At 36.9% G+C, this 109388-nt stretch overlaps 13 protein-coding genes, 1 long non-coding RNA gene, 1 other non-coding gene and 1 pseudogene across 18 annotated transcripts; 8 read left to right on the top strand and 8 right to left on the bottom strand.

The window, feature by feature from the left end:
- Window positions 1-4696: 4696 nt before the first annotated feature.
- LOC110659722 (uncharacterized) lies at window positions 4697-5609 on the bottom strand. The gene is made up of 2 exons (XM_021817753.2): window positions 5433-5609; window positions 4697-5345 (listed from the first exon to the last, which is right to left on the bottom strand). The coding sequence occupies exons 1-2, from the start codon at window positions 5448-5450 to the stop codon at window positions 4869-4871; spliced, it is 495 nt and encodes a 164-aa protein (XP_021673445.2). The 5' UTR covers window positions 5451-5609; the 3' UTR covers window positions 4697-4868.
- A 2640-nt stretch (window positions 5610-8249) lies between these two features.
- Window positions 8250-10750, bottom strand: LOC110659721 (pentatricopeptide repeat-containing protein At5g61800). Its single transcript, XM_021817752.2, has one exon. It carries the CDS (start codon window positions 10669-10671, stop codon window positions 9076-9078), a length of 1596 nt encoding a protein of 531 aa, XP_021673444.2. The 5' UTR covers window positions 10672-10750; the 3' UTR covers window positions 8250-9075.
- A 39-nt stretch (window positions 10751-10789) lies between these two features.
- TRNAS-AGA (transfer RNA serine (anticodon AGA)) lies at window positions 10790-10871 on the bottom strand. The gene has a single exon. It is a non-coding gene; the product is annotated as a tRNA-Ser (tRNA).
- Window positions 10872-13775: 2904 nt separating this feature from the next.
- LOC110659719 (calcium-dependent mitochondrial ATP-magnesium/phosphate carrier protein 2) lies at window positions 13776-17773 on the bottom strand. Of its 2 annotated transcripts, none has more exons than XM_021817748.2 (4): window positions 16694-17773; window positions 14683-15476; window positions 14500-14590; window positions 13776-14344 (listed from the first exon to the last, which is right to left on the bottom strand). In XM_021817748.2, exons 1-4 carry the CDS (start codon window positions 16714-16716, stop codon window positions 14155-14157), a joined length of 1098 nt encoding a protein of 365 aa, XP_021673440.2. In that variant the 5' UTR covers window positions 16717-17773; the 3' UTR covers window positions 13776-14154. The 2 variants fall into 2 exon arrangements, with proteins under 2 accessions (XP_021673440.2, XP_021673439.2); XM_021817747.2 differs by having other exon boundaries at window positions 14683-15462; window positions 16694-17770.
- A 253-nt stretch (window positions 17774-18026) lies between these two features.
- On the bottom strand, window positions 18027-22788 carry LOC110659720 (uncharacterized). Of its 2 annotated transcripts, none has more exons than XM_021817749.2 (5): window positions 22484-22788; window positions 21159-22018; window positions 20263-20421; window positions 18903-19157; window positions 18027-18427 (listed from the first exon to the last, which is right to left on the bottom strand). In XM_021817749.2, the coding sequence occupies exons 2-5, from the start codon at window positions 22011-22013 to the stop codon at window positions 18284-18286; spliced, it is 1413 nt and encodes a 470-aa protein (XP_021673441.2). In that variant the 5' UTR covers window positions 22014-22018; window positions 22484-22788; the 3' UTR covers window positions 18027-18283. The 2 variants fall into 2 exon arrangements, with proteins under 2 accessions (XP_021673441.2, XP_021673443.2); XM_021817751.2 differs by having other exon boundaries at window positions 21159-22015.
- A 1924-nt stretch (window positions 22789-24712) lies between these two features.
- Window positions 24713-27184, bottom strand: LOC110659718 (uncharacterized). Its single transcript, XM_021817745.2, has 5 exons — window positions 27029-27184; window positions 25855-26705; window positions 25609-25767; window positions 25250-25507; window positions 24713-25135 (listed from the first exon to the last, which is right to left on the bottom strand). The coding sequence occupies exons 2-5, from the start codon at window positions 26698-26700 to the stop codon at window positions 24992-24994; spliced, it is 1407 nt and encodes a 468-aa protein (XP_021673437.2). The 5' UTR covers window positions 26701-26705; window positions 27029-27184; the 3' UTR covers window positions 24713-24991.
- Window positions 27185-28631: 1447 nt separating this feature from the next.
- On the top strand, window positions 28632-31858 carry LOC110659712 (uncharacterized). Of its 2 annotated transcripts, XM_058132637.1 has the most exons (5): window positions 28632-28929; window positions 29347-29605; window positions 29722-29779; window positions 29861-29916; window positions 31028-31858. In XM_058132637.1, exons 1-5 carry the CDS (start codon window positions 28838-28840, stop codon window positions 31421-31423), a joined length of 861 nt encoding a protein of 286 aa, XP_057988620.1. In that variant the 5' UTR covers window positions 28632-28837; the 3' UTR covers window positions 31424-31858. The 2 variants fall into 2 exon arrangements, with proteins under 2 accessions (XP_057988620.1, XP_021673433.2); XM_021817741.2 differs by having other exon boundaries at window positions 28635-28929; window positions 29722-29916.
- Window positions 31859-32320: 462 nt separating this feature from the next.
- Window positions 32321-34303, top strand: LOC110659716 (succinate dehydrogenase assembly factor 2, mitochondrial-like; annotated as a pseudogene).
- Window positions 34304-34489: 186 nt separating this feature from the next.
- Window positions 34490-35418, top strand: LOC110659714 (uncharacterized protein At4g14100). Its single transcript, XM_021817743.2, has 2 exons — window positions 34490-35093; window positions 35175-35418. Exons 1-2 carry the CDS (start codon window positions 34613-34615, stop codon window positions 35363-35365), a joined length of 672 nt encoding a protein of 223 aa, XP_021673435.2. The 5' UTR covers window positions 34490-34612; the 3' UTR covers window positions 35366-35418.
- Window positions 35419-35740: 322 nt separating this feature from the next.
- Window positions 35741-38915, top strand: LOC110659713 (chromophore lyase CRL, chloroplastic). Its single transcript, XM_021817742.2, has 9 exons — window positions 35741-36302; window positions 36389-36438; window positions 36616-36676; window positions 36765-36800; window positions 37021-37071; window positions 37798-37890; window positions 38143-38247; window positions 38412-38504; window positions 38620-38915. Exons 1-9 carry the CDS (start codon window positions 36141-36143, stop codon window positions 38758-38760), a joined length of 792 nt encoding a protein of 263 aa, XP_021673434.2. The 5' UTR covers window positions 35741-36140; the 3' UTR covers window positions 38761-38915.
- A 164-nt stretch (window positions 38916-39079) lies between these two features.
- Window positions 39080-40348, bottom strand: LOC110659717 (uncharacterized). The gene is made up of 4 exons (XM_021817744.2): window positions 39911-40348; window positions 39747-39805; window positions 39368-39485; window positions 39080-39294 (listed from the first exon to the last, which is right to left on the bottom strand). Exons 1-4 carry the CDS (start codon window positions 40330-40332, stop codon window positions 39210-39212), a joined length of 684 nt encoding a protein of 227 aa, XP_021673436.2. The 5' UTR covers window positions 40333-40348; the 3' UTR covers window positions 39080-39209.
- Window positions 40349-40964: 616 nt separating this feature from the next.
- Window positions 40965-45503, bottom strand: LOC110659711 (probable beta-1,4-xylosyltransferase IRX10L). Its single transcript, XM_021817740.2, has 4 exons — window positions 45054-45503; window positions 42958-43346; window positions 42462-42703; window positions 40965-41741 (listed from the first exon to the last, which is right to left on the bottom strand). Exons 1-4 carry the CDS (start codon window positions 45160-45162, stop codon window positions 41228-41230), a joined length of 1254 nt encoding a protein of 417 aa, XP_021673432.2. The 5' UTR covers window positions 45163-45503; the 3' UTR covers window positions 40965-41227.
- Window positions 45504-50259: 4756 nt separating this feature from the next.
- LOC131172222 (uncharacterized) lies at window positions 50260-53506 on the top strand. The gene is made up of 4 exons (XM_058133171.1): window positions 50260-51910; window positions 52007-52276; window positions 52402-52734; window positions 52977-53506. Exons 1-4 carry the CDS (start codon window positions 50260-50262, stop codon window positions 53504-53506), a joined length of 2784 nt encoding a protein of 927 aa, XP_057989154.1.
- Window positions 53507-54444: 938 nt separating this feature from the next.
- LOC131171746 (uncharacterized) lies at window positions 54445-55016 on the top strand. Its single transcript, XR_009142387.1, has 3 exons — window positions 54445-54563; window positions 54655-54742; window positions 54825-55016. It is a non-coding gene; the product is annotated as an uncharacterized LOC131171746 (long non-coding RNA).
- Window positions 55017-55094: 78 nt separating this feature from the next.
- Window positions 55095-55706, top strand: LOC131172221 (uncharacterized). Its single transcript, XM_058133170.1, has 2 exons — window positions 55095-55223; window positions 55332-55706. The coding sequence occupies exons 1-2, from the start codon at window positions 55125-55127 to the stop codon at window positions 55704-55706; spliced, it is 474 nt and encodes a 157-aa protein (XP_057989153.1). The 5' UTR covers window positions 55095-55124.
- A 22220-nt stretch (window positions 55707-77926) lies between these two features.
- On the top strand, window positions 77927-80377 carry LOC110659671 (floricaula/leafy homolog). Its single transcript, XM_021817672.2, has 3 exons — window positions 77927-78387; window positions 78902-79251; window positions 79837-80377. The coding sequence occupies exons 1-3, from the start codon at window positions 77958-77960 to the stop codon at window positions 80197-80199; spliced, it is 1143 nt and encodes a 380-aa protein (XP_021673364.2). The 5' UTR covers window positions 77927-77957; the 3' UTR covers window positions 80200-80377.
- The last annotated feature ends 29011 nt before the right edge of the window (window positions 80378-109388 follow it).

Here is a 109388-nt window from a genome sequence, read left to right as displayed (position 1 = left end):
AGTGCCAATGCCAGTCTCAGATGTCTCAATTATATCAGCCATTCTCTAGAATAACTTAAGTGCAGAATGAAAGAAAGGCAATTAGAGGGCTGTATTTTTCCTAAGAACAATCTGTCAGTAGCACAGGTTGTGCTCTAATACCATGAAGAATTTAGCTAATGAATTTTGTAAATGAGCGAAAGCTATATATTTCATTGAATAATGGTATGTTTATATACAAGTAAAAGAATGCTCTAGAAGCTAATTTTAGAAGAAATTTCTATGCTACCCTCCCATATTTACAGGTGATTCTAATTAATTTACAACAACTTGTAACTCCATTCTTAGCTGGAATGGCTAGCTGGAATAGCTGAAATGAGCAAATCACTCTCTGCTGATGCTTTTGAGAGAAATTGTAGAGCTGAATTGGGCTTAAGGAAGATTGGAGTTGCAATACTAAATTAGACCCAAGCCAAAGCTAGATGGCCTTGTAATAAAAAGAATAACAGCTGGTCCACATGTTTTAATCCCATCACCTTACTGGGTGTAGATGGAGTTTGAGAGCATGAGAGCCAACTTTTTCTGAACTCCTCGCCTCAACTGCTACGTACGCCAAAACGCTTGAGATTTGAGACAAGCTAGAGTAGCCGTTGAGGGGGAGAGTTCAGAGAAAGTTAGATCTCCAAAAATCCTGATAGGTGGAGGGAAAAAAAAAAGAGGTGCGGCTGCGCTGAAGAGGAAAGAGTTGCTGATGGTATTAATACACACTACAGAGAAAGTGATGCCTTCTATATTTTTCATTTTTCTCTCTTTTTTTCTGCTGTTTTAATTGGAACGTGTGTAGAATCAAGACAAAGACTCTGACCGTCCCAAGATTTGTTCTCAAGCAATAGAGGAGAATTAAGAGGAAACTTCGTGAGCATTTTCTAATATATTCAAAAAAGTCTTGGAGGCTGAAAAGGAAAGAAAGATTTGTTTAAACCAGTGACTTTGGAGATCACATCCGGTGAAGTTGGAAAGAATGAGAGAGATATATTCAAATGTCACTATTAACAAGGGATCTGCTGCCCCTGAACCTGTGGGATATACATTACTGGCTCAAATGCCTAACTAAGGATGTTTTAGTGTGAAAAAGCTAAGAACAAAAGGACAACAAAAACATCATTAATTTCAATAAAATCTACGTACCAGAAAGGCAGAAACCTTGCTCCTGTAAATCAAAGAAATGCACAACATGCCGGACAAGGGTGCTTATAATGACCCTTAACCATCTCAAGGGCAATCATATATGTGAGACACTTTCAATTTGATTGGGCGTCAAGAACAATTCTCCATTCAATCACAGATATTCCAATTCTTAGCTTTCGACGCCTACTTTATGTTGACGGCGACGTCAACCTTGGCCACGCTACTCATTAAATACTTTATGATTAACTTTTCTTGCTTTGACTTAGAGTAGGACACTAATAATGTGACAAATTGGTCTTTACCAGGGAATTTCCACAAGGATTCCTGAATTGTCCCTCCTAGGATTTGCTCCTGTAAATCAGCCATACATTTCTATCTGCAGATTCCAAGTTGATCAATTTAGCTATGTTAGTAATGGTTTGGTACTGCAGTTAGTGTAAAACAGATTCCTGTGACACTAGCAGAATATATAGGAATTAATACTTGAAGAAAACCACATTGCAATAGTTCTTAACGAGCATTATAAAAAGCAAAATGGGACTCGGCGCCTTTACACACATGTTGGCCTGCAGGATGCATGCCGGGTGGCTCTACTGCTGCTATATATTTTTCATGATCCATGTGTGAGAATTAGAGAGAGTTGAGTCTCGAGAGCCATAAAGTGTAAACATATGATCAAGTACATTTAATGAACCTTCCTGTCGTTTAATTAAATGACATTGCAACATTCATCAAAACTTAAAATTTACCTGTGGAAGTTCACATAATTTGGTTTGTCGCTGATTATTGGGAGAGCTCCTTGAAATTATTAGTGATTTCTTCATGAAGGATTGACGGAGATGATAAAAATTTAAAGAAAATAGTCTCAATTCTTGCATGAAGTTAAATTTATTGAAAGCATGCATGCATTAAATATCATGGGCAGTAAGCCTGCAATCTCCCCCAAAGGTCTCCAACATTTCCATGGCCTGGGATTTTGGAAGCCTTTGAGGGAGATTGGAAGCTTCTCTAACCATTCTAGCAATGTCACTTTCTCTAGCTATATCAAAATACAAACCTTCAATGTGTTTATATAGGCTGAATTGGCCAGTTGCCAGAAAATTCTGGTCGAATCCTCCGTACAACAACCTAGTTGTTTTATTTTATTGCATTAATAGTCTGAGTTAAACACAGTTAATGCAGTTTACTGTTCAATATTCTTCACTGAAGAATAATTTTTGTTGATTTCTCTACATTTGTAAACAAAAGTAGTATGTGTCAACTTCTTTGAACTGTATATCTTGGCGAATGATAAAGGTACATATTCCTAATTGACTCATTGTCCACTGCAAAGGTCAAGAGAATGATTAATGGGAATTCAACCTTGGTGGGGTATCGAAGCTCATTGTTTACCAAAACCACTTATGCTAACCCTAGCCATCTGGAAATGTAAATCTATAGGCGTAGGCTTGGAATCTGTAGCAATTTTAAGCAGATTTTTCATGTATTCCATAACCCTGAAATGCACATTAATGCATGCATCCTGCTTTTACATGTATTAGTACAAGCATCTGATCAATCTTTCCATCGTCCAATTTATCGAAGTTGTTTAGAAGTTTCCAAGATCTTTACTCCAGTCAGGGCTAAGGAGCAAGAACTCTATTTTTCTATATATATATATTCTACTAGTGAATGTAGAAGCAGCTAGTGGAACCAAAAGCGGTTCGTTCTGAGCTGACTTAATGAAAAATAGGCAAGCAGAAGTAATGATGCCCGCGAATTCTTCTTTCGCTACATCATCTAGGTGATGAATTATAAAGTATAAAGCTGTAGCTTTGCTAAAAAGCTAATGAATTTCAAATTTAAAAACAATATCCTTTCTTTTCAGCCATGTAAAACAACGAGCTCTGCACCACTCAGCAGGGAAAAAAGTGAAAGAAACTTCTGTAGAATATATTTAGTGCACCATATCTTCTCAAAGTATGGTTAAAAAAATTGTCTGAGTTCCCTCGTGCAAAATCAGGCACTGGCGATTATGGAATTCAATATGTAAAATGAGAATCCAAAGATAACAGTCAAACCGAAGATGTTAAAAAAATGAGGGCAGGAAATTGAAACCTTTCATGACAGTATTCTGTTATTTTCTTTTCAAGCTTATTGGATAAAGGATCAATGCTATAATAAGTTATTTAAAGTTTTTGCTTGCTGAAATTTCTTGTCATCTCTTTCTAGTGCAGTTGCTTCGTCAATACCGATCCCGTTGCTTTACAAATTTGCAAAACTATATTAACCGTATTTAGGAGATAAAGCATACATTATTTCATGTATTTAGAAACCTAAAACAAGAGAAGCATATATGTCATTTCGCATCTGATTTTCTGAGAATTAATATGGATATTTCCTGGCCCTTATGATAGCCCCTACTGATGAATTGGTGCTGCATACTGCGGAAAAGATTATCAGCATAAATTCATAACCATCCAAGGATATGATTCTTAAGGGATTGAAAAATATCTACTTTGTTCTGTCAATTGCATTTTGGTCAATGTATATTCGTTCTCTTTAGTTAGTAAAGCAGATAAACCGTTAAATATTAAACTTTTGTGTCCAAGATCATAGCTCTAGCTACACAGACTAATCATGATGATGAAGGGTGCAGGAATATATAACTCCCTCACCATTATTTGTGGGCACGTAATCATGTTTTTCCTTTGGTTTTAATTTAATTAGGAAAAATAAAGGATTGGATTTTTAATTCTATATGTCTTATATGTTTCGGTGAGGAATACGGTATAAAAAAAATGCACATTTTTGTAAGCGTTAAGGAAAGGCAAACTCAACCCAAGCGATATAGCGATTTCAAGTAAAAAAAAAAGCTGCCTTGACGTTTCAGCAGGCTCGGTTCTACATTCCTGACAAGCTATATGTATCTTTATAAACATATACATACTCATTGGCATTTTGGCATTAGCACAATCTAAGTAATTAACAAGACTGTTACTCCACATTTGCCCAAGAACGAGATTTATTGCTCTCTTGCAATCCTCTGTTCCTAGTTAATTGTTTTCTGTTTAATCTTGAGTGGTATTAATTGCAGAATCCCTATGAAAGCATTTGACGTGGAGACATCCCTTTCTAGCTAGTTATGCAATTTTCAGAAGCAATCCTTGACAATATCTATGATCTGGTCCAAACTTTGTTTCAATTCATCTGAAGATTATGCATTTTGATTTTATTATATACAGAGAGTATAATAACCTGTGCTTTGAATTTTCTAATGGATTCCAGTTCATCATTGAAAATTTCATAAATAGCATTTGATACTCATTTGCTCTAAACTAATCTGTAAAAAATAGTAATAACAGTAATCATTCGTTTCTCCGCAAGAAAATATGCGCATTTGGTGTAGTGGCATCATAGTACCCTCCCACGGTACTGACCGGGGTTCAATTCCCCGGATGCGCAAATCCGTCAATTTTTCAATTTTTTCAGCCCCTCGCCTTTGAAAATTGACATGATTAAAGACATCACTCACCAAAAAAAACAATGGTTGCGCCAAGCAACATTCCCTTATGGTTTGTTATAAGCGTATAAATACCATTCATCTCAAACATTATCTTACAACACATCACGAGAAAGATTATCTCTTAATTTTACAATCTTATGCAAAGGTAAAAGATTAGCCCAAACTTCCTGCAGGTAGAGGAAAAAAGATATACATCTCAACGCCACTTGGGATCAACCCCAACAGACTTGGGAGTCTCAGCGCGGGGCTGCTCGTGTGCAAAAGCGTCTCTACGAATAGGATCAGGCGTATATCGAAGACCGCTATCAAACTCTTGAACATGCGCAATTTTCCTGAAGAAAGACTTCTTCACGAATCTATCAGCCTCATTCATCACTATCTCAGGCTCCTCCACCTCTGGTATCGTTTCCCTTGTCTTCTTCTTCACGCGTACTGTCGGGGAGTGCATTATCTGTTGCTTCGCGGTGTACAGACCCAGAGATACCGATAGAGCTATCATTCCTATCACCACATAAACGGGCACAAACTCTCCCTTTATTGTCTTTTTAGTACGTTTTTCTCGCTGAGGACTGCCGAAATCAGCTGTTGGAGCATACGCCATCATTTTTGGAGAGCTTGAAGTTGCATACGTTGCAGTTCCACTCAACCGACTCACCATTGATTTCCAACAACTCTGCAGATCATAAATATCACAGAAATTGAGAGAACAACACATTCTTGAACCAAACAATAGAGAAATTAGCGATTAGTGATAACCCACCATTGATCTCAATGCCATGATTGGATGACAGAAGCTTAGATGAAATTGCGTTGAAGGACTTTGATTACCAGGGTTAGGATTAGAACAGATTACTTGCTTCTCTTTTTTTTTTTTTTTGTTTTTTGTGTTGGCAAAGGGAGTAAAAACAGATTACTTGCTTAATGGCCTCATATTCTCATTGGACACATATATTATATATATAGGAGAGGGTGATGTCTAGGGGAGAATTCTAGAGGCACGTGGCGGGGAGTGGAAATTTGAGGTACACTCGTCGAAGTAAAAGAGGTCAGCATCAACCTAGAAGGCTCACGAAGCAGCAAGTCATGTCGTACTACTGTACTTTTCTTCAGGTTAAAGTAATAGATTCAACTATTCAATCTTCTCTTGTGGATAAGGACATCCTGTGGCCAAATTAATGTCGTCAGCTGGGTCTCACATCGACCCCACAGGTTGATACTCAATGCAGTATTAACAGTAACCATACGGAAAACTTGGAAGGAAACTGGTATCAGAACCTTACAATACTCCGAAGAGTTTTATTTTATTACTATTATTATTATTTTTTTAGTAAATTGTTGTTGTGTTTAACTGATTGATACTTGATACAAATTATCAATCGCCAATTACGCTGATATTGTTTTCTTTGTGCTTGTCGAAACCACGATATTCTCCGTTTTCAATTCGGAAATTTTAGAGTATTCCGATTAAGCTACTAATAAAAGTGGCTGATATAAGCAAGCACCATTCATTTATTTAAACCAGAGACACAAAAGGGTTTAGCCAAAAAAAAAAAGAACAGAGAGAGAGAGAGAGAGAGATTATGTTCAAAAACCATCTTGGGCAAAGCAGTAAGAGTATATTCAGGGCTGGGTGCTGGGATCCATACCAATGGATTTGAGACTTGATGGTCTCAGCCCGGGTGAGCATTAATATCTTTGCGAATGGGATGGATTCAGGAATGGACTGGACGCGACTTTCAGACTCTTGAAAAGGGGCCGCCTTTCTGAAAAACGATTTCTCAGTGAACTTATAGGCCTCATGCACCCTTTTATCAGGGTACACCTCCTCAGGAATCATTTCCCTTAGCTTCTTCTTAACCCTCACAGATGGCGAGTGCATGAGCTGTGCAGACACAGCGTGGTTGATAAAAATATCATCCCAAAGGCTACATATATTGGCATAAATTCAAAACCAGCTGCTGGGGCATATGCCTTCATTTTTGCTGAGATTGAGGTGCCGTGTGCTGCACGCATCCTCTTAGGCGATTTACCATCAATTTCCAGAAGTAATCCTGCACCATACAGCAGCCAGTAAGAAGCTGACTGTGCAATACACTGCAGTACCTAACAAGAAAATAAGTAATCATTATTAGAGGACTTATAATAGAATTATTTTTAATACAACTTAACTCTATTAAATTTTTATCTCTAAAACTTGAGATCGGCTATATGAATTCTTTTTCTCTATTTTAAATAATTTTGACTTAAATTTTCAAAAATATATAATATTTCTGGGTCATATTATACTACTCTTCTCCAAGTCTTCTTTTTTTTCTATCATTTAATTTAACGTGCTCTACTTGTTTAACTAGAGCCTTCGTATGTATTATGTTTCACATGACTAAACCACCTCAATCTCACTTCTCTTAACTTATCCTCAATTGGCACCATTCCTACCTTTTCTCTAATACTCTCATTACGAACTTTATCTAGTCTAGTATAACCACTCATCCACCTTAACATTCTCATCTTGGCAACTCTTATCTTAGACACATACGACTCCTTCAATACCCAACACTCACTACCCTATAACATGGTCAATCGTATGGCTGTACGGTAAAATTTTCCTTTCAACTTATTGAAAATTTTGCGATCACATAAAACTCCCGTAGCACTTCTCCACTTCAACCATTCGGCTTTAATCGTATGACTAACATCCCCCATCTACTTGAAGGATTGAGTCGAGATATTTAAAGTGATTACTTTAGAGTAGTAACATTCCATCCAAACTAATTCATTCCCTATCACCAGTTCGGCCTTCACTGAAGTTACAATACATGCATTCTGTTTTCTTTTTACTTAACTTAAAACCCTTTGACTCTAGAGTACTTCTCCAAAGCTCTAACTTTCTATTTATTCGTTCTCGTGTTTCATCTATCAGAACTATATCATCTGCAAACATCATGCATCAAGTGATACTCTCTTGTATATGTTTCGTCAAATCATCTAAAACTAATGTAAAAAGATAAGAGCTTATAACTGAACCTTGGTGTAATCAATTGAGATAGGAAAATCTCTTGTGTCCCCTCCTACTGTGCATACAATAATAATTGCTCCTTCATACATATCTTTCAACACTTGTATGAACCTAATAGATACTCTCTTTTGTTCTAACACTTTTCGTAAAGACATCTCTTAGAGCACTATCATGAGCCTTCTTCAAATTGATAAAAATCATGTGTAGATTTTTCTTCACATCGCTATATTTATTCATCAAGCTTCTAATAAAAAAGATCGCTTCTATAGTTGAACAACCGAGCATGAAACCAAATTGATTGGGAGATATAGAAGTGTCATGATGTAGTATATATTCCATAACTCTCTCCCATAACTTCATAGTATGACTCATGAATTTAATTTTCCAATAGTTTAAGCAACACTATATGTCTCCCTTATTTTTAAAAATAGGTACTAAAATACTACCCCCTCCATTCTCTCCATTTATTAGATATTTTTTTTGAGTATAGAATCTTATTAAACAATTTAATTAACCATGCTACTCCCATATCTCCTAATCACTTACACACTTCAATTGGTATTTTAAATCAATTGTTTTTAATACAACTTATATATAAATAATTAGATTGTCTTACACGTCAAAATGGTACAATGCAACCATTTATACATGGGATAAGTATTCCCAAATCTGAAGCCATGATCAGGATAGATGAAAGATGCCATTGTCTAGGGTGGCAACTTTACATCAAAGAAACTCGGAAAGAGAGAGGCTTTGCTCAACAAGCAGTCGTCTTCAGCTACGTTCTCGGAATTTATAGAAGGTGGCGATCAGGAGAGGTTCTGGAATTACGTAATAAGCAGTGTAGAAGCCCAAGGAATGCTTCTTGTAATTCGAGTGCACAGCATCAAACATCGAAGAAGTGGCAAGTCATGCTCGTCTTCTGTTTTCTTAATTAGGGTTCTATACACCGAAACAAATTTAAGAATGGCATCTTCAAAATGCTGCACGTAGATATATGTTGGGATTCCGGATTCCCTCACAAAAGTTTCTGCTAGGAAGCTCCAAAAAGGCCACATTTCCCATTAGCTGTAACTCTCGCCTTAAGGACAATGGTTGGCCTTTCACTATGTGAGGTACAAATTTTGAAGTTTGCAACTGCAATTTCACTATGAATCTCCTGCTTAAACCAAACGATTGTTCAAAGGGAATTTGCATATCGGTGGACGTATATAAATATTTGTCCTTACATAATCCAATTTTCACACTTTTGTTCTTTGTCCTCATCCAAGAATTCTAGCGCAACTGGCTAGCAGTCATCTCCCCCACCATCCACTTCCCCTAAAAACTCATAAATAATACAGAGAACGCAAACTAGCATTTATATGCTGAAAGTTCAGGCCTATTACTACCACACTTCAAATTGATGTTCCCTAATTCCATCTAAAACCTTATTTATCTCATCTCTTTGTGCATGCAAACTATCTCCTGCAAGAAACTCATGTACAATCCCATCCAACTGAATTAAGCTACAACCAGTATTCTTCTTTACAATACTATTGCCACTCATCAAACTCCTAATCTTCACCACATCTTCCCATCGATCTGCATTGGCATAAACATTAGCCAAGATTGAATAAACCCCACCATCTTCAGGTTTTAACTCCATCACCTGCTTTGCTGCCATCTCTGCAATTTCAACATTCCCATGTATCCTACACCCTCCTAGCAAACCACTCCACGCAGACATATCACCACCCGTAGGCAAGTTTTTTATCATTTCTATTGCTTCTTTGATCAACCCAGCCCGGCCTAGCAAATCAGCCATGCACCCATAGTGTTTGGGCTCTCGACGGACACCATAAAAAGATTCCATCTCATGGAAAATCTTCCTGGCCTCATCTACCAGGCCCCCATGGCTACATCCTACTAAAACTCCTAAAAAGCTAACTCCGTCAGGTTTAACCCCAGCCTCCATCATTCTTGAGAAGTAATTTAGCAATAACTCACCAAGACCGTGCATTGCAATGCCGACTAGCATCGCGTTCCATGTAATCAAACTTTTATCAGGGCTCAATTCAAAAATCTTTAGAGCAGTGCCAATGCACCCACACTTCGCATAAAGATCAACCAACCCCGTTGATAAAAAAGAATCAATCGGTATATTATTCTTTTCAATATAATTGCGAACCTGCGTCCCTTTTTCCAGTTCACCTAGTTGTGCACAAGCAGAAAGAGCAGACACCAATGCAATATTATCAGGTCCAAGCTTTAAATCCATCATAAGATCAAATAATTCAATTGCCTCCTTGCAATATCTTCCCTGGGCATACCCTGCCATAAGAGTACCCCAAGACACAGAATCTCGCACAGACATCCGATCAAAAATTTCCCGTGCCTTTTCAATGTCACCGACTTTAACGAACCCGTCAATCAACGCATTGTAAGAGACCACATCTTGATGAGAACTTTCCTCAAACACCTGATAAGCATAATTTAAGCGATTAGATACCGAATACACATGAATGAGAGAATTCATCACGTACAAATCTGAGACAAACCCAAATCTCAGAACTTGAGAATGTAGCGATTGGGCCAACGAAAGAAAGCGAAGCTGTGTGCAAGCTTTGAGGGCAAAAGGGAAGGAGTGGAAGTCAGGAGGTACAGAGAAACGGCGCATTTGTCGAAAGAAATGGAGGGCGAGGAAAGGAGAGGAATGGAGGGTGTGGATCCTAATGACAAGATTGTAGCAAAAGGGAGAGGGGTTTGGAATAGCATTGAATACGGAGACTGCATAGTGCAACAGAGACGATGATGATTTGGGGGTAATTGCCTTGGTGAGAGCGTAGAGGATTTTGGTTAAAATTTGAGAACTGCTAAGAGAGAGGAGGCCATAAGTGACAGCGTGGGCATGGACTTGGTGGAGTTGAAGGTTGGTTTTGCATTGCTTGAGGAGATAGTTAATTGAAAGATAGCATATTTGTGAGTGGTTGGCGATTGGCATTCAAAGCTCTCTCGCACTGCCCGTCTCATCCTTGAGATGCAAAGCCGTTCATATCTGACCTTTGCGTGCAAAAACAGACTTGAAAAAAGGGGCAAAAAAATGAAAATAAAAAAATAAACGTGAACGGCAGGATTCGAACCTGCGCGGGCAGAGCCCACATGATTTCTAGTCATGCCCGATAACCACTCCGGCACGTCCACTTGTCTTGTGATGGTTCTGAGTCCTTTAATTTAATATAAAAGAACAAATCGACCAAGGGAAGAAGAAGCACTGGATGATGTATTTTGGGACTATTTGATATAAAAAGTGAAACGTTTTTATTAATCGTTTATTATGGTAAAAATTTTAATTTTATACTATACATTTAAGAGCATTTATAATTGACATACCCAAATCAATTTGAAAATTTTTGAATTTTTTATTTAGAGCAGTGAGTAATAATAAAAAAAAAAGTTAAAAAATAATTTATAATTAATGTATTTTATTGTGATTAATAAAATTAATTTTAAAATTATAAAATTTAGATATAATTACTCTTAATATTAAAAATTATACTACGTTATCTAAAATTAAAATGTTTTTGATATAACTGCCTATTAGTGAAAATTTTTCCCTTTTCTACCCAATTAACATATATATTATGCATATTTTAAAAATGATATACTTTTTAGGGTGTTTTCAAAACTACAAATTGCACACATAAAAGGCAATAATACCTAATTTCTTTCTTATTTTACTCATGAGGGTTGGTAATTATTAACACCAAAAGGAAGAAAAAAAAAGTCCAAATTCCTATCTTATTTAACACAAAAGTTACCAAAAATAAAGCAAAAGAAATCTCCATTATCTTGTATTCAAAAGCTTAAGTTTATCCAACTATGGATGCTAGTGCTTCGCAATTATCGCAAGAAATACACGATACGATGAGAGTTGAAAGGGTGAATCTGATATAAACTCAAATTCATATGAAAGTAAATTTAATTATTATTAAATTAAATATTTATGTCGACATATATACAAAATTAATTAAAGTATATATATAAAGTGTATAAATTTATGTACAAAAATTCAATCTAACAATGAATACATTCATACTCATATAGACACACTTGAATTAGAAATTAGAATAACAACTTGTTAGAGTTTGAAAATAAAGATAATCACCAAAACCAATGGTTCCTCACCACTAATCTAAAAAGATATTTGACATTTCATTTTGTCACAGTCTTCCCATATTTAGCAGCTAATTGTGCCTCCCACTTAGATGGATTAGTGCTATTTGACACAGATTCTGACATCTATACAAAAGGGGTGAGAGCTGGACGGTGCAAAACCATCGTACCTTAAAAAAAAAGAAGAGCATATCTAATTCCATATTCTCTCTTTAGTCTTTAGGGTACTCTCCTATGCTACTTTTCCAATTATTTATAATTTGATTACCTCTTTGGAGGAGGAGCCTTCCACCTGTTCTCTATTGATTATTCAATTTCTTTAGCTTTTCTTCATCACATGAAAAATGACTGGGCTCTCCCTGTTTAGATGTCTTGATTCTTGATGTAGATAAACTACTAGTGTAATTTATGTGAAGATAGAAGAAGAATAATATTCTTAGTGGGATAAGCATGACCCAATAAGAGGAATAATATGCCTTTGTGGACCATTTTCAAGTATGAAATTGAATTGACACTGTTAGGGCTCTTGTGTCCAAAGGTCATTATATATACATGGAACACTGGAAAGAGAAGAAGCAATGCAAATGCTACTCCTAGTTCTTTTCTTGCTCTCTCTGAAGTAACAAGGTTTTGACACACCATGCGGAGGAAAAGAAAAAAGAAGAAGATGGGAACTTCATGCGTTGGATAATGGTAACCCCCTTCAGTTCCCCTCCCTCTCTCCCTTCATGGGGTGGAAGTGGGGGCCGGCAAAAGGCAAGTCACAAAGGCAAAGGGAAGGTCATGCCTTTCTTCAGAGTTTGTTAATTGTTTCTTTTGTTCTTCATCTTGTATCGGTATATATATATATATATCTCCTTGGCATAAACCGAGTGTATATATTTCACTCAGGAGCTGTGTGATCCTATAGGTAAAAGCTATGCCGAGCTGTTTAATTTCAGTGTTAGTTTATGGCTGCTTCCTTGATGTCTGCTTGCTATCTTTTGTTTTTGGTTATATTTTCTAATGGTTCAAACTCTCTCTCTTCTCCCCCATTGCAAAATAAACTTGATAGCCATTAGCCATACACAGCACAAGTTGATTATTTTATAGACATTAACACACTACATGCTTTTGCATATTATCAATATCCATACAGGTAACAAATTAATAAATTACTGAAACATGCTTATATTTTAAAGACAAAATATCAAAATGTGAATTTACTTTTTTGCAACATATTTTTCATAAATACAATTATTTTTTTCTTATTAACAACAATTAAAATGAAATAAAAACCAAACAGCCTTTATGTTCAAATGGTCATTCCCTGTATTTGTTGATGATGAGTGGACAGCCTTTTCTATGGCGAATGTGAGGTCAAAGAAGAAAAAGTAAATTCTATTAATGAGGCGCTAATACAGATTTAAATTTAATTAAACTCCTAAAAATATATTGTTTAAATATTATTTAAAAATAAATTAATCATTTTAATTAATATATTTAAAATAATAATTTAAAATTGCAGTTTAAATATATTTAAAAAAAAATATATCTATTTTTTAACAACAAATCTATCAACAGTAATCCTAAACAAAGAAGCCAATTTTTTTTTCTTAAATGGTTCAAAGCATGCTATATAAAAATTTAAAGCAAGGGAATTAGGAACACCGACGCACAAGCAAGCCGAAGCATTGAGCATCCAACTAATATCTAACCCCACAGCCAAAGCTATGGAAGCATAAGCATGATAATCGACCTACACATGCAAAGCTATCTCAAATCTGTGTTAACCAGATTCTGGTCACTTGAGGACACATGGGTCCATAATGTGTCCGCAAAACCTTCATCCCCTAAGCAGAATATAATTAAGCATAGGTGATATGGTTTACTAGTAAAGATAGTTGATAATAAAGATGACGAAGGTCGCTATGTCTCCTCGACTTCAGGAAGTAATGAAAATTAGAAGTTGTCATCTTAGAGATAATGTAATCACAAGTTTGAAACAAAAGTGGGAATGGCGAGAGAAGAAAATGAAGAAGACCCATCACCTTCAAAAGTCGGACATTATGATGTCATATGATATTGTTTCTCAGCGCTACCTTGATAAGGCTAATAAGCTTCCGGAAAAAACCTCTTCGGCTAACAAAACTATGTGCCCCAATTTACGAAGGGGAATTACCGTCTTTTCTATAACTCAACAAGTCTCAAATAATTGTATTGCCTACTTGACTAGCAATCCTATTCTTATTTTCGTCATCATCGGCATATGACCATTTCCATATCTGAAATCCTTTTAGTTGCCACAGGACGTGACTACAGTGCCCCCCAATCAAAGATCCAGACTCTTTTTCATAGCTTCGTAAACCAAATATGTTATGCTTGCAGATGGCACAACCTTGAGAAGATTTGGGAAGAGTCCTTTGTAGAAACCTCTATAACCTTCATTCTGGAGTGTTCTCCAAAATACATCAGACATACCCTTATAAGCAGCAGCAGAATTAGAACGTTGTGCTTGCATTCTGAAAATAAAGAGCAAAGCAGAAATGAAACATTGAGCTTGCTTTCGGAAAAGATAATAGAAGTTCATTGAGATTAACCCAAGAACAGGTGAAAGATTCAACCTCCACCCCCAACCCACCAAAATATATACGTATATGGACAACAGAAAGGATACCTGGTTCTAATAACCTGCAAGGGATAAACACATGATGCTCCAAAGGCTGCTGAGACTGTCCCACAACCCAATTGCACAAGAGGACCCGGTTCTATAGAAAATTAAAGCTTTAGAACAATGACTCCTATTAAATCATAAAACTTAAGAGAGAAGATGATAAAAAATATAAATGAGAAAATGTACCACTGTCATGCAGAATATATGTCTTTGACATGTCTTTCAGCGTTTCATAGGCAGCAAGGTCAATGCCAGCATAAGGTATCATTCCAAGAAGAGATGGCACAAGGCCTTTATAAAAGGCTCGTGGTCCTTCCTGAACCCATATATTCTTTGTTAGAGCTCCCAGCTTCGGAGCATTTCCACCTTCACAAACTTGCAATCGAGTTTTCACAAGATCTAATGGATAGATAGCAGTTTGTGCCACTGCACCAGCCATTCCACCGGCCAAAAGTCTCTCAGCAGGACCTATAACATCTTTGTCTCCCCCCTTAAAATCCCCAATGACGTTCTTCAACAATTCATAAGAATAAAACTTAATAGCGCTTTCTGGTGCTACCTTCACAACATTTATTCCATTACCTCGAAAGAAACCCAATAAGCCATCTTGTTTCCAAATCTTCTTTACAGCAGAAACAAAACGAGCATGTGTTGTCTGAACTTGCAAAAACACCTTCAAGCGATCAAGTGGAGCAGTTGCAGTACGAGAGGCAGCTCCTGCTATTCCCCCTGCAATAAAATATTTACTCCTATTAACATGCTCACTGATGCCTTCTGGAATAACAGCTTGCTCTCCAATATCTACGAGGCATACCCTTTCCCAGTAATGGTATATGTTTTCAATTGTAGCTTCATGTGGATAAAGCAAAAGAAAATCTCTCCATTCTTCAAAAGTTATAATTCCATTATTATCCTTATCAACATGCTCCACAAAACGGGCAAGCTCCTCATCATCGATTTCAATCCCTGTGAAGCAGAAACTGCCAGGGCTTATAAGATGAAAACAACAAATATATTCAAAGCATGGCCTTACAAATGCATAGAGCATAAAAAAGAACTAGCATATGCAGGTAACCATATCACACTAAGAAGTAGGTTTTGCCAGGATGAAACAAGTTCCAGTATAAATAAATAATTAGAAATGGTAACTTAAAGGCAGTAATTGTTAACAGAGTTCACATAGTCAAGGATAGAAGAAGACCTTCCCAAAAGCAATGTGATGTAACACCTATTGAGGAAAAGGAGAGGAATGCAAGAGAAAATAGAAGAAGAAAACATAAGCGTTGAAGACAAAGAAGCGGGATGAAATAGGAAATGGAGAGAAAGCAAATAAAGAAGTAGGGAAGAAATTTGAGATAGAGAAAATAAAAAATTCACTCAATTTGAGAAGAATTTTGGAAATTGTCAGTAGAGTGACTTTCACATCAATTACACTTAGGCAAAGGTAATTTAAACGTTAAGCCAATAATAACACTTCTACAAGATACAAAACATTAAGAAAGCAATACAGATCAACGATCAACCTCTGGCCTATAATAATGGGGGATGGCAAGTGAAAATTTTTCATCACATGGAACAATGCTACAAAAACGGCAGCCGCAAGCAGCTCCCAAAACCCAACCAGGACACAAGATGGAATTTCTCACTTATACAGAAAGAACATTGCCCACCTTGCAATCCAAAACTAACACAAAAGAAAAAAAGCTCAGGCACTAAAAATTCAGTTCAGATCATGCCAACCAGATTGCTAGCAAGAATGTCCAAACTGCTATTTTGTGGCATACTATCAACCAACCTTAAAGCATGAATGTAAGCATAGGATCCAAATAAATAGAAGAATTCAAGAGACCGTCTAAAACAAATCTATTAAGAGAATTAAAGCTTCATCCTTTGTTTATAAAAATTATAATTCTACGTTGAACGTCTGATTTAGCAAATATATAGTTAACCGCAACTATCGGAAATAAAGTTTTCCAATCTAACTAAGCATGCAAGCAACTGGTACCCACCGAATAACTACTTGTTTTCTATCAGAAATATCAAAAGAATCATCATATCCTCTTATTAACCATTATATAATCAAGCACTACACAAATTAACAGCATAATTTCACTGTGAATGTGATTGATCAACGCAGTCCCTATAACTATAAGAAAATATTTCGAAGTTAAAAATAATAAAGCAGTGAAATTTATACCAGCCTTGACAAGCGCATCCCATAACTCTTCAGGCAAAATGCACCCGTTGTGTTCCACATCAATAGCCTGAAAAATCCGGTACAGCTCCAGCTCTTTATCGTCCATATACCTCCTAAACTCCTGATAATCTACCCGTCCATCCCTATTCGCATCGCAAACCTTCAACAAATCCTTAGCGTATTTATACTCCGCCGGAATCTGCAGCGCCGATAATCCTGCCTCGATCTGCGCGTAATCCAAGTATCCAGTATTCGAGGCGTCAAAGAAATTAAACAGACTCCGTAATCTAACATCCCTCTCTTCTTTGGTTTCCCGCAATGCCAACAGGACATGATCCATTGATATAGGACCCGATTTCTTAACCGGGTTGCAACAACCGGAGCGGTTGGGGTTTGTATCCATCTCCGGCAACCCAACACGGTGCTCGACGGCGTGACCCGCCCCGGACATGATAAAAATTCCCAAATTGCGAAAACGCTAACTTTGGGTTCGGAGCACAAGCTGCATCAAAGGGGCTATTTTTCCCCGTTTGTTGGTATAGATCTCAGTGGGTTGACCAAGTAATTAACAAGGAAACAATTAAAACAGAAACGGGTTTCCAGTTAAGGAAAGAACCTGTTAAAATTCGACTGGAATCAGTGGGAGGAGAAAGAAAGGAGTAGAAGTGGTGGCTCAAGAAAAGATGTCAAAATGCGGAAGACGGGAGATTGGGTTTGAAATGCAAAGAGTGAGAATGGGGTGGTTTCAGGCGACAAAAGCTTCATTAGTCCAAGCGCCAATGGCGGGTGAGAGAGGAAGCATTGCCCAGATACTATTGAGTTCACAGGAGCTTGAATTGGCACGTGTAATTGATGAGTTTTATGGGAATTGACGAGTAAATGGGGGTATGGTCACGTAAAAGATAGAGAAGAGTTAAACAGTAACCCAAAATGATGGTGGGATTAAATGCCCATTCTGGCTTAATATAACGTCTCCCATATGTTTGTGCAATTGCGCGAGAGAGGCATGAAAAGGAAATTGCCTTGTTGGCTAGTTCTTCAATCTCAATAAAAGTAACTATTTCTTTTATTGGCCTTGGCCTCTCAATTCTCAAGTTTGAAGAAGAGAAGAAGGGACCCGAACCGAATACGGAATATTCTTATGGCTGGGCCGATTTTTCTTTTGTCTAACTCCTTGCACCTGGCCCAATAGGCGGGTTCTTATGTGAAAAAAAATCTCCAGCACAAACTCGAAAATTTTTTTATATGGGTTCATATATAAAAAAAGAAAAAAACATATGGGAAAAAACTTTTTTTTTTATTTTAATATAATTAAGATTATAAAATATTAAAATAAAAAGAAAAACAAACTTAGATTAAGCGAAAGCAGAGAACCTAGTTTTGCAGGAACAGAATCTAATACATAGTTTTAGTTTTATCAACTCCTCTATTGGCCAAGAAATATTACATTCAATATGATTGATTCCGCTTGCTTTGAGTTGTTCATATCTATCCATACTGCTTTCGTAAAGAGAATGAGAAGTTCAGTCTCAGAAAATTATTTATGTCAATTTCAAAGCCAAGCCTTTATTCAGGATGCACTGCACAACTCTACACCCGAATTGGTTGGTAGCCATCATCGTTTCCCTTCTTTAACCAAGAATGAACAGCAGCAGCTACACCAACGGTTATTGCAAATCCCAACAGAACTACTACAGCCCAAGCATGTGTGGATGGTTCCACGCTTTCATGTGCCTACAAGAACCAAGATATGTTTCAGGTTTCGGATTATTAATAACCCAGAAGGCTAGTGTCCCTATATTCAACAACAACTAAAACTAAGCATTAATCCTAAACTAGTTAGAGTTAAATCATTTTTTACCATTCAGCTCTATTTGAGGCCAATTCTGCAGTGTCAATGAATATAATATTTAGACATTTTAGAGTATCCCTAAACATTAAGAACGATAACAAAAACCCTGTCCAGATGGCCAGACTGCATTTGACCCATAAAATGCCATTTATCCTTGCACAAAAGCTTGTACCTCAGTAAAACACTGGGAAAAAAATGTCTAATTTTCCACTCTATATAGTCTGTCCTCTCGCCAAATACAGCAATAATTTCTTCTAACATCTTAAAATGCATGTGTGTGTGCACGCACATATGACTTAGCGAGAGACTGTGTGATAAAGACAAACAACACAATTTGGATATCGAACAAGAACTTACATGAACAAGAGAATCTAAGAAAGTTGTGTGCTTTGGTGTCCGGTCTGCAACCAAAATGTAGAAAAGCCCCATAACTCCTGTGTGCTTTTGAGCATTGCTGTACTTAGATTCCAGAATTAGCCTCTCCCCGTCTGCTATCTCTATAGAACCTGGTTTAGGATAACAGGTGGACATTCCTACAATATAACCAGCCTCGTTTCCTGCCTCCATTCCTTCCCCATAAGTTGGTACTGAGGTGCATATAACACGTCCATCCTGAATTCACCAAATAGGCAGATCATTGGCAATTTAGCACAAAAAGTTATTGTGATTCCTTCCCCCAACCCAAATTACACAGTAACAAATGTGAAGTTTTTATGGCATGATCAATGATAAAAGTGAGATTAGCAGTGATGAACAGGAAAGCTTTTTGTTAGCAGAGGAAAAATGAAATTTCACTGACAATTTTGGACCAGACAGATCATGTTAGTAGGTTATTATCATATGGAATAAAAAACTCTGAAGTGGAGTCAACTGTAGGCTGGGAGCACAAATTATGACTGAGAGACAATGTATCATTGTATATTTTTTTAACTAAATGTATCATTGTATATCACTAGTAGGAAGTGAAGATATTCTGTTCCATAGGGACATGAAGGCACTTTCTCAGAGGAGATGTACCATAAGCATTAGACTCCATATGGATAAGATTCATCCCAGGGCAATCATTTAAATAGCTTTTAGAATACGTGCATTAGGAAACTCAACTCAATTCAACTAAACTTTTATCCAAAAAATTTATTGGGGTTGGCTATGTGGATTCTTTTTCTCTACTCTAAACGATTTTGTGTTAAATCTTCAGAAATGTGTAATGCTTTTAGGTCATCCTCCAAGTCAGTTTAGGTCTACCCCTTCTTTTCTTTCTATCATCTAATCTAATGTGCTATACTTGTCTAACTGGAACCTCTGTATATCTACACTTCACATGACCAAACCATCTCAATCTCCCTTTTCTCAACTTATCCTCAATTGGCACCACTTCTATCTTTTCTCTAATAACTAGGAAACATAGAGAAGAAATTATCAAAGTCTTTCAAAAATTCACATGGCAATACATATAGTTGTCTGGTAACGTTCAAAAGGCCTAATTTTTTAATCACACAAAATGATTGAGGAAAGATGCATTAGTCTTATAAAACTGGGAAGATTATAAACCAAGCACCAGAAATTTCCATAATTCATATATAGTGCAATGCAATCAAAAGGATGTCAATACAAGTACAATAAACTAGTTAGTTTTTTAAACAAAAATAAACATCTTAAATGCTACGGCCACAAAGATGAAAGCATAAAAAAGTCGAAAGTTTAGGACCAAAATCACCTCTCCATGCAGAGTTGAACCAACACCCCCAGTATGCTGGTGGGCAACGCCATATATGACATAACCACCTGTTGGCATGGTTAGGCTTGTCCTTTTGATGTGAATGCACCCATTACCCGTCACACCAGTTGTGCTGCAAGCCTCTACCTCATACTCAACCTGCACAAAAAAATATCATATTGATTTACAGTGCAATAGAAGGTGGATGATATTATTGGAAAACAAATATTATTTGTCTCAACCATTTGTTTGATAAAAATTATGAAACCTGGAAGTTCATTACATTGTTTAAGCCGTAAAACTAAATATCCGTGCTGTTTAATTAATCTGAAATTGGACTTATCTAGTGTCGTGTTTTAATTACAAGACATCATAAATGATAATAAATCATTAGATAATCTGTGCACATAGAATATGGTATAGAATCCAAACAATGATCCTCATACCTAAATACTAATCCAAGCATATATACTATCAAACAAAAGGATCATTTAGTGATATTTGCAAAAGCCTGGGCCGTTCTCATATATGTCTACAACAGCTTAAGATTGGGGTTATAGCATGTGACTATATGGAGAGTCTGCCTTTGTTGAGGAATTTACATCTACTCTGCACCTATCATTAATTGCATTTCACTGCAATTCATTTAATAACAGATAGATAGCATTCTGTTAGAGAAGTTTGTAAAACCCACAGAATTTCTGCCTGTCGACCATTATTTGCATGGGTATCAAGGTACATTCAACACATTAAATTTTTTTTATTTTTCTGATACTTTTTCTACTATCATTGGCACCATCTTGTATCAAAAAGATTTTTGTGATTTTGACAAGTAGGCAACATAAATGCCTGACTTAATTTGCAGTTAATGTCTAAACACCACCAAAGTTACCGACCTGGCAACCACTCTCTGTATTTATTCCTGTAGAGACATTCAGCCTTTTCCCAGTATCAGTGACATCAAATATAAAGATTTTAACTGGGATGATGGAACTATCCCAAGCAATCCACTTCACTGTATACCTAAGGTAGAGGCTCCGGCTGGTCCCCTCAAAACCTGTTCTAACTTTGCACTGTGTATGGTCATAGCAACAAAATAACCCTCCTTTATAGTCTGGCCTCAGAGGACGATCATATTCATCGACTGTGACATTGTATAGGTCACACCTGCATTCAGTGCATCCCAACTTATCTTCAGCCCCTCGAGTATCGATTGCATGCACATTAAGCAACCATCTCTCCTCATATCCTGCAGGAATTTCAGCAGGATTACCGATTTCTATTCCATAAGGATCTGGAACATGGGTAGCTGTTCTCCGTGTTTCAGATCCAAGGCCAAAATACTGTCTAAGAAGACTGCCTTGGCATATCCCACTGTTCCCTGCAAAAAGATGATCTGATTGACGAACCTGCAGCCTGTCATTGTTCTCAATATTTGCCACATCCAAACGTTGATAGTATCTTACAACAACCCAGTGGTGCAGATATGTTTCATGAAGTGGGACAGGATTCCCAGCCTCATCAATTACTTCAGCATTAAAACTCTTAATAGCAATATGACCTCTTGGGAAATCTATGTTGTAGTAAAATCTGTTCTCAACTGATCCTGGTCCCAACACAAACTTGGGGGATAGAAAAGTGGCAGACTTTATCTCATTTCCATTCTCCAGTGAGGCTTGTGAATAAGAAGTGTGAAATGCCAGTATCAATATTGATATGGAAAGTAAGCTTCCAAGATAAGGACCCGCCATGACTTCTGCCAATTCCAATATATCATCTTAAACCATATAACATTTCATAAACTCAATTACACAGTATCAAGGAATAGAAACCAAAAAAGAAAAAAAAATTAAGTATGCAGAAAACTACTGAAAAAGAAAAAAAAAAGGAGACTAGCACTTCCAAAAATTATTTTTCCTTTCCCTGAAATTTGCTTCTAAACCATAGAAAAGCTGCAGAAAGTTTCAATATAAATTGATTATTATTGCACTTCGCTTACCAAGGAGTACTTACTGAAGAAAAAAAAAATCAACATTTAAAATAGAACAAAACATATTTGATTCAAACCAACAACTAAGACAGATTGGAGTTGAAATTTAGAAATTGAGCCAAACATTTGTTCAAATTAATCAAAGCGACTGTTTAATCAAAAACCAATTGATTAAACAGATGATTGCTAATCGCAAAAACATCAAACAGATCAACAGGCACAACGACGTACTAAAAATTATTCTACAATGATTTGCTCCTGAATTTGGAAGGCCCAATTTCCAACACAAAAAATATCGAAGCTTTATCCGTTATGGGAAGGGAAGCTAATAGCTCTTGTTTTGCCTTTTTGTACCTCACTTTTCTCTGGCTAGTGAGAAGATTTTACACCTTTCGGCTTCACTTTCACCTGCAACATGAAAGCTTCAAACTTGAATCCTGGTTCATCCAATTAAGCTTTTTGAAAATAAACGAAGAGAGAAGGAAAAAAAAAAAAAAAACTCCTTGGTTCCGAGCAGAGTGAGGCCTTGGGACAGTAGCGTGTAGCCGTATAGGATCTTTCCACCATGAAAGGGACGACCGAATGGGTATTCTGCAAAATGCCACGTGTCCGAATGGGCAGGAAATTTTAGCATACAGCTACGGACAAAAAGCGCGTCTGTACCCGGATCTTGTTGATTATATCAAGAAACAACCAAAGATGTTTAAATGGCTAATTTGGCATTATTATCATTATAATTTTTCTTTCTCAAATTATAAATATTTTTTTAAGTAAGAGTTCATATTTATAAATACTTATATAAAAATAAATTTCATAAAATAATAACTATCTAAAAGTAAATCTTATAAATAAAATTAATTAATTAATATCTTTTTATTTTATAATTAAATTTATTTACTTATTAATTATTTATTGATTTATTGTTTCATATAAAATACTGACATAGAATAAGATTCATTATAAAGTGCTGGTTACTTGTCTTCTCATCTCATTTGTTTAGTTCACATTGCACAAAACTAATAAATAAAATTTTTTATTTTTATATAATTTAAAGATATAATTAATATAAATAAAATTTTATTTTTTAATTATATCATATTTATATTATTTTATTAAAAATTAAATAACTCTTGTTATTAAATTTTTTTCATATAAAAAAAAATTACTTTTATAATGCATATTACGATGAGAATATTATTAATAAATTACAATTTCAAAATAAAGATTAACCTACAATTTAAAAAATGTAAAAAAAATAAAATAAATCTATTTTTATCCAACGAAAAGAGTATCGAACTGTCACTTCATATAAATATGCATATATAAAATATAAATTAATCATAAAATGTAATTAAATAATAATAAATTTTATAAAATTTAATTTTATGCATATATTAATTTTTTAAAAATTATAGTCATACTTTTATTTAATTATTATTCTACAATTAATATACCATGTCATATATTAATTATATATGAAATAAGTAGAGTAGGATATAATTACTCCCATTAATGTGCATGATAATCGCCCATTATGGATGCAGTGGCAGACTTATGGGGAGTGTGCCACTGCCTCTAATCCAAAAATATTTTTAAAGATTTATTCTTGTGTAATTAATATTGTCCCAACCCTAACTTGATTACTTCCTCTAACTCAGACTTAATTTTTTTTTCCTTTTTAAATATAAGTTAAATTATTCTTCACAATCTTATATAAGCTAATTCTATAATTTTAATTCATAATTAAATAAATATTATAATTTAACAAAATTACAATTTCATTATATTTTTAATTTTCATTCTATTCTATAATTAAAATATAATTTAATTTGATAGGTTATTTATTAAAGTTTAATATTTAATATAGGTGGAAGGAAATTTTTTATTAATTTTCAACTACTTGTGTATTATTTTTATAATTATGTATAAATATAAATTATGAACTTATAAAACTTTTCATACAATTTTAACTTATCACTTTTATATTTATATGCATATTTGAATCGTGAATTAATAAAATTTTAAATTAATAAAATTAAAAAGTTGATATTATGAGCTAAAATAAAATTTTTAATGCATATTCCATAAAAAGGTTTCCAAAATTTAGGAGCTAATATTTCAACTCTAATTTAAAGTAATCACTCATCTTTTAAAAAAAATTATAAAATCTCTGTTTTTTAATGTTAATTTTTTATTTGGCCACTATAAATTAATAATTAAATAACTGAGCATGTATTATATAATATGGAAAATAAAAATTGAAATTTTAAAATAAAATAAAATAAAATAAATTAGTAAAGTGCAATGGCCCGTTTTTGGTTGGAGTGATGTCACACGACAGAGCAATAAATGTTGCCATGGTAGGCAACGAGAAATGATCGGCAATCAGCACAGGGAAGGGAAGGGAAGGGAAGGGAAGGGCCTACATCATGATAAAAATATTGAAAACGACAAAACGAATTAACAGAGACGAAAACTGATGTTGAATATTCCACAAGTAGACGGGCTTTGGTTCAATCCTTTCACGAACATCTAAGTGCCCACCTCATTACTTCCAATTGATTTCTGATATAACTCATCTTACAGACTCTCCGATATCATTGACTTCCAATTGCTACACGAGTCCCTTGTTGATTCACACATAAGCGTATTTGCTTTCTACTTTCCATACATAAAAGCTCAAAACACTATTGCATATGTTTACATTATTTTTGGGTAGGCGTAGTAATAATACAAACTTTATGCCATAATTGGTTGGTAGCCATCTTTTACCTTCCTCTTTAGCTGATATCGAATTGTAATGGCAATAGCTATTGCTAGTCCCAGCAGTGCCACCACTGCTACTGCCCAAGAATAAGAGGAGGATTTCATGTCTTCATTTATCTGCAACAACCATAGACACCATCTGAGGTTAGAGCTGCTAATTAGTGTTAACCAAATAGACTCTCGGCCTTCTTTCCTTTTAATTTCCACTGAGAATTCCTACTAACAACTTACATGAACATGATTTGTGTGTGAAAAAGGCTTAGCCTTTGGTATTTGGTCTGCAACCAAAATGTAGAATAGCCCCATAACTCCTGTATGCATTTGAGTTCTGCTATACTTAGATTCCAGGATTAGATTCTCCCCATCAGCAATCTCTACAGAGCCCGGCTCGGGATAACAAGTGGACATCCCTACAATGTAACCAGCCTCATTTCCTGCCTCTTTTCCTTCTCCATAGGTCGGAATTGAACTGCATATAACACGTCCATCCTGAATTCACCACGCAAACAATTAAATGCAAAGCATTCCATTCCATAGAAAGAAAATGTTATATATTACAAACTATAAATTAATTTGAGGTCGAAAATCACCTGCCTATATAGAGTTGAACCGGTCCCTCCAGTATGCTGATGAGCAACGCCATAGATGACAAAACCACCAGTAGGCATGGTGAGGCTTGTCCTTTTGACGTCAATACATTCATCGACACCCACACCAGTGCCATTGCAAGGCATAACTTCATACTCGACCTGCTTCCAAGAGGGAAGAAATTATAAGAAAGAAATAGGGAATATATATGAATCCCTGATTTATTTTTTCATGTGGAAGTTTATCACCTGGCAGCCATTCTCAGGACTGAGTTCCGTTGAACCTGTAATCCTTTTTCCAGTATCAGTGACATCAAATATAAAGATTTTAACTGGGATAATTGAACTATCCCAGTCAACCCACTTCACTGTATACCGTAGGTAGAGGCTCCTCTTGACACCCTCAAAACCTGGTCTTATTCTGCACTGTGTGCGATCATAGCAACAATAAAAACCTCCGGTATAATCCGGCCTCAAAGGTTTACCATTTTCATCCACCGTGACGTTGTAAAGATCACATTTGCATTCAGTGCATCCCAACCTATCTTCAACACCCCGGGTATCGATGGCATGTACATTAAGCATCCATCTCTCCTCATATCCTGTAGGAATTTCAGCAGGATTTCCAATTTCTATTCCATAAGGATCAGGAACATGTGTAGCCGTTTTTCGCGTTTCTGATCCAAGGCCAAAATACTGTCTAAGAACACGACCCTGGCATATTCCACTGTTCCCTGCAAACTTATAATCTGATCGTTGATTGTTCTCAGTGGCTGAAGCTTTATCTTTGCGTTGATAGTATCTATCAACGACCCAGTGGTGAAGATAAGTTTCATGGAGGGGGACAGGATTCCCAGACCGATCAATTACTTCAGCATTAAAGCTCTTGAGAGCAATATGACCTCTTGGGAAGTCAACATTGAAATAATTTCTGTTCTCAACTGATCCTGGTCCCAATACAAACTCAGGAGAGAGGAAAGTAGCGGATTTGATATTATGATTTCCATTTTCCAGAGGATCTTGCGAACAAGAGAAGTTAAATACAAGTAGCAATATTGCCAATGAAAGTAATGAACCTTGAGAACAAAGAGCCATATTCCCTGAAAATTTCAATATTTATTTCAGGTTAAACTCGAGCAAGGATTTGGAAGGTCTGCAACGATTTGACTGGAGAACAAAATACAATAGAAATTTCCATACTAGCTAGCAACAAATATCACAGCAGTTTCTATGTATCATAATATCAAAATTCTTCAAGTCCAACCCAAATGAACATGAAACCTAATTAAGTTTCTGTCGTAAAAGTCGATCGCTGCAAAGCTATAACATAAAATTTTCTATCTACAAGACGATTAAAAAAATCAACAGATTAATTAAACTAACTTAGAACTGGAAAGTCTATATGAAACATGAAAGAGCTTACCCAAATTCAGTAGTTGCTGCCCTTTCAAAGTCGTACGTTGATCATACACTCAAATTATTTCTTCGTTTCTAGCAAGTGAACATAATCGTATCCTAGCTATAACAGCACAATTAAAACATTGAGCATGACCATTGCTAAATGAAGCAAAGGTAGGCGCGCCTATGAGTTATCGACGCGTGTTCTATCATGGTGAGTCATTGATTACGTTATCAAGCTAGAATTTTGGACACGCTTGGAAATTTGAATTTTCAAACCGTAATTTGGAAGAAATAATTGAAAAAAATGTCATCAGGAAAAAAAATAAAGGAAAAAAGAAATAATTGATGACACTATAGTGCATCAATGTTAATGAATAGTACAATTTTAATTTCGAAGGAAATAAAAAGAAATCCCCCATAAATTGACCTCAAGTTTAAAAATGAATGCAAGCCACGGCTTTATTTGGCGTTTTCCTATGAAGATTTGAAAAAATAAATTCAGATAAATTGAATCTTAATTCCGAAGATTTAATGAAATTTACAGATTAATTTTTTTATTTTTAAAATATTAATAAATTTATAAATTAATTCTTATTATTAGAGTAACTATTGATTCCGTTGATTATAGTACAAATTATTAATATTTTTTTATATATTTTTTTAATTAAAAAAAATTAAATTCATTTCAAATTTTGTAAAATTTACAGTTTAATCTATAGTTTTAAACTTTATATTTTTTTTTTACAATTCATCCATATATTTTTTTCAAATTAACATTATTTACTAATAAATTCTAATATTTTGTAAATTAATCCTTAAATTTATAATTATTTACAAATCAACCTTTATACTTTTACAAATTTTCTCTAAAATTATAATTATTTACAAATAAGTTCCTATATTTGACTCACCACGACTAAGCAAAGTTTGAATGTATTATTTCAGATTGTGTACATCTCCTAAGAAGGGTATGTCATTGCAATGGATTAATAGGCTAGCTAATAAACAGTTAGTCCTACAGCTTGGTGATATCCTCCAAGCTCCTGTTCTGAGTTCTGATCCCAGTTGATCAATAAAATATATATTCCCACTACCATCTGCTGCTTTCTAAAAAGGTATTTTTAATTTTTAATCCAAAACAAAATATTAGAATATTTTAAAATAAAATTTAGGCAAAATATATAGTTAAATATAGCTTTTTTTTTTGTCTTGAAATTGTATTTTACTTTTTTTTTTATAAACAAAACTATGCATTTATTTATTTAATAAGGAATAAGTGCAAAATTAATCCATCAAAATTCAAATATTTAATATTATTAACTTAATTTAATAATAATACATCTCTCAATTTAAATAAAAAATTTAATTTCAATTGATAATTTATTTTTCTTTATAAGAAAAAAAAAACTAACGAAGGCTTTTAAATGGCGTGTGATTTCAGTTTGATATATCTAAAAACCAAAAATTCAATATGATTATAATTTGCTTCTTTAATATTTTGGTTGATTCTCGATACTTTAGTTTGATTTTCGTATTTGGGCCTGTAATTAATTAACAATAAATTTAAAAAAAAAAAAGAAAGAAAAATCCACCTCAATTAAGCCCCACTAATTTAACGGCCATCATAAACATGGTCTTCATTCTGATGCCTTAGAATAGAAAGTGGCATCCAAAAATCGCAAATTTGACCTAAAAATTAGCTACAAGAATTTGACCAATACCAGCTTCCTCAAAGCTCGATTACGGAAAGAAAGGCGAACAAAAGAGCCAGAGGGGGAGAGACAAACACAAACAGCCTAGCCAGTTACCGCTTAGGCGAATTTTCGCAGCAATGGGAAGTAAAGAGCGAGCCAAGGAAAGAAGAGAAAAGAGACGTCAAGAGATTTCACTCCTCCGAACTATTCCCTACTCCGATCATCAAAGGTACCTTTCCATAACCTTCTTCTCTTTTTTCTTGATATTTTCCCTTCTGGTTTAAATCTTAGCATAACTGCTCATCACCGTCGAATCCAAATTTAACTACTGAGATTTGTGCAGTACTGCAGTAGATGTGTATGTGTACAGCATATAGTTATGTTGAGATTCGTTTTTTCCCCAATTTGATATAAGCTCAAATTTTTTACAATATCTCCTGAATTATATTGTGAATTTCTGGGATTCATGCTTCATAAATGTCTAGTGCATAAGCAATTGGGCCAAAGCACAAAAATGGCTCCATGGGGCTTCGCTTGGTTGAGGCTTTGTGCTCATTTTAGCCGTGGGATGCATAGTGTATGTTGTAACACAGCTCTAAATTAAGAATTGAAAGTAGTGTAATTTCTATTTGGGGATTGTTTGTAGGTGGTGGTCCTCAGAAACTGTTGCTGTGGTGACCGGTGCTAATAGAGGAATAGGATTTGAGATTGTAAGACAACTTGCAGACCATGGATTGACAGTTGTATTGACATCAAGAGAAAGTAGTGCTGGCCTTGAAGCTGTTAATGTCTTGCAAGAGTCAGGTCTGAGTGTGGTCTTCCATCAACTTGATGTCTTAGATTCTTTGTCTATCAAACAGTTTACTGAATGGATACAACAAACCTATGGTGTCATTGATATTCTGGTAAATTAGCCCCTTTAAGCTGATTTTGATTTTATTTTCATCTTTTGTTCATGTTTTTATTTTCAAAATCATCTTGAATTTCTTTGATGTTTTTTATGTAAATTTATATTTTGCAGGTCAACAATGCCGGTGTGAATCACAACACGGGGTCTGATAATTCTGTTGAATTTGCTCGTATGGTTATTGATACCAACTATTATGGCACTAAAAATGTGACTAAAGCTATGATTCCTTTGATGAGGTCTTCTACTGCAGGTGCTCGTATTGTTAATGTGAGCTCACGGCTGGGTAGAATAAATGGCAGACGAAATGTATGTTATACTTTCATGTTCCTTATTCCTCTCTCTAAGAAATGAGATGAGCTTCTATATGTTATGGTACCATACAGGCCTTATTGTCCTTTTTTGTCACTGAATGCCTGCCAGTGTAATGTGGGTCTGTCTAAAGCTTAGGTTTACCTAGAGTGTAGATCACTCTAGCAAAATAAGTTTTAATTTAAAAAATGTTATGTTAAAAACTCAAGACTAAAAAAAAAAAAAAATTCAAAATACCAAAATTTACAGCATAATAATGATAATAATAGCAATATTATACGATATTTGTATGATTGATATTGTTTGATTCTCTACTCATAGTTTGCATTTTGAAATTCTAATTTTGATGTTACAAACTGCTTATGATCCATAATCCGGATCATGCAATCAGGAACAAAATGCTAGGGCGCTGGTAACATTAAACTTTAAAGAGGCCTTGGAGTCATTCTCTGACACGGGTGCAACAGAGTTTTAATAGTTAATAGAATGGGTTGCTGCAATTCTGTTAAATATGCACATTTTGTGGTGAATAGAAACAGGAAGCTCCTCAATATATTGTAAATCACTGGTATCACTGCACCTGCGCCCCTCACCACCCCCCTCCCCCACAACAAAAAAAAAAAAAGAGAGAGAGAGAGAGAGGGAGAGAAGGGTAAAAGGAAGAGGGGAAAAAAAAGAGGAACAAAAATAAAAAAGATTATGTTTTAGTGTGTTTGAAAAAAAAACATAAACACACTAAGATTATGTTTTAGTGTGTCTGAAAGAGTCGTATGCATCTAAGATAAGAGTTGCAGAGATGAGAATGTTAAGATGGATGAGTGGGCATACTAGACTATATAAAGTCAAGATAAGTTGAGAGAAGGAGATTGAGGTGGTTAGACAAGTAGAGCACATTAGGTTAGAGGATAGAAAGCAAATAAACCTAAATTGACTTGGAGGAGAGTAGTACAACATGACCTAGAAGCATTACACATTTAAATTTTTGGGATAAAGGCTTAGTTGAGTTGAGTTGAGTTGAGTTGAGTTTATGTTTTAGTGTGTTTGATGCTTACTAAGTACAAAGTCTTTGATCCTATTGAGCTAATTGTAGTTCACTTGGCTGTAACAGAGAATTGAAGATGCAACTTTGAGAGAACAATTAACTGACATTGAAACACTATCAGAAGAACTCATTGAAAGGACTCTATCTAATTTCCTACAGCAAGTGGAAGAGGGCACTTGGACATCAGGTGGGTGGCCTCAGACATTCACCGACTACTCGGTGTCAAAACTTGCGGTTAATGCTTTCACTAGGTTGATGTCAAAGGAACTGTCAGACCGGCCTGAAGATCAGAAGATCTATGTCAACTGCTACTGTCCAGGTTGGGTAAAGACTGCCATGACGGGTTGGGCTGGTAATATATCAACGGGGGATGCAGCTGACACTGGAGTATGGCTTGCCCTGCTTCCAGATATGTCCGTGTCAGGAAAATTTTTTGCAGAGAGGCGGGAAATAAAGTTTTGAGGCAATCCTATGATACCTATTACATGGTCTTTGACTGTGAACCAGTTCTTATGTCCTTGATTGAGAACAGATCTGCAACATTCATAGGGGGAAAGCTTAAACCCTGTGAGGGGGTAATCCTTGTATTTTCCAACAAGGGGATGTGCCTTGCAGATTCTACTCATACGAGTGAAAGCAGGCTATTTCACTATTGGAATCTACAAGGGTATGGCGAGATCTTTAAAATTTTAAATTTCCATTGAAAATCATGATATGTTAATTAACATTTTGTGAGCACACGATTGCCCTCAAACGCCCAATCATCTGAGATTTAAACCTTGATTAAGTTGAGTCTTCCCCATCAGGTTTTTATTTTATTTTATTTTTAATTTCTTTTACTGTCATCAATGTTCTTATTCAAGCTCTGTATACAATGCAAGTGAAAGTTTTCTATTCCTTTTTTTTTTTCAGAATTTAAATCATTTTTATGGCTTCTTATGTTGAGACTTATTTTTCACTGGGATGAATTCACTGTAATAGAAAATCGTACCTAGTTGAGTAAGCCTGGCTTTTTATTTTATTTTATTTTATTTTTTCTGAAAGATAATTCTATCAAGTTAATAAGAGGAATTTGTTTAGGGAAAAAAAGTTAATTGAAGGAATTAAATAATCATACAACAAGCGAGGGTTTACAATGTGCGAAATCAACAATTTAGGCCTTGTAGGGTTTCAAATTCCGAACACAAAGCAAATACGACATCTTTTTAATGAATTTCTTTAAAAAAAACAATAGATCACTTAAAAGTAATACTATAAGAAAATATAAAATGCCTCAAAAGGGGATAAATTTTAATTTTTCGCAAATGGCAACTTAAGATGGACATAATTGTTCACCTCAATGTCTTGTTTTCTATTTTTATTTATTTTCTCCTTGCTTTAAGGGAAAAAAAAGGGGGAAAAGTAAGAAAAATAGCTAGAGGAACACTTTGTGTTTCTACATGTACCAGCAGCAGAAAATACCAGTACCAGACCTAACTCCCTCGCGGATCAAATGGGGCCACGGTTATGCCTGGGCCTGGTGGTGGCTACCTTCTTTTCGTTCCAATGGAGCCCACCACGACACTGCTTCTCTAGTCCTACTATTCTTTCCCGTTGGAGGCATTCTACTAGCATAGAAGACTCGTCACTTTTTTTTCTTGGTTTATTGAACGGCGTAGCGAGGTTTCTTCTTCCCTCCAAATCAAAACTCGGATTAAGAAAAATGGCGAACTTGAGCAGAGCTCTTGTCAACGCCTATCGTGTCCTCAATTCCTCCGCCACAGCCAGTCGGAGCTTGACTGTTGCTCTCTTCCCTATTCTTAGGAAATCCTCTTTCAGGTTTCCACCTAATTTTCCCTTACAATTCGATATCTTGATTTGATCGTAGTAGAAAGTTTATTTGATTAAATTTATGTGTATTTTCTTCCAGGTCTCAATTTGGTTGGTTTTGACGTTATTCAACTGTTAACGATAATGAAACTCAATTGTTAGATATTGATCTCTCCAAGCAAGAAAGTAAAAGGTGTTTATGTAACAGGTTTCTATTGTTTCATTTTCCCGTATATTTGGTTCTTTTATGATTTGTGGCTATATATGCACAATACAGATTAATAATCCTGTTTTTATGGTCTCCGTGTTGAGGCTGTTATACAAAAGCAGGTAGAGAGGGTTCCTGGAGCTGGATTTGGTTCTGGGGAAATGGGTAGAAGAACATATTTGTTCAATGGACGAAAGTAGAATTAAAGCACTTGTTAATGTCCTTGACTTGGTAAAGTTTCTTATTTGCTTTTGTTTATAAGCTAATGATTTGTCCTTGGTTACAGTTTTCTGGTCAATGATAGGTTTGATATTCATTTTGTTATTGTGCTTCTGACAACTATTGTATGATTTTATTTGTCTCATAAAATTCAAGGGTATTTCTTAAATTTATGGATGCGTTTGGATTGTGAAATATTAGCTGCTTCAAATTTTCTTAAAGTGGGTTCTCTTGTCGAACTTTAAGCATTTTGAGATTGACCAGTTTTAAGGGGGGGTTATATGCTGCAAAGATCGCATGATAATCACATGTTTACCAGAATTCTGCATTGCTGAACCGAAACTCGTGGTACAACGTTCACTGCTTTTTGATTCAATATCCTGTGCCTTTTACTTCTCTGTGTCAGGTTGAAATTAAGGTCACGATGAATGAATGAGATATTTGTAACATCTGCATTGACATTTTACTTCTCACATGCTATTGGTGATTGTTTTAGTTTTGAGCTGAGGATTTTTGTTCAATATATTTATATTCCTGATTTATTATGTGGTTTCTGTTCTGCAGGAAAATCCAGATCTTTGGAAGTGGTTAACTGGTCAGGAGCAACCCCCAGAGGAAGTGAGCATAAATTCAGTGAGAGATGATTTAAAAGATGGCTCAAAAGTTTTTTCAATTTTGCGAATCTGTTTCCCTTGCTTACTGCATCCTTGTATATATTTGTTGGTGTAGGTGTTTTCTGCAGTGCGTGATAAGGTCATGAACAATCTCAATAGCCAGACACGTGCTCTACCTGGACCGCCATGGGTAAGAGGGTGGAATGATATCAAGAAAAATCCTGGCAGCCCTGTGGCTGGGAATCAGTAGCTGTTTCGCTATAAACCTAGAAGATTTATTGGCTGATCACTTGTCACATATGAAGAAGAATAATATATAATTTGTCATATAATCTACATAATGTGATATGAACAAGAGTTTATGGCTCAGCCAAGTCAAGAAATTTAGCAGCCTTTCCTTTAGTTTCATACGCCATTTGCAAGTTGAACTGTACAGTGAGAAATTTTTCTGTGAAATGTGTGTATTATTTCTAAAATTGCATGTTATCAGCATTGTTCTCTCTCTCTCTCTCTCTCTCTCTCTCTCTCTCTCTCTCTCTCATATTTTCATAGGGATTTCGTCCATCTTGTGAGAGATGTTGCACTTGCTTTTAGAAGCTGGGAACTGGCATTCCTAAATGAAAACAATGGCTGGTGCGCAAATAGAAAAATAAAATACCGCTGGGCAATGGTATAAATGAGCGCAAATATTAGGATGGGTAAAAATAGAATTTCCAATACTGCGATGTCCTGAAATTGCAAATATAGAAACCTTCTAAGGATAAAGCCATTAACCAATTGGGACACGATAACAAATAAACAATGGCCTCCGCAATGAAACCCATGTCCTACCCCCCGCTAATTCTTCTCTTAATTTCTTGTGTCAATGTTTTTTCAATAGCATCCAAAATTGCAGACCCAACACCAGCTGCATGGCCTCACCAATTTCACTCAATACTCTTCATGAACAATAGCGCCGGCAACCTCCAAGTGGTGGACCTCTGGTACGACTGGCCCAATGGCCGCAACTTCAACATAATCCAGAATCAGCTGGGAAAGCTCTTGTATGACCTTGAATGGGATAATGGCACTTCCTATATCTACACCTTGGACTCGAATCAAGAATGCAGAACACTGCGTTTCCCGGTGGGTGTTCTTCGACCTAACTGGCTTGAAGGCGCTAACTATCTCGGTCAGCAACAAGTTGATGGCTTCCTCTGCAACGTGTGGGAAAAGGTGGATTTCATTTGGTACTATGAGGATGTCAAAACTAAGAGACCAGTTTACTGGGCCTTCTATACAGGTATTCTTTGGAAAACACATGATGGTTGTGAAATTTAACCTTCTTAATGAAAATTGATTGTGTTGTGATTTTGTGTGCTAGGGATGGTTGCTCATGTGATGACTTTTGAGGTCGGAGCAGTGCTGGAGGATAAAAATTGGCAAGCTCCTGTTTATTGTTTTAAGGAGGGTGTGGAGGAGAGGAGTCCTGTACTTGAATCTGTGGCTGGTGGTGGATCTTCTGGGGTGTTCACATTGATGAGAGGGGTGTTTGATGGTTCTATGGGACAGTGATGGAATTTTCATCCTTTATGAACTTCAAATAAAATTGCTGATTTTATGAGTAATTAATTTTCTTTTTTCTGCTTCAAATTACATCCTGTAAAATCTATCCTTTGGGCGCCATTGTACTAAAATTGCCAGACTCTGAAGTTAAAACAGACGCAAGAATTTCAAGTGAAATTTAAAGATCGGATTCCCAAATCCCTGTAAAGCAGGCACAGTTCTTGCACATAAGCAGATAAGCTCAGTGATTGGTTAAGCCACCAATCAGTGGGTAATCCTCCCTGTTTTTTTTTTTTTTTTTTTGTAATTTTAGAATTTATTCATAAATAAAGAATGACTGAAATTTTATTTTTATAATCTAATTTTTAAAAAAAAAAAAAGCCCATCGTCTACTATTTGTATTAGTCAAGAGAATGCGGGGTATAAGAGTCATTCTACGACCACAGCCAAGCGATCCGCAATCTCGCTTCGCTTACCGGAGAACCAAACCAACTGTGCGGAAAAACAAAGAGCTCAGCCCAAAGAAAATTTTAACCAGCTCCAAATCGACAACTGGGCGCAGGCGAGTCCGGGATTCGAACAAGTGACAAGTATCTGATTCATCAAAATCTTTCGAACCTTATCCTTTATCTGTTGTTTTTCAGTCTCCATATTCCCTCCTCCTCCCCCTTGCCTCTTCGCAGAGAAATCCTGCCACAGATTTTTTGCATTTCATCTGATTTTTTTAGGCGAAGAATATGGTGCTGGGTTCTTGGTTGTTCGTCAGGATATAAAGTACTCGGAAATGGGAACAGGCTCGGAGTCTAATGGATGGAGCCGAGCTCGAGGATTGGTAGTCAAGACGCTGGTTATGATCGGAGGTGCAATTCTGGTGAAGCGCCTCACCAAGTCTACTACCCGTTGGGACCATGCTCGAATTGTAGCTCAGTCACTCAGCGGCGAAAAGGTACCATTCAATTAAGGTTGTTGCCTTTTTGGGTTCATACTTGCGTTGCTTTGTAATTCTTGTGTCAATTTAATTTTTGAGAGTAGTTCTCCAGAGAACAAGCATCCAGAGATCCCGATAATTACTTCAACATTAGGTACCTTTTTACTTCTTCGAATTTCCTTCCTTGCTTTTGAACCCACTAATTATATTGAAATTTGAGTTGGCGATGAGTCTGAATGAATCTTGAAATATGGATTCAGAAATTACAAGAGAAGGTTCAAATGTTGTAAATGCTTTCAGTATTATTAGTTTTAGGAATTTTTACGTGCAGAATGGTTACTTGTCCGGCAGCGGAGATGGTGGATGGTTCCAAGGTTTTATATTTCGAACAGGTTAGTTTAACTCACTGTCTTTAATGCATGTTCATTTCTAAATTCAGTTGATGTCTGCCATTTTTATGAGTTATCTGTCAATTATTAGGCATTCTGGAGAACTCCTCAAAAGCCCTTTCGGCAGGTAATCTATTGCTATTTGATTTAGATTTTTGCTTTCATTTTATTGATATATCTTGAACATTCGTCTGTTTAGATTATTGGAATGAATGTGTATGCACAGTTTTTGGCTTTACAAAGTGGAAGAGTTGCTTTCTTTTTTAAATGCTTTTACATATTTTACTGATTTTTGTTTAATGACACTTTTGCAATAAAAAAATTCTAAAACAATTATATGGTTTCAGAGGTTCTACATGGTGAAGCCTTGTCCAAAGGAGTTGAAATGCGATGTTGAGGTGAGCTTTTGTTGCAGTTGATGGTTCTATAAGATTATAATAACCTATTGCACTGCATTGTGAATTAAGTACAAACTACAAAGTCTCTCTTTCCATCGTGTTGAGGGGCAATCCCAAGGAATTAACTATGGCCCTAATATCATTAATGCTATTAGTATAATTACTATTTCTCAATATCATTTGCAATTCTTTCCGTCAAAGTTCTCTTTACTTTGATCATGCTGTCTTCATATTATTTGCTCCCTTTGAAGTTTGAACTCCTATTACAATAGGATTTGATTTTTTGTCAAGTAGATCTATGAAATAGTAGTATCAATGAATGGTAGCCAAGAAGTATAGTAGTAGTATCAATGAATGATAGCCAAGAATATACTTCGATAAATTGTGCTCTAAAACATGATTTTGAGACTTATTGCAAAAACATGCAATGGTTTCTTCTCATTGATGCTGCCATTAGTTTTCTTGGCACGTAATAACATCAGTGAAAACTGTCATGTGTGGCTACATCTTAAAACTCTTTTCCCTGTTTCATTACTGCAACTGTAATTTTTTTTCCTGGGCTAGTTATTAATTATATCATCTTCTTATCAATAGCTCTTTTTGCCCCACCCGTTAGTGGGATTAAATTATTCCCCCATTCCTATTTCATTTTGAGGTGTTGTGAGAAATTTTCTATAAACACCTTAAACAGCTAACAAATCATTTCATTCGTCCTTTAATGGATAGGTGAGCTCATATGTCATCAGAGATGCAGAGGAGTACAAAAATTTCTGTGATCGCCCAAGGGATCAGCGACCATTGCCAGAAGAAGTTATTGGTGTAAGTCCTCTACACAGATTCAGATTTGGACTTAACTCATTATCATGTAGTATCGGATTTTATTTATTTTGCTTTAAAATTTAAGAACATTGTTAATTCTAAGTTCACCATATATCATTCTTAGATGACTGTTAATTCTAACCTATGCCATGTCCTGCATTACCGAAATGGATATCCTTTTATTCTGTGGATGAATATGATAAAAATTAGAGTCTTCTTATTTAGTTTCTCCACCATATTGCATAAGTGCAGGACATTGCAGAACATCTGACAACAATACATCTTAAACGCTGTGACCGTGGAAAATGCTGCTTGTATGAAGGTTCTACTCCCCCTGGTGGATTCCCAAATACATGGGTATTTGCTTTCATCCTTGTTGTCATCATTCAATTTTTAGTAATCCCAAACCTTGTGTGTTTTCCCCATATATCTGGGGAGTTGTATGTCGAAGATATTTGGTTTTCCAGAGATGGGGACGGACAAGTGTAATTGTAGTCATTACTAATATATCATTCTGACAGAACGGAGCAAGCTACTGCACTTCGGAACTTGCAATTTTAAAAAACAATGAAGTACATACATGGGATAGGGGCTATGATGATGGTGGAAATGAGGTCAGCTTCATGGTGTCCCTTTGGCTTAGCATAATTTCATTTGAATATGAAACAAAACTCATTTTTATTAAGAATGTTCTGTTCTGTCAATTTGAAAGCCGTATACTTGATACAGGTTTGGGGAGTGAAGGAAGGACCTTATGAGTTCAAGCCTGCACCAGCTTCTAGTATTAATGACATGTTTTCTCCTTTGAATTCCCCTCCCCCACAATTGATGGAGAAAAGAATAGAGGGTTCTTTTGTGTTGCAAGAATGATCACTTAATACATATATAACCACGTGTAAATTCTCAAATCTGTTAGACCACGCTTTCCATCAGTTTTCTTTTGTTGGATAGCTGATGTAATATGCAATTGATGAACATGGTGTGCTAGATAATAGAGGCCTCGTTACGGGCAAGAACTTTCACCAGTCAACGTCTTGAATTTGTTTACTTGACATGCCTATTATTATTCTTTAACCTTTTTTTTTTTTCACTCGTCCAAAAGGGTAGAGGACGATACATAAAGGGAAGATATTCCTAGATTTTCATTATAGCTCAAGACAATGAGAAGATTGCATTTCTCAACGTTGGATGGAGGAAAAGAATAACATTGAATAGGCGTTCCCCAAATATAACAAAATTAAAAGAACTGCTCTGTTCTGTGAACAAAGCATTCACATGACAACATTCTTCTGCCATGGTTTCTGTGGAATTGCCACCGTTCAACCTTGGAAGCTGCTATTGAGGTAGAAATATAAACCAGCAAGGGCTGCAACTCCAACCACAATTGCAATTGGCAATGCCCGCCTGCCATGTCAAGTTCAACCGTGTAAGAGAGGCCGAGTTTGTAAAACTAACTAGAAACAAGAAGTACGCTTACCCAATTGCTTCATCTCTCTGGATTTCAGCTTTGCGTGCTTTTCTAACATCAGTTTCATTAGCATTTTTGGTCACAGAAGGTGCATATGGTCTAAATCTCCTTTTAGGAGCACCACAAACTGCCAAGCAAATTCAGTTCACAGCATCAGCAATCTAATCAGGCCAGAAAAATTGAAATAAGATCTTCCCTTTACCTTTTTTAGCTGCATACATGCATCAAACATTATGTTCATTATGAGATAGCTATAGCCTACGGTTTAATCAACCAATGAAATCATCACTTTATGGATAAGGAGGACTATCTATGCCACCCACCACCCATTTGGACTAAGCAAAGGATATTCGAAACTAAAGATTCGAGTAAGCATGGAAGTGAGTACCAGGGCAGAAGTACTTGTCAGGCAGTTTCTCGAAGGGAGTCCTTTCATTGTAAATATACCTAGAATCACCAGAATTATGCCAAATCACAACCTATTCATCTATTGAACTTTACAAAGAATAGAATCAAATCAAGAAATAGTCTAGAACCCAAAAGATATAGCACCCGCAATCGCGACAAATATAGGCTTGCTTGGAGGCAACACGCATGGAGAATCTTGGAGCTGCAGATGCAATAGGCCGCTGATGTTGATTGGAAGCAACGAAGAGGTGGAGCGATGGGGAAAAGAAGGAAGATTTCAGAGCAAAACGATCGGATGGTGCCCTGAGCCCAGCATTACTGCGAACAGGAGCTAAAATAGAAGGTGGTGGTGTAGGGTTTGCGGCCTGAATCCTTGTTAGCGCATGCAGGGACATTTTTCCAGCACCTAAGCTTCTTTTCTTTACTTCAGAATCTGTAGGCAAACAGAAGAGACGAGGAGATAAGAGTGGGTGAATACTGAGGAGAGGTAAATTAGCTAGTGTTAATTGGCTGTTTGGAGAACACGTGGAAGCGTGGCTGTCATGTTCATGTTTCCCATCCCGCATGACACGGGTTCCTTCTAGCCCTTTCTACCCACTATTTTTGTGCACCCTTGTCCTCGGCACCCCCATTTTCTTTTGGCTTTTATTTACTGATTTAAACTCAAGGCATTATAAGACGACTTTAATTAATTTTATTAGCATTAAATTTTTATATTGGAAAATGCGGGGTGAGGAAAATGGGCTTTAGGGCCCATAATTTTGCTTCTTAACATATAGTCTCCACAAGCCCATTTACCACCTTTTTTCCAAAGAGAGCCAAACTAAAATGCGGACTGAAAAGTTTCACGTCGGCATTTTAAGTATATGCTTTTTGAGATATTAAAAGATCTTTATAATATAATAATTTTCACTTTTTTAAGGATTAAAGTACAACTAAAATTTAATATCTCAATAAGCATTAAGCTTAATTCTATGAAATAAGTTTAGTTTTTATCTGCTATTGTTCATTTATTCTGATCATATCTAGACTTTAAATTAATTTATTCATTAATATTAAATTCTAATTATGAGTTGAAAATAAATGGTTAATAAAATTATGAATAATTAAAAATATATTTTAAATAAATTTAATTAAATTATAGCTTGGGAACAACTAGTAAATAAATATTTTCAATCTATAACCTATGACAAGGGTGTTGGCACTTAATAGTAATCTTAGTTGCTCGCATTTAGCAATTTAATGACTCCAATAATTGAAACACAGTTCAGTCCTGATAAAAAGTTCCTTTACATAAAAGGTTTAAAAAAATAATAATAAAAACTACTTATGGTCGAAGCAGCGTCCCCATTCCCTAAAACAGTGTGGTAATCAAGATTCACACTTTTGAGAAACTCTGTTGGGTGGGCTAAGGGAATGAATACTAAGAATTTCTTCAAAGAAATGTGTATGTTATAGCTCCTACCAAGGCTTCAGATCACCAACTGGACCTGCAGTCCAGTTCAAGATCTTCTCACCTGGCTTCAAGTAAATACTTTTGACATGTGGCAGTTTACGTGCAAGTCCATTCAGAACTTGATGGAAAGCATCTCCTGGTTGAGCAGGTTGTGGGAATAGCATTGCCTGCTTCATTGAAGGGTTTGCGAGTAATCTCTGCTTCCTCAGTATTACTTCAGGCGGGATTGAAGTCAGAATGGTGTCCAAGTTGGGTACATCTTTCTCATCAACAAATACCCCAATCTCTTCCCATGGTATTGCATCAGCAAAGGGTAAAACAATATCATCTGCTATGATGACAGGAATGCAACCAAATATAACTGCTTCAACCAATCTTGGACTCCAGGGGGCCCAGCCAAGTGGACACAAACAAAACACAGCTCGTTGCATGTCTTCATAGTATGTAGTTGGGTGCTCTGTGGATATGTCAAAAAGTGGATTGTCCTTGAAGTTCTCCCACACTGCTGCTCGAGCACCTCTGAAAAATTTTCAAATGGAGAAGAGTCCAGTTAGCTTGTGAACTTTTATCATAACAAGGATGAATAAAGAATCCACGAATTTTGATAATTCCCTTCAACTTACAAAGCATTCATTAGCATTTTAATAAAACACCAGGTGATTTATCTGAATATTTCTGTTAACTGTTAAAATTATGAGATAGTTCTTGTCATAACAGGTTATGTTTGGATAGGGTCAGGGAAGGATAACCAATGGAAAGGTAAGAAAGGGTAAAGAGGATTATAATAATATAAAAAATTCATATTTAGAAAAGGGTGAATTAATGGAAAGGTAAAGAGATATAATATATAATTTTTTATGTTTGGAAAGAGATTAAAGAATGGTAAATTTAAGGGGTGTAAGAATTAAAATAGTTATAACTCTTACCTCCCCACATTACCCTCTTTACACCCAAATTGGAGTGTAAGAAAAATTGAGATTTGAGGGGGCAAGGAAGGGTAAGGATTCATTAATTCACTTCTTTCCAAAATTCAAACAGGAGTACACAAGTTACTCATCCCTCTTTACCTCCCTCCTCTAACTTCATCTAAATAGAGCCTTAAAGACAATGTTTCTTATTAACAGTTTTGACCAACACACAACAAAAAATGGATTTGAGCCTTTGTTGCTACTGGAAAAAAATGGAAAGCACTTACACCTAAACTCTTTCCTGTAAACATGTAAACAATAAGTGAAATACCTTGCATAGTAGCCACCTTCTGGGTCATTTCCCACATCATAAAACAACCCTCTGAAGTAGACGAAGATAGATCTAGGAGTTTTCTCAGGAATAAGGTGGGCTTGCATTTTCTGTGGAGGGGCATATGGAGGAACGGTTATTGAGCCCTCTTTTAAGCAAACATGATTCCGTTGTCCAAAAGTTTGCACCAAGGTAGCACGTTGGAGCAAGTGAAGAATTCCTCTTTCAATTGCCTTCACTTCCTGCAAAAGCACATGTGAAGAGGGAAACATCAAACAAAAGTTAATGACATAAAGAAAGAGAACTTTGCCATAATATTACCACACAATAAAGTACAAATTGATATTATGATAATTTGATACAGCACAAAAGCTGAAACATAGTAGGAGTTTGGGAATCCATAAAATCAGGTCAGTTGGTCAAAACTCATTAAACAGCTTGTCACCGAAATGGGGAGGTTACCAGGAACAAATATGAAAGGAATGGATTGACTCACTAGATAATGGAAGCATGCTCCAAAGTCATGGGGCACAACAAAAAAGTGATCAGCTCCTTCAGTCCGATTCCAATAAGGCCAGTTTGAAGAAATAAGCTGGATAGCACTTCTCATAATTCTTGGTGATTTAAAAGGCAAAGGGAGGCCATTTGGTGTCAAGTCACAAGTGGTGTATACAGGGGTATAAAACCAATCAGCTTCCTCAGGATTGAGCGTTCGAACAGGGCTAGATAAGAGAAACCGATGCATAAATATCTCAGCAGCAAACATGTGGGTGAGGCATCTTGGATCCTTTTGCAGAATCTTCTTGTTGTATTTGCTTGGAAGTTCATAAACAAAAACTTTTAGTCTGCCCACAGGATCATCTTCCAAAACATCACCAGCGCTACCTACATGTTACACAATCCAATCACACTTAAAGATCTCATAACATGAAGTTTTACAGATAGTCTAAAGTTCTAAAACATTTAATAATTATCAACATAACAATTCCAAAATGTGCAAAACAAGTAACTTTCAGGCAAAAATAAACTCTTATTTTCTCCCTTTCATCACTTCTGCCACTGCCAAATAAAATATCTTTTCATCAGTCAAGTAAGGTCTACTCAAAGATGTCGGACATGTCAGCCACAAAAATCCTTTGATTTCATAATCTCTAACTTAATGCAAAATGAAGCAACAATGTAATATGCCTTTCCAGAGCTTGGTACTTCCTCTTCTTAGTTGAAGTGATACTGGAGAGCATTAAAGAGGTAGACCAAAGAGCAATTAGTAAACCAAGAAAGAACAACTTCTCTTCCTGCATACACTCTTAGCAATGTGATTTGATTAGTAGGAATGTCAAATACAATCCAAGCCGTTCAGACACCCATTTTTTTATGACAGGGAGATTTGAGACATTCTACTCCATTCAATTGAGTCCAAACTAATTGGAGTTCTCTAAAAGGAACCTTTTTGCATTTGTATTTTGTTCTGTATAACTTGAGATCATATAAACCTAAAATAATCAGCTACAAAAAAAAGTATTCTCCAATTAAATGGACAGTAGACAATAAATTCTCCAGTAGTTCAGCTGCAGACAATAAACAATAAATACAACCAAAATTAACTTTTTTTCACACCCATCCATCATACTAATTGAAAAGATTTTTTTTTTGTTGCCCTTTTTTATCAGCATGAAGCTAGGGCTTCCTCGGCTAAAATCATTGATCTAGTTCTAGTTCATGCTCAAGTTACATTCAATAGCAATCCAATTATATCAGAACAAGTGTCCAGTTGATATCCTAGGATGAACACAAAGCGTTTAGCAGCACAAGCCCATTAGTAGAAATAGAATGGAGGAAAGTGAACCATACAACCATCCCCCTGCAAACCCCAAAGCCCACTTCTACTACATTGAAATTATGGCTTAATCAACTTGAATTGAAATATATACCCACTTGACATCTACCATTTCCACCTATTCCTTTTTAAGTACCTTCCTCAACTATATTGATACATGAGTCTCATCCTCAACTTTATCATGCTTGATAACCAAAGAGACAATATTTTGTTAATTTGAGCTCAAATCTTTTCTCTTTGCTCAAGTATACAACGAATACTCACAGCAGGAGAGGCACATAAAACTTACACAGATTTAAAAGAATTTATCAGTGCTCCAAACTCATAAATTTCTTACACAATAATGAAGAAAATTACGTAGATGTTTATTTCAGGACAGATAAATTAGTTAACTGTGGAGAAACTTGTTAACTTCAACCAATGTAACTACACAGAATACAGTTTGACTAGTGCTAGACCTAAGAAAACAAATTAAAGCCAGCAATCATATCAAATCTCCAGTAAAGCTTCAACTCAAGCGGATCCACAAAAAATGTACCATGCCCAAAAACTACGTTGCCAAAACGAAGCGAAAAGGAAACCCTAAATTCAGCTATCAAACCTACATCACAGTTTTTTTTTTTTTTTTTTTTGAAAAAGACCCAGAAAAAAGCATAAATCAACTTATCAATCAACAACATAGAGATGAAATAACAACTGCACGTGACAATCCAACACCACAGATGCATAGAGAGATAAAGAGAAAGGAAACCCACCTGAAATCCTCTCAGTGGGTTGACTCCTGCCCAGCTTCACAGCACCAACAGTCGATGCAAAGGCAGCATAGCAGAGAATCCCAACAAAAACCAATTTCCAAATCTTCATTCTCTCTTTCCCTTTAGTCCTTCGAAGTATGAAATAAAGGGGAAAAAACAATGAAGAGAAATCTGACAAAGAAGCAGCTCAAGGACCCAAAGAAGCATGGGATATGAGCATAGGAGGACGATTTTAGGCTTCGAGAGACAGTTGAAATGTCAGGAGAACAGGTAGTCACAGGGTTTAGTTAGAAATGCAATAAATGAGTTTCTTTCATGAATAGAGAAACAAAAGAAGAGAAAGAGCAGGAGAGATTGATAGAGAAGGCCAAGCAAATTTGATTGAAGAAGATTCTTACGCTGTTTCTTAAAAACAAAAATACTACATTTATTTATTTTATTAGTATACTCTCTCTCTCTCTCTCTCTCTCTCTGTAAATATATATATATATATAATCTTTGCTATGGTTTGATGGAAAGGCCACCTGATTACTACCAGATCCCAGGCGCGTTGCTCAACCTGCTCTCCAATTTTTTTTTTTTACTTAATTTTCAATCTTTTATTTGACAAAGTAATTCAATATTAAAATTTGCAATACACATCATATTAAATTTATTTTTATTAATAAGCTATATTTTTTTTCCATGAATTTTTTCGCTTCATTCATCAAGATTCAGTCGTCTAGAATTAATTCTAAAAAAATAGATCCTTCAAATTGATGGTTTCTTGTAATGTTCATGTTACGTGGTAATGAAATTGATCAGAAACTTAATTAATTAAGATGTGATAGATTGTGTCTCTCAAGGGATCAAGTCTTTTTAGTGTAAAAATGCTCAACACATTGAATTTATAAATCTTATATTGTAATTTCATTGATAATGATACCGACACATTATAATGATTCATAACTTCTATTTTAATGTTGTTGGGCTAATTTTATTGAAATTGGGTGCCCATTGTTACTCGCTTTCTCTTCTGATTTGATTTCACTTGGAGCTGGGCTTGGAATTTCCCTTTTTCTGAAAAAAAAAAATTATACCAAATGCCAATGGATTTTGCACGAGGACAACTAATATATTTATATTAATCGCATGTGTGGCGTGGGGAGATTATTGAATCCGCATGTGTGGCACGAGGACAAGTCCATTTAACAAAAGCTAACAGAACAAGTACAGTAGATAAGGCTTCAACCCACAAGCAGGCCTGTCCATAGAGCTTAGAACCTAACTGGCCAAACCTTAATCCTAAGAGACCCAAGCTAGCACTATCGAGACCAACCAGGAGGGATCATCGAAGACTAGATAAATAAGGCATCTTCTGTCAAAACTTTGCAAGCTTAGGGCAATATTCTTCAAAGATAAGGACAAACCCACAACATAAGAGCAAATCATTGTCTCCCACAAGTCAACAGGCTCCATCAACATATGAGAGACGAGGGAGAGACCATGATGTCTAAATCTCCTTTAACCGAAGAAAAACCAACAAAAGACTCGTGCACCATTCTTGGAACCTACTCCTGAATTGCTCGTCTGCTCAAATCACTGAAATTAAACGCAAATGGCTCATCCTGATAGACTCGCATGTAGAGAAACTACATAACCTTCTCAAGTTCCCTCAAACTATACACAATCTTACCTAAAAATGAGGAGGTAAGCCATGTCGTAGAAAGCAGAAGAAAATCTTACCCTACCTTGACGGGTAAGGGATGTTTTAAGTTAGTAAAAAAAGAGTATACCAAGAGAAGAAAGTTTTTTACCTATATATATATATATATATATATGTGTGTGTGTGTGTGTGTGTGTGTGAAGAAATAAGCTCAATCACGCGCCATTTTTTAATATTTTAATATTTTTTATTTTTTTAATATTAAAATGTTACTTTTATTAAAATGTTATTTTTTATCTTTTATAATTAATTAAATAAAATAATAAAAATAATATTATTTAATATTATTAATTAAAATGAAAGTATAAAAAATATTATTTTTATATTTTAATTAATTAAAAATAAATTAAATAAATTGAAAAAATAATAAAAAATATTTTTATTTTCATATAATTAATTAAAATTAAAATTATGATTATAATTAATTTTAGTTATTTAAAATAAAAAATATTATTTTATATTTTCATTTTCTTAATTAAATAAAATAAAATTAAAAATATAAAATATTATTTTTTCATTTTATTAATTAATATTAAAAAGTTAAATAAAAAAATTAACTAATTATAATTATTTAATTAATATTAAAAAATAATTAACTAAATAATTAACATTAAAAAAATTTAAAAAAAGTAATTCACGCAACAACAAGTATGTAAGTGAGTTACACATTTGATCAATTTGAACTTAAATAAAAAGTATAAGAATTAAATTATACTAAAAATTGAAAACGAATTAAATTGGACACCCCTAAAAAGATACAGGAATAAATTAATCCTATTTTCATATATATATATATATATAATCGTTTATTTTTTAAATAGAATATATGTTTTCATGAACACAAAAATACTCTTCTAGATATATTTTAAAATTTGCTTATAATATTTATTTTTAAACGATATTAAATTTATTTAAACTATATTAAATTTATTTCCCTACAATAATTAAAAAAGATAGGATATACCATTATTTTTAATCAATAAAAATGCGGAGCAAATTGGATTGGGAACTCAGTGGGAAGGAAAATAAAGATAAATTTGGTAGAAAAGTAGGAGAAAAATCAATTCAATATCTCTATTTTTGTCATTTAAATGTCCATGTTACTAAGATATAAAAGAAAGTAAATTATAATGGATGCTTTCGTTAACAAGCGATAAAGTGAGATTATCGACGAATATCAGTAGAACATGACTTGACACTTAAAAGATTTCTGCGGGCTTGTGATTTAGATATCCAGAGAGCCTTTGCCATGTTCCTTAAGTACTTGAAATGGAGAAAGGAATTTATTCCAAATATATACCCATTTGAAATAAGCATCGATAAATAGCTGTAAGCGCTGCAAAAACAGTGATTAATTATATGATACTGCAGTTCATTTGTGCTGTTTATTCATAGAGAATAGTTAGTCAATTTATACGTGGCTGTTACTGAATGCATACGTGTACAGTTTTTGCAGTTTGCGGCCTGGATAAAACATGCACAATATAATTTTTTCTGCAAAAGACTCGCCTCGCCTTGGGGGCTGCTTTTCAGGGCAAATGACCGTACTAAGGCAACTCATAATGAAAAAATACCAAAATAGGCTAACACCAAAAAAAATTACCAAGAGGGGGCGCCCCGGGTTGCAGTGGTCACAGCGTGGGACGTTATTCAAAATAGCGTCTGAACAAGGGACGCTATTATGAATGATTAGCGTCCGGAATGAGCCACTGCAGCACGCGAAGAATATTGCGTCCCATCTGCTCCGGATGCTAATTATATTAGCGTCCCGTGTCCTCCCGAGCCTCGCTGCAGCCTCCTCCCACCCAAGCCTCGCCTGCCGCAAGTCCAATCTGCGCAGGGAATCTTCCTGCACGCGGGACGCTATTTTTATTAGCGTCCCATGCTTATCCGCCCCGTCCAATCTGTTCAGGAATCTTCAGTGAAGGTGGGACGCTATTTTTATTAGTGTCCCGTGTTCATGCTGATCACCATTTCTACACCTGCTCTCTCTCCCTGCGCTCTCATTTGCTGCTTTCATTTCGCCCTCAAGCCCCTCGCTCTCGTTCATTCCTCGTCCATCGTCTCCTTCGCTCCTTCATTCCCTCATCCATTGTCTCATTTTGGTGGAGCAGCTCGGGTGGAGCAAGAAGGAGAAGAGTAAGGTGCAGGCAGTGGTAGATCACAAGCAAAGAAAGAAGAAATTTGAAAAAAAATTATATTAAGGTATGTATTTTGACTGTTTAATAATTTTTAACATATAATATATGAAATGCTTAGGTGATAATAATGTATATTATTGTGAAAAAAATGTAATATTCCTTAAGAAATAAATTTTCGTTACAAGTTTTAACATGCAATATATAAAATGCTTGAGTGTTAATGTAATTATTATGCTGAAAATAATATATATATATATTTTTTTTTATGCATGCATGTTGGTATGTTTGTGAGCAAGTTGATATATATATAGTAATAGCATAATACTGATAAAATGAGTATTGGTTATTGGGAAAAATAATACAAAAAATTATATTTTTAGTGTATAATAGTAAAGAAGGTAAAGAAAAAATAATATAAATTTGTAGTATTAACAAAATGTTAGGAAAGAGAAAATAAAAATTATAAATGTAAATTATGTTACAAAATAAATTTTATATTAAGTCATATAATTTTTGTATCTCATAATATAATAGTTTAATAAGTTAAACAGAGAATATTAGTATAAAATAAAATAATAGTTTAAGTTTTTAAAAATTAGTAAAAGCTATAGAAGAAAGGGAAAAATTAATAGAAAATTGAGTTCATAATATATTATAGAAAATGATGTAATAAAAATAAAATATAAATTTATATAAAATATTAATAAAAAATGAGAAATTAGTAATATAAAAAATTGCCAAAAAAAATAAGTAGCATTTTAATTAAAATGTATTTATTAGAAATAAAATATTAATTTAATTTATTAATTAAAATTAAAAGAATAGAAAAATTAGTAATGTAAAATGTTGTTGAAAATAATTTCTTTATTAATAGAAAATTGTGTTCATAATATATTATAGAAAAGGATGTAATAAAAATAAAATATAAATTTATATAAAATATTATTAAAAAATGAAAAATTAGTAATATAAAAAATTGCCAAAAAAAAAATAAGTAGCATTTTAATTAAAATGTAATTAATAAAAATAAATTATAAAATTATATGATTTATATATTATGGAAGAAATAAAAAATAATAAAATAAAAAAAATTGGCGAAACTCAATATAACAATTAATATGTAATTATTTTAAAAAATTAATATTATTAAAATATGATTAAAAAATTAAAACAAGAGTAACATAAAAATATGTCGAAATCATTGCATATTTAATTAAAATATAATTAGTAGAAATAAAATATTAATTTATTTTATTAATTAAAATTAAAAAAATAGAAAAATTAGTAATGTACAATGTAAAACGTATTGTCAACCAGACCGTTTATGCTGATAGTTGTTACGATTTTTATTTTATCAGAAATGTCAATTCCAAGTTTTGCTACTTTATATTGGGATGGAGAAATCATTATGAATGATGAAGGCTATGAATATTATGGGGGTTCATCAACCGTCATTACTATTGGTAAACGTATGGATTTTGGTACTTTAGGAATGAAAATTGTCCGTGGAATTAATCTTAAAGGTGGACATGAATTTATATCGAAAATCTTATTCAGACAACCCATTGAAAAAAATGGCTCATTTAAATGGGATTGCATGGGTTTGACAAACGATGACGATGTGAATATTATGTTTAATTACATTGATGAAATTGGAGGTATGTCATCGATTGAATTATATATTGAAATTTTTCGACCATCTGCAAATGTTGTTGATGAAGCGGGCCCATCAAATAATTGTTACACTGAAGCACTGAAGTGTACGGATGATTTTGAATCCGCTAGCAATGATTATTGTCCTGATGATGATGAGGATGATGCGGAGTCTGATGAAGAATGGATTGATAGTGATGACTGGGACATGAATGAGGATGGTGGTCATCATAATGAGTTAGTAGTAGATTTGCCTTTTTACTATAATACTCATGTTGCAAACCCAATAATGCCGCTTGTCCCTCCTTCGCCTTATAGTGAAATAGATTTTTCATTGCTAATGGTTGATCCATGGTCAACACCACAGTGTAGTTCAATGTGGGATCCATTAAAAGAGTTTGAATTAGGAATGATATTCTCATCTAGAGAGGATGTCCAAAAAGCTGCCAAAGAATATCATTTACATAGGCACCATGAGTTTTGTAATGAGGAGACAAAGAGTAGAACATATGCCATCAGGTGCAAAGACACAACGAGCAATTGTAAGTGGAGATTGCGTGCCTCACGAGGGAAAGGAAGTGATATATGGAAAATTACGCGATATAATGGACCACATACATGTGTTAATCCATCACTGTCACAAGATCATAAGCAATTGGATAGCAAATTTATATCTGATTTCATTCTCGCCATTGTACGTGAACAACCCAATGTGAAGATAAGAGCGTTACAGTCTGAAATAAAAGATAAGATTGGATATATGCCAAGTTATCGAAAGACCTGGAAGGCTAGGCACGATGCAATTATTAAGATCTTTGGTGATTGGGACGAATCTTACGGAAGGTTGCGACAATTTATGCTTGCTTTGTGCAAACAGAACCCTGAAAGTATGTTCTTGATTGAAGATGATCCTTTTTTTGTTAATAATATATTAGATCCTGCTTATCGGGTTTTCGATAGAATGTTTTGGGCATATAAACAAACAATAGAAGGATTCAAGAACTGTCGACCGGTTATATTCATAGACTCAACTTTTTTATATGGAAAGTACAAAGGATGTTTATTTTGTGCAACAACACTTGATGGTAATAACCATATTTTCCCAATTGCGTGGGCAATAGTCGACAGTGAAAATACAAGGAACTGGGATTGGTTTATGTCTTGTTTGAGGGTGTTTGTGACAGATCGTAATGGAATATGTGTTATATCAAATAGACATATTGCCATAAAAAAGGCAATGAATCAAGATTGGTGGCAACCTCCTGCTGGGCATCATCGATACTGCTTAAGACATATCATCAGCAATTACAACACAAAGTTTAAGAATACTAATATGAAAGAAGCTCTCCGAAAGGCAGGTTAGTTTTCTAAGTTGACTATTTATTGTTACTGTAATCTAAATATAAAGTTGACATGTGTATCCAACAAATAACATGGCTTTTTTATTTTTACAGCACAAAAATTGGAAAAAAAAAATTTTTATGAGGCCGTGAACACAATCAAGAATGAGCATCCTGATACATTTGAATGGGCTACAAAGATACCTTTGGAAAAATGGACACATTCTCATGATGGAGGGAAACGTTATGGCTCCATGACAACTAATACTGTTGAGTCTGTTAATGGAATACTCAAAGGGATCCGTGCTTTACCCATAACTGCAATGGTAGAAAAAATATTTTTCCAGTGTGTTGATTATTTTGACACACGCTGCACGACCCTCCGTGAGCAATCAGAAATGGGCTTCAAATTTACACTCAAAGATGTCGTCAAATATTACTTGACAATTTAAATGAAGCAAGCTCATATAATGTCCGAATCTTTAACCGCGATTGTGGTGAATTTGAAGTTTGGAAGGCAAGATCTGAAACGAAGCATGTGATCAAACTTGATGAAAGGCAATGCACATGCAAGAAGTTTGAAGAAATATGCATTCCATGTTCTCATGTGATTGCCGCATGCCAAGCAATGTCAATTAATTATGAGCAATACGTTTCAAATTATTACACATTGGAGCAAACACTTAAGTGCTATGAGTGGCAGTTTCATGCCCTTGGACATCCTGATGATTGGCCAACAGATAATTATCCAGTTCTTCTACCTGACCCAACCCAGAAAAGGTCTAAAGGACGACCAATTTCGTCAAGGAAGAAGAATGAAATGGATTGGAGTGTAAATCATTGTTCGTTATGTCATGTACAAGGACACACAAAAAAAAATTGTCACATGCGAAGGAACAACATAAGTTAATTATGTTAATATGTATCATTATTATAAATTGTTGCGGAATGTATTTATTTTTATATTTTAATTTTATGTGTAAATGTAACATGTTTTATTATCAAGTACATTATCTCCCATAATGTTTGCATTATCATGTGATTCTCATATATTTATTTGTGCTCCATTTTGTTTATGTCGTAGATAATATAATGGCTCGTATAATGCGCACTCCAAAAAGGATTGTCAATCAACAACAAAGAGCAAGGGTACATGGACTAATTAAGAATTTGATTAATCTACCAATGGAAGTAACACCCTCAACTACAGGGAATTACCTACTCTGCATTGTTAAGCATATGATAAGGGTCAACGGGCTCATTCAACAAATCATATGGGAAGGAGAGCTATTAACAGATAAACCTAGATATTTGGCTTTAAGGTCAGCTTTTAGCTGTATCTACGACAAGGGTATACTTGACCGCGTATGGCAAAAATTAGAAGCTAACCGTACCCCATCATATTTACTGCTAATTAAGGGATTCGCAAAAGAATATGCTAGTTGGGTCGCTACGCGGACAATGTGTCGGTCAAGTGGTATAAAAATTCGTGATAGTCACAAACATACTCTGTTGAAGCCCATGTTACCTAAAATCAACTACACATTGGACAAAGACCTTTATGATGAGCTAATTAGATCATGTCCTGTGAATCAAATAGTCAGGGTGACCTAATTAGTTGTAATATTTATATGTGTTTTTCATGTATATTTATATGTTTTGATGATGTACTCAACAATATTGTACTTTTAAGTAATGTATTGACTATGTTTATTTATATAATTTAATTCCTTCATTATATGTTTTTGTTACCATTCGTGTATTAATTAATGTACAAGAAACATATGTGCATTGTTTTACCTATCAAAAGATCCATTGAAAATGTATATTTTGTAATACTAAATAGGTATGACTACACAACAAGAAAGAAGAGATTACATTGTGCCTGGTCCAATTGATTAAGAGCTTCTTTGACTCCACCACAACACCGCTCAAGGGATTTGGAATGGTACAGTTGAGCATGAAGTGGTTACATGCAGGAGGCAGGGGCTAATATTACATACTGACATTGATGACCGAATTGTTCCTCATCTTCGTGATTCTGGATTTATTAGTATTGCTAGACTAGGGTTTTTTTCTTGATTGCTTTGATCGATTGCTTTTGTTGAGCGATGGCGACCGGAAACCCATACGTTTATGATGCCAATTGGTGAGTGCACAATCACTCTTCGTGATGTCGCGATTATTTCCGGTTGCCAAGACATGGGTCCGGCCAGAATCGAATGTCACGCCGATCGCCGTAAGTTTGTGAGACATTATTGGGAGCTAGACCACCCCCCGAAATGATCCGAGGACATACACTCAAATTATCGTGGCTAGTTGATGAGTTTGGAGATATTCCACATCAAGCTGATGATTTAACCGTATTATGGCATGCAAGAGCATTCATATTACGACTCATTAGTTCGATATTTCCTGACAATACAAACTCACGTGTCAACTTGATGTTTCTACCCCTTCTAGAAGACTTGAGGGAAGCTGGGACATACAGTTGGGGTGGAGCTTGCTTAGCCTTCCTTTATCGTGAGCTATGCCGTGGTTGTCAGCATCAAACAAAGGAGATTTCAGGACCACTATTCATTTTGCAGATCTGGGCTTGGGAGAGATTTAAAATAATCTCTCCATCAATAAGGGATCCATCAGCTCCTCATGATGCACCTCTAGGTGCTAGGTATGTCATTAAATTTATATTTTTATCCATTAAGCAATGAATAAATTGCCTTTTATTGTATTATATTTTTAATTTTCTTATCAACTAACAGGTGGAGTAGAGCTCGACAAATCACTGAAGTAACAACTCATGTACTGCCACAAATTCGGTACAACCTTGACCGGATGCGACCTGAAGATGTAATAATATGACTTAAAATAATATGTTATATTTTTCCGTACCTTTATAATCACTTCATGTTTTGCTAATATTCACTTGCAGATCACTTGGGAACCATATAGTGAGGAATTATTGGATGAGCTGCCAGACATGTGTATCCAAGGTCGTCCCAGTTGGAAGACAGTGGTGCCATTAATTTGCTTTCATATTATTGAATGGCACCAACCTGACAGAGTCATGAGGCAGTTTGGTTTGGCCCAGCCTATTCCAGCACCACCGATGCAAACAGATGAGTTGCACGATATTACTCTCCAACTCAGTGAGAGTAATTGGGCACACCACCATGCAACATATATTCATTGTTGGAATAGGCGAGAACAATATATTGTTCAAGGGCAACAAATGGGACAACCACTCCACCATCATTCTGAATATATGGAGTGGTACCGTCGAGCTGGTAGACGTTGGATCTCAATAAGTGGAGCTGCTATTGGTTGTGTGGTAATGATTAACAACATGTATTTTTTTCATTATTAAATACTTATAATAATAATTTTGTATTTTTTAACATAAAATGTAACGTTATGTATATATTTTTTATTTTTACAGGAGGACGCAATTGAGGATTGTTTGATAAAATTACAAAATCCATCAACACAAAACGTGGCAAAAGTTAAGCGTACATTAAGAAAAATGATGATTGCTCTGGAACAAGAAAGTAGGCTTTGCCAAATGCCACCTCCTCAGTCTGCACCTCAAGCAGCAACTTTTAATGATGAATTGGAAGAGGACCAACCCATCCACCCACCTGGCCCCTCACGTAGACCAAAGACGACGCCAATCACGCCCTCCTCGACGTCGTCAACATCAAATGCGTCAATCCTCTCCACTGATGATGTTATGCCCCCACCGTCGCATTTCACCCTTTCTCGCATGGCATCGTGCTGGTCCTATTCCCTTAGCTCCCGCACCGCCTCATCCTAGTCCATCCACGATTCCAACCATATTCGTAAACTATCCCCACATTATACCGGTTGGATGCCTACCCCATCAATACCGCCCATCAACACCATGGATGACATATCATTCTCATGTGCAAAGCGTACACATTTGACTTCACTGAGAGTCAGCAGCCACATACACCAATGAGTAGCTTATTTGCTCCATTTGGCAGACCATCTAGCATTGGGCCATCACAATATGCTTCGAGTCAATTTGGCGGATATGGTTCAGATCAATACTATGCACTATATCAGTCTGGTCCCTTAGGCCATATTCCATCTGGTGCAGGTCTATTTGGACACCATGAACAAGGTGCTATGCATTATACTGCAGGGGGGGAATCACCAGGACAACAACAAGGGCAACCTGGCCAACCCCAAGATGCACAAGGTGATCCAGAAGAGCAGCAAGAAGGGGGACAACATCGAGTTCTTCTACCGAGACGACATATTCGAAGACCTGGTTGTGGCACATGACTAATTTAAATATTTATTTTTATTTGTATAATAATTATGAATACTTGTCTTAATTTATATCTTGCTTTAAGTCAATTGCTCGTATGACATGTTAGTAAACATTTTATATATATATTTTTAATTAATTTGAAAATAATAAAGTAATTAAAACTAATTAAGTAATTACATTTATTAATTGCTATGAAGAAAATATATTATCCATAATTATAATAAGAATAAAAATTAATATTAGTTATACTTTAATAACTTTTAATTTTTATAACTAACATAATTTTAAATTTATCAATCAAATATATTCAAATATTATACATTTATATTTTTTAATCTATAAATTAAGAAATATTTTTATGATTAATAAATTTTTTTTTACAAAAATATAAAATTAATTTTATGAATATAAATATTTTTTAAATCGTACAATTATATTCTATTTAGAATATATAAATTAAATTAATTTCATAAATATATAATATTAAATAAATATTACTACTACTAAAATATAAAATAAACTTTAAACAAAATCAATCTATATATTTTATAAAATATAATAAATAATTATAATTAAATGATCGATCAAAATATTATAAATTTAATATATTTACAAAATCAGTCTCGGGACGCTAATATGATTAGCGTTTTTCATGTTTGCCGGCGGAGAGTCTTGGACGCTAATCATATTAGCGTTTTTGTAGCTTCGGTTTCTGCTTCGGCTTGCTTCGGCTGCTGCTTCGGCTTGCTTCGGCTGCTGCGGGAGCTGTGGGTTGGGCGCTGTCGTGGGGACGCTATTTTGAATAGCGTCCTCACGTCTGCTTCGGATTGCTTCGGGAGGCGCTGTTGTGGGGACGCTATTTTGAATAGCGTCCTCACGTAAAACGCTATTTTGAATAGCATTTTTATGTGAGGACGCTATTCAAAATAGCGTTTTTCTTTGGACGCTATTTTAAATAGCGTCTACGTGTTAGGACGCTATTTTTATTAACGTTTTTTTGCCTTCTCACCCCTTTCCCGTAATTTTCTCAAATTCTACCCCGTTTTGATTTATTATTTTTTAAATTGACCCTGTACGGTCAATTCCCCTGCTTTTCATGTGACTAAGTCATCCATTGAAATTTGTTTAGCCTTTGAAATTTGTTAATTGATGACCGTGTCATCCCTTGTGTATGCATGGAATAACATCGTCTCACTTTTGGCCAATCAGATCCCTACGCTTCTTAAAAATCTGCTTCTTGTGGGGACGGGACTCGGCGCAGGCAATACTTACGATAATCTTGCTACCTCAGCTTATGGATTCCTTGAATAATTCGATATCCACCTATCCTATCCTGCGAGAACTCACTCACCAAGTGTTTCGGATTTGATTATTAATAATTTTCATAAAAAAAATTATTAAATACATTATATATATATATATATATATATATATATATTATTTTTTTATAAAATTTACTATTTATGAAAAAAAAAAATTTAATAGCCTTTATATATCTAATAACACATGAGAGACCTTCAAAACAGTGAAAAGGGATCCTGTCCCTTACAATAATAACCGTGATTTATAGCCTCGAAAGTCGTGCCATTTTTATCCAATTGTGACTGTCATAGGAGATTCGAAGGTTCATCATTTCTCTTACCTCTTCTGCACTATCCCATCCGGGCATCTCTTCTGAGAACAGTAGACATTTGACAACAAGACATAATCGCCACTCTTAAGGCGTGATATATCTGTAATGGCAACTTCAACCAGCTCTAGCTTTTTGTATGTTCTATAAGCACTAAGAAGTGCCCTCCATATAATAATATCCGGCTCCATTGGCATTACCTTAATAATGGCATAAGCGTCTTCCAGAATCCCAGCTCGACTGAAGAGATCAACCATTGCTCCATAGCACGCTTAAGTTGTGGAAGAATTGAGTAATGGCTTTTCATCTAATCAAAGTACTTGCTGCTCTCTTTGACCAAACCACAATGGCTACATGCTGTTAAAATTCCAAGAAAAGTTAAAGAATATAACATTTTCCACCTGCATCTTCGGGAAAACTGTTATTGCATCTAAAACAAGCCCGTGAACTGCTAGAGAGCGAATTGTGGGAGCCGCTCCATTTGGTGATGCCCGCTGTGTGAGAAAACGAGAAAATGAACTGAATAAAGTTTTTCTTGTATTGATCAACTGCACTAAGAAGGGTATTTATACAAGTAATATACATGCCAACTGGCAAAGTTAAATAATCTAATTAATCTCTACAACCCCCCCTCAAGTTGGATCTGGTAGAAGGATGTCCACTAGAGACAACTTGGAAATTAAACAAGAATGAGCAGAAGTACACAAAGGTTTAATAAATACATCAGCCAGCTGAGTGACTGAAGAAACATAAGATGGAATCACAAAGCTCTTTTGTAATTGATCTCAGAAAATGTGGTAATCTATCTCCAAATGCTTGGTGCGCTTATGGAAGACTGGATTACTAGTAATGTGTAATGCTGCCTTATTGTCACAGTAGAGAGGGATGGGAAGCGTAACAGAAACTTGAAGATCACAAAGCACATAAGTGATCCACAAGAACTCACACACAGTAGCAGCCATGGCACGATACTCCGCCTTCGCAGATGATTTGGAAACGGTAGCCTGCTTCTTAGTTTTCTAAGAAATAAGAGCACCCCCAAAGAATACACAATAGCCAGTTAATGACTCTCTACTAAATGTGCAGGAAGCCCAATCTGCATCATAAAAAGCGGACAATTGAAGATCGTTAGAGACAGGAAAAAATAAACCTTTAGAGAGACAATACTTGAGGTATTTGACAACATGAAGAGCTGCTATCCAATGAGGCATTCGAGGAGCAGACATAAACTGACTAAGGTATTGAACCGCATAGTTGATATCTGGCCTGGTAAGATTAACATACAATAGGCGTCCCACCAATATTCTATACTGATTCGGATCAGGCAAAAGATCCCCTGTGTCAGGAGAAAGATGCAAGGCAGTAGGCAAAGGACTAGTAACAGCTTTGGCTATAGACAAACCAATGTCTTGAATTAGATCCAAAATAAATTTTCTTTGACTGACAATAGTGTCGTATCTGAAAGCGCCACTTCAAGACCAAGGAAATACTTAAGGGGATCAAGATCTTTAATTGTGAACTTATCATGAAGTGCCTTTTTTATAGAAGTAATAGCAGTTATGGAAGTGCCTGTAACTATCACATCATCAACATATATGAGTAAAGCCAAAAATTCTTCATCTATAGATCTTGTAAATAAACAATGATCATGTTGAGATTGAATAAATCCCAATGAATGAAGAAAAGCTGTAAATTCAATGTTCCATTGTCGAGATGCTTGCTTGAGACCATAAAGGGACTGCTTGAGCAAGCAAACCTGACCAGGTAAGGCTTTATCATAGCGTGGAGGTGGTGACATATACACCTCTTCATCCAAGAAACCATGCAAAAATGCATTATTAATGTCAAGTTGAAAAATAGGCCAACACTTAGCAGTAACAAGAGCTATAAAAATTCTAACAGTACCCATTTTTGCAACTAGAGAAAATCTGCCCTTATAATCAACACGCTTAATTTGATTATACCCCTTAGCTACTAACTTGGCTTTCAGTCTGTCCACTTCACCAGAGGGCTTAAATTTAACCTTGTACACCCACTTTGATCCAATTGGTTTTTTTCCTTTAGAAGCTCAATCAACACCCAAGTCTCGTTTTTTTCAAGGGCTTGCAATTTTTGTTGCATAGCTTCTACCCACCTAGCATCAGTAGATGCCTGAAAATATGTGGTTGGTTCAAATATAGTTGACACATTATGTACAAAGGATTTATAAGCTGGGTTAAAAGCAATGGGTGAAAAAAATATACCTGAGGTGGACTGATCTGATGTAGCAGTAGAAAAGGAGTATGTCACTGCCATATGCACAAAATCATTTAGCCAAGAAGGTTTAGTAATTTGTCTAGTGGATTTCCTTCGAGGAAGGGAAGGTATGACAGGTGGAGAAACAACAAGGGAAGAAGGATGTGAAGAAGAAGGAATAGTAGTAGAAAGAGACACATCAGGAGAATTAGAAGTGTTATCTGCATGAGGTGCAAAGTCCTGAGATGGCAAGGAAGACTCTAATATACGAATAGGAAGAGAAGGAGAATCGACAGAAGAACAAAACTGAAAAGGAAAAACATTCTCATAGAACAAAACATCTCTACTGACAAAAAAAGAATTCGCTTCTAAATCATACAACTTATAAGCTTTATTGGTCAAAGAATAACCCATGAACAAAGCTTTGATGGATCTTTGGGAAAACTTACTCTTAGAGGGTGACAAATTTGTTGCAAAACATAAGCAACCAAAGGTTCTCAAGGAATCACATGCTGGTGGCTTATGGTGTATGATTTCATAAGGTGTTTTACCTCCTAACTTCTTGACAGGAAGTCTATTAACAATGTATGTGGCAGTTAAGATGCACTCTGACCAAAACTTATCAAGAATATAAGCTTCAAGTTTCATAGCTCTAGCAATATCCAACAAATGCCTATGCTTACGTTCTACAACTCCATTTTGTTGAGGAGCGTTTGGACAAGTAAGTTGATGGTCAATCCCTTTGAGAGCAAAAAATTCTTTAGACTGAGTATTGACAAACTCTCCCCCATTATCAGTCCTAATGACTTTAACAGATGTATTATATTGAGTTTCAACATATTGGACAAACTGTTTGAGAGTGCTAAAGATTTGACTTTTGGAATGTAACATGTAGGTCCATGTTGCTTTTCTATGACCATCCACAATAGTTAGGAAATAATTGGCCCCTGTTATTGATGTAGTTCTATATGGTCCCCAAACATCAATATGCAACAAATCAAAAAGAAGTTTTGCATAAGAAAGACTATCTAGAAAAGGCATGCGATGGTGCTTAGCTAGTGGACAAATCAAGCAGTCATGTTTAGAGAAAGGATAACCAGTAATTTGTTTGATTTTATTGATAAAAGCATGCCCTAATCTGGCATGTAATAGAGAGTAATCACTTTGAGAAAATTGACAAGAATGAGATTGAACATGATTGTCATTATTCAAAGGAATCATAGTGTTGACAAGGAAAATGCTAGACAAATACTATTTTATTGTAGAAGATAAAAAAACTAGATGAATCCAAAGTATATAGGCCTTGTGTCACTCTCCCCACAGCTACTACCTTATCAGTCCTCAAGTCCTGAAAAATACAACAGGAATCGATAAATAAAATTGTCATTTTTATCGTGGAGAGTAATTTAGGAATAGATAACAAATTATAATGAAAGTTGGGAACAAACAAAGTATCATATAAAGTAAGAGAGGACGGAACACAAACAGTTCCAAACTTGTTAACTTGACATGAATTGCCATTAGGTAATTAAACTGAAATTGGGGAATCAAGAAAGGTAAAGGTTGTAAAAAATGTGTGATGTGGTGTCATATGATCAGTGGCACCTGTGTCCATGATCCAAACACAATCCACATATTTACTTGCTTTACGTCTACTAGAATAGCTAAGTTACCAGCAAAGTGAGTATCATGATGCCCTGAATAATTCCCTGTGTATTGATTCACATGTTGCTGAGAAACAGCTAAAGCAACTATTGGAGCTTTGGCCTTCATCATTCATTGAACTTCCTGCTGCAAATTACCAAGCATGGCACTTATCTCGCCAATCCTATCAGAGTTATCAGGCATTACCAAAACTTCTCTGTCAATAGGAGTCTCAACTACATAAGCAGTAGCATGTTTAGCAGATGCGTTATAGGGATGCTTTGACTGCTAAAAATTACTAGCAAAAATGCCTGTATGCTTTTTGTTTTTATACCAATTAGGGTACCCAATTAGTTTGAAACAGGTGTCTCGAACATATCCATCTTGTTGACAGTAGTCACAATGACCCTTCCTCCTGTCATTTCTTCTCTGATCTTTCTTAAAACCTTGTGATTGTGCTTGTAAAGCCATAGATTCAATTGGCGCAACGTAAGAACTTGTAACTTGTTTATGTGTCTCTACTTTCAACATTGTAGAATATGCTTTGTTGATTGAAGGTAAAGTATCCGATAGTAAAATCTGGTTTCTAGCTTGATCAAAATCATCATTCAAACCCATCAAAAACTACATTAACTTCCCTCTATTATCAATCTCGACAATTTCTTTAGAAGCACCGCATGTACATGTTGGAAGTGGCTCTACACTAGCTAATTCATCCCAAAGCTTCTTTAATTTTGTGAAATAGACAGAAACTGACATATTCTCTTGTACCATAGAACTAATTTTCTTCTGAATCTGAAAGATGAGAGGACTATTTCTCTCTCCGTATCTTTCCCCAATTTCATCCCACAACTCTTTGGCAGATGTTGTGTATATAAAGGTGTAACACCCCAAAATTTTTAATTTTATGAGCATTTTTAGTATTTTAATTTTATTAAATTTTTGAAATTTTTTTGAGATTTTTCGGATTTTAAAAATCGGGTTCGATTTTCCGAAAATATAAACTGTGGTGATTTTTAAAAATTAATTTAAAGACCACGTGGCAAAACTAAAAATATATTTGGAGTCTACGTATTTTTCTGAGTTTTCTGGAATTTTTTCGGAATTTTTGGACCTCGTTTTCGGTCCCGAGGCAGAGTAAAAATTCAAAATTTTGTATTCTGATCGAACCGGCTGAATCGAACCGGACAGGATTGGACCGGTCGAATCGGACCGGTCTTTTTCCTTCTTCCCTTTTTCTTCCCCGCGCGCGTCGTCCCTCTCCCTTTTCTCTCTCTTTTCTCTCTCCTCCCCACCCCACCACGCCACCACCGCCCAGCTTGACCCCGACGCGCCGCCAGCCTCCAAGCCGGGCCACACGCCAAACGGCCGGAAAACGCGCGAACGCCCCTGCAAGGCGCCGTTTCGACTTCCCTGGCCAAATCCGGCCGATCCGGCCACCAATTGGACCGGGTCTTGTGTCCAAAATCATCTACTCGGCGAGAGCTTTCCATAGACGCCAAGAACGCCGAAATCCATCGAGCGGATTGTCCGATTTTTGCTCGGGAAGATTTTAGCCCATTTCAACTTTTGGGCTAGATTTCTCGAAAACTGTGAATCCCACGAGAAAACCGAGGCCACCAGCACGCTCCATTCGTCGAGAGCTTCGCAACGACATAAATTTTAAATTTTTCCGACATCGTTTTTCGGTGGGTCCCACGAAACTTCGCAGTGTTTTTCCGAGCATTTAATGAGCTTAGAAAATTCTGAAAAATTTATGTACTAACCCCCGTGTTATGGGCTTCGTGTAGGTATCCTCGATTTGCGGAAATTCGACAGTTGACCGGGTCTGCAAATTTCGAGCCAGACAGACCCGTTACCGGAAAAGTCTCCGAATTGGACCGAGGTTTTGGCTAGCCCCCCATTGTCAACGTCCCGAGCGCATTCCCGAAGTCGGAATCGGCAAAGGTAAACCCGAAACTTGCTTTTTCGTAATTTTCTAGTGCTTAAATAGGATTAAAAATCCATAAAATATTCGTGGTAGCTTGGAAAATTACGATTCTTTTTGCAATAGCTTAGTAATATTGCTAAGGACATGAGGCAAAGTTTTATAATTTTTAGAGCTTGTTTGGGCAGTTTTTGCAAAAATGATCAATAATAAGGACTAAATTGAAATTTTGCGTATTGTGATGGATGACTGATTTGATGGACCCAGGAGGGGCTGTGTGATATGATTGAACTGTGGATATATGGATTGTAAGTATAGAAGTGTGTTTTGAACCCTTTTGCAGGTTGGGTAGGTCCTAGGTATAGGGGAGACTCTGCCGGATTTTCGGCACGACTTAGGACGTAATTGGTCTTTTTCTTTGTTTGTATTGAGTCAGATTGTATTAAATAATTGTAATATAATTGTCAGGTGAGCCGGGACAACCTTCTTCCTCCGCCCAGCCGCCTCAGTGACCATCGTCAAGTCTGTGAGTAAAATATTAATTTTAATTGTAATTTCGATATTATTATATGTTCAGCATGCCCATGCATCACTTATATGCATATATTTATGTAGTTAAACTCTAGGCACGATTTATGATGCATTGATAAATGTTAAAGTGCCATGTATGTTGTTGTGGTAATTTGGAGCAGTGTGCGTGCGTTGGCGTGCGTGTGATGTGGTGTGGACTATGGATAGGACGGGTAGACACGGCTTGAGTTCTTCGCTGGGACCCGGTCCTTCGGGGTAGACACGGCTTGAGTTCTTCGCTGGGACCCCGATTTGGTATTTAAGTGGAAGTCCGAGCTGAGTTCTTCGCTGGCACCAGGTTGGATTTAAGAGAGCTGTATAGGGGATCAGCTCCCATATATTATGATTGATGTTACAGGGTGCGTGAGTGCTCCAAATTACCTTTTTGATGTTATGATGTGAAAATGATGTGGATGTTGCATTTCACTCTACAGGGTGCATTAGATTTAGATAGTTATAGAGATTATGGTTAAAATTGATATTTTACTCTCGAGTCGAACGCTCACTCTGCTCAATATTTTTCCGTGCCACAGGAGGATATTTTTGAGGTTAACCTGCTCCCTTTCCTCGCAGGTTGTTTATCAATGTTTGTGTAATTTTATTAACTCCTAGAATTTCCGCATGTGTTAGAAGTATTTATTTGATTATGGTCTGTAATATTATTATCATGTTGGACCTGTAAACGTATAATGATATGCATGTTTGATGGATTGGATGAGGGAGCTGAGCTCCCATTTATTATTATGTTGATGAGTATGTGGAGGGTGAGCTGAGCTCCCCAATTGACTATATATTGTGTTTAGAGGTCGGGTGAGTCGAAAACTCCCCGTTGGTAAGTCCATTTTATGGCCGGACTCTGTCCATTTGTTTTCTTGAAATTGGGCCCAAATGGGCCTTAGAGTTGGGTAAATGAATAGTTAAGGCTTACTACGGGCCTCGGGGGCTTTAGGCTGGCCCAGGTCCTAGTGCCGGTCCGGCCCATAGGTTGGGTCGTGACAAATGTGGTATCAGAGCTTAGGCTCCAGATTCTTAGGGAATGTTGTCTAAAGTGTTGGGAAGAGTCTACTAGGAGTCACATGCGGAAATATAGGGTCCACATTCGTCTTGCATTGTCATCTTTGCTTCTAGTTTCTGCTCCATATGTTATGTATAAATATGAGTCTATAGAGCTGTGTAATGAGCAGTTTTGAATTTTTGTGGGCTAATGCTGCTGAATTTCAGGAAAATGCGTAGAAGCAGGAGAGCTGCCACTGCACCAGAACCAGATGTGCCCGACGAGGTGTCGGCACAGGATGAGGCGCCTGCCCCGAGGAGGCGGGGTAGGAGGCCTAGAGCTGCTCAAGTAGAGGAGCAGCCACCCCCAGTACAGGATCAGTCCTTTATGGCACAGGGTCCCATGGACCCCATGGCAGCTACTCTAGCTGGTCTGCAGAGAACCATCGACATGATGGCGCAGTACATGGTCCACCCTCCACAACAACAGCAGTCCACCGCACCAAGAGGGGAACCTTATAAACAGATAATTAATTTCAAGAAGTTGGTGCCTGGAACTTATGATGTGTCAGACGATGCATATCGGTTTTTAGATTCCTGCGACGGCAGAGCAGTCTGATTGGCTGATAGAAGGCGATAGTGTGTGCAGCATGTCATGGGGCCTATGCCTAGACAATGGATGAATGACTACGTGTTACCCCGGATGGAGGGATTGACATGGGCTCAGTTTGTGGAACTTTTTATCAATCGGTTTGTGCCAGAAAGCTTCAGAGATCAGAAGCAGTGGGCCTTTGAGGCCTTAAGACAGAATGGCAGGTCTGTAGATGAATATGCTACAGAAATTTCTGGAATTGAGCAGATATGCCCCTACAGCAGTATCTACAGAGACTATGAAGGTGAAAAGATTCCTAAAGGGGCTTGACAGGAGGTATGCGAACCTGGCCATGATGTCTGATCAGTCTTTTGATGTGGTGGTTGATCGAGCCAGACAGATTGAGATTAGCTATGCTGTGGATGACAGCGGTAGAGCAAAGAAAAATAGAGCGGAGGGTTCTTCAGGTGTTCCCCACATGGGTACTACGGATAGTGGTGGCCAAACTACTTACAGAGGAAGAAGCAGGAATAAGAGGAGTGGTTTTAGACACAAATCCCGAGGGTTCAGACCAGGGTACGGATCCAGCAGTGGTAACAGTTCGAGTGCAGCGATTCGCTCGTTCAGGATCCTCTTTGGCACCTTGTGCACAGTGTGGAAGAGGACATTCAGGACCTTGTTTGATGGGATCAGGAGTATGCTTCAAGTGTGGCCAACCAGGTCACTTTGCTAGAGAATGCCCCGTGTTCAGCGAGCCACAGATGGGGTCACAAGTTTCTGTTGCGAATGTTCCTCGACAATTGTATCCGGGTGCTTCCAACATGGCGGCGATTCGATGTACAACAGGGCCGAGGACAAGGGGGACGTGGATTTGGAGGCAGATCAGGAGGTAGAAGTCAGTATCAGGGTTCTGCCACTCAGGGTAGGGGTCAAGCTCGAGTTTTCACCCTGACCCACCAGGATGCTCAAGCTTCAAATGCAGTTGTGGCAGGTATTCTTCTGGTATGTTCTTATGAGGCTCGTGTTTTGATAGATCCGGGTGCTACGCACTCATTTGTCTCCCCTGTGTTTGCCATGAGGTTGGGTAGAAACCCTACAACCTTAGAATGTCCTTTGTCGGTAGCTACCCCACTTAGTGACAATATAGATGTAGATATGGTTTTTCCGGGTAGCCCGGTGGTAGTGGATGGAAAGATCCTCCCAGCAGACTTGGTTCCTTTACCAGTAATGGATTTTGATGTAATCCTGGGGATGGATTGGCTGTCAACTCACTATGCCACTTTAGACTGCAGGAACAAAAAGGTGTATTTCCACATACCTGGTGTGGAAGAGTTTAGCTTTGATGGTGACAGGAGCGTGGCTCCATATAATTTGGTGTCAGCAATTAGTGCTAGAAAAATGTTGAGGCGTGGATGCCAAGGGTATTTGGCATTGGTGAGAGATACATCTGTAGAAGGTGTCAGCATGGAAAATGTTCCTGTTGTCAGAGAATTCATGGATGTCTTCCCTGAGGAGCTTCCAGGGTTGCCACTAGGAAGGGAAATAGAGTTTTGCATTGATGTTGTGCCGGGTACAAAACCCATATCGATGCCACCTTACAGGATGGCACCAGCAGAATTGAAAGAGCTGAAGGAACAACTACAGGAGCTTTTGGACAAGGGTTTTGTACGTCCGAGCACTTCACCTTGGGGCGCTCCTGTTTTATTTGTGAGAAAGAAGGATGGGTCATTGAGGTTGTGTATCGACTACAGACAGCTGAACAAGGTGATAGTGAAGAACAAGTATCCACTTCCTCGGATCTATGATTTGTTTGATCAGCTCCAAGGAGCTAAATTCTTTTCCAAGATAGACCTGCGATCAGGCTACCATCAGTTGAGAATCAGGAATGAGGACGTGTCCAAAACGGCTTTCAGGACAAGATATGGTCATTATGAGTTCTTGGTGATGTCTTTTGGACTCACTAATGCACCAGCAGCCTTCATGGACTTGATGAACAAGGTGTTCAAGCCATTTTTGGACCGTTTTGTCATCGTATTCATAGATGACATTTTGGTGTACTCTCGGACCGAGGAAGAACACGTGTGGCACTTGAGGATGGTGTTGTAGACGTTGAGGGAGCACCAGCTATATGCCAAATTTTCAAAATGTGAATTTTGGCTAGAAAGCATCTCATTCTTGGGACACGTGGTTTCTAGTGACGGCATTCAAGTGGATCCCAAGAAAATTGAAGCTGTAACTGATTGGCTTAGGCCTACAATAGTCACTGAGGTGCGAAGTTTTCTGGGTTTAGCTGGCTACTATAGGCGTTTTGTACAAGATTTCTCCAGGATAGCGGCTCCCCTAACTAAGTTGACCAGGAAGAATGTTCCATTCATTTGGACAGATGACTGTGAGGTGAGTTTCCAGAAGCTTAAGGAGTGTCTAACCACTGCCCCTGTGTTGACACTACCTGTGAGTGGTGAAGGATACACCGTGTATTGTGACGCCTCCAGAGTTGGCCTAGGGTGTGTTTTAATGCAGAATGGAAAGGTAGTGGCTTATGCTTCAAGGCAGCTGAAGAGGCATGAGCAGAACTACCCCACCCATGATTTGGAAATGGCGGCTGTAGTCTTTGCACTAAAAATCTGGAGACACTACCTGTATGGTGAAGTGTGCGAGATATACACCGACCATAAGAGTTTGAAGTACATCTTCCAGCAGAGGGACTTGAACTTGAGACAGAGGAGATGGATGGAGCTTCTGAAAGACTATGATTGCACCATCCAGTACCACCCTGGAAAGGTCAATGTTGTGGCAGATGCCTTGAGCAGAAAATCTTCTGGCAGTTTGGCGCACATTTCAGTAGAGAAGAGACCACTGATTCAGGAGGTACATGAGTTGATGGATCAAGGTTTAATCCTAGATCTTTCAGATGAGGGGGTATTGTTGGCTCACTTTTCAGTGAGGCCAGACTTGAGGGACAGAGTTAGAGTTTCCCAGCACAGAGACCAACAATTGATGAAGATCATAGAAAGAGTACAGCAAGGTGAAGGTGGTGAGTTTGGATTTGCCAATGATGGCGCCCTAGTGCAAGGTTCTAGGATATGTGTGCCCGATGTGGACAACCTCAGGAATGAAATCATGCGAGAGGCACACTACACACTGTACAGTGTCCACCCAGGTTCCACCAAGATGTACCATGATGTGAAAGATAGCTACTGGTGGAATGGTATGAAGAGAGACATAGCAGACTTTGTGTCCAAGTGCTTGACTTGTCAGAAGGTGAAGTTTGAACACTGAGACCGTCGGGAAGCTGCAAGAGCTCCCTATCCCAGAATGGAAGTGGGAAATGATCACTATGGATTTTGTGACTGAGTTACCTCGTACCACGCGAGGATATGATTCGATATGGGTAATTGTAGACCGCTTGACCAAATCAGCTCACTTCTTGCCTGTAAAGACTACATACTCTGTGGCACAGTATGCCCGGCTCTACATTCGAGAAATAGTCAGATTGCATGGAGTTCCGGCTTCCATAATATCCGGCAGAGGGCTGATTCACTTCGATTTTGGAGAAAGTTGCAGGAGGCACTTGGCACCTGATTGAACTTGATGCGGCTTTTCACCCTCGAGCATTTGACGGACGGTCAAAGGACAATCCAAACACTGGAAGACATGCTTCGCATGAGTGTCTTGGATTTTGGAGGTCAATGGGATGAGCAGCTAGCTTTGGTGGAGTTTGCCTACAACAACAGTTACCACTCCAGCATAGGGATGGCACCCTATGAGGCATTATATGGAAGAAAGTGTAGGTCTCCTCTGTGTTGGACAGAAATGGGGGAAGCGAAGGTGCATGATGTAGACCTAGTGCAGTACACTTCAGAGGTAGTTCCTTTAATCAGGGAACGGCGAGGCGGCTTTCGATGAAGCGAAGAGTTATGCGGACCCAGACGGAGGATGTGGAGTTTGCGATGGCGACTATGTATTCCTGAAGGTTTCTCCAATGAAGGGAGTCATGAGATTTGGAAAGAAGGGCAAGTTGGCACCTCGGTATATTGGACCTTTTGAGGTTACGGATAGAGTTGGAGCAGTTGCCTACCGGTTGAAGCTACCACCCAACCTTTCTCACGTTCATCCCGTGTTTCACATCTCCATGCTCAGGAAATACATTCCAGATCCTTCTCATGTACTACAGCCGGATGTGATAGAGCTAAAAGAGAACTTGACATTTGAGGAGCAGCCTGTAGCCATAGTGGATTACCAAGTGAGACAGCTGAGATCCAAACAAATCCCTATGGTTAAGGTTTTGTGGAGGAGTCAATCAGTGGAAGAGTGCACCTGGGAGTCAGAACGGGACATGCGTAGCAAGTACCCTTATCTGTTCAATGTGTAATCTTGTACTTTATTCTGCCTTGTGTAAAATTCGAGGATGAATTTTCTGTAAGGGGGGAAGAATGTAACACCCCAAAATTTTTAATTTTATGAGCATTTTTAGTATTTTAATTTTATTAAATTTTTGGAATTTTTTTGAGATTTTTCGGATTTTAAAAATCGGATTCGATTTTTCGAAAATATAAACTTTAATGATTTTTAAAAATTAATTTAAAGACCACGTGGTAAAACTAAAAATATATTTGGAGTCTACGTATTTTTCTGAGTTTTCTGGAATTTTTTCGAAATTTTTGGACCTCGTTTTCGGTCCCGAGGCAGAGTAAAAATTCAAAATTTTATATTTCTGAATCGAACCGGCGGAATCGAACCGAATCGGACCGGATCGGACCGGTCGAATCGGACCGGCCTTTTTCCTTCTTCCATTTTTCTTCCCCGTGCGCGTCGTCCCTCTCCCTTTTCTCTCTCTTTTCTCTCTCCTCCCCACCCCGGTAGTCGGCCGACCACCTGACCCCGACCCTCTGGCGCGCCACCCTCCCGGATGGCCGACCGCCCAAACGGCCGAAAAAATGAGCGAACGCCCCTGTGCCTTATCGTTTGACTTCCCCGGCCAAATTCGGCCGATCCGGCCACCAATTGGACCGGGTCTTGTATCCAAAATCATCTACTCGGCGAGAGCTTTCCATAGACACCAAGAACGTCGAAATCCATTGAGCGGATTGTCCGATTTTTGCTCGGGAAGATTTTAGCCCATTTCGACTTTTGGGCTAGATTTCTCGAAAACTGTGAATCCCACGAGAAAACCGAGGCCACCAGCACGCCCCATTCGTCGAGAGCTTCGCAACGACATAAATTTCGAATTTTTCCGACATCGTTTTTCGGTGGGTCCCACGGAACTTCGCAGTGTTTTTCCGAGCATTTAATGAGCTTAGAAAATTCTGAAAAATTTATGTACTAACCCCCGTGTTATGGGCTTCGTGTAGGTATCCTCGATTCGCGGAAATTCGACGATTGGCCAAGATGCGCAAATTTCGGGCGAATGGACCGTTCTGGAAAAGTCTCCGAATTGGACCGAGGTTTTGGCTAGCCCCCCATTGTCAGACGTCCCGAGCGTTCTCAAGTCGGAATCGGCAAAGGTAAACCCGAACCTTGCTTTTTCGTAATTTTCTAGTGCTTAAATAGGATTAAAAATCCATAAAATATTCGTGGTAGCTTGGAAAATTACGATTCTTTTTGCAATAGCTTAGTAATATTGCTAAGGACCGCGGGGCAAAGTTTTATAATTTTTAGAGCTTGTTTGGGCAATTTTTGCAAAAATGATCAATAATAAGGACTAAATTGAAATTTTGCGTATTGTGATGGATGACTGATTTGATGGGCGGGAGAGGTGTGTGATATGATTGAACTGTGGATATATGGATTGTGAGTATAGAAGTGTGTTTTGAACCCTTTTGCAGGTTGGGTAGGTCCTAGGTATAGGGGAGACTCTGCTGGATTTTCGGCACGACTTAAGACGTAATTGGTCTTTTTCTTTGTTTGTATTGAGTCAGATTGTATTAAATAATTGTAATATAATTGTCAGGTGAGCCGGGACAGCCTTCTCCTCCGCCCAGCCGCCTCAGTGACCATCGTTAAGTCTGTGAGTAAAATATTAATTTTAATTGTAATTTCGATATTATTATATGTTCAGCATGCCCATGCATCACTTATATGCATATATTTATGTAGTTAAACTCTAGGCACGATTTATGATGCATTGATAAATGTTAAAGTGCCATGTATGTTGTTGTGGTAATTTGGAGCAGTGTGCGTGCGTTGGCGTGCGTGTGATGTGGTGTGGACTATGGATAGGACGGGTAGACACGGCTTGAGTTCTTCACTGGGACCCGGTCCTTCGGGGTAGACACGGCTTGAGTTCTTCGCTGGGACCCTGATTTGGTATTTAAGTGGAAGTCCGAGCTGAGTTCTTCGCTGGCACCAGGTTGGATTTAAGAGAGCTGTATAGGGGATCAGCTCCCATATATTATGATTGATGTTACAGGGTGCGTGAGTGCTCCAAATTACCTTTTTGATGTTATGATGTGAAAATGATGTGGATGTTGTATTTCACTCTACAGGGTGCATTAGATTTAGATAGTTATAGAGATTATGGTTAAAATTGATATTTTACTCTTTGAGTCGAACGCTCACTCCTGTTCAATATTTTTCCAGGCCACAGGAGGATATTTTTGAGGTTAACCTGCTCCCTTTCCTCGCAAGTTGTTTATCAATGTTTGTGTAATTTTATTAACTCCTAGAATTTCCGCATGTGTTAGAAGTATTTATTTGATTATGGTCTGTAATATTATTATCATGTTGGACCTGTAAACGTATAATGATATGCATGTTTGATGGATTGGATGAGGGAGCTGAGCTCCCATTTATTATTATGTTGATGAGTATGTGGAGGGTGAGCTGAGCTCCCCAATTGACTATATATTGTGTTTACAGGTCGGGTGAGTCGAAAACTCCCCGTTGGTAAGTCCATTTTATGGCCGGACTCTGTCCGTTTGTTTTCTTGAAATTGGGCCCAAATGGGCCTTAGAGTTGGGTAATTGAATAGTCAAGGCTTACTACGGGCCTCGGGGGCTTTAGGCTGGCCCAGGTCCTAGTGCCGGTCCGGCCCATAGGTTGGGTCGTGACAAAAGGCCTCAACCAACTCCTTGGATAAGGAATTCAATATCCAAGAAGTCACCATAAAATCACACTTCCTCCAAATCTCGTACTCATTCGTATTTTCATCAGGAACCCCAACACTTCCATCTATAAATCTCAATTTCTGTTTAGCACCTAGAGCAATTCTCATTGCCCTACTCCAAGATCTATAATTGCTACCTATCAACGGAGCAGTAACTAGGACCATACCTGGGTTATCTGAATTATGCAGACTCATAGAATTAGAACCACTAATCTGAATTATGCAGACTCATAGAATTAGAACCACTACTTTGAATCACCACTCCATTTCATTCTAGAGTTGCATTTCTCGGATTTCTAGCAGGAGCTTGATCAATCTCTACCTCCATGATCACAAAAGTTCACTTCTCTGAAAGTTCAAAGAAAAAAAAAAGAAGTAACCGTCACAGATGTGGGAGTTCTCCAGATCTATTTTTCTGCTCTGATACCATGTAAGAAAACGAGAAAATGAATTAAATAAAATTTTATTGTACTAATCAACTGTACTAAGAAAGATATTTATACAAGTAATATACATGCCAGCTGACAGAGTTAAATAAACTAACTAATCTATACACGCTGGAGCCAGGGAAGTGGCCAGTGAGTCTAATTGCTCCGTGCCTCTGCGTACTCTTCTTTGCAAGGAAAATGAACCCAAAACTATTGCTGTGATTTGCGGATCTTACCGAGCTTCCCGTTTCTAGTGGCAATGGCCCATTTTTAGCCTAGGCTTGTTACAGCCCATGAATACAAATGCTATACTCAGATACAATGGTGGATTCAAGCCAGACTAACCACACGTAGTATCGATGGCCATCTTTTTTCTTTTCTTCGAGGCCAACATTTTGTATCCACTGTAACAGTGAACAAATGCGTGGTCTGTAACACAGAAAAAACAAAAGCTTTTGATTTTCTATAGAAATGAAACAATAAAACAAGAAAATGAATCACTAGATTAAAAAATGAAAAATCATTTGATGTGATTTAGATTAATTAATCGCTTTAGAATTTGGATGAATAAATTTTGTATTATTGTAAAAAGAATTATAAAATACACATAAAACGTGAAAATTGATTAAATGCTAATATGAAAGGAAGGGCTGAGACAGGGTAAAAGGAGGAGTACTGTTTATGTGAGGGGTGAGCCAGCCTGAGCAACTGACACATTGTTAGCAGCTACCAGAGACGTGACGTGTCATCATTCCATTGGCAGTTCGGACGTACTGGGTGGTTGACTAAATATTTTTGGCCTTTTTTTTCGTCCTTATCAGTGGAAAAAAGTTTTTGTTTCTCTGAAAAGAAAATGAAGGTGGAGTATTTTTCCCTGGGAAATTTCTTCATGCTCGTAAGCGTCCACTCATACCGCCATAGAATATTTGAAACGTGGCAAAACAATGTGCAGGATTCAGATTATCAACCGCGCAAGATAAACTCAGACGGAGGTGCAAGTAGATATGGGAGCAGATGATTATGAGACCAAAATAACAAAAACACAAATGAATTATGGGCTGTTTTTGATATTTAATTAATTTATTCAAAGCACAAGAGCAGCCTTTTACAGAGAGACTTTGCTGAAACACCTGACTCTTTCTGTACTTTCTCTGCATTTTATTTTCTCCATCGCCAAGGAATAGTGTTGCTTTAAATGTCTCCTAATTTATTGTGCAATAAAATATATATGTATATTAAATTTATTTGAATTACGGATTTACCCTGAGCAAACTTGCATAGTAAATGAAGTGTACGGATTTTAACATGGAAAATTATTACCGATCAGCAAATTTGAACCGTTTTTGTAATTATAAAAATCTGGAAATTTAAAAATTAAAACAACCTTCAGTAGTCGAGGATATTAAATGGCGGTTACATTATAGTGTTGCAGTTTGGAAAATCTAGTTAAAGAGGAATAAAGCCTTGTTCAGTCAAGAATATGTATGTTGACATTTAACTCTTTGCCACAACACATTGTTCAGACCGCTGCTAGTTTTGGGAAGATCTAGGAGCAGTTGGATACGAGGGATGAGTCTTCTTTGGCAAGGAATGCCTACTGGAGTTCAACTTCTCAAGGAGGGAGATGGTCAGTTTGCCTTACTAGTGTTATTGAATTACAGCATTCTCCATTTTGTCTTTTGCTGTGGCTAATTCATGATCATTGTGGAATGTGTGTTGTTGTAATATTGTTTAAAGCTTTGGTTCTTGTTTCTTTTAAAAAATGAAAAAGCAATGGACTTGAGCACACTTTCATTTCTGATATTCTTAGGGGGTGACAATTTGAGTTGATAGGTATTGTTCGTTTCGTGTCAACATCTGATTAAGATTGATACGAATACGACACGATTTACAAATTGTGTCAAAAATTTAAATATAAACATAACTATTCTATTATATGATTATACGACACAACGTGATTAATATTAAATTGTATTATGTGTATTCAACACGACACGATCCATTTAATATGAAATAACCCATTTAACACGGTTTGACATGATTTAACCTATTTAACACGCTATATAAGTGGGTTTATGGGTTATAGTGGATCAAATAGGTTAGTGGATCACGGGTCAACACGTGACATGAATATTAAATCGTGTCATAAAACGTATCAAGTCGGGTTAGCAGGTTAACCTGTGACACGACACGATTATAACCGTGTCATAAATGGATCGATACGAATTCAACACAAACACGAATAAGCCTAATCCAAACCCTATATTTTCGTATTGTGTTCGTGTCGTGTTCGCGGGTCGTGTCCAAAATTGCCACCCTTAGATATTCTTAGGCTCACTGCACATTTAGACGATGTATCTTATGCTTTTGTTATGAGAGATGGCAATAGAGCAACCCATTCTTTGGCTAGTAAAGTTCTTCGTGATATCTTCTTTTTCTGTAATTTTATGAGCCAAGAATCCTTTATACACTCTCTGTCCATTTAAAGGCTGATTAATATCATCATCCTCGGAAAAAAAAAAAAAAACACTTTCATGTAAATATAATTGATTAATTAATTCACTATCCAATTAATTACATCCATAATAATACATTTTTTTTTTATAATTAATACAGTCAAATGACTAATGAGATTGCACCACGTAAAGATAAATTACCTAAATATAACTCAAATCAGCTTGTAAATGGAGGGTACATAGAGAATTATTAGCCTATCACCAAAGTTGTTTTTTAGCAATATAAAATATCGTAATAATAGCTCATGCTTTGAGAACCTCATCATTAGTTACGGTTATGTTAATCGTAGCTAGCACTCTACATATCAGACCATTTATCCTTACACAATGGGTGCCTAGGCCACCACTCTGAGTGTCTAATCTTGTAAAATATAACTGACTATGATACTGATTGATATGAACCGTTGAGTACAACGAGTTGCTAAGACATAGTATCACATTGATTCTATGTCAACATTTGACATTAAATAGCAAATAAATAACAATTAGAAACATAAGTAGATATATGATCATTATTAAAAAAAAAAAAATCTGCAGGTTTGTTATAAATTTTTGAGACTCACGCATGCATATATTTTTATTCATTGGAATTCACACACACACATATGTGTGTGTATGTGAGTGTGTGTATCCACTCATTATTAGATTACTATTTCAGGTAGGATATCTTACATAAAATCACTATTTTATTATAAAATTTAGATTGAAGTGAGCTAACAAAGCAAAAATTATGTTGATTTTTATAGGTTCACTTGAAATAAATTATTTACAAAAAAAAAAATTTAAAACATTTTCACATAATCATATATAATTTTTTTAAAATAAAATTATTTTTTAAATTAAAAAAATTAAATTCTTTCACTCTAAACATAAAAACTGATTAAAAAAAATCAAATCCAAATACTTGCAAAATCATAGTTTCCAAATGAAGTTATAGTTTTCATGATATTAATCAATGCGTTTTAATTAATAGTATTGATATATTTTTATAAAAAAAAAATTTCACAATATTAAGATTAAAAATAGTCTAAAATCAAACTAAATCAAATCAAGCATTTCTGATTCAAGAATGCAAATTAAAATAGTATTAAAATTTTATAATTTTTACATATTTATATAAAATTAATTGTAAATTGGTTTAATATTAAAATTTTGTGGTTGTTGGTTTGGATTTTTTCTGAAGAAGAGGGTGTTTTCGACTTTTCATGTTTTAAGTTTAGAATATTTTATGGCTAACGATGAAGTCGAAAACAGACCAGCATCTCCAACGAAATCGAAAAACTTCATTATGTCCTAATGAGAAAGTCAAGGAGACATTATATAGCACGTGCTGTTCCATCTGACTTACAATAGACACAAAACATAAGATTGCACTACTGATCTGCCTAATCCTCAATTGGACAGCTGAAAAAAGCTGTTTTATGCTAAATAGCTAGAATAAATCTAAGCACGTTGTGTAAGCTTATAATTTAAATAAATATTCATGAAATGGCATGCTTAAATGGTCATATTATAATTTTCTATGTACATGACAGATTATTAAAATAAAATTATCATAATTTTTATGAATAATTTTTTAGAAAATATTATAATTAGAATTTTTAATTTTTATGCTATAAATTAAAACAATCGATTAAATAATTATTAATTTAATATAATTGCATAATATGAGAAAACAAATGAGTGCTATAAAATAATATTTATAATTTAGTTCTAATATATTTTTGGGCATCAATAATTTTGTAGGGCTTTGCGGCCCAGAGGGTACCATGTTGCTTATATACGTGTCAAAATATGAGTGGGTATTGGAACTTCCGTGTTGGAGGAGAATGTAAGTTATGCAACTGCGAGGGAACCAAATGACACACAATCTGACTGGTTTGATCTTAACTGTCAAGTCCTAACCAAACATCAAGCCTCCAATTCTGTTAGCTTCTTGATCCAAAAAACATATATATATATATATATATATATATATATATATATATTTAGAGGGGAAAGCATGCAAGGGTAGTTTCGGAAAATAAGAAGTAATAAACAAGCGACTGTTTTTATATCAGTCTACACCTTGCCAGCCCTCAGAAAAATAATATTCAGTTCCAGACGGTAGATACGCATAGATAGAGATATGGATCCGGAGGCCTTCACGGCAAGTTTGTTCAAGTGGGACCCGCGAACAGTGGTGCCAGCACCCAACCGTCTTCTCGAAGCGGTGGCTCCACCGCCCCAACCTGCGGCAGGGTACGCGGTGAGACCGAGGGAGCTGTATGGGCTGGAGGAGTTGTTTCAGGCATATGGGATAAGGTACTACACGGCTGCGAAGATAGCTGAGCTTGGATTCACTGTGAGCACGCTTTTGGACATGAAAGACGAGGAGCTTGATGAGATGATGAACAGTTTATCTCAGATTTTCAGGTGGGATCTTCTTGTTGGAGAGAGATATGGTATAAAGGCAGCGGTTAGAGCTGAGAGGAGGAGGCTCGAGGAGGAGGATTCTCGGCGAAGACATCTTCTGTCAGGAGATACTGCCAACGCTCTCGATGCTCTCTCCCAAGAAGGTTTGTTACCAATCTACCACGTTTTTTGTTTAAACTACAATATAGGTATAAGCGTCATTATTTCTATGTTTGTCCACTTAATTACCCTAGTAATTTTCTGCTTTATTAATAAGAGTTCTAAGTTATGGGGTTGAGAATAAGTAGGAGAATATGCCGAGGGTTTTGCTTCATTAATTACTCATTTGAAAGAACATGTTTCAATTTTTACCAGTTTTGCTATCTGTTTTGGCTGCATGTTGCTATCTGCATGTGTTTGTGTATGTCTCCAATTTATATAATCTTTATTTGTGATTGCGTTCTTCTATTCTTGTCTCCTGCTAGCTTGCTCTGTGCTTCTGGTAACCTCTAAAAAATAAAATTAAGTTCTGATTACTGTTTTAATTCATATTTGGAATTGAGGTTCTGAACTGTTACATCCATTACATATAATCAAGTCCCTTCAAGCAACACAAGAATGTATAATCTTCTTCTTCTGTTTGCTTTTAATCCTGATTGTGGTGTAATGGGTGGGCAGGGTTATCAGAGGAACCAGTGCAGCAAGAGAAGGAAGCGGCAGGGAGCGGCGGAAGTGGAGCGTGGGAGGCGGCAGCAGGAGAGAGGAAGCAGCAGCAGCGACGGAGGAAAGGGCATAGGAAGGTGGTGGATGTTGATAATGATGATGAAAACGAGAACGATGAAAATGGTGGTGCAGGTGGGTATGAGAGACAACGCGAGCACCCATTTATTGTCACGGAGCCTGGGGAAGTGGCACGTGGAAAGAAGAACGGCCTTGATTACCTCTTCCATCTCTACGAGCAGTGCCGTGAATTCTTGATACAAGTCCAGAACATTGCCAAGGACCGCGGAGAAAAATGCCCCACTAAGGTACACAAAGAAACGCATTTGGGCCGTTAATTTCTGTCTTTTGGGCCCCACAAGGCAATTTATGTGGGTCTTATCGTGAACCCACCACCAGCCCTATTGGATTCTGGCAATTTGGTACGAATTGACAGCTGGTCCAAGGAAAAAGGTAACTAGTGTCGTACGGTCTGGTGGGGCTGTCACTATTCCATTACTTGAAGGCCTAAATTGCAGAAAAGGGTACTTTAATTCTTCAAAAAACATGTGATTTTCCTCAGTCCGTGCGACCACGTGGCACTTCAGGTTTTACCAGCTGGTTTTGCTGCAACGATGCGGAATTGGAGTTCGGATCCAAGTCCATTGCACTCTGGATTTTGAAATGCGCCTCAAGAGGGCGTGCAGAAGCCCACATTATTGAATTATATACAACCAAATTCTTTACCCAAAGTCATTGAAAAATCATTGAATTTTGGCAACTCCAAAAGAACAGAGAATATCACCTTCGTTTACACATTATTATAGCTTATCTTTTTCTTTCACTGTCACATTCAGAATCACAAAGTGAATTTTTTGTCTACACACAGTGAATTAGGCTTTTCCTTGATGTAGGTGACAAATCAGGTGTTTAGGTACGCCAAGAAGGCGGGAGCGAGCTACATCAACAAGCCCAAAATGCGGCATTATGTGCACTGCTATGCCCTTCATTGCCTTGATGAGGAGGCGTCCAATGCGCTGAGAAGAGCTTTCAAGGAGAGAGGAGAAAATGTTGGAGCTTGGAGACAGGCATGCTACAAGCCACTTGTGACCATAGCAGCACGCCAAGGGTGGGACATTGATGCTATTTTCAATGCTCATCCTCGTCTCGCCATTTGGTATGTACCCACTAAGCTTCGTCAATTGTGTCATGCAGAGCGCAACAGTGCTGCAGCATCCAGCTCTGTCTCTGGTGGGGGTGATCACTTGCCTTTCTAAGGCTTCACGAGTGAGAGAATTTTCTCTAAATCCTAGTTATATTCTGTGTTGTTGTAGCTTAGGACAATTGCCACATCATGGATGCTTGCACTTCACATCCATAGTTTACAATGTACTACTTAATAGGATAAGCTATTATCATTGGTTACTTCCTATGACTATATTTTATTTGGCTTAATTTCACTTAACGGTTATTAACCAGCGACTAGGGAGTGATGATAGGTTTGGTCTTTTTGCAAGGTGCGCATACAATGGCTGACATAATATGAATGTTCTGAAGCTTATATGTTGGAGAGCCTGTTTAAGCATAGATACAGAAGGTGAAGCAAGCAAGAAAGGAAAATACATGTGACTAATTATTAATTTGCACAATTTCAATTTTGCTAGAGGAAATTAAGTCTAGGACCTTGACTGACGCACAAGACATAATAATAATAATAATAATAATAATAATAATAATAATAATAATAATAATAATAATAATAATAATAATAAAGGCTCCAAGCTTATAGTCTGTCTTGAAAGAACCATTGATCCACGGAGTGGCCTGGTGATTCTAGAAAATGACGACACTGGATGCATAAATAACATTACAAAGGGGAAGTGTTAATGGGTCTTTTTTGGGTAAAAAGATAAATGGAAGTGTTTATGAGCTATGAGAATATGTGGAGTCGTGGTTATAATTGTTAAACTCCTCTCCCTATGTGAGCATGGTAAAACATAGTTGGTCTCAAAGTTCATATAACAAAAAATGATTACAGTAGAGTACGGTCAACGTAAAATACAGTATTTCTCATAATATAGATGCTTATGTATTATGAATGGTAAAGAGATTATTAAGGCCTTGGGGGAATATTTAGACGTGAAGTGTAACAAAGGAGTTCAGTCTCCAAAATTCATTAATTCATCCTCTTCACTCACATCACAGGTGCTGGAGTATAATATTTATACAGCATAACGATCCAAGTGCTTTGACCACTTGCTACTTCCTCCACAGAAACACGGATCCGAACTTTGCTGTCCGTCTCCCGTATGCCAACTGAGGAAGTCGAATCCACTATAACTGAAAAGGGTTCCCCGAGTTCATCTGTTCTGGCATATTGTTTTCCCACTGATGTACCTCTTCAGGACGACAAATAAAGATAACCTTCTTCCAGATGAGTATCAATATGGGGCTATTAAATAACTCAGCTCTGTTGACCCCACAAGCTCAAAGGAGCATAGATTTTGATGATACCAAAACTCAATTAGAATCAAACTAACATTGTTTTAAGTGTTGTGCATCTCAAAGAAAAAGATACAAGGAATTCATGATGGATTCGTGCTTTTGAAGAAATGATGACATTCTAAGGATAACACAGAACGAATCAAAGGAGATAAAAGAAGAAAATGTTACCTTCTAAGGCTGCATTGAAAATCAGAATTGAAGGTACATATAGTATAAAAGTTAAGTTTTATTTTTAGGATTACTTGTGAAAAGAATTGAGGAGTAAAAGTCAATGATGCTTATTTTCAATTACTCAAAAGATTTTTCTTTTAAAAATCATTATTGGCCTAAAAAGTATTTGACTATGATTTGGTGTAAAATTTTATAGCTTTGAAAGTTATGCAGAAAAGTTTTCCTGGTATGCTAACTGGTTTGCTACTTATTTTAGTATGCTAATTGGTTTGCTATTTTCTCAAGTATGCTAACTGTTTCAACTCTGCACAAGATCGCAGAAAACGATAAAATAACGGCTATTTTCTTGAAATTCGTATATGTAACGTTCAAATGAATTCTCAAACGGTAAAAAACGTTCCAAAACTATAAATACACCTACCTTTGGCCATTTTGCACTTAATGAAAGTCTCTCCACTGTTCAAAATCATAAAAGCTTTCATTCAAAGTGCTCAAAGTGTTTTATTGCTCATCATTGGCTTATTTACTCAACTCTTCTTTATAGATTCTCTTGTATTGAGTGAAAGTGAGTTTTAAACACATTATTATCATTTATGAGAGGTCATTCAAGCACCTATTGAAGCTTGGTTGTGAAAAGTGTTTGGAAAAACACTTGGTAGAAGTGTGAAGCTACTTGTAAAAGTTTTGGTGAGAAGATTTGTAAAGGGCTTTTGTCTCTTGCCTTTAAAAGAGAAGAATAGTGAAGTGAAGACTCAAAGTGGGATCTTTGAGAGAGTGGATGTAGGCTAGTTAAAGCCGAACCACTATAAAAATTTCAGTGTTCATTTTCTCAACCCTTGCTCTTTACATTTATGCATTTTAACTTTATGATTAATATGCTTTTGCTGATATGAAAGTTGATATTATTTGCTGTTAACCTTGCTGCAAACTGAGAAAATTAGTTTACTGCTAAATCTGATGATATCTGATATAATCTGCTTGTTATTTGATCTGCTGTCAGTTAGTATATTTGGTATACTGCTCTGGTTGCTGTGTTAAAAACTTATCCAGATTACTGATATTTCTGCTGAATGCTGATATAATTTGTTAGATCAGTATACTGATTGCATATAGCCTAACTTTGAATCAATTTATCAATAGAGTTGTATTGTTCATATATTTCACATTAGTCAATTGAGTTGAACCTAGCTGCAATTTTCAAAGGTTTTGAGCAAGAACCGAAAATTGTTTTTAAAGTCCAATTCACCCTCCTCTTGGACATATTTTGGGACATCAATTTGGTATCAGAGCTTGTCTCTCTTGCTTGAGGATTAAACCCCTTAGAGTGATCCATACACATGACTAGTTCATCTAGAAACTCTGCTGGTATACCTGCCCCCTTAGCTGAAGGTTATTCCATCACTAGACCACCACTTTTTAATGGCACAAATTACTCCTTTTGGAAAACTAGAATGAGAAACTTTATACAATCTGTTGACATTGATGCTTGGAGAATAATTAAAGATGGTCCTTATATTCCTTATAAAACCAGTGAAGGAACTGTACAAATTCCTAAAGCTGAAGTTGAATTTGATGATAATGATTGGAAGAAAATTTCTACAAATGCCAAGGCTATTAACATTCTTCATTGTGCTCTTGATATTAATGAGTATAATCGTATTTCAGGATGTCAAACTGCAAAAGAAATATGTGACAAACTAGAAGTCACCTATGAAGGAACTGATGTGGTGAAAGAGTCAAAGGCAAACCTCCTCATCCGTGATTATGAGTTGTTTGAGATGAAACCTGGTGAAACTATTGCTGAGATGAGTACCAGATTTACAGATCTTGTCAATCTATTTAAAGCTCTTGGAAAGAGATTTGAGGAACAAGAACTTGTAAAGAAAATTCTGAGGTCTCTTCCAAAGACGTGGGAAGCAAAGACTACTGTTATTTAAGACACCAAGGATTTCAGAAAATATACCTATGATGAGCTAATTGGTTCTCTCATTGCACATGAGATGATCTATAAGAAAGATGAGAAAGAAGGTGATCAAAAGAAAAAGAAAGGTATAGCCTTCATATCCGAAAAGGTAGATGAGAAAAAGAAAAGTGTTGCTTTTAAAGCTAGTTCAAGTGATGATTCAAGTGCTTCAAGTGAAGATGATGAAGATATGGCTATGATAGTCAAAAGATTCAAAAGAGCATTTAGAAAAGGTGGAAGCAAATACAAGAAGTTCACAAAGAGATATGCACCAAAGACTCCAAATCATTCAAGTAAAATAGTTTGTTATGAGTGTAACAAACCAGACCACATTAAGCCAAAGTGTCCTACATTGAAGAAGAAAAACAAGTTTAGAAAGGATAAAAGCAAAAATGCAATGGCAGCAATATGGAGTGATAATGACTCTTCATCAAATGATGAAACGAGTGACAAAGAAGCTGCAAACACTTGTATGATGGCAATTGAAGAAAAAGGTGAAAGCTCACACATTGAAGATAGTGAAAATGAGGTAAATCTTGAACTTTCTAATGTTAATGAATTAGAACTTGCATTTGTGAAGACATATGATAAATATAGAACTTTTAAAAAGAAATGCAAAATTTTGGTTCATGAAAATAGTGCTTTAAAATCAGAAAATATTTCCTTGAGTATGGCTTCAAAGGAAAATGAATTTTACAAATCTCAAATGAAATTATTTAAGGAAGTTAATGATGAGCTTCAAAGATCAAAAGAAGTGTGTGAACAACTTCTTGAGAAAAACAGAATTCTTGAGGCAAAAGTTGAATCTTTGACAAGAGATTTAACTAAATTTACAAAAGGAAAAGAAACACTTGATATACTTCTTGGGAATCAAAGATCCACAAATGAAAAATCTGGAATTGGTTATGATGGATTTATGAAGTATGAAAAATACAAACAATTTTTTGTTAAAGCTACATCCTTTTCTCAACCAAGTATTACATGCTTTTATTGTAATCATAAAGGTCATATGATTAATGCTTGTCCTGTTAGGAAAGGAACCTTTAAGGCAAAAAAAATATGGGTGCCTAAAGGAACCCTACCTAATGTTACTAACACTCAAGGACCCAAAGTTGCTTGGGTACCTAAGAACAGTTAACTGATTTCAGGTATGCCTAAGGAGTATGCTGGAAACAGAACATTGGTACATTGATAGTGGCTGCTCTAGGCACATGACAGGAAATAAAGGCAAGTTTTCCTCTCTTACTTTAAAAGAAGAAGGTTATGTCAAATTTGGTGATAAGAGTAAAGTTAAAATTATTGGATGTGAAACTATTGGTAAAAATCCTTGCATTGAGAATGTTGCATTAGTTCAAGGATTAAAGTATAATCTTTTAAGTGTTAGTCAACTTTGTGATAATGGTTTTAAAGTCATTTTTACTTCTACACATTGTGAGATTCATGGAAATAATGTTATGTTTGCTGGTGCTAGAATAGATAATATTTACCTACTTGATTTAATAAGTCTTGAAGAAAATTGTGAAACATGTTTTATGACTTCAGATGATAGTGCATGGTTATGGCATAGAAAATTAGGACATGCTAGCATGAGTACACTTGCTAAACTCTCTAGAAAGAACCTTGTTAGAGGACTTCCAAAGTTAAGATTTGAAAAAGAATTTCAATGCAAAGCTTGTGCACTTGGTAAGCATACAAAATCATCTTTTAAATCAAAAAATATTGTAACTACGTCTAGACCATTGAAATTATTATATCTTGATCTTTTTGGTCCAATCACACCTAGAAGTCTAGGAGGCAAGGCATATACATTTGTAAGTGTTGATGATTTTTCAAGATTCACATGGACTTTCTTTCTTGCTCATAAAGATGAAACCTTTGATATATTTGAAGCTTTTTGCAAAAGAACTCAAAATGAAAAAGGATATTGCATTACATCTTTGAGGAGTGATCATGGAAAAGAATTTGAAAATAGTTTGTTTGAAAATTTCTGCTCTCAAAATGGTATTTATCATACATTTTCAGCTCCTAGAACTCCACAACAAAATGGAGTTGTTGAAAGGAAAAACAGATCTTTGCAAGAAATGGCAAGAACAATGCTGAATGAAAACAGTTTGCCAAAATATTTCAAGTGAAGTAAATACAGCATGCTACATTTTGAACAGAGTTTCCATTAGAGCTATTATAAAGAAAACTCCTTATGAACTATGGAAAGGAAGAAAACCCAATATTGCATATTTTCATATCTTTGATTGCAAATGTTACATTTTGAATAACAAAGACAGCAATCTCAAGAAATTTGATGCTAAATCTTGTGAAGGAATATTTCTAGGCTATTCAACAAATAGCAAAGCATATAGGATTTTCAATAGAAAAACATTGACCATGGAAGAATCAATGCATATACTTTTTGATGATGCTAACACTTCCTTGCAAAGGAAAGATTCTTGTAATGATGAAATTGAGCAGATTCTAAACTCAAAGAATTCGAATAATGATGAGCTTGAATCAAAAGAACCAGTGGAGGATGATCAAAATGACAAAGAAGAAGAACTACCTTGCTCCACAAATGTTGAAATTCAAGATGACTCCCAACCAAATGTAGAAGAACTACAAATTGAGGAACCTCAACATCAAGATATTCCACAAGAATGGAGGTACCATATAAATCATTCCAAAGATGACATTCTTGATAGTCCATCACAAAGAATGATGACAAGAGCTCAACTTAGAAGATATTTTGGTAATGTTGCTTTTGTTTCTCAATTTGAACCCAAAACATATGATGATGCTCAAAATGATGAAAATTGGCTTTTTGCTATGCAAGAGGAATTAAATCAATTTGAAAGAAATAAAGTGTGGACACTTGTTCCTAAACCTAAAAAGCATTCTGTTATTGGAACTAAATGGGTATTTAGGAATAAGATAGATGAAAAAGGACATGTGGTTAGAAATAAAGCTAGACTAGTTAGCTTAAGGATACAACCAAGAGGAAGGTATTGATTTTGATGAAACCTTTCTCCGGTTGCTAGAATTGAAGCTATTAGAATGTTGTGTGCATTTGCATGTTTTAAGAATTTCATGCTTTATCAAATGGATGTTAAAAGTGCATTTTTAAATGGATACATAGATGAAGAAGTTTATGTAGCTCAACCTCCTGGTTTTGAAGACCCTCACTTTCCAAATCATGTTTACAAGCTTACTAAAGCTCTATATGGTTTAAAGCAAGCTCCTAGAGCATGGTATGAGAGACTTAGTAAATTTTTGCTTCAAAATGATTTTAAAAGAGGAAAAGTGGATACTACTTTTTTCATTAAGAAACTAGAAAAAGACATGCTTATTGTGCAAATCTATGTAGATGATATTATTTTTGGTGCAACTAACCATTCTATTTGTAGAAAATTTTCAAATATGATGAAAAGTGAATTTGAAATGAGTATGATGGTGAACTTACTTTCTTCCTTGGATTGCAAATTAAACAAATGAGAGATGAAATTTTTATAAATCAGTCCAAGTACATTAAAGAAGTTCAAAATGGAGGATATGAAAAGTATCGGAACTCCCATGAGCTCAATAATTAAATTGGAGAAAGATGAAAAAGGTAAAGAGGTAGATAACAAACTTTATAGAGGTATGATTGGTTCTTTACTTTACTTAACAGCATCTAGACCAGATATTCATTTTAGTGTATGTTTATGTGCAAGATTTCAATCATGTCCAAAAGAATCTCATCTTGTTGTAGTTAAGAGAATTTTTAAATACCTCATTGGCACTCACAACATTGGCTTGTGGTATCCAAAATGTGAATCATTTGATCTTATAGGTTATAGTGATTCAGATTTTGCTGGTAGTAGATTGGATAGAAAAAGCACTTCTGGAACTTGTCAATTTCTAGGTCATGCATTAGTTTCATGGCACAGTAAAAAGCAAACCTCTGTTGCACTTTCTACTGCAGAAGCTGAATATATTGCAGCTAGAAGTTGTGTTGCACAGATTTTGTGGATGAAACAACAGTTTGAAGACTTTGAAATTAAATTTGATCACATTCCCATAAGATGTGACAATACTAGTACTATAAACCTATAAAAAAATCCTATTCAACACTCTAGAAGCAAGCATATTGAAATTAGACATTATTTTATAAGGGATCATGTTCAAAATGGTGATATTCAAATTGAATTTGTCCCTTCAGAAAAACAGCTTGCTGATATTTTTACAAAGCCACTTAATGAGGAAATTTTCTGCAAAATAAGAAGAGAACTTGGTATGATTGATGCTCTTGATTGAGTTTTGATGCATTCTCATGCTTCTATATGAAAATGAAGTGATATATGTTGGTTTGTAGTGTTAAAAATGTGTTTTAATATTTTTGGTGCAAGTTGAAAAATTCTGGGTCTGATCAGATATGAACAGTAATCTGCAGAATTTGATCACAGTGGCATACTAATCTGTTTGCTAATTGTCGTGTTTGCTAAATGCTTTACCACTGCTCCTAACTTTTCGTTGGCAAACTGGAAGTCAGGTCTGATTGCACTAAAACTCTAAAAATATTTTTTCGAGCGCCTATTCTGCATGTTTAAAGCCCATATTACTTAAATACCCCTCTATTTAGAGCATTGCATCTTTATGTGATTTAAGGGCAAAATGGACTTTTAACACATTAATTAGCGCGGGACTCAAATTTTTTTCTAAACCATCAATCTTCTCACTGCTTCTCCTCTGCTACACGCTACCCATTCTCTGCAAATGTCTACAGTTGTGTCTTTTCAGTTTTAAAATTCAAAATTCCTTCTCTTTCTGTCGCTTCGTCTCCCAAAACCCGAACGAACGTGTCTTCACTCCATCTGCAAACCCATTCCATTCGCAACCTTCCAAAACCATCGTCTCCCTTCATTGCTATTAAATATTTCAGAAACCCATTGACTGTGAATCGATTAAATCGATTGTTTCAAGTTAGAAAATCCCCAAATTCTTCATTTCTGTTATTTCTCTAAATCTGTCGAAAGAAATCATTTCCTGTTGGATTTTTTTTTTTTACGCTTGATATCGATTCGCACTCTCTGTCTCTGGAAATCTCAGGTACAAAATCTAAAACTTTAATGGAATCTTGTTTTACATTGTGTTTGAGCTCGTCTCGTTTGTTTTGATTTCACAATGTGCTGTTGGATTTTTTTTGGGACTGTTCTGTTTGTTTTGCTTTCGTTTGTTTGTTTTGTTTATTTTTTTTTATTAGCATTACGTAAAAAATGTGGTATAGAATTATAAATCGATTGCCATGGATTCTCAAAAACCCGAGTATCTCTTGCTGTCTATTCTATTTTTATGACATTGTGCTAAGTTGTGCTAGAAATATGTTAATGTGCTTCGAATGATTATATATATTGGCTGCTCACATCGTTAAATTTGTGAACCCAGTTTTCACTGTCCTTACGGCCTAATTTTTGTCTGGGTTGGTCATGGCTCGAGAAAAAGGAAAAGGCAAAGCAAAAATTCCCACATATTCATCGTCTTCGGACTCCACTGACGCAAGTGTTCCTGCGTCTCCTCCTCCACAAAAAGATGCTCCTCTGGTAATTGGAAAAACAAAAGAAACACCCAAGAAAAGAACCAGTGAGCCTGTCCAAGAAAAAGGAACCAAAAAGAAAAAGACTTCAAAAGCTCCAGTTGTGCATATGGAGAGGGCTATTCATGAACCCAGGTATATCCACTGGCCTGCTTTTACTGAAGTTTCTGTTCCTTTACAATCCTTGTTTGAATATCAAAAATGGGACAAATTGTGCTCTGACACTGAAGGAGTACATGTGGACTTAGTTCAAGAATTCTATAAGAATTTAAGGGCTGATGATTCTGATAGAGATGAATCTTTTAAGGTGAAAATGAAAGGGAAAGTCTATGAAGTGACTGTTGCTAGATTAGCCAAAGCCCTAGGAATCCCAAACAGTGGGAATAAAATTTGTTCTCACAAAGATGTTTTTGCTGTTGGTGGATTTAACAAAAGAGATTTTGAGGCTGAAGTATTTAAAGGGGAAGTAAAGGATAAGACTAGCATTACCCATGCTCATCAACACATCAAAATTCTTCATAGTTTTATCATCTATGTGTTGAATCCTAGAACTGGCAGTCCAAACTATTTGAGTACCCTTGATCTCTGCATAATTTGACATATTGTGAATCAAATTGAATTTAATCTTGCCTACTTTATGCTGAAGCAAATCATGAAATGGAAACCACCTTACAAGCTACCCTATGCCCATCTTCTTAATGGTCTGTTTAGAGACTTTGGGATCCCTCTGGAAACCGAGAAACTTAGGACAAATATGATCCCAATTACAAGTCTGCAAAAAGATGATGATGGTAGAAAACTTAGATTTGAACAAGGTGCTAGTTCCAAGGAAAGTGCAAGTCGTACTGTTAATGTTGAAGGAATTTTGGAAGAAATGAACAACTTGAGGGAATTTGTTGAAATTGAACTTGGAGAGCTATAGAAATTTAGAGGTTTTCAAACTGTTCTTATGAATGCTCTTGATTCTAAAGTTGATGGCACTTTGATGTTAATGTATAAAATTGTGGAAGAATTATTTAAAATCAAAGTTCATCTGGGTATTTCAAGCACTGAAGCTGGAAAAACCAGTAAGGCTGCTACTGGTTCTGTTCCTCAAAAAGAGAAAGAAGAAGAGGAAGCACAGGACATAGAAGAGGAAGAACAAGAAACAGAAGAGGAAGAAGAAGAAACAGAAGAAGAAGAAGAGAAAGAGGAAGAAAAGGAAGAAGAGGAAGAAGAGGAAACTGAAAAAGATAAAGATGATTCTGATGATGGAAATGGTAATGGAGGCAGCAAAGAAGGAAGTGGGACAGATATGAGTGACTCAGAATCTGAGACAGAACCACAGACTCCTGCTCCTGCTGCTCCTGCAAAAGACAAGGCAAAAACAGCTCAAAAGGAACAAAGAAGGAAGCAAAAAGAGGAAACTGGTAAACCATTCAGCAAAAAGGCTAAAACTGGTAAAAAGTTGTGTGAGAATGCAGTACTCTGCAGAATCGAGTTAGCGGTAGCCCTATTATTCCCTTGACAACGAGGCTGAAATGGTCTTTGAAATTCTTCAAACCTTGAGTGATAAACCTGTCAAGCCAAAAAAGTTGAAGATGGCTGCTCCAAAACCAATCGGACGAAGCTCTAGGCTAAAAGGATAAACAACCATTCTGCATATTTGATGATTACATTTTGTCTAACAGTCTGTCTCTAAATTTGCTACTTAGTTTGCTACTTTTGGTTTTTCTGAACTTTACATTAGTTTGCTATATCAGTTACTGCTTTGACTGTTTATTCACTGCACTTAAACTGGATTTTGATTTATACACATGTGCATGATTTCTCCCATTATCTTTTGATGCTGACAAAAAGGGGGAGAAAATGAATGAGTAATCTTGATGATATAACTTGTGGCTGATATAGCTTGTGATTACTTGTGGTTGATATAATTTGTGAATAGTATATTGTTGATATAACTTTATACTGTGCATATTGTTGATATAACTTGTGAATGATATACAGTTTGTGATTAGTGTGCATATTGTGCATATTTAGTTAGTATCTTTAGTCACACTTGACTCCTTAAGAAAATGCTTATGAATATTTCATTGAAATTATTAAGGGGGAGTTATTTGTGATTAATTATTGATATAATCACATACATAGGGGGAGTTATTTTCACATATACTTTCATATACATACACACACTTGTTAATATTACATGGTGATTCAATTGAGTTTTGTCATCATCAAAAAGGGGGAGATTGTTGACCCCACAAGCTCAAAGGTGTCACGACCCAACCAATGGGCCGGACCGGTACTAGGACCTGGGCCAGCCTAAAGCCCCCGAGGCCCGTAGTAAGCCTAAATATTCACTTAACCCAACTCTAAGGCCCATTTGGGCCCAATTTCAAGAAATCAACCGGACAGAGTCCGACCATAAAATGGACCTACCAACGGGGAGTTTTTGACTCACCCGACCTGTAAACACAGTAAATACTCAATTGGGGAGCTCAGCTCACCCTCCACATACTCATCAGCATAAAAATAAATGGGAGCTCAGCTCCCTCATCCAATCCATCAAACATGCATAGAATATTAAGTTTACAGGTCCAAAATAATAATTTAGTTTACAGACCCATATCAAATAAACATTCCTAACACATGCGAAAATTCTGAGATTTAACAAGTTTATACAAACATTAATAATCGACCTGCGAGGAAGAAAGCAGGTTAACCTCAAAAATATCCTCCTGTGGCCTGGAAAAATATTGAACAGGAGTGAGCGTTCGACTCAGAGAGTAAAATATCAATTTTAACCATAATCTCTATAACTATCTAAAACTAATGCACCCTGTAGAGTGAAATGCAACATCAACAATATTTTCACATCATAACATCAAAAGGTAATTTGGAGCACTCACACACCCAGTGATATCAATCATAATATATGGGAGCTGATCCCCTATACAGCTCTCTTAAATCCAACCTTGTGCCAGCGAAGAACTCAAGCCGGACTTTCCCTTAATAAACCAAATCGAGGGTCCCAGCGAAGAACTCAAGCCGTGACTACTCCCCGAAGGATCGGGTCCCAGCGAAGATCTCAAGCCGTGACTACCCGTCCTATCCATAGTCCACACCACATCACACGCATGCCAACGCACGCACACTGCTCCAAATTACCACAGCAACATACATGGCACTTTTACAGTTATGAATGCAACATAAATCGTGCCTAAAGTTTATCTACATAGATATATGCATATAAGTGATGCATGGGCATGCTTGAACATATAAAAATAGTGAAATTACAATTAAAATTAATATTTTACTCACAGACTTGACAACGATCCTTTGTGGCGGCGGAAGAAGAAGGTCATCGGCTCACTGACAATTACATTACAATTATTTAATACAAATGACTCAATACAATCAAGAAAAAACCAAATACGTCCTAAGTCGTGCCGAAAATCCGGCAGAATCTCCCCTATACCTAGGACCTACCTAACCTGCAAAAGGGCTCAAAACACACTTCTATATTCACAATCCATATATCCACAACTCAATCACATCACACAGCCCCTCCTGGGCCCATCAAATCAGTCATCCATCACAATATGTAAAATTTTAATTTAGTCCTTATAATTGATCATTTTTGCAAAAACTATCCAAACAAGCTCTAAAAATTCTAAAACTTTGCCCCGCGGTCCTTAGCAATATTACTAGGCTATTGCAAAAAGAATCATAATTTTCTGAGCTACCACGAATATTTTATGGATTTTTAATCCTATTTAAGAACTAGAAAATTACGAAAAAGCAAGGTTCGGGTTTACCTTTGCCGATTCTGACTTCGGAACGCGCTCGGGATGTCTGACAATGGGGGGATAGCCAAAACCTCGGTCCAATTTGGAGACTTTTTCGGTAACGGGTCCGTCTGGCCCGAAATTTGCAGACCCGGTCAACTGTCGAATTTCCGTGAATTGAGGATACCTACACGAAGCCCACAACACGGGGGTTAGTACATAAATTTTTCAGAATTTTCTAAGCTCATTTAATGCTCGGAAAAATACTGCGAAGTTCCGTGGGACCCACCGAAAAACGGTGTCGGAAAAATTCAAAATTTATGTCGCCGCGAAGCTCTCAACGAGTGGAGCGCTCTGGTACTCTTGGTTTTCTCGTGGGATTCACAGTTTGCGAGAAATCTAGCCCGAAAGTCAAAATGGGCTAAACTTCCCGGGCAAAAATTGGACAAATTGCTCTATGGATTTTGGCGTTCTTAGTGTCTATGGAAAGCTCTCGACAAGTAGATGATTTTAGACACAAGACCCGGTCTGATTGGTGGCCGGATCGGCCGAATTTTAGCCGGGAAGTCAAAACGTTGCGCTCATGAGGGAGGGGAGTTCGCGTGCGTTTTTCGGCCGTTTGGGGCGGCGGCCGGCGGGGGGAAGGAGGTGGGACGGTGCGTCGGTGGTGAGGGTGGCGGGGAGGTGGTGCGGCGGTGGGAGGAGAGAGAAAACGGGAGAAAGAGAGAAGGGGGAGGAGACGCGCATGGGAGGAAGAAAAAGGGGAGGGAGCCGGTCCGATTCGACCAGTCCGATCCGGTCCGGTTCGATTCAGTCGGTTCAATTCAAAATACAAAATTTTGAATTTTTACTCTGCCTCGGGACCTAAAAGGAGGTCCAAAAATTCCGAAAAAATTTCAGAAAACTCAGAAAAATTCGTAGACTCCAAATATATTTTTAGTTTTGCCACGTGGTCTTTAAATAAATTTTTAAAAATCATCAAAGTTTATATTTTCGGAAAATCGAACCCGATTTTTAAAATCCGAAAAAAAATCTCAAATAATTTCTTAAAATTTAAATAAAACTAAAATACCAATATTACTCATAAAATAAAAAAAAATTTAAAATTTTGGGGTGTTACATTCTTCCCCCCTTATAGAAAATTCGTCCTCGAATTTTACACAAGGCAGAATAAAGTACAAGATTACACATTGAACAGATAAGGGTACTTGCTACGCATGTCCCGTTCTGACTCCCAGGTACACTCTTCCATCGACTGGCTCCTCCACAAGACCTTAACCATAGGGATCTATTTTGATCTTAGCTGTCTCATTTGGTAGTCCACTATGGCTACAGGTTGCTCCTCAAATGTCAAATTCTCGTTTAGCTCCATTACATATGGCTGTAGTACATGAGAAGGATCTGGAATGTATTTCCTGAGCATGGAGATGTGAAATACGGGATGAACGTGAGAAAGGTTGGGTGGTAGCTCCAACCGGTAGGCAACTGCTCCAACTCTATCAGTAACCTCAAAAGGTCCAATATACCGAGGTGCCAACTTGCCCTTCTTTCCAAATCTCATCACTTCCTTCATCGGAGAAACCTTCAGGAATACATAGTCGCCTACTGTAAACTCCACATCCCTCCGTCTGGGGTCTGCATAACTCTTCTGCCTACTGAAAGCTGTTTTCAATCGTTCCCTGATTAAGGGAACTATCTCTGAAGTGTACTGCACTAGGTCTACATCATGCACCTTCGCTTCTCCCATTTCCGTCCAACACAGAGGAGACCTACACTTTCTTCCATATAGTGCCTCATAGGGTGCCATCCCTATGCTGGAATGGTAACTGTTGTTGTAGGCAAACTCCACCAAAGCTAGCTGATCATCCCATTGACCTCCAAAATCTAAAACACTCATGCGAAGCATGTCTTCCAGTGTTTGGATTGTCCTTTCGGACTGTCCGTCTTTCTGAGGGTGGAAGGCTGTACTGAAGTTCAACTGTGTGCCAAGTGCCTCCTGCAACTTTCTCCAAAACCGAGAAGTGAACTGGGGCCCTCTGTCAGATATTATGGAAGCTAGAACTCCATGCAATCTGACTATTTCTCGAATGCAGAGTCGGGCATACTGTGCCACAGAATATGTAGTCTTCACAGGCAAGAAGTGAGCTGATTTGGTTAAGCGGTCTACAATTACCCATATGGAATCATATCCTCGCGTGGTACGAGGCAACCCAGTCACAAAATCCATAGTGATCATTTCCCACTTCCATTCTGGGATAGGGAGCTCCTGCAGCTTCCCAGACGGTCTCTGGTGTTCATACTTCACCTTCTGACAAGTCAAGCACTTGGACACAAAGTCTGCTATGTCTCTCTTCATGCCATTCCACCAGTAGCTATCTTTCACATCATGGAACATCTTGGTGGAACCTGGGTGGACATTGTACAGTGTATAGTGTGCCTCTTGCATGATTTCATTTCTGAGATTGTCCACATCGGGCACACATATCCTAGAACCATGCACTAGGGCGCTATCATTGGCAAATCCAAAGTCACCACCTTCACCTTGCTGTACTCTTTCTATGATCTTCATCAATTGTTGATCTCTGTGCTGGGAAACTCTAACTCTGTCTCTCAAGTCTGGCCTCACTGAAAAATGAGCCAGCAATACCCCCTCATCTGAAAGATCTAGGATTAAACCTTGATCCATCAACTCTTGTACCTCCTGAATTAACGGTCTCTTCTCTGCTGAAATGTGCGCCAAACTGTCAGAAGATTTTCTGCTCAAAGCATCTGCTACTACATTGGCTTTCCCAGGGTGGTACTGGATGGTGCAATCATAGTCTTTCAGAAGCTCCATCCATCTCCTCTGTCTCAAGTTTAAATCCCTCTGTTGGAAGATGTACTTCAAACTCTTGTGGTCGGTGTATATCTCGCACACTTCACCATACAGGTAGTGTCTCCAGATTTTTAGTGCAAAGACTACAGCCGCCATTTCCAAATCATGGGTGGGGTAGTTCTGCTCATGCCTCTTCAGCTGTCTTGAAGCATAAGCCACTACTTTTCCATTTTGCATCAAAACACACCCTAGGCCAACTCTGGAGGCGTCACAGTACACGGTGTATCCTTCACCACTCATAGGTAGTGTCAACACAGGGGCGGTGGTTAGACACTCCTTAAGCTTCTGGAAACTCCTCTCACAGTCATCTGTCCAAATGAATGGAACATTCTTCCGAGTTAATTTAGTTAGGGGAGCCACTATCCTGGAAAAATCTTGCACAAAACGCCTATAGTAGCCAGCTAAACCCAGAAAACTTTGCACCTCAGTGACTGTTGTTGTGACACCCCTTACCCGACTACAGTGTAGCCGAGCAAGTTATGCCACTCAGTGTGCCGGAGCACTCTATTTTATCTTAATTCATTTTTATCATAGTTTTAAAAATAACTTGTGAAATATAATTCATTTATTGAAATTGTAATTTATTTGAGGTTCCGAAAATTTTATAGAAAATCCGGCGAAGTACCGGCTAAAAATGGAGAAAACAGTTCTTCGAAACCTGTGAAAAACACTTCCAATTATCATATTCAATCAATCCCAACTCCAATTATCAAGATCTCAATATTTTTCAACCATTCATTTCTCAATCATTCATCTCATTTGTTAATCATGTACAAGTCATAAATAGGCATTCACTCTTCCATTCACAAATACAATTTTCATTATTTACATGAACATCAAAATATGTTACATAAGTTCAATTACATATGAGAAAATAAACATTTGTTACAAAATACCAAAATGAAACCTAGTGTCCTACCAATGCATCAGCTTTGTGAGGTGACACGGACACTATCTGAGCGTGAACTGCCTTACCGAATCCGTGGTCTACTGGGCCCTCTGTCCAAATCTTCAGTACCTACGCGTTGCAAAAGCAACGCGCTAAGCATAAAGCTTAGTGGTGCCAATAATACAAGAAAATATAATATGCAAATAAAATCATAATTTCTTAGCCATTGTGTTCATAAGAACTGAATAATTACCAACTTAATGTTTAGTCGAGGGCTAATTACGTTTTATGATATTAACTTCTTCATGCATTTTGTTAATTATTTTCTTCATGATCTTGAGTTTCTTTGTATTCTATCGTAATCATTCCTGATATTTAATTTTCGTATTTTCTTTAACAATCAGTTCAATTACAGTTATACTTTTCCATGCCCAAGTAACCTATACTGAACGACTGGACTGGATAACGGGTCGTTGGCACTGGACACCGCGGTGCCTCGGGCCGTCATACCATGGGACGCAGAACGTCAACCATGTATGCAGTCAGTATGGCTAAAAAGCCATGATATCACATAATCGGGCATAAAAGCCATGCATACGGTCATAAAAGCTATGAATACGGGCATAAAGCCATGAATACAGGCATAAAGCCTTTCGCAGTACTGCTAAAACAATACCCTATTAGCATGCCAAACTATCCAAACCAATCACATTAGGCCTACTAGGGCATTTTGCATTTTTAAGTTTCACAATTTTTGAATTTCAAGTTTTCATGTCACTATTCATTTCATTAGTCAACTAAAATGTTAACTTTTGCATAAACAATAGGTACATTGGTTTTAATACTCCCAACATACCACATTTTGTATTCAAAACTTGTTAGTTTTGGTCACTTTCTCAAAGCTTAGGTCATTTTGGCAAAATTGCCAATTTTTGGTTTTGGTGTCACTATTCACCTCATTGGTCAACAAGAAAGTTGACTTTTGCATAAAAAATATATACATTGACTTTGGCACTTCAAACATACCACATTTTTCATTTAAAACTTGTTGGCATTAAGCATTAATACCATTTCTAAGCTTAAACCAAGAGAAGCAAAATTTTCAATTTTGCTAACTCAACTTTACTATTCCATTGGGCACTATTGCAGTAGGAATTTGAGGAAATGGTAAACATGAAAGTTGTTCCTTATTTTGTCTAGTTGAATTTCTTTTTTTGAATCACTCCATTTGGAGTTTTGTAGCTCAAGTTATGGCCAAAATAAGTTTACTGTTCACGTGCACTGTTCATGCTGAGATTTTGGGTTCTGGCAGATTTTGGTACTACTTTGGTCAGTAATTTGATCAAGTTAAGTTCATAATTTGGTCTAACTTTCTTCTTATGAAATGTTCTACCATACCTTAGGTTTCCATCAGTTCAAGAATCGCCTAAATCCGAGTTTTCTAGAGGGAGTTATAGTCATCCAAACATTACTGTTCAAATGTAAATCTGCAGAGTTGCAGGTTTGATAACTTAACTTTGCCCAATCATTTGAATGGGTAAATGGCATTATTTGGGGTAGGTTTCTTCATGAAAGTTGTTTGTCTATATCTTATCTTGTTTCTGTAAAAATTTCAGGTTAATTAACCAAATCTATAGTGAGTTATGGCCAAATGAACAGTTACTATGCATTTGGTCAATTCTGCAGGTGTCAGATTAGGGCCAAGTTTTGGTCCTCTTGCTTTGGTCTTTTGGGCATGGTTTCTTCAGCAAAAATGTGCCATTATAAGCCTAGTTTCATGTCCAATTGGCCAAACATCAATTGGACCAACACAGCCTAAGTTATGGCCGTGCAAGTGGACTAAAATTTCAGTCACTCTGCTGCACTCACAAGGCAGCCTACACATTCACTTGGCTATACTATTTTTCAGTCTAATTCATGGTCAACATACCTAAAATGGTCACTAATTGACCATTAAGATGTTCTCTAACAATTTCCTAAGCCAAGTCAATTTTTTTCACTTCTCAAAACCCTAGTTTTCCCTTATGATTCACACATACACCTAATTAAGCACTTCCATTCATTATTTATGTGTATATTCACCTCAAACATAATCTCTAATCCATTCTAAGTCCATTAAAACCATAAAAAACACTCCACCTTTGTTCCTTCCTTAGGGCAGCCAAAACTCATGTACACATACACATGAATTTTGTTCATTTAAATTACATTTTCTTACTAAATTCAAGTTCCATTTCATGAAATTAAAGAGTTTTAGGTATATAGTGCACTAACCTTGAATAGGGCAGTTTTTTTCCCAACTCAAACTTCTCTTTCTTTCCTCTTCTTGGCTGCCAAACATTTCCCCAAGAGGTATGGACAAGTTTTGATGAAGGTGACTTAGGGTTTAGTAGTGGAAATTCATGGGAAAAATGAAAGTGATGAAAGAAACTTCTATGGAGGCTATGGAGAAGAGAGTCACGTATTGGAGGAAGAAGAAGAAGAAGAGCAGATTTATTTTGGTCCATTTTGACTCTTTTAAGTGTTTTAAGAATGCTTATTAACTTGTGATTGGTTGGGATTAAGTGAGTGACATCATGTGATGTCATTATCTTTAATGTTCCTTATTTTCTTTTCTTTTCTTTTCTACTAGCTTCAAATTAATTTTTTATCAACATTAATTCATATTTTATGTCATAATAATTATTTACTCAACTGGACAAGTCGGCCAAAAATCGTCTCTGAAGGCGAAATGACCAAAATGCCCTCCGTTTGGCTTAACGGGTCAAAATTGTCTGTACCGATTGAAAAATTTTTCTAAATATTTTCTTGGCATTCTAATGCCATAGGAACCTCAATGACCCTTCTCTGGAGTCCCAAAAATTATTTTATGAATTTTCTCTCGGGTCTAGGGCTCCTCGTTGCGAGAACCGCAACTTCCCTCTGGGTTACCCATCGCTTGGGCACCGGCTCATTTGACTTAGTTGTATTTTATTTTTAAAATTTTTACTAAATTTTTCTCATCAATATTTGAGTTAATTATGGTTCCTCACTTTAGTTTAAATATTTTTTTCAGAAGTTCTAGCTGTCCGGACCGACACTGGTCACCGGAACAGTAGACTGTGCGGAATTGCTACCGGGAGGATGTTACAGTTGTAGGCCTAAGCCAATCAGTTACAGCTTCAATTTTCTTGGGATCCACTTGAATGCCATCACTAGAAACCACGTGTCCCAAGAATGAGATGCTTTCTAGCCAAAATTCACATTTTGAAAATTTGGCATATAGCTGGTGCTCCCTCAAAGTCTGCAACACCATTCTTAAGTGCCACACGTGTTCCTCCTCGGTCCGAGAGTATACTAAAATGTCATCTATGAATATGATGACAAAACGGTCCAAAAAAGGCTTGAACACCCTATTCATCAAGTCCATGAAGGCTGCTGGTGCATTAGTGAGTCCAAAAGACATCACCAAGAACTCATAATGACCATATCTTGTCCTGAATGCCGTTTTGGACACGTCCTCATTCCTGATTCTCAACTGATGCTAGCCTGATCACAGGTCTATCTTGAAAAAGAATCTAGCCCCTTGGAGCTGATCAAACAAATCATTGATCCGAGGAAGTGGATACTTGTTCTTCACAGTCACCTTATTCAGCTGTCTATAGTCAATGCACAACCTCAATGACCCATCCTTCTTTCTCACAAATAGAACAGGAGCACCCCAGGGTGAAGTGCTCGGACGTATGAAACCTTTGTCTAACAGCTCCTGTAGTTGCTCCTTTAGCTCTTTCAATTCTGCTGGTGCCATCCTGTAAGGAGGCATTAATATGGGGTTTGTACCCAGCACAATATCAATGCAGAACTCTATTTCCCTTTCTGGTGGCAACCCTGGAAGCTCTTCAGGGAAGACATCCATGAATTCTCTGACAACAGGAACATTTTTCATGTTGACACCTTCTACAGAGGTATCTCTCACCAATGCCAAATACCCTTGACATCCACGCCTCAACAGTTTTCTAGCACTAATTGCTGACACCAAATTATATGGAGCCACGCTCCTGTCACTATTAAAGCTAAACTCTTCCACACCAGGTATGTGGAAATGCACCTTTTTGTTCCTGCAGTCTAAAGTGGCATAATGAGTTGCCAACCAATCCATCCCCAATATTACATCGAAATCCATCACTGGTAGAGGAACCAAGTCTACTGGCAGGATCTTTCCATCTACTACTACTGGGCTACCCGGAAAAACCATATCTACATCTATGTTGTCACCAAGTGGGGTAGCTACCGACAAAGGACATTCTAAGGTTGTAGGGTTTCTACCCAACCTCATGGCAAACACAGGGGAGACAAATGAGTGCGTAGCACCCGGATCTATTAAAACACGAGCCTCATAGGAACAGACCAGAAGAATACCTGCCACAACTGCATTTGAAGCCTGATCATCCTGATGGGTCAGGGTGAAAACCCGAGCTTGACCCCTACCCTGAGTGGCGTAACTCGACATCGACTTCTACCTCTGACCGCCTCCAAATCCACGCCCCTTGTCCTCTGCTCACATCGAATCGATCACCGCCATGCCGAAGCACCCGGATACAACTGGCGAGGAACATTTGCAACAGAACCCTGTGACCCCATCTGTGGTTCACTGAACATGGGGCATTCCCTAGCAAAGTGACCTGGTTGTCCACACCTGAAGCATACTCCTGAATCCATCATACAAGGTCCTGAATGTCCTCTTCCACACTGTGCACAAGGTGCCAAGGAGGATCCTGAACCACTGTAATCGCTGTACTCTGACCGTGACCACCTTTGGATCCGTGCCAGTCCGAACCCTCGGGATTTGTGTCTAAAATCACTCTTCTTATTCCTACTTCTTCCTCTGAAATTACTCTGGCCACCACTATCTGGAGTACCCATGTGGGGAGTACTTGAAGAACCCTCTACTCTGTTTTTCTTTGCTCTTCCGCTGTCATCCACAGCATAGCTAATCTCTATCTGTCTGGCTCGATCAACTACCACATCAAACGACTGATCCGACATCATGGCCAGGTTTGCATACCTCCTATCAAGCCCCTTTAGGAATCTCTTCACCTTCATAGTTTCTGTAGCTACTGCTGTAGGGGCATACCTGCTCAGTTCCAGAAATTCTATAGCATACTCATCTACAGACCTGCCATTCTGTCTTAAGACCTCAAAGGCCCACTGCTTTTGATCCCTGAAGCTTTCTGGCACAAACCGATTGATGAACAGTTCCACAAACTGAGTCCATGACAAACCCTCCATCCGAGGTAATATGTAGTCATTCATCCACTGTCTAGGCATAGGCCCATGACATGATGCATACACTCTATAAGTCTTTTGTCACCAATCAGAATTGCTCTCGCTGTCAGGAATCCAAAACCGATACGCATCGTCTGACACATCATAAGTACCAGGCACCAACTTCTTAAAATTTATGATCTGTTTGTAAGGTTCCCCTCTTGGTGCGGTGGACTGCTGCTGCTATGGAGGGTGGACCATATACTGCGCTATCATATCAATGTTCCTCTGCAATCCAGCTAGAGTAGCTGCCATGGGGTCCATGGGACCCTGTGCCATGAAAGACTAATCCTGAACTGTTGGCAGCTGCTCTTTTACTTGAGCAGCTCTAGGCCCCCTACCCCGCCTCCTCGGGGCAGGCGCCTCATCTGTCCGACACCTCGTCAGCACATCTGCTCAGTGCAGTGGCAGCTCTCCTGCTTCTACGCATTTTCCTGAAATTCAGCAGCATTAGCCCACAAAATTCAAAAATGCACATTACATAGCTCTATAGACTCATATTTATACACAATATATGAAGCAGAAACTAGAAGCAAAGATGACAATGCAAGACGAATGTGGACCTTATTTTTCCGCATGTGACTCCTAGTGGACTCTTCCCAACACTTAGACAATTTTTCCCTAAGAATCTGGAGCCTAAGCTCTGATACCACATTTGTCACGACCTAACCAATGGGCCGGACCGGCACTAGGACCTGGGCCAGCCTAAAGCCCCCGAGGCCCGTAGTAAGCCTAACTATTCACTTAACCCAACTCTAAGGCCCATTTGGGCCCAATTTTAAGAAATCAACCGGACAGAGTCCGGCCATAAAATGGACCTACCAACAGGGAGTTTTTGACTCACCCGACCTGTAAACACAGTAAATACTCAATTGGGGAGCTCAGCTCACCCTCCACATACTCATCAGCATAAAAATAAATGGGAGCTCAGCTCCCTCATCCAATCCATCAAACATGCATAGAATATTAAGTTTATAGGTCCAAAATAATAATTTAGTTTACAGACCCATATCAAATAAACATTCCTAACACATGCGGAAATTCTGAGATTTAACAAGTTTATACAAACATTAATAATCGACCTGCGAGGAAGAAAGCAGGTTAACCTCAAAAATATCCTCCTGTGGCCTGGAAAAATATTGAACAGGAGTGAGCGTTCGACTCAGAGAGTAAAATATCAATTTTAACCATAATCTCTATAACTATCTAAAACTAATGCATCCTGTAGAGTGAAATGCAACATCAACAACATTTTCACATCATAACATCAAAAGGTAATTTGGAGCACTCACACACCCAGTGATATCAATCATAATATATGGGAGCTGATCCCCTATACAGCTCTCTTAAATCCAACCTGGTGCCAGCGAAGAACTCAAGCCGGACTTTCGCTTAATAAACCAAATCGGGGGTCCCAGCGAAGAACTCAAGCCGTGACTACCCCCGAAGGATCGGGTCCCAGCGAAGATCTCAAGCCGTGACTACCCGTCCTATCCATAGTCCACACCACATCACACGCACGCCAACGCACGCACACTGCTCCAAATTACCACAGCAACATATATGGCACTTTCACAGTTATGAATGCAACATAAATCGTGCCTAAAGTTTATCTACATAGTTATATGCATATAAGTGATGCATGGGCATGCTTGAACATATAATAATAGTGAAATTACAATTAAAATTAATATTTTACTCGCAGACTTGACAACGGTCACTGTGGCGGCTGGACGGAAGAAGAAGGCTGTCCCGGCTCACCTGACAATTACATTACAATTATTTAATACAAATGACTCAATACAATCATGAAAAGACCAAATACGTCCTAAGTCGTGCCGAAAATCCGGCAGAGTCTCCCCTATACCTAGGACCTACTCAACCTGCAAAAGGGCTCAAAACACACTTCTATATTCACAATCCATATATCCACAACTCAATCACATCACACAGCCCCTCCTGGGCCCATCAAATCAGTCATCCATCACAATATGTAAAATTTCAATTTAGTCCTTATAATTGATCATTTTTGTAAAAACTACCCAAACAAGCTCTAAAAATTCTAAAACTTTGCCCCGCGGTCCTTAGCAATATTACTAGGCTATTGCAAAAAGAATCATAATTTTATGAGCTACCACGAATATTTTATGGATTTTTAATCCTATTTAAGCACTAGAAAATTATGAAAAAGCAAGGTTCGAGTTTACCTTTGCCGATTCCGACTTTGGAAACGCGCTCGGGATGTCTGACAATGGGGGGGTAGCCAAAACCTCGGTCCAATTTGGAGACTTTTCCAGTAACGGGTCTGTCTGGCCCGAAATTTGCCGACCCGGTCAACTGTCGAATTTCGTGAATTGAGGATACCTACACGAAGCCCACAACACGGGGGTTAGTACATAAATTTTTCAGAATTTTCTAAGCTCATTTAATGCTCGGAAAAACACTGCGAAGTTCCGTGGGATCCACCGAAAAACGGTGTCTGAAAAATTCAAAATTTATGTCGCCGCGAAGCTCTCGAAGAGTGGAGCGCTCTGGTACTCTTAGTTTTCTCGTGGGATTCACGGTTTGTGAGAAATCTAGCCCGAAAGTTAAAATGGGCTAAAACTTCCCGGGCAAAAATTGGACAAACCGCTCGATGGATTTCGGCGTTCTTAGTGTCTATGGAAAGCTCTCGACAAGTAGATGATTTTAGACACAAGACCCGGTCTGATTGGTAGCCGGATCGGCCGAATTTTGGCCGGGAAGTCGAAATGTCGCGCGCGCGAGGGAGGGGAGTTCGCGCGCGTTTTCTGGCCATTTGTGGCGCTGGCCACGGGGAAGGAGGTGGACGGCGCACGGTGAGTCTGGGTGGCGGGAGGTGGTCGGCGGTGGTCATGGGCGGGAGGAGAGAGAAAACGGGAGAAAGAGAGAAGGGGGAGGAGACGCGCGCGGGAGGAAGAAAAAGGGGAGGGAGCCGGTCCAATTCGATCGGTCCGACCCGGTCCGGTTTAATTCGAAATACAAAATTTTAAATTTTTACTCTGCCTCAGGACCGAAAATGAGGTCCAAAAATTTCGAAAAAATTTCAGAAAACTCAGAAAAATTCGTAGACTCCAAATATATTTTTAGTTTTGCCACGTGGTCTTTAAATAAATTTTTAAAAATCATCAAAGTTTATATTTTTCGAAAAATCGAACCCGATTTTTAAAATCCGAAAAAAAATCTCAAATAATTTCTTAAAGTTTAAATAAAACTAAAATACCAATATTACTCATAAAATAAAAAAAAAAATTTATAATTTTGGGGTGTTACAAAAGGAGCATAGATTTTGATGATACCAAAACTCAACTAGAATCAAACTAACATTGTTTTAAGTGTTGTGCATCTCAAAGAAAAAGATACAAGGAATTCATGATGGATTCGTGCTTTTGAAGAAAGGATGACATTCTAAGAATAACACATGACGAATCAAAGGAGATAAAAGAAGAAAAGGTTACCTTCTAAGGCTGCATTGAAAATCAGAATTGAAGGTACATATAGTATAAAAGTTAAGTTTTATTTTTAGGATTACTTGTGAAAAGAATTGAGGAGTAAAAGTCAATTATGCTTATTTTCAATTCCTCAAAAGATTTTTCTTTTAAAAATCATTATTGGCCTAAAAAGTATTTGACTATGATTTGGTGTAAAGTTTTATAGCTTTGAAAGTTATGCAGAAAAGTTTTCCTGATATGCTAACTGGTTTGCTACTTATTTTAGTATGCTAACTGGTTTTCTATTTTCTCAAGTATGCTAACTGTTTCAACTCTGCACAACATCGCAGAAAACGACAAAGTAACGGCTATTTTCTTGAAATTCGTATCTGTAACGTTCAAATGAGTTCTCCAACGGTAAAAAACGTTCCAAAGCTATAAATACACCTACCTTTGGCCATTTTGCACTTAATGAAAGTCTCTCCACTGTTCAAAATCATAAAAGCTTTCATTCAAAGTGCTCAAAGTGTTTTATTGCTCATCATTGGCTTATTTACTCAACTCTTCTTTATAGATTCTATTGTATTGAGTGAAAGTGAGTTTTAAACACATTATTATCATTTATGAGAGGTCATTCAAGCACCTATTGAAGCTTGGTTGTGAAAAGTGTTTAGGAAAACACTTGGTAGAAGTGCGAAGCTACTTGTAAAAGCTTTGGTGAGAAGATTTGTAAAGGGCTTTTGTCCCTTGCCTTTAAAAGAGAAGAATAGTGAAGTGAAGACTCAAAGTGGGATCTTTGAGAGAGTGGATGTAGGCTAGTTAAAGCCGAACTACTATAAAAATTTTAGTGTTCATTTTCTCAACCCTTGCTCTTTACATTTATGCATTTTAACTTTATGATTGATATGCTTTTGCTGATATGAAAGTTGATATTATTTGCTATTAACCTTGCTGCAAACTGAGAAAATTAGTTTACTGCTAAATCTGATGATATCTGATATAATCTGCTTGTTGTTTGATCTGCTGTCAGTTAGTATATGTGGTATACTGCTATGGTTACTGTGTTAAAAACTTATCCAGATTACTGATATCTCTGCTGAATGCTGATATAATTTGTTAGATCAGTATACTGATTGCATATAGCCTAACTTTGAATTTAACTTGTCAATAGAGTTGTATTGTTCATATTTTACATTAGTCAATTGAGTTGAACCTAACTGCAATTTTCAAAGGTTTTGAGCAAGAATCGAAAATTATTTTTAAAATCCAATTCACCCCCCTCTTGGACATATTTTAGGACATCAAGCTCCATCTTGCAGGACAGACTGATTCTACAGCGTTCTCATCCATTGATCTTGAAACAATGTAAAAATTATTAACACATTATGCATACTCTTATGGGCATACCTGTCATATCAATTTTATATGAAATTCCAGCAGCAGCCAATTATTTAGCAATGTGGTTGGCAGCTTCCTCATATTCTTGGTGCTGGGACTAGCGGGAATACATTACATTTGATAGGTTTCACCAGTGGAGGGAAACGGAAAGCATTCAACCGCTCATCTCCAGCTTTAATAAGCCTTGAGTAAAAACAGTGCTCATACAGTAACTGATTCGCCCAATACCGAAAGATGGCTCAACCGCAGAATAGTGTAAAGACCCATTGAGGTTGTTTCTTTCTCTCCTTGGAGATTACCACCATATTCTTCTTTATTGTCACATCCTTATCAAGTGCGCAGACTCGGAAGTGTACTTCTCCCTGAGACTACAAAACAGCTTTCATTTCCATAGCTTCTCTTTCATCCATAGCCTATAGACAGAAGCATAGTTCAGCCATCATTAATATTATAGAAGCAAAACAATGGTTTGCCATCTTCCCTTCAATGCTCAGCCTATTTAATATATGTTATCCTCAAAAATAAAGCTGTCAGTGGACGAAAATAGATTGTGGGATGGCAGACTCTCCTTTATGTCATCTGAAAGCTAAAAAATAAAAAAATGAATATATATATATATATATATATATATATATATAATGATAAAAAAAATCATCTGACAGCTAAAAAATGGTTTACATGGATCAAATTTGGAATTCTCTGCTTGGGCCACTATGTCATATTACAGGCCCAACTGGCTCAAACTGGATTTTCACGCGCTTTACCCTCTAGTCGGGTCGGTTAGTAACTGCCATGTTGTGGACGCCCGGGAAAATTTTACAGCTCGGCAACATTTCACATTTGTGGACCATTGCTCTCTGTAAGTGCAATTTTATACTTCATTTCATCTGAAAGAGTGCCAATTCGTCCCATTTTATTTCAATTTTAATTGGAATGGATTGCCTTCGAATTTCTAGCACTAGTGCTTATCATGGTTTAAATGTTGGCCAATGTACTCTTTGTTTATTATTCAATATTTAAATTTTATTAATGGTGGATACTGTTAGAATTTGGATTTGGGATTGCTTAACGCAATCTCTTTGGATGCTTTGTGGTTTGATATTCTCTAAATAATATAGGGTAATAATGTGGTGGCTAAGTAGCTCTGTTCCCCTGATGAATGATATTGAATTAATTTTATAATTATGCATGTAAGAGAGAAGTAATATTGTCGTTGGAGCAAAATATTTTATGATGGAGATTATGAAGACAGGTGTTGTGTGTGCTTGGTTTTGGGAAAAATGTTGATTGCTGGAGTTTGCTTATGGAAGATCTAGCATCTATCCCTACATTTGGATTGTTATCTTCTTTTTAGATCATTTTCATGCGGATGGGAGTCTTAATTTTTATCAAGTTTTTATAATATTTTGCAGACAGGTAATTTATGGATGGCTCAGATTTATTAATTATGCCCAATGGTTTAGATCTAAGTGGATTTACTTATGCATAGACATGCAGAAGTGAATTCTTATCTTATTTGCTGTGTTGTTACAGGCTTCTTGATTTCAGCTCTGCAAACACTGCACTTTCGAATTGGTAGGTTTGTGTTTGCTAAAGATGAAGATATTGGTTTCCTTAACAATTTTGCATTGGTGACAATGTAAATGTCCATTCAATACTGGAATTATATATGGTTCAAAGCAGTGGCAGATCCTTAAAAAAATTTTTGCAGGTCATATATTAAAAAATAATGCATTTAATACTCATATAAAAGTAATTAAATTTTATATTTAGGAAAATAAGATATATATCATACATTACAAGTACACAATAATTTACTCAATCAATTGATTTTTGGGGTCAATATTTAAATTTATAAATATATAAATATATGAGGGAAATTTAAAAACAAAGGGGGTGGAGAGGGGGGGAAGGGGATGGGGATTAATTGATCCCTCTTTTATCCAAGCGGATCCACCTCTGGTTAAAAGTGCAGTCAGGATGGATTATCTTGCCTTTTGTACTTGCTCTATGTTCTTGTTGTGTTTGGTATTTTAGGCACTTTAGATATTGTAGCCTAAGCAAGACAGGCTACATGTCTCAATCAATAGCTTGTTTTGTGTTGAAACTTGAAACGCCGAAAGCTAAGTTTGTCTGAACAATAGCTTCTTTGCCCAATATCTTATTGGCTTTAAACTTTGAATGCTGCTGGATGCATCTTTGCCCATAATATGTTTGTCACTGTACGAGTCAAGTTGGTCCTTTCTTTAAAAGAAAATGTTAACCCTGTTGCTTTTGGTTTCCTTGGCATGTTATCCACACATGATTTAATTTTCCTGAGTAATATGGCTTGTGTTATGATCTTCATTTTGTAATTCCCTGCCTTATCAATTGTAATTAGTTGTTCAATTATAGCCTCCCTTCCTCCAAATCCCCCCAACACCACTACCCTCCACCCTTCAATAAAAGGAGGGGGAAGAGGGGGAGGGAGACAGAGAGAAGCATGTGAATGTTTTGTTATTCTTATAGGACTATCTTATAATTCACCATTTCAATAGAATGTTGGACGTAGTCTTGAAGAGTTCTGATATTTCCCCTAGAAC

The sequence above is a fragment of the Hevea brasiliensis genome, chromosome 13 (assembly GCF_030052815.1).
Source record: "Hevea brasiliensis isolate MT/VB/25A 57/8 chromosome 13, ASM3005281v1, whole genome shotgun sequence".
NCBI lineage: Eukaryota > Viridiplantae > Streptophyta > Magnoliopsida > Malpighiales > Euphorbiaceae > Hevea > Hevea brasiliensis.
Note: the sequence above shows the minus strand (reverse complement) of the source record. Positions and strands in the feature narration are given on the sequence as shown.

Bases quoted from the DNA above. Each gene is read 5' to 3' on its own strand.
- LOC110659721 (XM_021817752.2), bottom strand. From the start codon at position 10,671: ATGCCAATCGCCAACCACTCACAAATATGCTATCTTTCAATTAACTAT.
- LOC110659719 (XM_021817747.2), bottom strand. From the start codon at position 17,144: ATGTCCGGGGCGGGTCACGCCGTCGAGCACCGTGTTGGGTTGCCGGAG. The intron at 15,463-16,693 runs GTATAAATTTCA...TCTGCTTCACAG, and splicing joins GGATGCGCTTGTCAAGGCTG to GGATTGAAATCGATGATGAG. The intron at 14,591-14,682 runs GTACATTTTCTC...AATTTTCTATAG, and splicing joins ATATATTCTGCATGACAGTG to AACCGGGTCCTCTTGTGCAA.
- LOC110659720 (XM_021817749.2), bottom strand. From the start codon at position 22,013: ATGGCGGGTCCTTATCTTGGAAGCTTACTTTCCATATCAATATTGATA. The intron at 20,422-21,158 runs GTCGGTAACTTT...TTTTTTGTGCAG, and splicing joins ATACAGAGAGTGGTTGCCAG to GTTGAGTATGAGGTAGAGGC. The intron at 18,428-18,902 runs GTAAGTTCTTGT...TGGTTCTTGTAG, and splicing joins TCTTAGATTCTCTTGTTCAT to GCACATGAAAGCGTGGAACC.
- LOC110659718 (XM_021817745.2), bottom strand. From the start codon at position 26,700: ATGGCTCTTTGTTCTCAAGGTTCATTACTTTCATTGGCAATATTGCTA. The intron at 25,768-25,854 runs GTGATAAACTTC...TCTTGGAAGCAG, and splicing joins GTCCTGAGAATGGCTGCCAG to GTCGAGTATGAAGTTATGCC. The intron at 25,508-25,608 runs GTGATTTTCGAC...TGGTGAATTCAG, and splicing joins GTTCAACTCTATATAGGCAG to GATGGACGTGTTATATGCAG.
- LOC110659712 (XM_021817741.2), top strand. From the start codon at position 28,838: ATGGGAAGTAAAGAGCGAGCCAAGGAAAGAAGAGAAAAGAGACGTCAA. The intron at 29,606-29,721 runs GTAAATTAGCCC...TATATTTTGCAG, and splicing joins ATGGTGTCATTGATATTCTG to GTCAACAATGCCGGTGTGAA. The intron at 29,917-31,027 runs GTATGTTATACT...TGGCTGTAACAG, and splicing joins GAATAAATGGCAGACGAAAT to AGAATTGAAGATGCAACTTT.
- LOC110659714 (XM_021817743.2), top strand. From the start codon at position 34,613: ATGGCCTCCGCAATGAAACCCATGTCCTACCCCCCGCTAATTCTTCTC. The intron at 35,094-35,174 runs GTATTCTTTGGA...TTTGTGTGCTAG, and splicing joins TTACTGGGCCTTCTATACAG to GGATGGTTGCTCATGTGATG.
- LOC110659713 (XM_021817742.2), top strand. From the start codon at position 36,141: ATGGGAACAGGCTCGGAGTCTAATGGATGGAGCCGAGCTCGAGGATTG. The intron at 36,439-36,615 runs GTACCTTTTTAC...TTTTACGTGCAG, and splicing joins GATAATTACTTCAACATTAG to AATGGTTACTTGTCCGGCAG. The intron at 38,505-38,619 runs GTCAGCTTCATG...TACTTGATACAG, and splicing joins ATGATGATGGTGGAAATGAG to GTTTGGGGAGTGAAGGAAGG.
- LOC110659717 (XM_021817744.2), bottom strand. From the start codon at position 40,332: ATGCGGGATGGGAAACATGAACATGACAGCCACGCTTCCACGTGTTCT. The intron at 39,486-39,746 runs GTACTCACTTCC...TTTGCTTGGCAG, and splicing joins TGACAAGTACTTCTGCCCTG to TTTGTGGTGCTCCTAAAAGG. The intron at 39,295-39,367 runs GTAAGCGTACTT...TTGACATGGCAG, and splicing joins CAGAGAGATGAAGCAATTGG to GCGGGCATTGCCAATTGCAA.
- LOC110659711 (XM_021817740.2), bottom strand. From the start codon at position 45,162: ATGAAGATTTGGAAATTGGTTTTTGTTGGGATTCTCTGCTATGCTGCC. The intron at 42,704-42,957 runs GTGAGTCAATCC...GTGCTTTTGCAG, and splicing joins GAGCATGCTTCCATTATCTA to GAAGTGAAGGCAATTGAAAG. The intron at 41,742-42,461 runs GTATTTCACTTA...AAAATTTTTCAG, and splicing joins GAAGGTGGCTACTATGCAAG to AGGTGCTCGAGCAGCAGTGT.
- LOC131172222 (XM_058133171.1), top strand. From the start codon at position 50,260: ATGTCAATTCCAAGTTTTGCTACTTTATATTGGGATGGAGAAATCATT. The intron at 52,277-52,401 runs GTGAGCAATCAG...GTGAATTTGAAG, and splicing joins CACACGCTGCACGACCCTCC to TTTGGAAGGCAAGATCTGAA. The intron at 52,735-52,976 runs GTTCGTTATGTC...TTTATGTCGTAG, and splicing joins GGATTGGAGTGTAAATCATT to ATAATATAATGGCTCGTATA.
- LOC131172221 (XM_058133170.1), top strand. From the start codon at position 55,125: ATGGGACAACCACTCCACCATCATTCTGAATATATGGAGTGGTACCGT. The intron at 55,224-55,331 runs GTAATGATTAAC...TTATTTTTACAG, and splicing joins GAGCTGCTATTGGTTGTGTG to GAGGACGCAATTGAGGATTG.
- LOC110659671 (XM_021817672.2), top strand. From the start codon at position 77,958: ATGGATCCGGAGGCCTTCACGGCAAGTTTGTTCAAGTGGGACCCGCGA. The intron at 78,388-78,901 runs GTTTGTTACCAA...ATGGGTGGGCAG, and splicing joins CGATGCTCTCTCCCAAGAAG to GGTTATCAGAGGAACCAGTG. The intron at 79,252-79,836 runs GTACACAAAGAA...TCCTTGATGTAG, and splicing joins GAGAAAAATGCCCCACTAAG to GTGACAAATCAGGTGTTTAG.